Source organism: Typopeltis vanoorti, chromosome 5, assembly GCF_054136105.1.
Source record: "Typopeltis vanoorti isolate ZY-2024b chromosome 5, IOZ_Tvanoo_1.0, whole genome shotgun sequence".
NCBI classification, from domain to species: Eukaryota; Metazoa; Arthropoda; class Arachnida; order Uropygi; family Thelyphonidae; genus Typopeltis; species Typopeltis vanoorti.
This window is the reverse complement of record NC_143553.1, coordinates 80,178,649-80,322,827: the sequence shown is the minus strand read 5'-3', so window position 1 is coordinate 80,322,827 and position 144,179 is coordinate 80,178,649. Positions and strand designations below refer to the sequence as shown.

The 144,179-nt window shown below is 34.3% G+C and overlaps 1 protein-coding gene and 1 long non-coding RNA gene across 3 annotated transcripts; both read left to right on the top strand.

The window, feature by feature from the left end:
* The first annotated feature begins 24,153 nt into the window (after positions 1–24,153).
* LOC150106588 (glucose-6-phosphate 1-dehydrogenase-like) lies at positions 24,154–104,536 on the top strand. Of its 2 annotated transcripts, none has more exons than XM_090393210.1 (11): positions 24,154–24,255; positions 36,193–36,230; positions 37,869–37,977; positions 42,408–42,625; positions 46,554–46,712; positions 60,554–60,679; positions 66,468–66,561; positions 76,170–76,386; positions 83,018–83,223; positions 90,851–91,020; positions 97,166–104,536. In XM_090393210.1, exons 1-11 carry the CDS (start codon positions 24,226–24,228, stop codon positions 97,251–97,253), a joined length of 1,455 nt encoding a protein of 484 aa, XP_090249336.1. In that variant the 5' UTR covers positions 24,154–24,225; the 3' UTR covers positions 97,254–104,536. The 2 variants fall into 2 exon arrangements, with proteins under 2 accessions (XP_090249336.1, XP_090249335.1); XM_090393209.1 differs by lacking the exon at positions 24,154–24,255 and adding an exon at positions 26,636–26,873.
* On the top strand, positions 27,948–31,395 carry LOC150106589 (uncharacterized). The gene is made up of 3 exons (XR_016548350.1): positions 27,948–27,970; positions 29,161–29,223; positions 31,326–31,395. It is a non-coding gene; the product is annotated as an uncharacterized LOC150106589 (long non-coding RNA).
* Positions 104,537–144,179: the final 39,643 nt, after the last annotated feature.

Here is a 144,179-nt window from a genome sequence, read left to right as displayed (position 1 = left end):
AAGTAAAAGTTGTCAGTGAAGAATCGAAGTAAATGATATATTAATAAAACAACCGATGCTTACAAAAACTCCTCCTCCTCTACGAAGAAAAGTCGAGATAAGAATTACTGAAGCAAAATTGCTCTCTTGGACGAGTAGTCAGTATGCTAATCAACAGGCTGTGGGTTCTCATTTCACCGTGGCCACGAATCTTCGAGAATGTCTTTGGCGGTAGGTGAATTTCATTACGACATAATCTCCCTACAGGAGACCTCTACTCTGCTTACTGGCTTGAAAAGTTCCAATGATGGTTTCTAGAGAAGAATTTCTGGACAATCCATGAATTTACAACCTTTTATGGATGGAATTTGCATAAAAAAAGTTATATCAACATACCTGAGTTCTAAATGCGAGTATATTGTATTATTCCTAGTTATCTTAAATTTCATTTCATCATTTATGATCCCGAGAAAGTCGATAATATTAATACAAAGAAAACAAAAAGTGTGAACATGAACGTGAACACCTTTTGTTTATTTTATATTTCACAATGGTGATACGAGAAATCTAAAAGAAAAAAGGAATACACGTTGGAATACACTGCTATTTGTGCATCCCATTTTTATTTATATTTATTATTTTTATACTAATGACAACATAAAAATAAACGTGACTCTAGGAAACCAACTCAACCCTTAGACATTTCAGATAACTAGTCCAAGGCTATTAGGGATTTTAATAGGCGTCTGGGGAAGAGAATGTGGCAGACAACTACCATCTCGCGGTTCTTTCGATGAACTCGCACGCCATCAGCGATGGACCTCACAGTCAATCTGGGAAATGCTGCCGGGACACTGGAACTGTCCTGAGAGAGTTACATGCCTTAGGGTACCATGGCAGAGCTGCTGCGAACAAGTCACACATCACCCACTGAATGCCAAATGACATTTGAGGGGGTGTTTTTCACATTGTTCCTGGACTATAGATGAGCGGAAAAGGATTCTGTGGAACGACGAATCATGCTTCCAAATGTTTCACTCTGGCGGCAAAACATTTAATTGTATCTAGAGATCCAACCAAATGGAAACGGTTTTGGAAGGACTGCATTATTCCAACCGTAAAGTTTGGTGGAGGCTCGGTAATGGTATGGAGATATTTTTGTTGGATGTGCCCAAAACCATGATGTCTGATGGCTACCTGCTCATCCTGGACAACTCCATGATTTCGACTGTGGAAATACTTTGGCATTAACCCTTGCATATTTCAGCGCGACTGTGCTCCATGACATATTGCAGTGCGTCTGAGACCGGTTTCCACAAAACAAAGTTGAGGTGCTGGACTGTTGGCTCAGAGTCCGGACCTCAATCCCATCGAATATCTTTGGGACGAATTACAACGCAGAATTCGCTCCAGACACAGCCTCAACATTTTTTTTTGGGGGGGGGTAACATTGAGCGAGGAATGTAACAATATTTCTGCTGCAGCTTAATCAGAAATTGGTTGAAAGCATGCCCTGCAGAGTAGTTGCTGTCATTTGGGCCAGAGCTTCTTAAACTGTGGGTCGCGAATGTGGGGGATCGCGAAACATTTGGCAACAATAAAAGGTTTCTGAACGCTCAACGACCAAAAATTAATTCAGATTCGAGGCTATTGTTCGTAATTCTTGATGTAAATGGTAAATTTACATGTATACCAAAGAATTGTTTTAAAATAAATTTCTTTGTGATTTATTATCAGTAAATGTTTGATTTGCATATGTATTTTATATACCTGTATACCCGGGATCGAGTAAAAATTTCTCGGGTGAAAAGGGGTCTCGAAGATACTTCCGTGTGTTTCCACAGGGTTAAAGGTCCAATAACTATATTATTTCTTTCGTCGCTGATCCGTATAACGTGAGACGACTTTCTGTTCAGATCGTTATTAACCATCTTCTTGAAGACTTGTGCAGAAGCTGCACAAATATTGTGAAACATTATTTTTAATCTCTGCAGAAGCAGAAATCTAATTACCCATCATAACACCTTTAGAACTATTGCATATCGTGTATGTACTTCATGAGCCAGTGCTGAGCGTCATTTCAGAGAGAAAAAAGATGGCGGCTCGTGTGTTAGTGTTTAGTGTCGTGTATTATTGATGATGAATTATGAATTGGTTTGATATGTTTTTAGCGATTAATATTTATGCTTATTCATTAGTAATAGTAGTTAATTGCTTGCTACCATAAACAGTCACTTTATTTTCCATAGTGCTTTATCCAGGTAAGTCATTTGTAATTACAAGCGCGATTCGCTAGGCCTACATTGCTAGTAGACTAACTCAGTCTACAGGTTTACCCGAGAAACTGCTAGTTTCTCTAAAGCCAAACTATGGACTCTCCATACGACGAGCTTGATTTCAAACAGCTTTTGGCTGTCTTTAAGCACATTGGTGGCCTTCTACAAAGGAAATGGCCAGGTAAGGTGGCAATCCACCAAGTAGAACAAGTGGATACAGAGGACTGTCAATCCCCTAACCCTCTCCCCAGCACTTCTCAAGATAACACCAGAGAGATTATGTCACCGGTAAACGACCAACCCCTAGTGGACTCAGATAACTCTGCAGACTATCAGGTTATCAGCAGAAAAAAACGTAAGAAGAGTTCACCAGCAGCAGAACCTGAAATAGTACATCAAATGGACACATCAGTGCTATCTGGTGCAAGAACAGAGACAGATATACTGACACAGCCCAAAGAGAGGATACCACCAGTAATCCTGAGATCTAAGGATAAATGGTCGTCACTTGCACGAATGATGAAGAACAATAACATCAAGTTCTCATCAGCCAAAAACACAAATGATGGAGTCCGCATACAGCCGGAAGGAACAACGGACTACCGCCAGCTCACCAGGCTTATGGATGAACAGAAACTACCATACCATACTTACCAACTAAAAGTGAAAAGAACCTTAAGGTAGTGATCAGAGAATTGGTAGAAAACATAACATCAGAAGAGATAGCTACTGACCTCAGATCACAAGGCTTGGAGCCAATCAAGATTTCTCGTATGTATAGAGCAGACAAGCGTCCCATGCCTCTGGTCTTAGTGGAGATCAGTAAAGATCAGAGAGAAATCTACGATCTCAGAATAGTCTGCAACTTAGTGATCAGGACTGAGCCACTGAGAAGAAAGGCATCGGCTGGTCAATGCCATCGCTGCCAAAAATATGGGCATGCGCAGAAACTATGCAGGGCAGAATACAAATGTGTAAAGTGCGGTAACAACCATCCCTCACACATCTGCACTAAGCTACGGACAACGCCTGCAAAATGTGCAAATTGTGGTGGCCCACATCCAGCCAATTATAAGGGCTGTTCTTTCTGCCCATCTAACCTGTCGAAGACGAGAGAGGCAACAGCCCCGCCCACTCAGAAGCGTGGCCCACAACCTGTTCCGGAAGTCATAATGCGGAGAGTAACACCCAACAAATCATATGCCTCCGCGGTCTCTTCACACAAGATGCCGGAATCGAGCAGCCAAAATTCAACCGCAACGCTTGCCGCTACTCTGGGAGAGATGTTACTGGCATTCAGCAAAACAAACCCCTCCCAGGCTGACACCAACAAATTCCTGAGGAACACCCAAGTCATTTTCACAATGATTAATGGATAATCCGGCCAGCACAACGAACTCTTTACAGATCGCATTTTGGAATGCCAACGGTCTCAATAATAAACTCCTGGAGCTACGAGAATTTGCAGACCGCTACAAAATTGATATACTCCTGATAAATGAGACTCACCTCCGACACCCTGTGATAACCCTAAACTCAGATATTACTCATTGCTCAGAAACGACAGATCTAATGCCACAGGTGGCGGTACTGCCATTTACGTCAAGAGGAACATCCGACATAATGAAATCAAAAAGATCAACACAACAAATCTGGGAAATACTGGTGTCGAAATCCACACCAATAATGCAGGCAGTCTCAAAATATTCTCAGTCTATAACCCCCCTGGCAACACTCTATTATCCGCTGATCTTTCTCAGCTGCTCGATACAACTGAAGCAACAATTGTGGCAGGTGATCTTAACTCTAAACATCCACTATGGAATAGCAAAGGCTTCAACAGCAACGGACGCGTTCTACACAACTTCGCCTCACTAAGAAACATCATTATCACAGGCCTGGCTGAACCAACGCACTACGGGCTGTGAGGCAGACCAGATATGCTTGACATTGCCATCTTCAAGAACACATCATATCACTTTCAACTACAAGTCGTTAATGACCTCAGTTCTGACCACAACCCAGTACTTTTAAGCCTGGGAGGGGATCCAGAACTCATTCCCAGCCAGACGCGTACTAACTTCAAAAAATTTAATACTACTCTCAGCACCCTAATAGGCTCAGTACCAACTATCTCGTCGCGAGAAAAAATTGATGCAGCGGTCCAGTACCTTGAAAATAAAATACATGTTGGCTTATCTGCAGCCTCCTCTGCCCACATCCCAGTCCAAGAAAACCTACTTCCGGAAGACATCCGCACTTTAATCCGCAATAAAAATAAGATCAGGCGCCGCTATCACACCACACTCTCTCCTCAAGATCGCCAGGAGCTAAATAGAGCGACGAATTTAATTCGCTACGCATTAAAAGATTACAGAAACCAAGAGTGGGAAAGAAAACTGTGTTCTCTTGAAGCGGAAGACAACTCCATATAGAAGATGACTAAGGCTCTCCGAATGAACCACTCTGCCATACAGCCCATTCACGGAGAAAGAGGTATTGTCTATAGAGACGATGAAAAATCTGAAGCCTTTGCAGACGCCCTACAACTTCAATTTAGCCCAAATTATGCACATGCAGACTTACTTTTCATAGAAAGAATACACAGACATGTCCGAAACGCACTACGCCAGCCATGCAGCCGTGAAAATATCTGCAATACTTCGCCTAGAGAAGTTTACTCCATAATAAGAAAAATCAACAACAAAAAAGCCCCAGGACCAGACGAAATTACAAACAAAACCATCAAGGCGCTCCCACATAAGGCAATTATGCATCTCGTTGCCATTATTAATGCAATACTCCGTTTTAGTTACTTTCCCACTCGATGGAAACACGCAGACATTATTCTCATCCACAAACCAGGTAAGGTGCCACAATTCCCGCAAAACTACAGACCAATCAGCCTTTTATCATGCCTGGGAAAGATAGCGGAAAAAGTCATTCTAAACCGACTGCAAGCCGAAGTGGACAAAAACAACCTGATCCCGGGTGAACAATTTGGCTTCCGTGCTGACCATAACACTACCCAACAGGTCCACAGGTTGACAGAATTCATTACAACTGGTTTCAACTGGGGACAACACACACAGAAGCTATCTTTCTCGACGTTGAAAAAGCCTTTGATAAAGTGTGGCACAAAGGCCTTGTATATAAACTATTTACAGCTAACATACCTCTCTATCTTACCAAACTCATAGACTCCTTCTTAAAAGACCAGAAATTCCAGGTGAAGCTGCGCGGACTCAGATCCTCACCGAGAAGAATCACCGCGGGCGTCCCCCAAGGATCACTACTTTCGCCACTACTATTTAACATCTTCGTCGCAGATATCCCAAACGCAGCATCAACCACCATTGCTAGCTATGCGGACGATATGGCGATTCTGAGCAGATCTCTCACACCACACTTAGCCACGCAGCGTCTACAAAACGCAGCAACTAGCCTGGAAGACTGGTTCAGGAATTGGAGAGTAGAAATCAGTGCAGAGAAAAGCACTGCCATCCTCTTCACAAGACTAAAAGCAACACACTACGGAGTAATCAAACTTTTTAACACAGAAATCCCATGGAAAACCAAAACCAAGTATCTAGGCATACAACTGGATAACCGACTCAGCTTCAACCCTCACATTACTTATGCTTGTAATAAAGCCAACACAGCAATCAGCCAACTCTACTCCCTCATCAACCGAAGAAGCAAAATGAATATTAACAACAAACTTAAGATCTATAAAACAATCATCAGACCCACTTTCATATACGGATCGCCGGCTTGGGGACACACTGCCCCCAGCAACATCAAGAAGCTGCAGGTCATCCAAAACAAGTGCCTTCGTATGATATTTGATGCTCTGTGGTTTGTCAGGAATGCTCTCCTCCACCGAGATGCTGACATTCCGGATGTTCCGACGTATCTCCGTTACATTGCAACTGAATTTTTCACCAAAGCAGCAATTCACCCAAACCAACTCATTAGAGAGTCGTCTAACTACGATGAAAACGACAGGTGGAAGCACAAGCGCCCGAAAGCGGCTCTGCTCATCGGTACATGCGCTCCCACACAGCCCTAAATTGGGCGAGCCAGGTGCTCAATAATCTCTTAATAATTTAAATCAACTTCCTAGCGATGAAGGGATTATAATCCACGGGATTGAGATCCATCTAGCCACAGAAGTTAACAGTTAACAGCGTCATTTCATGAGTACGAGATAATATTTGATAACCATTTCATTTGTAAGTATATCTGAAGGGGTTCTGCCCACTCTAAGCCTTTCTTCGACCAGTTATCGATCTCTGGCACGGGCAAGCGGGCTTTTCCTCCCGGGAACTCGGGTTTTTCATCCCGTAACCTCAAGAAAATCGACCGTAGTACCCACATTATATCTTGTTAGGGTTAGGTACCAAGAGATGGCAGCACTTATTTGTCAGCCTCTTCATCGGTGGCTGCTATAATTAGCGATAGACATCGGCCAGCTATCTCTGAGATTGACTACCAGTGGAGATTGAACTGCCCACTCGGTCTCAAAAAGCTAGATTGGGCACAAAGGCCACGCCTACTCCCTATAAGAGAATAAAAGGCGTTAGCTGATTTTTATTTTATTTATTCTGAGTTATCGTTAGCTGCATTTACTAGCAGTTGCATACTGTAGCAATAGCGACGCAAGCTCCATGGCATAAGTATCGATTTTTTTTTTTTTATTGTGATTAATGGAGTAGCAAATTAATGGTAAGACAAAAATACCATGTTGCAAAATGGATTGTGTGGTGTAGGCGGTGTATCTTGTAGAGTTGTGTGGTGTATAGGTAGAGTGGGCTCCTTCCATGAGTCCTTGACTCCATGAAAGTGTTACGAAATAACAATAAGAATAATAAAACTTTATCGGTGGGTGTACGTACATCAGACTATAAGCGGGTGTTCCTGTAATGAGTATTTGGCTAACAGCAAAATGGTGTATCTGTTATAACAGCTGTCTGGTTTTTGGATGGCAGCAAACGTTATCTGTTCATAATATCTCGACATCAACTGCATATAAAGTTTAACTAACAATGCGGTACAGCATGTTTCATGTGCTTTATTTATTCATTGATTTAATAAATTACAGATAACCAAGTGATGCTGTACGAGCAGAATTCTTTAAAATGATCATTGCATTTTTCAAAGCTGCTGCCTTTACTACTGCTTGATTCTGAATGGTTTTCTGATTTGGAACTTATTTTATATTAATATAAAATACACACGTATATTATACGTAGGTGTTTGTTATTTCCGGTAAACAACAAACGTTATAATAACATATGCGTTTGTTATTTACAGGGAGAAACACCGTTTACATTAGCTAGAGTTTTCCCTTGTGAAATATTTTCCCTATGAAAGGTAAATTGTAAGATACCAACTTAAAAACTTAACTTCCTTTATCAATCATAATAAACGTTCTGTTCTTGTCTTCTTGTATTTACAATCCTGACCATTTGATTTACAGAAAAGCCATTCCTAATTATACGTAATTTACCACTTGGGCACGCTGTCTTTTCATATCCTGTTTTCAGCGTCAGTAATATCATACGTTTTCATATTCGATATAGGTATTTTAGCAATGCTTATGTACCAGCTGTTACATCAATCACATTCTTTCCTTTCCTGTGTTTATTCGCTTATCTGTCACACCGCTATCGAAACACTGTAACAGCCTCTCAAATAATGTATTTACTTTTATCGGTGCTAATCTTTATAACGTTAAAGCAGAATAGATAAATATCCAAGCGTGTGTGTGTGTGTGTGCTATACCGCTAACTAGTTGCAGTATTCTTAATACCCTGCACTGGCAATGGAATTTCCTGATTATAATTGGACAGTCCTATTTTAATAACAAACGCTCGAATAATTACTACTATAAAATTACTTTATTTAATAAATTGGAAAGCAGTATATCAAGGTAACGCATTTAATTGTTATCAACATATATTTAAACGCGCATTTATCATTTACTCTCCCCCCCCCTCTCACAGATCAACTTTTTTCAAGGCCATGACTTTCACGCTAGGAATGAACAACTTGGAAACTCTGTTGGTGAGATGGTAAAGCATTCCCAGAACACGTGAAAGGAAGAGTTGCGCAAACAGGACGATAAATATAGGAACGATGATAAGGGCAATTATCATATAGTAAATTGATTCCAAAAATACGTAAGATTCATTAAACATGGATGGTAAAATATATATATATATATATATATATATATATATATAATAATAAAATAAATATCAATAAGTAAGACATAGATAACTAATTAAGCTCGTCTCACACGGCAGTACAGGATTTTCCCTTTCGGAAACTCGGATTTTTCGTTGATCAAACCGGCCGTGAAAGCACACGCAATATACATACACCTGCACGGTGTTTATATATTTCGAATACCTGCAATCGCGAAGGAAGGTCATTGCTGTTGCTAGCTGCAATACAATTTCAGATGACAGCGATAGCTACCATGCATTTTATACATTTCAATATTTCTTATAAATTTCAATGTATTTTATAAACTTGATGTGATTTTATTTTAGATAATGGATGATGTGCCGAAGTAAATAGAATAACGAATTAAATGTAATATGTCTGACATTTACGTGTGTCCTCAGACCAATTTTCATGTTGTGCGAGATTCAAGTTTTCAATAAGTAATAAAATAAAATAAAAACTTGTATTGTGCTAAAATTCAGACATTTCAGACGGTCTGAAATTCAGACCGTCTCCAAACCAATTAGGTAATCCGTGTAGAAATGCAGCATTAATTGGATTAACGATCAATAGCAATAAAACCGAAGTTCTAAAAATAAAGACTTTCAGTACCTTGATTCTTATAATGACACTCTGATGTAATAAAAAGAAAGCACGAAGCTAATCCAAACTGATTACTGAATATATTAAAATCCGTCTTTATTAAACCATCAGTTAGGCCTTGTTTATAAATGGTTCTCAGATATGGAATATCACAACTTGCAATTAATATGATATACATGGCTAGACCAATACCCAGTACTGCCATTCTTGAAGAAAGCCACAAAGGTCTCTAACAGGAACAATTCAGAAAAGTTAGCAGAGGTGATTGATTGGGACACCAACTTAGATATGTTCCTTCATCTATGTTCAGCAAAGTTTGCCTTACTCTTTGCACACTAATGTGTGTGCAAACTGGAAAATACCTGAATACCATTCTTATCAAAGAGTCTTTCTCTTTCCACTGCAGGTTTCCTGCTCTTTTTATTCTCACTGAAGATGAATTCGCCAATCTCGCACAAAGAAATCGGGTTTTTCTCCGGGAAACTTGCGTTTTCATGCCGCTTGCAGACAAATCGGTCAAAAAACAAAAAATGCAATGAAAAGAGAAATATACGGTAGATAACGCTCTGTGTAAATGGTAGATAGTAACATTGAGTATGATGGAAGATTAAGTAGTGCAGTTGGTGGATTGTGTAGTGTGGAGTGTTTGTCAGTGACGAGTCCTTGGATTTCTCGGAGTTGACATATAACAAAGTAATAATAATAATAGATTTCATCGGGTTTTTCATCCCGCATACAGGCAAATCGTCCATGAACACACACACAGTTTACAGACAATATATATACTAGTGGTGGTGGACGGTAGATGGCGTTGTGTGTTGAGGGAAATATGTCATGTAGTTGGAGGATTGAATAAGGGAGACTTGTAATGAAATAGTGCGCCCTGCCATGATGAGTCCTTGGACTCCTTGCAGGTGTCAGTAGTATGGGAGCCACTTCTGACAAGATCAAGTTCAAGATAAGATAAGGAATCGTGACGTGATTGGTTGATGACATCATTGTGTGCATGGCTTCATGGGTCTGGAATGTTTGGAATTTCCCTGTGGGCATATGTGTCACTGGCTTCAGCTCTTGTGTTTTGGTTCGCGTATGGGATTATGGGTGATGGTAGAGATAAGGATTCGTGTTGTGGTTGGTGGTGCAATTCTGACAAGATGAAGATCAAGATAAGATAAGGAATGGTGACGTGGGTGTGTGTTGTTTTCAGATGTAGATAAGTGACGTCATTTGTTATTTGTAAATAAGTGACGTTGTTGTTTTGAATGGAAAGGATGATATTAGTGGATAAGAAATCGTGTCGTGATTGGTGGTCACTTCTGACAAGATCAAGATCAAGATAAGATAAGGAATCGTGACGCGAATGTTTGTTATGAGATGTAGATAAGTGACGTCATTTGTTAGTTGTAAATAAGTGACGTTATTGTTTTGAATGGAAAGGGAAATATATTAGTGTATAAGTAATCCTGTTGTCATTGGTGGACACTTCTGACAAGATCAAGATCAAGATAAGCTAAGAATCGTGACGTGAAAGTTTGTTGTTATAGAGTTTGGAATTTCGCTGGGGCCCTCGTCTGTCGGGACATCACGTGGTGTGATGGGTGATATTTAGAAATAAGAATCGTGACGTTATGTCTTTGTGTGGTATTTTGGTTTGGCTATGGAATTGTGGGCTATGTTTTGAGATAAGATATCTTTGAATTTTCCCAGGGTGACACATCCGTCATTGTCGTCTGTGGGAATTCTTAGAGTATGTCGTGATAGCGGGTGTGATTAGATTTTCTGAATAATTAATTCTATGCTATGTCACTCAAACATACATTTTTTTTTTCTTCTATAGATGGGCGTACTAATTTCCAATACATTTTGGGGTATTTCTTTCCTGTTAAAGGGTGGGAATTCTTAGAGTAGAGGCTAGTGGCGGTTGTGTTTCGAGCTTTTCTGAATAATTTTATTATATGGTGGTGTCCTTCAAACATACACTTTTTTCTTTTTTTTTTTTTTTTTGCTCCGAAGTTTTCATTATCAGTTGGAGGTGATATTACTAAAAGATTATTGGCAAATGACAACATCTTTTTCGAATTAACGTTATCTTGTTTACAAATGTTTGGGAAATGGTGTTTTTTTTAGTTTACATGAAGAGAAAAAACCAAACGGTATTTTTAAAATAAACGGAGATTTTAAAGGTTGCAATAACTTTTTTGTATGTAGTCTAGAAATTCTAATGATAATTTAAATTTACTTACAGTTTTCCAGAATGATTCTTCTTAATGCAAATAGATATTCCAAAATAGTTGAATTTTTATCCACACCACAACACACAAAAACACAATCTTGAAAGAACGAAATTTCTGTAATAACCTGAAAAACTATTTGACTTTCCTTCCTTAGATTTATGGTTCCACTGTTAATTCCTTAGCATAGAGTCATACCATGTTTGTGATGTGACTATATGTTTTTAGTATTCACGATTCGTTCCTTGTGACACACATATCCTAAGTCGTGTGTGTTTCATGAGTACTAATCCGGAACCGAGCGGTAAAGTCAAATCGCAGTATTCACCTTTTAAATGACTCATATTCTTCCTTTGATGTTTTGCGCGGTATTATCAGTTCGGGGGAAGTACGACTGTTTTTCTGTAGTTGAATATTTAATTTAGATTACTATCCAATTGGTTCGTTCTCTGTTTAATTCCTTCCCACAGTTGCTCATGCTATGTTTCCTAAGCTTCGTGGGAAAGTCTATGCGCCTTTTTGTTTAGGGTAAGTGTAATTTCCTGTTTCGAATTCCGAGTGCTGTTAAGGTACAAATTCTGACAAATGAAATTATTATTATTTTTTTTTTCAAATTGAATGGCTATTTTCTGTATTTTACTTTTAAAAATCAGTTTAATTACATATTCTAACAGAATAACTGAGCAAAATTAACGAATAAATAAAATGTGAATTTATTTTCCAACACTGTAGATTTCTCACTAAGTCGTATCTTAAAGATATCTCTCTTATCCGGTCGCCAACTTGTTGTACCTAGGTGAAAAATAGTGTGTGTAGTAACGTGTTGGTTTAAAATATCTAATGGCTCTGTAAAATAACCAAATTCTAGCAGTATTGTAATTTCAGGTGAAATCTTCTGCACTAAAATTCTGGTTATTAATTTAATACTCGATTTTTTTTTTTTTTTTTTTTTTTGCTTCCAAGAGTTGACAGTTTCTTGATATATTTGTGGGCTTGCATGAACAAATAAGACTTTTAACTCACTGAGTCAAAAAAAATAAATAAATAAAATAAAATAACAAAAATCTAGTTAGTTTGTGGCATTAAATTTTACAAAGAGAAAAAAAAAAAAAAATGTTGTGGTCTTACTTAAATTTGTATTTTGACTGTTGTCCTCTCAGCCCGACTCTTTTTTTTTTTATTTTTCACAGTAGGGATATTTATATATTTTAACACAATTATTATATTAGATATTCTTTCCAACACAAATAAATAATTATGTATTCTTATTTCAAATGAATATTAGCTCAGAAAGAAAGAAAGAAAGAAAATTGTAAAGAAAAAAAAAATGTTTACCTTCAAATAACCAGCATGCGAAAACATGTCTGTGAGTCACCTGCGCGAAAGTTTCATTTGGAAGGAACGGTCAGGGTAAAGGGTCAGGTAAACAGTACTATAAAGAAAAACAATCGAGTCGAGTGTCTTTTCAGTTACTGCAATTCGTTCATCCAGTGCAGCTATCGTTTTGTGTTGTTTAGGTCCAGTAAAGTAAAATAATGAGTGAACCACAAAAGTGTTTGAAATTTTCTTTCTTCAGGAAAATAGTGTAAACTAAATATTGTGAAATATTTTTAGGTAATTACAAGTTTCGATTTTTTTTTTCGTTGTAAGTAATATTTCAGCAAAATAAAATAAGCATTTGTAAAACTTAAATGAACAAAGATGTGTGTTGCTGTTGTGTTTTCCACAGTGAAATTTTTACTCAGTTATTCAGTTTAGAATTTGATAATTAAATCCATAACTTTATACCTTAATGCAATTCTGTTTAATTATTGTAAAAAAAATCACTAATGTGAAATTAATGCAAGGACCATGGGAAACCTGATATCCTGTAATTGAGTATTTAGAAATTTGTCTAATACTACCTATTGACATTTTTTTTTTTGAGTTATCTGTAAACATTTCGTTCGCATACTCGAAAATCCTATCTGTTAGAATTTGGTGATTTTACAGAGAGAAAGCAGATAATTTTACCCAAAACATAACTTAAACTCTTAAAGTTTAGTATAGAAAAAAGGTTTATACTCTCCAGATAACACAAATACAAATTTTACCTTTCCCAACACAAAGTAAGATAAAAATTTGGTTATTTTACAGAGTGCAGATATTTTAACTCATCACGTTACCAAACTCTTAAAAAAAGCTTGATGTAAAAAAGAAAAGAAGGTACATTTTTCTTTTCTTTTAAGATATTTGTACATGATAAAAGTTTAAAAACATATCACTGCCAGTCGAAACTTTTTTTCTTTTCTTTTTCTTTTTTTTAAAACTTGACAACACATATTTGTAGTTTGGTGAACAAAGTACAAATGAACTGAAAAGTGACAATTTTGTTACTACATCTGTAGATACCTTCACCAGACTAGAAAAACAATCGTACCAAATTCAAACAATACGACTGTTAGAATTTGGTTATTTACAGAGAGACAACTGATATTTTAGTCTATCACGTTACTTAAACTCTAAAAAAGTTTATTGTAGAAAATAAAAATGATATCGTAGCATGCAGATAACAAATGAATCAACATGTATATATCAAATAATAATCGCCTTTGGAAGAGAAAAATCAAAATCATTAACAAACTTAATACCCATACCCGTTCTTCATTTAAATGATACCAAATGATGAAAACAAAATGGGTATCAATTTCCAAACTTTGAAAAGCTGATGAATTTCTTGCTTGCTGTGATCATAAATAGTTATTTGAATGTAAACATTTTATTTTTCTTGCGAGTCGAAACTTATTTCAAAACTTTACCACCCGTACATTCTTGTAATGGGGCAATTAAAAACAGAGACCATACCAAATAACGGATTTGTAGTTTTGTGAATAAAGTAAAAATGAAGTGATAAGTGACAATTTGTTACTACATCTGAAGTAGATACCTTCACCAGACTAGAAAAAACAGTCGCACCAAATTCTAACAATACGACTGTTAGAATTTGATTATTTTACAGAGACAAACAGCTGATATTTTAGCCAATCACGTTACTTAACCTCTAAAAACGTTTGTTGTAGAAAATAAAAAGGTATCGTAGCGTGCAGATAACAAGGAATCAGCATGAATGTATCAAAAAAAAAAAAAAAAATTACAGCCATTGGAAGAGAAAAATCAATAACATTAACAAACTTTATAGCCAGAACTGTTCTTCATTTAAATGATACCAAATGATGAAAACAATATGGGTAGGAATTTAAAAACTTTGAAAAGGTGATGAATTTCTTGTTTGCTGTGATTCCAAAATAGTTATTTGAAGGTAAACATTTTTTTTTTCTTTACAATTTTCTTTCTTTCTTTCTGAGCTAATATTCATTTGAAATAAGAATACATAATTATTTATTTGTGTTGGAAAGAATATCTAATATAATAATTGTGTTAAAATATATAAATATCCCTACTGTGAAAAATAAAAAAAAAAGAGTCGGGCTGAGAGGACAACAGTCAAAATACAAATTTAAGTAAGACCACAACATTTTTTTTTTTTCTCTTTGTAAAATTTAATGCCACAAACTAACTAGATTTTTGTTATTTTATTTTATTTATTTATTTTTTTTGACTCAGTGAGTTAAAAGTCTTATTTGTTCATGCAAGCCCACAAATATATCAAGAAACTGTCAACTCTTGGAAGCAAAAAAAAAAAAAAAAATCGAGTATTAAATTAATAACCAGAATTTTAGTGCAGAAGATTTCACCTGAAATTACAATACTGCAAAAATTTGGTTATTTTACAGAGCCATTAGATATTTTAAACCAACACGTTACTACACGCACACACTATTTTTCAACTAGGTACAACAAGTTGACGACCGGATAAGAGATATATCTTTAAGATAAGACTTAGTGAGAAATCTACAATTTTGGAAAATAAATTCACATTTTATTTATTCGTTAATTTTGCTCATTTATTCTGTTAGAATATGTAATTAAACTGATTTTTAAAAGTAAAATACAGAAAATAGCCATTCAATTTGAAAAAAAAAAAATAATAATTTCACTTGTCAGAATTTCATACCTTAACAGCACTCGGAATTCGAAACAGGAAATTACACTTACCCTAAACAAAAAGGCGCATAGACTTTCCCACGAAGCTTAGGAAACATAGCATGAGCAACTGTGGGAAGGAATTAAACAGAGAACGAACCAATCGGATAGTAATCTAAATAAAATATTCAACTATAGAAAAACAGTCGTACTTCCCCCGAACTGATAATACCGCACAAAACATCAAAGGAAGAATATGAGTCATTTAAAAGGTGAATACTGCGATTTGACTTTACCGCTCGGTTCCGGATTATTACTCATGAAACACACACGACTTAGGATATGTGTGTCACAAGGAACGAATCATGTGAATACTAAAAACATATAGTCACATCACAAACATCGTATGACTCTATGCTAAGGAATTAACAGTGGAACCAGAAATCTAAGGAAGGAAAGTCAAATAGTTTTTCAGGTTATTACAGAAATTTCGTTCTTTCAAGATTGTGTTTTTGTGTGTTGTGGTGTGGATAAAAATTCAACTATTTTGGAATATCTATTTGCATTAAGAAGAATCATTCTGGAAAACTGTAAGTAAATTTAAATTATCATTAGAATTTCTAGACTACATACAAAAAAGTTATTGCAACCTTTAAAATCTCCGTTTATTTTAAAAATACCGTTTGGTTTTTTCTCTTCATGTAAACTAAAAAAAAAATACCATTTCCCAAACATTTGTAAACAAGATAACGTTAATTCGAAAAAGATGTTGTCATTTGCCAATAATCTTTTAGTAATATCACCTCCAACTGATAATGAAAACTTCGGAGCAAAAAAAAAAAAAAAAGTGTATGTTTGAAGGACACCACCATATAATAAAATTATTCAGAAAAGTTCGAAACACAACCGCCACTAGCCTCTACTCTAAGAATTCCCACCCTTTAACAGGAAAGAAATACCCCAAAATGTATTGGAAATTAGTACACCCATCTATAGAAGAAAAAAAAAATGTATGTTTGAGTGACATAGCAGAGAATTAATTATTCAGAAAATCTAATCACACCCGCTATCACGACATACTCTAAGAATTCCCACAGACGACAATGACGGATGTGTCACCCTGGGGAAATTCATAGATATCTTATCTCAAAACATAGCCCACAATTCCATAGCCAAACCAAAATACCACACAAAGACATAATGTCACGATTCTTATTTCTAAATATCACCCATCACACCACGTGATGTCCCGACAGACGAGGGCCCCAGCGAAATTCCAAACTCTATAACAACAAACTTTCACGTCATAATTCTTATCTTATCTTGATCTTGTCAGAAGTGTCCACCAATGACAACACGATTACTTATACACTAATATATTTCCCTTTCCATTCAAAACAATAACGTCACTTATTTACAACTAACAAATGACGTCACTTATCTACATCTCATAACAAACATTCGCATCACGATTCCTTATCTTATCTTGATCTTGATCTTGTCAGAAGTGACCACCAATCACGACACGATTTCTTATCCACTAATATCATCCTTTCCATTCAAAACAACAACGTCACTTATTTACAAATAACAAATGACATCACTTATCTACATCTGAAAACAACACACACCCATGTCACCATTCCTTATCTTATCTTGATCTTCATCTTGTCAGAATTGCACCACCAATCACAACACGAATCCTTATCTCTACCATCACCCATAATCCCATACGCGAACCAAAACACAAGAGCTCAAGCCAGTGACACATATGCCCACAGGGAAATTCCAAACATTCCAGACCCATGAAGCCATGCACACAATGACGTCATCAACCAATCACGTCACGATTCCTTATCTTATCTTGATCTTGATCTTATCAGAAGTGGCTCCCATACTACTGGTGTCACATAATACTAATAATGAGAAATTCATATATTTCTGTACATATTTCTCTATTCGACCCTGTCAGTTCTTAATAAACGTAATGACAACGTAATGGCGTTATATTCATATTTCTGTACATGTTTCCTATTCGTACCTAAACGCTATGAATAAACGTAATAATTATGACTTTTTGTAAAAAGATGATGATGACACTTATAATGTGTGTCCTGATGGAAAGTGTCAATTGTGAATTTCTTTAGTGTAAACTGTAACCCCCCCTTTTTTTGTTGTAAATGAATAGAAAATATATCCTCCATTCAATTACAAAAAACTTTTTGATTTCTCAAAACATGTATTAAAATAAACTTTTCTATTACAGTGTTCATAACTTACTCCTTCCAAAATCTTCTTTAAAACTTCTTCCTCTGACATCCTGCATTGATTAGAATCTGATTTTTACTGGGGAGAGTCTGAAAGGATATTGCCAAGAAACAATTACAGAGGTTAAGTAGACACTTACCGATGCTTCGGACATCGGTAAAGGTGGGCATCAGTGTCCACCTCTCAGCGCTGAGATTGATGCATTTCCATGATGTGCTAGATAAAATAAGTGGCTCAGTCGGTTACGACGACACCCTTTGGTTGTATCAGCTGGGTTTGAGTCCTGTCTAGTACGAGAAGAACAAGGACTTTATTTATTTATTTATTTTTCAACTGAAAGTGGGTTAGCGGGTCTTATACACACTGGTCTTACAACAGCTCTTTTAGTAATTCTGAATAACCCAACCCTTTTCTTATTCCAAATTCTAATTAGTATGCATCTGTATGTATTCCTGTGTTCTACAGTAGTTTTGCTGAGTGTCAGAATTAAAAAATACATATCTAAGTGTAGGAGGGGAAAAAATTGCTTGTGCCAAAGATCGACTAATTCTGCAATTGATTGGAAAATTTTCCTGTTATTTGGGAACTGGAATCAAAGTCGCCATGATATACACAGAGATCAATTTAGCATCGTTTCATAGATTTTTGAATCGTCGTAAATATGTAATAAACGCTCAAACTACAAATGTTACTGAATATTATGATTCAAAACATACAATAATTATTATATTTGTGAAAAAAATATCCACCATAAACTAACAACTTATATCTTGTACTGAGTCAAATTCTTTAATTACAAGAAAATGTTGCAATAATTTTGTAGTCTCTTCAAGGTTTTAGATGAAAGTTACGGAAACAAGGTTTTCTGTAACCACCTCTACAGTCAATTGATTGAAACGATGGAATATTTCATTTAGCATAAAATGAGCAGTTTCTTAGAACGCTATATTGATTAGTTCAAAGAAATGCCACACAGATACATATTGTATTAAATAAATCATGAGTTTAGGTATGGAGAACATTTTATACGCATGCGCGAAATTTCCTATCCTATCGAAATGAAACATCTTGGTAATAATAGAATAATATTAAGAATATTGAAAAGCAATATTGTAATTTAGACCAGATTACTAGAAAATATTAGTACGCCTTGAAATAATTATATTGAATTTTATATATATATATATATATATATATATATATATATATATATATATATATATATATATATATCATATTCCCCTAATGCCACTTAAAAGCATTGATAGTCTTGGGCCAGCTATCCTGATTGGCTAAGGAGACTGTCCCTCCTTCCTCCCTCCCTCTCCCCCTTAGTATCCAAATGTTCTTGCATGGTATCTTGGAAGGATGTTCACTCTCACCCTATTTTTTATTTCTGTTATTTTATTTTATCTTATTTTTTTTACCTTCGCCTATATTTATCTTATGTAATGTCTTACTAGCATTTGACTCAATAAATAGAAATAAATTGTTTGAAATTTCAAAACAACAAGAACAAAAAATAATAATAATAACAAAGAAAAAATGCACAGTACTAACTATAAAAATTCCACAGCAATAAAATCTAGAGTAGCTGAAACTTCTGAAATACAGCTGAGAGGGAGGTGTTATGCAGGGATGATCACTCAGAATAGTGCACTTTTTTTTTCTTTTTCTTAAGCATTTATTTATTTATTTTACTCTATCATCTGCTATTATCACATGGTACACAGTACATGATTTTAAAAGAATTGTTTGATAGATGGGTGCACTAAATACCCGGAAAGATGAACAACAACAAAAAAAAAAAAAAAAAAAAAATTGCAGTTTACTTCAGAAGGGATATAAAAATAACTGAAACAGATCACTTTTGCTTTGTAGCTACCTATCAAGAGTATCGCTCATTAACATTTCGAATTTTTATTTCTTCCCCACAAATAACGTTTTTGAACTTTAAATTTTGCTGTTTTTTTTTTTTTATTATTATTATTATTATTTGCAAACATTGAAGCAATTTTCTGTTCATAGAAGAAACGCTGTCAAGGTGAGTTCGAGCATGCATAGTTCACTACATCATACATAATCCACAATGAATGGCACACAAAATCAGACATGCTGATTGACAACTCGGAACACCCAAAGCAAGTGGCCGTAATCTTTAAAAAATTAGTTTGTCTGAAAATGCAAATAAGAAATGAAAAAAGTATACACCTTGAGCATTAAAATGACAGTGAAACAGAAATTAGAAAACATATAGAAATAAACTGATTAATTTTAAAATCCTCCGAAATTGCGAAAAATTTGTGAATCCGCCGAATAAAAAGACCGCTATAATTAATAAAATGTCAGGATATATATACTGTATATATATATATATATATATAGGTATCTTGATATGATAAAATGTTGTACTGTCACCTACAAAATCCCTCCAGACACATCCTGGAAGAATTAAATTATGCAATAGTTGGTTAGAAGACCTCTAGATGCCATCATATTGAATTCAGTATAACCTAACATACCTGTCTGCATACCTGTTTTGCTGCTTTATACCTTCGAATGGACGAGGTTCTTCTTCATTCACATTACATGAATGCAGAAGTGGAGGAGGATAGAAAGTGAATAGGAGTTTATGCTCTGAAGACTAATTTGTATCTGGCCAATTCAGGTTTCCAAAAGTAAGGTGTTTTTTTTAATCATCACTAATACATAGTTTAGTTACCATTTCCTACAATTAGGAAGATAAAGGTTACTGCAAAAGTAACCTTTATTACGAAGAGGTTACTGCAAAAGCGTAACCTCTCTTAGAAACGATCCACAACGGACAGCTGAAGTTAATAGCCACCAGAAGCAGAAGTTATTTATTGTCCTGTTGATATTTCTAATACTTATACTTCATGTTATGGTTTAAAATCGAACGCTTTTGAAGAATTGTATAAGAACGAAAAAATTCACATTAAATGCGAGAAAGAGGGGTGATATAATTGAGACTTACAAACTTCTGAAAGGATCATACAGGATTTCAGTTGATGGAATTTTTCAATTCATGGAGGGTGGGGAAAGGACAAGAGGGTATCCTTGGAAGCTGAGAATGAATGCCACTAAGTTTTTTGAGTATATCAGTGATGAGATGACGAATGCAACATCATTTTCTAATTGCCCACCAAAATATTCAAATTCCCTCCTGTGGGGCGTACGCCCCACGTTAAGAAAAGCTGTCTTAAGGCTACTGAAACATTAGGAGCAAAGTTATTTTCAACTATATAACGTAGCACTTAAACTGGGAGCGTATTTTTTGTTACTAAGTACTCTCAATTCATCAAATAGCTCAATGGCATCAATGTCTCTATTTTCTTGATGATGCGTTAGAATACTTTCTATATTTTTATATTTGTTTAAAAGCTCATTTGTCGCCTCAGATTTTAATTTAGGGATATTACATCCTTTTATTTATATTATATTATATAATTTTATTATGGTATATATCAGCTGCAAATATTCTGGGAGAAGACTCCTCCAATTGTTTGCAGACTTCGTGCGATTTTCAAAATTGAACACAATATATAATGCTTTGTTGTCCTCTTCAGGAGGATAATAAAGCATTAGTGCTTCATGAAGAAGGCACTTTTCGTCGCGCAAACATTGGGTCAACTTCGCGTTAATAGCCCTGGTGTGCATTTCGAAATGCATACACCTTTGAGCCATTCGAAAACATGTAAAGAGGGCGCAGCAGTTAAATTCTTAGCTTTCTAATATTTTTAAACTGCTGAGAAGTCGGGGCCGGGTGAGCTAAAATGTTGAGCTTACTTAGCACCTAGCGTCTGTGACTGGTTATTGTCAACCAATCTAATTGAGCGTTGTCACTTGTCATGAGTTGAGTGCTTTTCGTATCCAATGTATATTACAAACAGTTGTTACGCATGTTTTCTGGAATTGAAAATTTGAAAGTGGATGTTAGGAAAAATATGCTAATTGTTTTTTCTTTTTCTGGTGCAGTATAGCATCTGTTGAGGTCGCAAAGTTTTTTAACGGTATAGAGACATTTTTATTATAGTCTTTGGAAACAACAGACTGTAAAAAATATCTATTCATGAATAAAAATGAATATTCTGTGTATTATAAAAGATTGTTGATCTACAACAAAATACCAGCATATGTGAGATTGATAAGACAGAAAAACTGCTGATACTTAAAAAAAAAAAAAAAACTAATGAATTTTGGATTCCCGAAAATGTGGATAAATCTGATAATGATCGGATGTCATGTATACTGAGTCTCAGTAAACAAAATAAAATTCTTGGAAAACGGAGCAAAATATAGACAAACCAGAGAAATTCACATAACATGTGCAACACATTTTATGAGATGATTTGCTGCTCGATCAAATCATATTTATTCCTGCAATGCTCTCTCTTCATGTTTAGAATTTATAGTATCATGCTGCTATTCGCTCTACCCAGCAACTTATAGGACACACATATCACAAACGATAATTATTAATTATTTTTTACCATTAATGAAAGTGTTTCTACTTACACTTATTCCTTCCTATTCTCACATGTCTTATAAATGATGGTTCACATATTTTCATCTTTGAGTATTTCAAATATACTAACCAAATATAGCATTCTCCTTCATTCATTGTTGTTTTCTAATAAATCCTAAAACATATTATTTCCCCCACTCTATGCAGAAGTATTCAAAGTTATCCTGCAATTAATTGATGCAGTATGTGCTCTCAAAACTTTCATACATCGATAAAATGCAATCACACGGTCATGGACGTCCGCAGCGGGGGTGGGGGGGACTTTCCCCCGGGATCGATTAAAAAATTCCACAAATTATAATCGTAAAATTGATTGAGATATGTAATCCTACACCCTCGACCCTGGGACACTTTGTCTGTCTTAAAATTTTATTATGGGTTGGCCTGTTTCGGACAGAGGGGTAGCCATAGAACACGTGTTTTATTGCAGCAATAAAACAGGTGTTCCTGTTTTGGGTTCATCTTTTTCTAATTTGTGAACAGTGACCAGTTAGTTTGCCCCCTGTGTCTAGTGAGTTATAGTGTGAAGTGTGAATTGTAAATTTATAGTGAAGCAGTGGTATTAAGAACGGGTAACAACCTCAACAGAAATCAGGGTGCCATACTAAAAGATATATGGAAAACCTTAATCAACTCACTCAGTTTAACGGAACTACAATAATACCCAACGAAACCCAACGAAAAATCATGTAACATGTGTGCATACAACACGTATCCATGATACTGACTGAAGCTTCTCAACACATGCACGCATTGTCACGCATAGTTTCAAACTTAACTGCCTAACAGTCAGCAATGTTTCTGTATTCTCTTTGTGTGTACTATTTTTTGTGTGTGTACTATTCAGCCTTGACAAAGCTAGACAGTCGCTAGCGAAACTAGTAGGCAGGATTATATTAATAAAGTACCGATGGTCTCATAACCACAAAAAGTCTCATTTTTCAAAGGCTAGTGTATGTAATTTAATATTATTTTACTTGATAGTTTTATGATTTTTTTTGCTTTTAAACTGAAATAATTTAATTTATGATTAATTAATTAGTTGATAGTTTTATGTATCAACTAATAAATAGTTATATATATATATATATATATATATATATATATATATTATATTATATTATATTAAATATATAGTATATATTTAGATTATATATATATGATATTATATTAGGGATATAAATGAGATTTAACCTCGGGTCAGGGTCAACTCACGGCCAACAATGGAATCGGAAATAAATGAAAGATAGAAGGTGTTCTGCTATTGTCATGTCGACTGATCTTAACACCAACAGAGCGATGTTAAACGCAACATAACACTACATTATTTTAAATGACTATGATTTAAAAAAAATATATATATATACAGTAGACCAAATTTTATTATGTAAAAATTTAACTAACGACATCCTGAAGTCTGGATTCAACAGAGAAGGAATAAATTACATTTTTTTATGATTTATTTTTCGTATAGTTTAGGCCAGTGTTGCTCCCCGTGCAAATGCAGGTTTGCACCGTCAGTAGACTCGGCCCTGCTACCAGTAATGAACGATATGGTGTTGAAGTAGAAATGTTTCTTTACAAATGAAAGATAAATTTATAATGGCCATGCTTTATAAACCATGTAGCAGTTGAACTTAATGAAATATACTTTACTTTACAAATTACTAATTATATGAAGCGCCAAAGGCTTCAATTCGGCGACATGAACTTATTTAAGTTAAGGGATATTACATCCCATATTGTTTCTTAGCCGAATAAGAAACTCAAAGAGTTTCATGCCGAATATAGAAACTATATAAAGTTCGGCGATTCCAAGCGTAAGCAAATACCTGGATAGTGCAACACCTTTACCTTTTACTTTACAGTTTGCGAGAACAGCTGGAATAAAAGTGTTCTAAAGCGATTAATATGGAACATCTCTATAAATTCATGGAAAAGTTTGAATAAATATTTATGGAAGATAGAATGCGAAAGAATAACATATAAGAATAGTGTCAGCTGAAGTCCCAGAAGAACTGGATATAACTGATTTGCTGCCTGAGGAAAGGTCTGTATATTTGCTATGCATCATATTCCATATAAGAAGGCTAAGGTAAGGTTAAGATAATCTTCCTCTTTTTTTTTTTGGCAATTTGTTTTGACTTTTACGAAAATTTTGATTTAGATTTCCGTCGTGAATTATTATTGGTTACTTATTGATAAATATCCGTATAAAACGAAAACGAAGGATGAGGAGTATGTCTCTGTGAGCATATACGAGGGTAGTCTGAAAAGTCCTCAGCCTAACAATGAAAACACAAATTTATAATTTCAAAAATATTTTTATTTTCAACATAATCTCCCTTAAGATTAATATATTTATTCCAGCGATGCTCCAGCGCCATTATCCCGTCCCTGTAGTAGGTCGCAGTAAGATCTGCAAAATGCCCTTCTACAGCTGCAATCACCTCTTGATTTGAAGAAAAACAAGCGAGGAAGAGTTTTAGTTTTGGGAAGAGATAGAAGTCAGAGGGAGCCAAATCTGTGGAATAGGGTGGATGTTCCAGCAATTCATAGTGCAGATCCCTTAATTTTCCCATTGCCAAAACATCTTTCTGGACAGGTGCCTTGTTCTGATGAAAGATGATTTTTCTTCTGTAAACTGGGCCTTTTCTCACAAATGTTTTCGCCTATTCTGGTCATTGGGGAACCCAGGGAGGGGGCCAAGGGGTCCTGGCCTCCCCATCAAAAGAAAAAGAAAAAAAACACTAGAAAAATTTCCCAAAATATTTTCCTAATTAAAATTATTATTATTTTTTAAATTTATGTTGTGTCTTCTGTTTCTATGCTACTTATGAATTAGCGATCACATAAAGTGGGAATACCCTATAGCACTCGGGAATCTTGGCCGCTGTGAACGCAAAGCGAATGAAGTAGTGCTCGGGCGCTACTTCTTTTGCCCAAGCCGGGCCAGAGGAGATCACGGCCATCGTGTATTGGCGATCACTGCAGATGCTCAGTATAGCTCTTATGCAATGCATAGTGTGTATTCTCACATCGTCTACCCAACTCGCCCCTCCCCAAGATTAAATCCTGAGTGCGCCACTGAGTCTGGTTAAAAGATCGGAATAATATTCCCCGGTTATTGTTTTAACCTTTTCAAGATAATTAATAAACAAAATGCCTTTAGCATCCCAAAACACCGATGCCATGACTTTTCCTGCTGATAGAATCGATTTTGTCTTCTTTGGTGCTCAACAACTGGATTCTGTCCACTATTTTGACTGCTGATTGGATTCTGGTGAGTAATGGTGAATCCAAGTCTCACCCATAGTAACAAATCGACGCACAAAATCAGTTTTATTCTTGTTAAAACGCTCCAAGCACTGTTCAGAGATTTTCATGCGAGTGCATTTTTGATCTGATGTGAGCAAGTGCAGCACCCATCTTGCACAAGCTTTTTCATTTGTAATTCTTCGTGCAAAAATATACCCTACACGTTCTTTTGTTAATGCCTATAGTCTCAGCAATTTCACACATTTTGACTCGCCGGTCATCCAATACCATATCGTGCACATAATCAATGATTTCTGGTGTTATTATTTTTGGCCGTCCTTCACGTGGATCATCTTCAAGGCTGGTACGGCCACGTTTAATTATCGAAAACGAAGTAGAAGAGTGCCCATAAACTTTTATGAATTTCTTTTAGCGTTAAACCTTCTTTTACAAAGAATTTTATAATCGCACGACACTCAATTTTATCCATTTCAAGGGATACAGACAACACTTTTGCTTCACACAGCCGTATAAAACAAACTATTTGATAGAATGACTTGCAATTTCACGTGGATGCACCATTTTAGAAAAAAAAAAAAAAAACCTTACCGATAGTGTTGCCATCTATGGTCGAGGCCAAGAACTTTTCAGACCACCCATGTATCTCCACTATTATTCATCATCTATATAAATGAAATTATGACAAAGTAGAATTTAATAGAATTAAAATAACATCATTTTATAAAACATTTCGCGCAACATTTTATAAAACACGATCTATGGATAATGAATGAAACTCTTTATGTTAATACGAAATTATATTAAAAAAATGTTAATAAATTCAGGTTTATCTTGCTCCACTTGGTAAGATAAACCTGGGTTGTATACAGTGCAAATCAGATTGTTGTACAATATCAAGTATTAGTCGAATTCGCAATGGAATTTGGGAAAAATGAAATAGCAAAATACACGTGACCTGTATTACTTGAATGATGCAAGTATGTTAGTACTCCACTAGGCCAAGAGACAATGGAAAAAGAGGATTGGTTAATAAGGATGCATGAGACAGAGATCATGACCAAGGAAATGTTATCCGAAAACAGGTTTACTTCTACACTGCTATCAGGTGAGCTGAAAACACTCACCTGATTTTGATTCTAGCGTATGATTGGTTACAATTTTCATCGCACTCTGAGGAGCGAGCATATAACTAACAGTTGTACGATACCTCGCTTTTCCGTCATTATATCCGCCCGGTTTTCCTATTTTTGTTGTTACACGTGCTTTACGGAGTTTACGATAGGATAATTAAATTTAGAAAAGATGACATCAACTGAAGAAAGAAGTGCTTGCATGGAAGGAATTAAACTGCTAAAGCAGTCTATACAAAATCTGGAGAAATCTACTTACTTTGAAAGAGATGCTTTCCACGTTTTTGTTGTTCTTGGAGCCTCGGTAAGTGTTTGCCGGATGTAATGAAACTACACATTATTATTTATGCGGGTTAATAAATCAAAGAGGATAATCTTAAAGTGTTTATAACCGTGTCTAATTACTTTCTATAATTCACATTAATGCTGATAATTCAGAACGATAGGAAAAAAAGTAGTACAGGTATTTTTATTTATTTATTTATGATTATCTGTCATTATAGAAATCTGTCATTTGACTTTAATATGCCGCACCCGAAGTCTAAGAAGATCCATCATTATGGATAAGCGAGCATCTCAGTTCCTTTCTTGGCAATGCTGTCCTGCATGTTACATTTCAGATTTTCTGACAGTGTTTCCACAATAGACAAGAGTCCATATTACTATTATTATTATTTATTAAACAGACTCTTCCATGGAGTCCGTTGACTCGTCGCGGAAACAGTTATCAATACCTGTAAAATATCTGATATTTTGCCTTGAAATCATTTACCGACAAAGAATACACAACTGACTCTGGCAAGCTATTTCACTCATTCACCACACTCCAAACAAACAAACAAAAAAAAAATCTAGTTCTCACTCCCTTACTGACCACACTCTTACTCAATTTCCATGGATGGTTTCTAGTTTTTCTCACATTATTTGTGTACTGAAATATTTCGTCTCCCCCCCCCCCAAAAGCAAGCAAGTTATATGTCTATCATATTCGCCCCCCCCCTATCTGCCAATCACACAGCTGTAACCCACAAATCTTCAATCTTTTTTCATATGAAGCATCACACAGTCCTGCCACCATGTTAGCTACTCTCCTCTGAATCTGCTCTACCTCATCCACATTTCCAAGAAGGTTGGTCGATTGGTAGAGCCTCTAGTACTAATGGCGCACGAAAAAAGTTAAGCAAGTTTGATTGCGGTTAGTAGTTGGAAGGCGATCAATCCTTCGATGCTGTTAGCACACTCTCCCTTGATGAGCCTTTGCACTCCCTGGAGGTGTCACATAATAATAAATCTAGGTGACCAGATCTGTGTGTGCAATAATCCATATGAGGCCTTATCAAAGTCTTATAAAGTGGAATAATAATATTCTTAACTGCATGTCAGGTGTTCTTTAATAACTAGGTAATTGTATGAACTGTTTTAGTCACTTTTGTAACATGTCCTCTGAATTACTCTCTATCCACCAACACTCCCAAATCCCTGGATTCATCAAGTTCCTAGAGTACAGTTCCATCAGTGTGGTACACAGCTGGTAATCTTTTCACCCCAAAATGCATAACCTTGCACTTTTCCACATTAAATTGGCATTCATTCTTCTTTGCACATACTGCCAGTCTATTTAAATTATTATTATTAACATCTGACCTCCATAGATCAGAGATCATCCTGTAAAATATCAATATCATTCTTCTGCACACTGAAATTTCCCTTCAGATCATTTCCTATATCATTAAATATGGTTAGTAGTTGAATAATATGCCACTCCACCCAACTTTTAATCCTCCATAAGATTTACTTCTATCCTTACCCAGAATCAAGTGATCATCTATCTTTCATTTTGTGATGATGGGGGGGGGGGGAAATGATTACTCAGTCTCTTTGAAAGATATGATCACTGTCGTTTTTTGTAAATATCCATTGTTATTTTGGAGCCAAGTAGGTAACCCGTTTTCCTTTTGAAACTTGGACAGCCTACAAAAATACAAACAGCAATATGAATTGCTTATTATACTACTTGAAAAGACAGAGATTATATAGAATTGGTCAATCACCTACACTTGTATATTCAGCTTTTATTAGTGTTTTTGATCAGTAGCTTCATAAGACTGACTTAGATAAGTGTGTATGTTTAGTATCTTCAATTTTTAGTATCTAAAAGAGGTTTCACACTGACTAAGGTTTTACACCCTTAAGCTTTCACTTTTGAAACTTAACTTAAAGCTCAGAAATTAAAATATCATTGCCATTTGAATGCCCCAAAATAAGTGGAGATTTATTATCCTTCTAATAATTTCACTTTTGGCACTTTTTCTGTTTTCATTGGGAAATCACTGAAGGTTACTATATAGATAAAACTTTTTAACAGTTTTTGCAAGAGTAGCATTCAACTGATGAAATATGGGTTATTAATTTTTAATGCCCATTAGAATAAGTTGCCTTTTGTTTTTTTATCAATCAAAAATGATCTAATGAATTACTTATGAGAACCACTGATATTAAGAACAATAGCAAAAAATTTCCTGATTGAAATGTATGCTATGCTGGTTTCTCCTAATCCCATTGCTCATTTCGCAAATTGTTCTGCATTATAGAATGAAATCCTATTTCATTTAACAGTTGAGGGGATCTAAAGATTTGGGTTTTGTTGCCTTACGGTAAATATTACCAGAATAGTTTAATTGCCAATTAAAATAGCTTAGTTTATTATTGTAGTTCAGTATGGCAGTTCCTTAACTTTTACATATTTTTGTTATTTATTGTTAAACATTCCCCCATCCCTCAAATATAGTATTTGTATTTTTTCTTTATTGTTTTTACCTCCATTCTTCTGTTAATTCAATTTTTTCAGATTGCATTGATTTTGCATTAAATTATACAGTACATGATAATATGCTTGCTTAGCTTTTTTTTTTTAAATATAGAAAAGTCTGCATATTCATCACTTAATTATCTCATTTATTAATGTCTACTTTATTTTTATCTGTTTTGTGGGAGTGATTTTGTTTGGCATTAAATGCTGATAAATACATTGCCAGGCAATAAACAAGTGTGCCATTAACAAGAGTTTTGAATTATGTAAGAAAGCTATAAAGAATTAACAAAAAATAATAATAAATAAAATGCTGGCACTTTTCCAAGTCATTATCACTGACAGGTTTGCTTCTGGCATGTAATGAAGAATATAGGCGTAACAGGAAGTTGAAATCATTTCCATCCTTTATAGAAGATTTCAGTTTCCTTATGTATATAAAACTTTTTTTTTCAGCAATTATGATTATTATTATTATTATTACATTCCAACAAGTCATTATTAATGTATTATATGTAATATCATGTTTCAGAACACTGGGCTCACAAAATGAGATTTCTATGCTTTAATAGAATTAAATAATTTAATAATTGCATTTAATACTTACACAATTGTGATATTGTGTCATATGTCCTGGTCATATGTTATTTTTGCCAACTGGTCACTTGACAGTAAACTAGCAGATGGCATTTGCCAACCAACTTATTAACTAACCAGTTTATTATGACTTGGAAAATGTGGATACAGACTGATATTACTATATTTTCAAGCATTTGCGCATGTACTTGTTTAAAATATCCAGTACTAGTTTTTCAAAAGTACTTATACTCAAGACCGGCACTAGGCTGGACATCATCCGCCTGCAAAGCTGAAATGGGCACCCCCCCCAAACAAATGGCAATTTATTTATTTATTTTTATTTTTGTTATAATCACGTGGAAAGAATTTACAAGAATTTTTTGTAAATTTGTAACTGTAACTTTGTAAATTTGTAACTTTTTCTAACTGTAAGTTTGCAGCAATTATATTGACTTACCTAATTATTATTACTTAATTCGTTTACAAAAATTTAAAGAAAGAATGAACCTTCATACTATGACTTTGAAATGGTGCCCACATTGTAGTGGCACCTGCCTGCACTGCAGGCCCGCTTTCGCCGGCCCTGCTTATGCTCCTTGTCCAACTCCGTCTCCAAATAACAGTAAGAATGGTTCATATATAATTTACTAAAATAAAATAATTACTGAAATAATGCTGGATTTAATATCCACTTGATTTATACAAGTTTCATATATTATGCCAGCCTGGCTGGCCGAGTGGTTAGCGCATCCGCTCTCCAGCCAAAAGGCTGTGGGTTCGAATCCTGTCGTGGGCATGGATGTTTGTGATGGTCAGCAGTAGATGGCGTTGGTGAAGTTCAGTCAGTTGGTGGAGACAGAGTGGTAGAGCGGGTGCCCTCTCTCGATGAGTCCGATGAGTCGTTAGACTCCCTGGAGGTGTCAAATAATAATAAATAATAATATTTTGAATGGATTTTTTGTTTACTAATGCATGTTTACAGTGGTAGTCTGAAAGCAGTAAGAATGTTTCATATATAATATTCTGAATAGATTGTTTGTTTACTAATGCATAGGTTAGTAAACATGAATTGTTTACTAAATGTAAACATGAATTGTTTACTAAGGCATATTTACTAGTTGCTTGTTTACACTGGTAGTCTGAAAGAGCATTTTACTTCAGATTGTTTTTATTTTGATAACCAAAGTAAATAACCTTTTTCTCCAGGAGTAAATTTCTTTCCATATTTTCAGAAAAGTATTTAATACTTAATTGTTTGTCATTATGTTATAGTTTGGACAAAAAATTATTGTTTTTAATTCTTTACCAGTGCAAAAGCAAACAAAGATTGCTGAAGTATCTTAATGACTAGGCTTTTTGTGTTTATAGATGCTGTTGACTTCATATCAATTCTCAATAACTCATAATGCCCAACACACTTTTGGACATCTATGTTATGATTCATTTTGGGAATGGTTACTACCCAGATTAGTTTTGATCTTTATTGAGGTCTCATGAGTGGGATCTAGTCTCAGAGAGGTCCTGAAGCTAAATCATTGTAGAAATCATTACTGTATGCAAATAGTAAAATGCATATCACCATAATGAGGTATCCTGATTGGTAATAGCAACAGATATTTTGATATACCATGCTTTGTGCTATTTGTTACTATAAGTAATTAAGAAACTACTAATAATTTGATGTTGCTTTTAAAATTTATAGTACTACTTTCTGTTTAGTAGACTGCATACTACTACAGAATCTAATTAACCTTTTGTGTGTGGGGGGGGGGCTGCACACAGTTATTATCAAAGTATTATCCTGTCACACACGCTCTAGATCATTTGCATTTCACATCTCTAAATGGAGTATGCCCTTCACAATGCCTTTTGTAGGCCTTGGATGAGTGCTTTCATTGAGTCCATTCATCCTCCCATTACAAGATTTTATTCAGTTGCTTGCATCCTATTAAGTGTTGGTGGCGTTAACTCTTAAATAGACTGGAACAAGAAATAGTTCAGTTTCTTGCCATGTAAGATTTTTTTTTTTTTTTTTAATTAAAGAGATAAATGCTGTATGCTTTATTAAGACTGCACTAAAAGAATCCAAACAGTGGGGGGGGGAGTATCTGCAGGAGTAAAGCAGTGGTAGACAAGGGTTGGAAATTCTAGTGAAATCCTGTAGAAACACTAATAATGGCAGTAACTAATAATGGAAAGAATATTGACATGCAATTAGCAGTATTAATTACCCAAACTACTTTGTATGTATCATTAGATGTCTGGATTAAAGCTATATATTGGCAGCAACCTGTAGCATAGTTTGGATCTAAATATATACAAACAGTATTAGCATTTGTTTAAAATATAAACAGTAAAAGGTGCCTCTGTAGCTCTGGAAATGGTATTTGCATATCCATAGCTAGGCTGTCTGAAGAAAGACGGTTATCAGCTCATTCTAGTTATTGACTAGAGCAAGGTTTCCTAAACTTTTTTTTCTGTGGCCCTGGTTATTTTAATACTTTATTTTCATGACCCACTAAAATTTTTATGACCAATAAGTAAAATAAAACAGATTTGAATGTTCATAGATTTTGAATGGTGTCAGAACAAGGTTTTTGCGTGGAGGGTTGTGAATGAGTGGAATTCATTGCCTGACTTAGTTGTGAGCTCTTCATCTGTAAATGAATTCAAGAAGAGATATGACAGATATTGTTTTGCTAGTTTGGGTCTCCCGCGATGAGTCTACTGACTCCATGGAGATACCCGTAATAATAATAGAGTTTTCATTTATTATTACTGTAATAAAGAAGCATTTACTCTTACAAAAATATAAAGAAATTAATAATTACTAATTAGTAATTATTGAGTTGCCTCAACTTGCACTACCTAAGATCAGGTGCTGCACTATCCAGGTATTTGCTTACGCTTGGAATCGCCGAACTTTATATAGTTTCTATATTCGGCATGAAACTCTTTGAGTTTCTTATTCAGCTAAGAAATAATATAGGATATAATATCCCTGAACTTAAATAAAGAAATTAAACTAAAGCCAAGTAATTTATTACTGAGAAGTGTGATGCTGTTGTTTGTTAACTAGAAACTTCAGGTTTGGTGGAAAAGATGATTACTTTATTCTTAAATCTGGTTCGACTTCCAATCGGTTTCTATATTTATTTTTTAGAAAATAAATATTAGAAAATAAAAAAAATTTTAGAAAATAAAAAAATAAATTTCTTAGCTGAATAAGAAACTCTTTGAGTTTCTTATTCAGCTAAGAAATAATATGGGATATAATATCCCTGAACTTAAATAAAGAAATTAAACTAAAACCAAGTAATTTATTAATGAGAAGTGTGATGCTGTTGTTTGTTAACTAGAAACTTCAGGTTTGGAGGAAAAGATGATTACTTTATTCTTAAATCTGTTTCGACTTCCAATCGGTTTCTATATTTATTTTTTAGAAAAACCAGTGTTGAAAAGCCTGTTTCACACTTATAGGTTGTGACAAAAGGCATTAGAAATTTATCGCTTTTTCTGCTAAAACTGGGTACTCCTGATGTCAAGACAGCCAAAAATTCATCAATGGTATTGTGTTGAAGATGTCTTTGAGTGGCATATCACATGACAGTTCAGTTATGGATTCAATATCCGGCAATTCTGTCTCAGATTCTGCGTTCACTGTAAAAGAGTTCCTTATCCATGCTTTGTTGTTGTTGATTGGGGGGAAATATTCCTTCAGACTTGCAGTCCTAGTATATGTTCCTTGATAATAGCTGAAATCTCATCCAGCATGAAACTCGTATTATATTCTTTTTGTAATTCTGTTAGCTTTGTAAAAAAAATTGTAACTCCCTGCTTCCACACGACAGGACCACAAATTGAGTTTTTTTGTTGCAGTTTCCACCTTCTCTTGCGACCCGGCATTTAGCTTCCATGACCCACCATTTGGGAAATACTGGACTAGAGGAACTTGTTCTGAGCCTTTCTTCAACTGGTCCCAAGTTAAGTCAGTTTTTGGCATATGCAAGTAAGTTTTCACTCGTGAAACTTGTGTTTTTAACTCTGCAAAAAAGTTGACTGTAAAACATTACAGACAATAAGTTTTAGGGTTTGTCTAAGATTGTGGCAGTTGTTTGCTGTATTCTCTCTCTCTCTCTCTCTATCTGTCATAATTTATTGATAGTTTGGGCTGACATCAGCGAAAGCTTGAAGGATGGAGAATAAAAAGCAGATTTTTTAATTTATTATTTCGTAATACCTCCGAGTCCAAAGACTCTAAGGAGGACACCTGCTCTACAACTCGCCAACGTTATCTGTAAACAGTACTGATATATGTACTGAAGGTAAATATTCTCTATATATACGCACACTACATAGTCTCACTGAATATAAGTAATTCTAATCCACTGAATATGTCTGAAGTTGCTGTTTTGTGAAAATTTTGTTGCATATTTTTTTAACTAATTCTGTCAGATAGATTGGATGTCAGACATTTAGGATGAGTAGATTCATCCTAAATGTCAATACTTGTCAATTTATATCTTGAATTCATTCAGCCCTTATTTGTGATGTGCTAGCATTCAGTCTGATTAATAATAATTTATCATTTTCATGGGAAAAAAAAGGCTGTTTGTCATACTCTTTTTTTTTTAAAACTTTCACCTATACTTTGTACTACTGTCCACGTGGTTAACCTATTGGCATGTGCTTTGCAACCACATGCCTTGGGAAGGAGTGTCCTAGGTTCGATTCCTATCAGAGATGTCATGAGCTGAAGGATCTTCCTCAGCCATAACCAAGTTAGCCGGTCTTGGGCAGTAGGGTTTCCCCCCAGTTTAGCTGGGGTTTTTTCATCCTGCAAGCAGACAAACTGGCTCTGTGAATACACACGGACTACAGTCATGAATACCTCCATTAGGGATGCAGCAGAGGAGTGGCATGCCGGCTGCATTATTTTGCTGTGACCCCTCATTAGGAGGAGACCCAACCCATCTGAATCAGATGGAAGGGAGAGATAGAGAGATACCTTGTACTATAGGTCGTAAATGTGCAGTACATTAATATCATGGATGGACTAGGTTTTTTTTTCATCATCCAGAAACCTTGCTGTAGCAATTAAACGTAGAACTTTTCAAGCCAGTTCAGACCTCCAATAAACAGGTCATGGTGGGATGGAATCCAAGATCGAATTCAAACCCACAGCTGTTGGTTGAAGAACAGATATGCTATCTAGTTTGCCAACCAAGCTCAGTTTTGCCTTTGTCACACTAACAAACATAATACACTTAATTTCCACTGAATTGCCTCTCATTCTTATTCTTTCAACCATTTTAAAATGGATTTTTCAAAGTGGAAGGAATAATGAGCATAATATTTCCTCCTCATATGAGCATGAATATTCCCTTATGTTCTGAAGACAAGCTACATCCTTTTATACACATCTCTAAATGTATGAAGTGTCATGTGCCTTGCAAGTTAGTACCCTTTCAAGGTGCCTGCAGTCTAGCATGGTCTGCTAGTCCTAATGTCAAATGATGATGTTAAGATATGTATTCATTACATGTCAGATGTGACCAGTTAAGGAAAACAGTACTACATAGTGGCCATAAATTAACAAGCTGTTAAGGCTATTTTTTGGGAGTCTGTGTTCTGAGACCACCTTGATCTCACCGATCACCTACTTAACTCTGGCTTTTCTTCTAGTTGGCAACATCTTTTTTGACATAAGTTTGTGTTGAGAGGATGCTGTTTTGAATCCAGTGAAACATCAGCAAACTTAAATTCAGTTTTTGTTCTTATGGTGTTTTGAGTTAATAGCATTAAAATAAAAAAAAAAAGTAATTTCACCTATGCTTTGTTATAGTGCCCTTTGTTGGAAAGGTGTCAGCATGTGGGGAAACCTTTTTTATAAAGGCTCTTCTACAATTGCTAAACTGACCAAATACATAATTATGATAGGTCAATCACTATCATTGGTATTGTACGAAGTGCAGTATCCCATCTTTCATGCATACAGTAACATGAAGCACTCCTTTAGTCATTCTTTTCCTGATATTTTATGAACTTAGTCATTAAATATCGGGAAATTTGTAAGTTAGCATTTACAATACTTAATTTTTATATAAGAAAAATACTAAAATAATGCTAAAGCAAAAAAAATATTTTCAGTTCATTTAGTTAAACTGTTACTACCAGAATATTTAATGATCATTGTAATTTCCTGTACAACTAATTCTGTTCATTTTTCTTTTAGGGAGATTTGGCAAAGAAAAAAATTTATCCCACGTTATGGTAGGTATTTTGTATGACAGGCATTATTAATATAGTCTACAAATGGGTAAAGCATTAAAAATGCAGTTGATACTGTTAGTATTCATAACCACTCAATATTTTTCTTACTCTTTTCAGTTATGTTCACATTACATGATCTTGGAAGTATTTTCCCACTTGGTTAGACAATAATAAATTTAGTTTAATCCTTTATCCAAGTGTAAGCAAACAAAGTTTGCGCCTGAAGTATCTTCAGGAGTGAGGCAACTTGTGGTAAAAGTGGACCAAGCTCTCATCACTCCTTGTCTCAGTATTCCCCATAATGCAAAGCACAGTTCCTTGCAGACATATATAATGCTATGCATTAAGGGAAGGGCCACTACCCAGACTGGTTTCGACCGTTATTGCGGTCTTGTCAGGAGTGAGGCAACTCATGGTAAAGGTGGACCAAACTCTCATCACTCCTTGTCTCAGTATCTCCCATAATGCAAAGCACATTTCCTTGCAGACATGTATAATGCTATGCATTAAGGGAAGGGCCACTACCCAGACCGGTTTCGACCTTTATTGAAGTCTCGTCAGTGGGAGCCAGACCCAGAAGTGGTGATACTAAAGCAGAAGCAATGGAGAAGTCATATTTACCTATACGAGTTGCCAAAAAAAAAACTAATAAAATTAGTTTAATCCTTTATCCAAGTGTGAGCAAACAAAGTTTGCGCCTGAAAGTATCTTCAGGACTGGGGTAAGATGTTGTACCACACTTGGATAAAGGATTAAACTAATTTTATTATACTCTAACCAAAGATGTTGAAAAATAAACTTTCAACATCTTTCCCTAAATCCACAGTAATTTATTAAAAAAAGGTGGCACACCATTTGGCTACTCCTATAGGTAGAGATGACCTGCTAATGCTTCTGCCTGGTATCTCCACTTGGCCTGGCTCCCACTGAAGAGACCTCAATAAAGGTCGAAACTAGTCTGGGTAGTGGCCCTTCCCTTAATGCATAACATTAGACATATCCGCAAGGAGATGTGTTTTGCATTATAGGAGATACTGAGATAGGAGTGTTGGTAGCTTGCTCCACCTTTGCAACGAGTTGCCCTGGTGTTGTACCACCTTACCCCAGTCCTGAAGATACTTTCAGGCGCAAACTTTGTTTGCTCACACTTGGATAAAGGATTAAACTAATTTTATTATTAAAATGTGAACCGATTTTTCCTTTTTTTCTATTCCTCTTGCCCACACATGGTACTAGTGTACTATAGGTCTTATGGCTTTTTGTGTATAGACCAGATATTTAAAATATATTTACTGCACCATATATGTAAATATCTGATGTAGTTTGGTATTTTAATGCATCTGTAATACGATAGAGAAGTTTGTATCTAATTCAGCAATCGAAAATACGAATTTTAAGCTGAAAATTTGCAACTTATTTATTTTTGCATGGAAATTGTTTTAGTGTAGAAATCAAAACGTATCAATTGATTGCTATTCTGAATTTGAGATAAAAAACAAAATTTGCCATGCTGTCATTCCAAAACATTTGTTTTGGGATATGAAAACTGATATTTTCATATCCCAAATATTTATGCAAGAGAATAATAAGCTTTAGTTATCTTCATGAATATTTTTTTTTACTTTTCTCTTTTATTAGGGCTTTGTATAGGGATGGATTATTACCAAAAAGGACAGTGTTTATTGGTTATGCTCGTTCTAAACTTACTGTGGATGACATAAAGGATAGAGCTAAACCATATGCTAAGGTAGGATTTGAATCTGCAGAATCTTTTTAAAAATGCAAAGTTTTCTTGAATTTGTAATCAGGCTATATATATATATATATATATATATATATATATATATATATATAACACTGATGATGTGTTCCCATGATTGGAAACTATTATAAACTTATATGCTAATCTAAACTATGCGTTTTGTAGAGTTACATGAAGGATTCACTTTAATTGTAAGCAAATGATTTGATTAAATCTTTTAGCATTTCCTTTTACATAAATCTGTTTAGTTAATCGTCATCAAATTCCTGACATGTACCTCAAGGGGTGTATAGGATATTATGATAATACTACACGAAAAACTTACATCATTACTAACTTCCTATCAACAAGTTTCCTCCAAATCAACCTGTTATCTGTCAAGATTTCAGCATTATCAGATCTTATATTTCTGTCATCTAAGGCATTTTTTACTGTATCAATCTACCTATATCTTCTTCTTCCTCTGAGTCTTTTCCCTGCTAACCTGGCAGAGACACTTGTTTTGCTAAACTTTCATCTCCCGTTTTCTGTTTAAGTAACCATACTGCCTGAGATTAGTCCCGCTAACACATTCCTGGATGCTAACAATGTCAAGTTCTTACCTAATATCCTCATTTTTAACATGATATTGCCATTGATGCCATCTGTTCACGCTCTCCAATCTTTGTCAGGACTCTCATATCTGTGGTCTCTGGTCTTAGGTCAAGTGTTTTTATTTCTAACCCAGCTCTCAGATCCATAAGTTAAAATTGGTTTGAACACTGTCTTGTATACAACTAATTTAGTGTTTTGACTAATTTCTCTCTTATTCCATATAAGTTTATTTAGTTGACTTCTTACCATACCAGCTTTGTTGATTCTGTTGTCTGTTTATCTTATTTAATTTACCATCTTCACTAAAAATTGTGCCTAAGTTGCAAAAATGTTTTACTTGTTCTGAAGGTTGTCCATTTATGATGCAGTTGATATTTTCAATGTTTCTGGATATTTTTATTGCTTTTGCTTGTTATTGCTGATTTTCATACCAAATCTGTTTACAACAGTTATTCAATTTAGTCAGGGAATCTTGCAGAGTTGTACTGGATTTATTTAAAAGTATAACATCATCTGCATAAAGTAAAGAGGTGAGATTAACATCTCCAATTTTAATATCCAGTTTAATAGCGCTTTCCTTCATAATGTGATCCATATAGATAATGGATGACAGAGGGGATAATGTACGTCATTGACTGACACCAGATTTAACCTCAAACCATCTTCCTATACTTCCTTCAATTCCAACTGCTGACTTACAACTCAAATGAACACTATTGCTTGATATAATGCCCCACTGACACCATATAACAGTACCGTTTTGAATAGCTTTTCTCTTGGCATCTTGTTATATGCCTTTTGCAGGTCTGCAAAACTACAGATAATTGTTATATTCCAATAATTTCTCAACTATTTTTTGTAAAGTGAAAATCTGATCCTGACTGCCACTGTTTTAGCCTGAATCCAGCTTGTTCTTCACCAAACTTCCCTTCCACAATCCTTCTCAACTGTTTCTCAAGTATACTTGCATAAATCTTACCAGGAACACTCAGTAGGGAAACACCTCTAATTCTCAGTCAGTTTTTTTATCCTTTTTATATATGGGTGCTATGAGAGCTCTACTCCAATCATCTGGAATTTGTCCCTCTGTCCAGTGCCTTCTGAACTATGCAGTGCAGCCACTGCAAACTTTTATACCTCTATACTTGAGTGTTTCTGGTTGAATATCATCTACTCCTGCTGCCTTTCCACATTTCAGGCTTTTGATGGCTTTTTTCTACTTCAAGTATGGATATGTATTCCTGATTTCATGCCTTTTGAGTGTTTTTTATCACTGTGCTGATACTGCTTGTTTTATTTAGCAGTTTTCTGAAGTCATTATTCTCTACATCAAGGATATCTTTTTCTCCAGTTTTCATATCATCTTTATCATCTCTAATTCCTTTTACAGCACTTTTTCCTTCATTGCTGAGCTTTTTCAACAGCCTCCTCAAATCCTCTGTACACTCCAGAATATTTTGTCACCTTCCAGATATTTATTTTCTTCGTTCTTACCAAAGTCTTCACATGACTTTTGTTTTACTAGTTTTACAGTGTTTAGCTTTCTTACATTTGTATCTGTGTTCTTTAAGAGCACAAGCTGACTTATTTGCCAGGAACTTTTGATATGCTTTCTTCTTTTCCTTCTCTGCCTCTTTAACTTGCTGTGTCCACCATGGAGTTCTGATTTTTTTTTTTTTTTTCTGTCGTTGCTGACAACCTCACCACATGCCTTTCTGGCTGAATAAATGTTTTCTTCAGGGTTTGCCACTGAATTTTCAAGGTTTGGTTCCTGTTCTCAAACTCTTTCATTTTTTCTTGAATAATTGTGTATTTTAGTCTACGGTTCACATCTGAGAGCTGCTCAACTTTTACATGCTCTAAAACTTTCTTTTACATTCTTCTTTTCGATATGAAATTCAATTTTATCCTGCTCAAGACTAAATGGTGATCACTTCTTATTTCAGATCCTCTGTACACTCTGGTGTCCTACACCAGTGAGAAAACATCACTATCAACATTTAAATTAAGGGGATATTAAATCCCACATAGTTTTAAAACCGAATAAGAAACTCAAAGATTGGAACCAAAGAGTTTCTTGCTGAATATAGTAAACTATAAAGTATCGGCGACACTGGTGTGAGCAAATGCAAGTGACCCTAGCACGTAGTGCAATACCGGAAGTCTCGCAGCAAAGTCGGTAAATTCTGATAATTCTGTTAATATCCCCTTAATTTAAATATTGTTTTCATTGCCGAAATGAAGCTTATTAGCTCTTTATACTTAAGTAACTTAATGGTTGCACCTGTTTGGAAACTCGCATTGCAGAGTACATAAGTTCTTTTCGCTATACACTTTGGTATTAGGTCTAGCTACTCACTGATGAAGCCTCAAAAAAGGCTGAAACCAGTCTGGGTAGTGACCTCCCTACCATAATGTAATAACAGCATACATTTCCTAGGAAATGTGTTTTTACATTATGGAAAATACCTAAGAATAGCGATCAGAATTTACCGACTTTCATGCGAGACTTTCGGTATTGCACTACGTGCTAGGGTCACTTGCATTTGCTCACGGCAGTGTCGCCGATACTTTATAGTTTACTATATTCGGCAAGAAACTCTCTGGTTCCAATCTTTGAGTTTCTTATTCGGTTTTAAAACTATGTGGGATTTAATATCCCCTTAATTTAAATATTGTTTTCATTGCCGAAATGAAGCTTATTAGCTCTTTATACTTAAATCACTATCAACAATAACATAGTCAATGAGACTTTTCTTATTCCTTTCCTCTTCTCTCCATGTGAATTTGTGCACATTTTTTTATGTTAGATCATTGTGTTAGTAATAACCAGTCCATGTCCCGAGCAGAAATCCAAACTGGCATTTGCCATTATTATTAGCTTTGCTCTTTTCTCCGAATTTTCCCAAAATGTTTCTATATGTCTCAAAATCATTTTCTACTCTGCTATTTAGATCTCTAACAAGGATCAAATTTTGCTTTTTCTCTAAAGCCTCAATTCCTCCACTTCTACCTTAATAGAATCTTCTCTGAGACCATAGGCACAGATAAGTTTCATTGTCCAGTTCCCCATTCTGATATTTGCCCACATCACTTTACTTCATTTTGCCTGCCATTCAAGAAGATTAACCTCGTATTTAGTATTGAATACTATAGCTAATCCTTTTCCCTGATTGTTATTGTCTGAATATAACATTTTGTATTTATTGCTTAGAAAGAATTTACCAATTTGTCTTTTCTGTTTCAATCACCCCTATTATGTTGATCTGGTACTTATCCAATTCCTCAGCATTTCTTTGCCATTTAGCTTCTGGTCGATAATACCAATCTTGAACTCTGATGTTGAGTTGGGATGTATTTCAGGATTTGTTCCAGTAGGTGACTTTTTGCTGTTTGTCCTAGTTCCCTGGCAAAAACAATTGGGGGAGGGGAGGCTTCTTTAACCGGGTGATGCCCCAGCCTACATGAAATTCTGTTATGTTGTGCCATCATTTTACATTGTGATTTAAGCCAATAAGAATACAATTTAGTTAGCTAAATCCGAAAATGCTAGCCCATCCTCGTTCGTTCAGTATCCAGTTAGATGCCTAACAGGGTGCACCGTGAGAAGGTGAGGATTGGACATTAGGTCCAAAGCCCTGGTCTGTTCTCAGCATTCCTTTAAAGGCTATGTGGAGGTCTCCTCTCAGTTATTCAGCTTTGACCCTTAAGCACTCCATCTGTTTAGTTTAATAAACATAAACACTGTTTTTATACATTTATTTGTAAATATTTTGCATCATGTTAAAAGTTAATATTTAAAATTTTGATTTTTCTTTTAGTTACAAGATGGTGAAGAAAAATTATATGAATCATTTTTCAAACAGAATGATTATGTTGTTGGATCTTATGATTCACCTGATGGTTTCAAAGAACTGGCTGATAAAATTTCCAAACTTGAGAATGGTCTGCCTACCAATAGACTTTTCTATTTGGCATTACCACCTACAGTTTATGGATGTGTAACTAAAAATATTCATGACAACTGTATGTCAGTCAGGTAATTTTTTTTAATGCTAATAATGAGATGCATGCATTTAGTCATAACTTTATGTGCCTATATATGTAAACTTAAGCAAATAAACATTTCTTACCTATAAAGAGTAAGAAAATAATTGATAACTGTATCTGTGCTTATACATGGAAATAAATGTGGACCCTACTTTTATCCACATGATAAAAGAAATTAACAAAAATCAGACCACACAAATAACCCTATTTGATCAACCTATAAATATAGATATAAAGAGAGGGGTCTGCCAAGGCGATGTGATTTCCCCAAATCTATTTACCAGCACTTGAGAATACATTCTGAAAAAAATAGACCTAAATAGAGGAATAAGCATAGATGGTGAAAAGCTACAAATTCTTATGTTTGCCGATGATCTAGTACTGATATCCCACGACCCAAAAGACCTAGAAGAAATGGGTGAAAAAGTATACACAAACAGCAGTAAGATAAGCTTAGAAATGAATCTAGAAAAAACAAAATGGATCAAAAACATCTACACAAGTGACAGTCACGTATGTATTGGTAACATCCCTATAGAACAAGTTGACTCATACAAGTACTTAGGACAAACAATAAAAATGCATAACGATTTATCTGAAGAACTAGCAAAAAGAAAGAAAGCTACATGGCTATCATTCAACAGACTAAAAGAAACACTTACTGATCCAAATCTTGACATCTCTCTGAAGGCAAAACTATTTGATAGTGATATTCTACCATCACTCACATATGGATCAGAAACATGGAACACAGCAAGAAAAGAAGAAGAGACTCTCAGAATAACTCAGCGTGCAATAGAATGCAGGATTTATAACATCAGCAGAATGGAACATGTTAGAAACATGGAACTAAGAACGAGATCAGGCATAAAAGATGTGGTAACTGCAGTATATGAAAGCAAGATGAGATGGGCAGGTCACATAGCTAGACTCAACGGTAACAGATGGACATATAGAATACTCAACTGGCAACCAAGAATAAAGAGAAAATCAGGAAGACCACCTACAAGATGGGAAGATCCACTAGTGAAATCTATGGGTATAACATGGAAGAGAGAGGCTCAAGATCGAGATCGTTTAGAGGTACCTTTGTGACCTGCACTCATGGAGAAATCCTGAGTGAAACACAGGTCCATCAAGGTAATCTGTGCTACTCATTAATGGATAATGAAATTATGGAATACTTGATTATATACAAAAGTGCAGTATGATTCAGGAATGTTAACTAATTATGAAGACATATTAATGTATTTTAATTTTATTGAATTTGCTTTCAGTTTGTAACTCTGACCCATGAAAGATTGTAAACTCATCATCAAATTCCTGACATGTATCCTCAAGGAGTGTACAGGATATGATAGTACTACATGAAAAATTTACATCATTACTAACTTCCTATCTACAATTTTCCTCCAAATCAGTCTGTTACTTGTCAAGACACTAACATTATCAGATCTTATATTTCTATCGTCTAAGGCACTTTGTATCATATCAATCCACCTATATCTTGGTCTTCCTCTGGGTCGTTTTCCTGCGAACCTGGCAGAGAACACTTGCTTTGCTAATCTTTCCTTGCCCGTTTCCGTTTAAGTGACCGCACCACCTGAGATTAGCTCTGCTAACGCATTCCTGGATGCTGACAATGTCTAGTTCTTTCCTAATATCCTCGATTTTAATATGATATTGCCATTGATGCCATCTGTTCATGTCTCTAATCTTTCTCAGGACTCTCATATCTGCAGTCTCTAGTCTTTGGTCAAGTGTTTTACTTCTGACCCAGCTCTCAGATCCATAAGTTAAATCTGGTTTGAACACTGTCTTGTATCCAGGTAATTTAATGTTCTGACTAATTTTTCTCTTATTCCATATGAATTTATTGAATTGCCTTCTTACCATACCAGCTTTGTTGATTCTGTTGTCTATTTCCATATTTAATTTACCATCTTCACTAAAAATCGTACCTAAGTAGTTGAAATGTTTTACTTGTTCCACAGGTTCTCCATTCACAACACAGTTGATATTTTCAGCGATTCTACCTATTTTCATTGTCTTTTTATTGCTGACCTTCATGCCATATCTATTACAACAGTTATTCAATTTAGTCAGGGAATCTTGAAAAATTTTGGTGGATGTATTTTGAAGTATAACATCGTCCGCATAAAGCAAAGAGCTGACATTAACATCTCCAATTTTGATACCATGTTTAAATGAATAACAGAGGGGATAATGTACATCCTTGTCTCACACCAGATTTAACATTAAACCATCTTCCTGTACTTCCTTCAATTCTAACTGCTGACTTGAAACCAAATAAAGACTAAGTATTGCTTGATATAATGCCCTATTGACACCATATAACTGTAGCGTATTGAATAGCTTCTCTCGGCACCTTGTCATATGGCTTTTCCAGATCGACAAAACTTAAATGCAGATCTTTGTTATATTCCCAAGGTTTCTCAACTATTTGTCGTAAAGTGAAAATCTGATCCTGACAGCCTCTGTTTGGCCTGAATCCAGCTTGTTCTTCACCAAGCTTTTCTTCCACAATTCTTCTCAATCATTTCTCAACTATACTTGCATAGATCTTGCCAGGAACACTCACTAGGGAAATACCTCTGTAATTCTCACATTTAGTTTAATTTCCCTTTTATATATATGGGTACTATGAGAGCTCTACTCCAATCATCAGGAATTCGTCTCTCTGTCCAGGCATTCTGAACTGTGCAGTGCAGCCACTGTAAGACTTTTAAAACCATACTTCAGCATTTCTGGTCGAATATCATCTACTCCTGCTGCCTTTCCACATTTCAAGCCTTTGATGGCTTTTTCTACTTCAAGTATAGATATGTATTCCTGACTGTATGCCTGTTGGGTGTTTTTTACCACTGTGCTATCACTGCTTGTTTCATTTAGCAATTTTTCGAAGTAATTACTCCATGCTTCAAGGATATCTTTTTCTCCTGTTTTCATATCACCTTTATCATCTCTAACTCCTTTTACAGCACTCTTTCCTCCATTTCTAAGATTCTCCAACAACCTCCAAAATAATTTCTCACCTTCTTGATATTTATTTTCTATGTTCTTGACAAAGTCTTCCCATGACTTTTAGTTTTACATAGTGTTAATCTTCTTACATTTGTCTCTGTATTCTCTAAGAGCACGAGCTGACTTATTTGCCAGGAACTTTTCATATGCTTTCTTCTTTTCCTTCACTGCCTCTTTAACTTCCTGTGTCCACCATGGAGTTCTGATATTTCTATCCTTGCAGACAACCTCACCACATGCCTCTCTGGCTGAATCAATCAGGGTTTTCTTCAAGGCTTGCCACTGAATCTCCAAGATTGTAAACTTAGTTATATTAGTACTGTGGATGAGCTAAGGATTTTTTCTATTTTTATTATTATTATTTTTTTTTTAATTCCTTTTTTTATCTGGTCTGGAAACCCTGCTCTAGAGACTAAACATGGGACTTTTTTAAGCCAATTTAGGTCTCCAATAAATAGGGTGTTGGTCTTGCACTAGGTAATGAAATTTGTCTCCTGTCAGGTTGATTTCAACTTTGTAAAATTGTAATTATTAAACCCGGAACAAATCCCTTGCAGTTCTTATCATTTACATTTTTGTATCCACCTCTTGAAGTACAGTAATAGCCTGTTAAAACCAAGTCTGTGACATAGGATCCAGTGAAAGAAACTTATGAACAATTCACAAGATGACTTGGATGCTAAGCTGGAGGATTTATTTTATTTTATTTTTTTTAAGTGGAGCATTTAGATTAATTAGTAAAGTACTAATATCTCCATAATTATTAAATGGTATATATAATCACTTTGGTATTTTTTAAAACAGAATTCAACTTTGTTAAGTTAACTTTTGTTTGCATGTAAAATATTCAATTTTTTTTTTTTTTTTACTAGGGGTTGGAACAGGATAATCATTGAAAAACCATTTGGTCGTGATTCTGAGAGTTCAGCAGTCCTCTCAAGTCATCTAGCTGCTCTCTTTAAAGAAGAAGAAATTTATCGTATTGACCATTATCTGGGAAAGGAAATGGTTCAAAATTTAATGACATTAAGGTAAAAATATGTAATTGCATTTTAGTCTGAAATAGTTTATCATAGCATTTATTACATTATTTTATTTTACTTTGCTTTTTTTCTTAAAGTAAAAAGAAATAAATGGACTTAAAGAATTTACTGTTTGATAGTTCTCAAATATGTTACTGTGCCAGCTGTTAGACAAAACATTTGCTACTCAGCATCAATCTTTTGCTGTCTCCACCAGCGTTGCACAAACTGATATTTGTATGTGAAATGCGCATATTTAGTACTTCGAATGATATGATCCTTCATTCAGCATTGTAATTACTATACTTGCTTCATCCATCATAAGGACAGTGCAATAATCTTTTAATATATCTAATGTAAAAAAAAAAATACAAAATACAAAAAAAATCCTTAATTCATCCTCGATACTAATGTACTACAAATTTATAACCTGTGGTATAGTAGCACTGTATACTTTGATCATCTGATTGAAGTATTTGCATCAAAGATCTTTTCAAATAATGGAATATTTGATTGTGGATGTTTTTTTTTCTGTATCTGTCCTTTATGTATAGAAGTAGATTAAGTAATAAATGAGCTTACTTGGTCACAACCTTCATTCTTTTAGTAAAGACATTCATTCTTTAATTTTTATTTAACTGAACTGTATTACATTAAAAGAAGATACCATGTACTCTGTTATTTGAAAGCTTTGGAAACATCATCGGATAATAGTATTTCTGCATATTGGTGGAGGTGTCTAGAAGGATGTTTATTGCAATGCACTATAGTGCTAAAGCAGAGTCATTGTGAATTGGATATATGATTTTTTTTTTTTTAAATCACTACTAGTATTCCTGGTCAAGTCACAGATTTCATTAAAAAACAACTTCATTTCTAATGCACACAAAAACAGAATCATTGAAAACAAATTGTTTGAACTCTATTTTTGTTTGGAATATGAAATATCACTTTTTTAAAATTATACAGAATACTTATAACATCAAGTAAATATGCACATACAAAGGGAACTGAGGTACAAAAAATTGCTTTCATATTGCATTTGGTGAGGTAATAGCAAACAGTTTGAAATAGGAAGTTTCTCCACAGATGACAGTAACCACTTGCAACTTACTGTATTTGTCAGCTTAATTTAATTGGGCAAATTAAATGTGATTTAATTTGTGTAGTTTCCAAGTTTAAAACTATTTCTTAATGAAATAAAAGTGAATAACAATTTCCTTTATATATTCACATTCATTTGATATTGTAAGCATGCATGATATATTAATTTTAAGAAGTTAATATTTCACATTCCAAACAAAAGTATGGTTTACATGCATCTCCCCCCCCCCCCTCCACTCATCTTGTTTTTCTGTAAGCATTCATTATTTATTTTATTTATTCTTAGTATAGAATTGTGATCACTCATGTAAGATGCAAGTTCAAAAAATTTCATTAAAAAAACAAAACACACTCTTTGTACTTATTCAGAAAAATGATCATGATATTATTCCTTTTTCTACTAAAATCACAAAAATGTGAAGATATGACTTCCGACATTATTTTCCTACTTGGCATCACGTAATATTTAGTTATTAAGTAATGATACTTATCCTTTTTTGGAATGTTCCTAAAACCTTTTAAGGGTTTTCTTTCTTAACTTCAGAAAAATTGTAATCATCATCATCAAATTCCTGCCATGTACCCTCAAGGGGTGTACAGGATATGATAGTACTACATGAAAAAAATTACATCATTACTAACTTCCTATCTACAATTTTCCTCCAAATCAGTCTGTTACTTGTCAAGACACCGACATTATCAGATCTTATATTTCTGTCGTCTAAGGCACTTTGTATCATATCAATCCACCTATATCTTGGTCTTCCTCTGGGTCGTTTTGCTGCCAACCTGGCAGAGAACACTTGTTTTGCTAATCTTTCTTTGCCCATTCTGTTTAAGTGACCATATCACCTGAGATTAGCTCTGCTAATGCATTCCTTGATGCTGACAATGTCAAGTTCTTTATTAATATCTGTTCATGCCTCTAATCTTTCTCAGGACTCTCATATCTGCGGACTCTAGTCTTTAGTCAAGTGTTTTACTTCTGACCCAGCTCTCAGATCCATAAGTTAAAACTGGTTTGAACACTATCTTGTATACAGCTAATTTAGTGTTCCAACTAATTTCTCTCTTATTCCGTATGAATTTATTCAATTGACTTCCCACCATACCAGCTTTGCTGATTCTGTTGTCTATTTCTATATTTAATTTACCATCTTCAGTAAAAATCGTGCCTAAGTAGCTGAAATGTTTTACTTGTTCAACAGATTCTCCATTCACAACACAGTTGATATTTTCAATGATTCTGCCTATTTTCATTGTCTTTGTCTTTTTATTCCTGACCTTCATACCATATCTATTACAACAGTTATTCAATTTACTCAATCTTGTAGCAGATTTATTTAGAAGTATAACATCGTCCGCATAAAGCAAAGAGCTGACATTAACATCTCCAATTTTGATATCATGTTTAATACCACTTTCCTTCATAATGTGATCCATATAGATAATGAATAACAGAGGGGATAATGTACATCCTTGTCTCACACAGATTTAACATTAAACCATCTTCCTGTACATCCTTCAGTTCTAACTGCTGACTTACAACTCAAATACAGACTAAGTATTGCTTGATATAATGCCCCATTGACACCATATAACTGTAGCGTATTGAATAGCTTCTCTCTTAGCACCTTGTCATATGCCTTTTCCAAATCGACAAAACTTAAATACAGATCTTTGTTATATTCCCAAGCTTTCTCAACTATTTGTTGTAAAGTGAAGATCTGATCCTGACAGCCTCTATTTGGCCTGAATTCAGCTTGTTCTTCACCCAGCATTTCTTCCACAATTCTTCTCAATCATTTCTCAACTATACTTGCATAGATCTTGCCAGGAACACTCACTAGGGAAATACCTCAATAATTCTCACATTCAGTGTTATTTCCCTTTTTGTATATGGGTACTAAGAGAGCTCTACTCCAATCATCGGGAATTCGTCCCTCTGTCCAGGCTTTCTAAACTATGCAGTGCAGCCACTGTAAGACTTTTATACCACCATACTTCAATATTTCTGGTTTCTTTTTCATTGTGTCAGTTGCTTTTTCTAAAGCCTGAAAAAATTCCTTCACTTCTACCTTAGTAGAACTTTCTGTGGGACCATAGGCACAAATAAGTCTCATTGTCCAGTTCCCCATTTTGATATTTGCCCACATTACTCTACTTGAGACTGCCATTCAAGAAGATTAGCCTTGTATTTTGTGTTGAATACTATGGCTACTCCTTCTTTTCCTTGATTGTCATTGCCTGAATATAACATTTTGTATTTATAGCTCAGAAAGATCTCGCCAGTTTTTGTCTTTTTTGTTTCAGTCACCCCTATTATGTCAATCTGGTACTTATCTAATTCCTCAGCTAGCTCCATTTCTTTTCCATTTAGGCTTCTTATGTTGATAGTACCGTTCTTTAACTCTGGTGATGTTGAGTTGGGGTGTGTTTTCAGATTTGTTTCACTAGCTGACTTTTCACTGTTCGCCCTGGTTCCCTGGTTCTGAAAACAAATGGGTCCTTGTTTAACCGGGCGACGCCCCAGCCGGCATGAAATTTTGTCATGTTGTAGCATCATTTTTTATTTTGGTTTAACTAATAAGAATACAAATTGGTCGGCTAAATCCCAAATTGCCAGCCCATCCTCGTCCATTCAGTATCCAAGTAGATACCCAACAGGGTGCACCACGAGAAGGTCAGGATTGGAAATTAGGTCAGAAGTCCTGGTCGGTTCTCCACATTCCTTTTAAAGGCTATGTGGAGATCTCCTCTCAGTTATACAGCTTTGACCCTTAATTGTTTAGAAGAATCATCATCATAAACATACCCAGTCCTAAATTTTAAAAATAATGATGTGTAAGCTTGTTCCATTTTTTTTGCGTTTCTTCAGCTGGCTAGTTTTAATGTTCAGTTTCTTAGAACTTCTGTTAAACTTTCCCAGTTTTGAATTATGAAGTATTGTAGTTCCTCTAAACCATGAAAAGACTTTAAAGATATTTTTCGAATCATCCTAAAGAGACAAAATGTATTTTTCTTCTTGATTACATTTACATATTTCAGTAAATGGTTGCAGAAGTAGTAATAAAAATTGCTATCAGCAGCTATTTATTTCTGTTCTTTTATATTTTATGTAACCAGCCAAATCTTGCAACTTAGTTCCTCCATGCACATTGAGTGTCTTCTCTGAATACCTTAATTCTCTTGGTATCCATCAGTGATCAATGAGACTAAAGTTGATCCTTAATAACCTCTTGTCTGACAAACATCTTATATAAGGGTGTTAGAATTTTCCAACAATATAATTTTCTTCCCTTTCCAACATGATTCCAGATAAAATTAATATATCGTATTCTACTTTCTTATCAAATTCTTGCTTGCATTTCTCCATATTAAATTTAAAGAAAAAATCTACTAATGCCTTTGTATAGGGAGTAAGTGAGGCCGTTTTAACCATATCTAACTTTTATAGATTGAGGAGGCAATTTAATCTCCACTAGTACCCAGTCAGATAGCTCCCCTTAGACTATCATTAATTATAAACGACATCCAGTGAAGAGACGACTAACAAGTGCTGTAATCTCATTGTCCCTTATCCTAACACTATATTTGTTGTCTGAAATAGTCTGGGCTTTATGGTCTAGACTATAAAGCCCAGACTATTTCAGACAACAAATATAGTCTAGACCATACCATTTTAGCTCATTTTAATGAGCAAGTTCATATGCAGAACACTGTCAAATGTTTTGTTAAAATATAAATGAATAACATCATAGCCATTGCTGTAATGTCTTTTGTGATCTCTTTGTGAAATCTTTAAGATTCATTAAAATTAATAGACTTGTAACAGAATTCTGTCTTGCGCAGTACACTACCAAGTAAGATTTTGATATCCAAAGAAGTCCTAATTTTTAGATTAACTAGCTTTTGATTCACCATTTGAAAATAACTGTCTTTAGGTTAATTTCCAACTTCAGTTTCTTGAAAGAGATGATTAATAATCTTATGAGTTATTAAAAGTCATCATAAATGGTTTAATCCTGACATGGTGTTGATGGCAGTTGTATGTAGTGGGAGAATTAAGCAGTAGGGGAGACTAGATGTGTACAGTTGAGTTGAGTGTCCTCCTGCCATGATCCTTGTGACTCCTTGGAGGTGTCATATAAGAATAATATAGGATTAAGATGCGGCTAGTCTTTTACTAAATGAAGATAACAGAATAGAACATAGTATGCAAGAATGTGGCAGATCTAATAAATTTTGATGAATTTTCTGATTAATGCAATTTGTAATTTAAGTTACAAACTGTTTTAATAACAATTTATAATTTTATCAAGGATCACTAAACTTCAGCGATGTTTCCAGTATGAAACAGAGAACCTTAACCCAGAGTTTGGCATTTTTCAAATTTTAAGAACTTCAAATGAAGTTCTTAAAATCTATGTTAAATGAAATTTAACTGAAATTAAATTTAAATTAAAAATTAAAGTCTGTGTTCATGTGTTACTTGTACAGTTTGAGATTATCTGTGGTACAATATACTGGAGATAAAGAAAAAATAATATACTGGAGATAAAACATAGGAACATTTCAAGTGAAAGAATTGTTTTAAATTCTGTCAAGTCAATTCTCTGTTGAGGTTATTTCTTTGTAGATGTTTTATGAAGCTAGGTAAATCCATTATGGTGAAACTTTTATACTAAAACCTGCTGAGGTAGGACATGTTTATCTTTAGTTATCAAGTTAAGATTTTTATTTTTGAAAATGGATCGCTTTGAATTAAAATAAGTTCTCATTTGAACTGATTATATGTACATTTTATATAGTAGTGGAGAATAATCCTTTAAGCTTAAAAGAATTAACAAATTCTTTTCATTGTCAGAACAGGAGTAGGATAGCAAAAATAACACAGGAGAAAAGGCACAGAGGAAGATTGGAGGACTTAATGCAGTTGGAATTGATGTGTATGATATATTAAGAGCAATCAAACTCTTAGAACCAAAACAACTTGAAGGACTCTTGCTGAAAATCTTTTAATTGGAAAGGGCATTAGCGTGTTTTGAAAGTACATTCCAGGAAACTTTCTACTAATCTTATGAAGTATATCATTCTATAATTTTCAAGCTTTATATTCCAGTTGTTTCTATCATTACTTTATTTTGTACATATTTTTCTTTGTAGTACAATTAGAATTGGTCTGTGCCCTTTGGCTAGAAAGGGTAAGTTGTTTCAGTTGGTTTCACATATGGAAGTATCATATTTTCCCACCTGGAAAAAACTTGGGAAGCAAAACAGACCAGTTGTAAGATAATTTCTTGTATTATACATCACATGCTTGCAGTGGCATAGCTAGAGCTTTTGCTGCCCTTCTCAATACACACCAAAAATACTACAAAAAAAAAGTCAAAAAGACGTATAGGGAAATTAATTAATATATTAATTTTATTATTAATAAATTTATTCATATAAATTAAGTTTACAAACCCACACGATGTTATACACATCTTTATAAGACATTTGTTGATTAGTCAAATTCAACAAATCGTTTCAGGACAAGACCTTGACTAAGCCAACGAACATTGTTGTGCATTATTAGTCCTTTGTACACCGAATCCACCTCATTCAATAGATTCTGAAATTGTATTTTATTCAAAGCACGTGCAGAAATATAATTAACAACCTTGGTTACTGTTTGCATCACTTCTTGAAGTTCCTTTAGGCCAGCTTTTGCACATAAATTCTCCTCATGTATGATGTAGTGAAAATCTATCAGTGGATGACCAACATGTTTTGCAAACAGATTTACAAATCCTTCTTTCTTACCAATCATGCTGTGCACACCATCTGGAACGGATACCACTTTTGAAATATCAATTTGTTGAATAGATAATTCATTCATAACTGCTTTACATATTTCAACCCCACTGTACGCTCAGGTAGTGTTATATGGTTAATCATCTCTTCGCATACTTTGCCATCCCTACAGAATCAAGTAAAGATTGCCAGCCTAGCTGATGTAATGTCGTGCTCTCATTAACACAAATAGAAAAGAACTTACATGAAGCCAAATCTTTTGTTAATTGTTCTGCTGAATTCCTTTCCAACTTAAGTATCCTATCCTTGATTGTTTTTCTAGTCACAGACAAATCTTTAATGCGTAGAATACTTTTTACCTTGTCTGAAAGATTGTCAAAAAGGAAAGGAGTGCATTCTAGCCATGCTTATTTAATATACTCCCCATCACTGAGTGGTTTTCCATGTTGGGCAATAACTTTTGAAACCTCAGAACTAGCAGCAACTAAGTTGGAACTAGGCCTACCTGAAATAAATTTCATCAAAGTATCATACGGACTATTTTTTTGTCTTGCTCAGTCACGAGAAATTAATTCTCTTTGTTCTTGCTCACTTTTATTACTTAATTTCTTATGAACAATTTCAAAATTTTTCTTTACAGAAGTCTTACAAACAACTGATTCGGAACATAAAATGCATAATGCTTTATTATATTTCTTAATCATGCCAAATTTTTCAGTCCAGTATTCTTTAAACTGTCTAATATCCTTTTCATTTGAATGTCTGTTTCTTTGCTAGTAGTTGCGACATTCTGCTCAATCTGTAAAGAACAAGAAGCAACTAAATAAATCTATTCTATATATATAAAAAGATAAGCCAAAATTTGAAACGTTTTTATGTCATGTTTTTTGTCTTTTCATTGTTTTGAAACATCCAACAATGTGCCTTCATGAGGCAAACCCATTGTTGTCTCATGGCTCGAGTCATTGGAATTGAAGGAGAACCGGCTTACCAGCCTGGAACTCGGGGGTGGGGTGCCAGTTGGCGGAGCCCCTCTAGTCTAGTATATATATAAGAAAGCAATTAAATAATTGCTTTCTTCATACTGCTTTCAACTTTAATTAAAATCAGATTATGGGGTGTAAAATGTGGACATAGATATATAGCAGGGGTGTTCAACCCGTCGATCGTGGAGCGATTTTTGGTCGATCTCTTGTGTATTCCTCCTTATTTACAAATTTAATTAAAACTGAAAACATAATATTTTGTATTATTTTTAATTCGCTTTAAGTGTATTGCTATTTATTTATTTTTCGTTAAAATTGTCAAATCAGTAATTTTCTTAAAAGTCCGGGTAAATGAATTAATTTGGATCAGTGGAAGTCAAAGCGAGCTGAGTGAATACGATTATAAGCAAAGTGTAAAAACTCGATTGTAGCTTAAATATTAAATATTCCAAAGCACATTACATCAATTTTTTACTTAGGTTACGTCCCATGTGAATATTGTAAAAAAGTTTGGTATAGTTTGTATTAGATGTTTTTGTAAATAACCCTTTTGAAGCCAACTGTATATACAGCTTTGATAAGAATATGTTAGAGTGTTAAAAACAAAAGCAATGTTTTTGTCGCCGAAGCTGTACATGGCGGCATTAGAAAGATTGTTGTTGAAACTTGTATGTATGAGAAAGGCTTGCAGGCTCTACAATCAAAAGAAAGCGGAGGAGAACAAAAGGCGTGCCGAACTTGAAACTTAAGATGAAAGACTCACACCTATTCTTTGGGGGTATCGGTATGAGTACCAAACTTCATGCGAGGTCTCAGAGGAGGCCTAATAAAAAGGGACTGAAGCAAGCAGAAGGGGTCCCGGTTCCAGAATTGCTGTCAGAGAGGAGGCCGCCCGGTCCAGAGTCGCCGTCAGAGAGACTGCCCTGATCCACGTTGCTTGAGAGAGGAGTTTCCCTCTTCCAGAAAGGAGCTTCTCGATTTGAGACGTCGCTAGAGAGAGACTACTTCTAGGCTGCAGACAAGGTTTCGAATTGCCGAAAGGAAGAGTTCCAATTGCCAGAGAAAAGTTTCCAGGCCAGGTTAATGTCAGACATTCACCAGTGTGTTGCGTTTTCATTACAATTTGATGAATCAAACGACTTCACTGATATTGCTCAGTTAATGGTATTTATTCACATGGTATTTCAAGATTATTCAAGTAAAGAACTTTTGAAAATTATACCATTATTGGGAAGGACTAGGGGAGAAGACATTTTTTCGGCATTTGATGAATTTGTGAAACAACACAAACTTCCGCTTTTTAAACTTGTCTATTACTACTGATGGTGCTCCTGCAATGATAGGTAATAAATCAGGCTTCATTTCATTATGTAAAAACGATGACAAATATCCAGATTTTTTAATGTACCACTGTATTATTCACCAACAAGTACTGTGTAGTAAAAGATTAAACACAAAAGATGTTTTGGATATTACATTTAAAATTGTAAATTCTGTTTGAGGAAAAGCCCTGCAAATGCGGTTATTTAAATTTCAGGCAGATGATGATAGGGAACTTCTGTTGTACAATAATATTCGCTGGCTCAGCAGAAGTCAATTTTTAGAAAGATTTCTTGTATTAATTAACAATATAAAAAATTTTCTTGATGAAAAAGGAGATATTTATCCACAATTGAGTGATAAAAGATGGTTGTTACACTTATCATTTTTAGTAGATTTCTGTACGAAATTAAGCAATTTAGAGTTACAAGGTAGAAATAAAAATTTAATTGACATGTTAAGATCAATAAAAACTTTTCAACAATACTTCTTTTTATTAAAGAAAAATATAAATGACCGTGAATTTAGACATCTCCCATATTTATTAAAATTTTTTGAACAAAATCAAGAAATGCTTCGCTATGATTTAAAAGAATTTATTTGTGAAATAGAATTAGTTGAGGAAGAAATAAATTCAAGATTTTAATAAAACTGAAATGATTGTATTATCAATAATCCATTTCAAGAAAACTTGAACATCACAGAAATTTCAAATAAAATTAGTGGGCTGTTTGATATAAACCAAGCTGAAGTAGAACTTGAGATAATAAACATTCAGAATAGTTTACATTTAAAATCAATAAACAATGAAGTCATTTGAAAGTATGCACATGAAAAATTCCCAATATTAACTGATATTGCACAAAAAATTCTGTCATGTTTCGGATCAACATATTTGTCAGAATCTGCTTTTTCAAATATGACCGTCATAAAAAATCAATTAATAAACCAAATTACAAATGATCATTTGGATGATTGTCTGTGATTGGCCACTTCTTCATATCAACTTGACTATGAAAATATTGCGAGGTCCAAACAATGCCAAATTTCACATTAACTTCTTTTTTTTTTTAATCAATCAGCATTTCCTGTAACTTGTGAGTTTGTAATCAATCTGTTGATTTTTCTAACTTTGGTTTTCCAAAATACGGAAATGAATATTTTATTCCAATGTATTTTTTTTTTTTTTTTTTTTTTGTATTAAAATAATTAAAAGTGATAAATAAATTTTTAAATACACGAATAAAGTTTTTAGTTGTGTATTTTTTTTTAGTTGTTTATTTGTGCATAATCAGATATCAGATTGGGGGAATGTGATCTATATAAGAGAGTAGATTGCTGAATAACTTTTTATAGAAAAGTAGCTCGCGTAGTAAAAAAAGTTGAACATCACTGATATATAGGCACTGATAAAAAAAATTATAATTTGGACGCAGAAAATCTCATCACAATCACTCTGCATATACCAACCAAGTTTAAGCATGCCAAAAAGTACTACAATTATAAGCTGACCTACACACATGCAAATGAAAGAGAAGGGTATGCATGCAATCTAATCACGTGCAGATAATACTTCATAATCCTGAATATTGATAAAACATTTCACATAGCTTTAAAAATAACTTACTATATTTACTCGAATATAACTTGCCCTCACATATAACTCGCACCTCTGATTTTACTTTGCAAAAAAATAAATTGAAAAGATTTGCGTATACCTCATAGAGGGAAAAAAAAAAGTTTAAGCACGTTTCAGGGCGATAGTAATTTGCTTCCCGTGGTAAACCATATGCACTCCCCAGTAGCCAATAGTGACTGCAGATGCAAGTAAAACCAGGTCGTTTTATTGTATCACTGAATAAGGTACAGAGACATTTGCAGTCTGTATAATATATTTCTCAACAAATAGTGCAATTAGAGACAACTGGGATAAAAATGGCACTAACTAATGAATCACATGTCCTCTTCCCACAGAAACTATGCTATTTAAGACTCAAGCAAAACCATATGTTGCACCTCAAAAAAAACAAGCTCAAACGCAAAGCAGCAATAAAAATCAACGATAAGTGTTAAAATTCATAAACGTGTTAAAATTAAGAAACACATATAGTGAATATTATTATGGCAGTTTCAGGTATTGAATTTGGTTGAAGAGAATTAGCATTTCAATTCAAAAATTGTTGGCCTGCTTTTATCTTTGACTCGCGTGATCTTTTGTTAATACTGCACCAATCGTATGTATGTCTTCACAGTTGCTCTATGTTTAGTGGCCTAGTACCATAGCATTCTGTTCATCAGTCATTTGTGAAGGATTGTTCATTAAGTATCTCAAGTCTTGTAAATTACTGGTAATTTTTATTTGAAATAATGGGAAAGAAGATGGCGCTATTTGGGTAGGATGCACACAAGGGAACTGCTCTCTAGGCAGGAAATAGCAATAGCAGTGCAAGATATATGCAGAAATTTTATGAAAAAAACTGAAAACTTTAGTTTCCGAAAATCTCCACATATATCTTGCACCATGATTTTTAGCTTTAATTTTTTGGGAAAAAAGGTGCGAGTTATATTCGACTAAATAAATATGGTATGTTTATGGCAATGTAAAGGAAATTTGCTTTTATATGTGATAAGTTAAACATATTAATTGACAATAAATACTTTCAATCCATATTTTAATGACTCAAGATTTAATAAAATCCAAATCCACATATATACACGCTTTAGAAAATGGATACGTTCTTTATGAAACACGAAAAATATATCAAATGATGGTAAAGGAGTTATGCCACGTCTGGCTGCCTGATGATTGATGCAACAACTGAACTGGACGAAACTTGTACATCAGTATATCGCGGAGATAGATGGCTTGGAAATAGGATCTTTGTTTCTTATTTTCTTTTCACTTATTATTATTAAAACAGTTGGTAGGGTTTGCTTCTTTATTGCATTTTTATTTGGTATCACTGTACTTAAAATTGTATTATATTAAGTTAAAATATACAAGTCAGCGAAGATGTTTGAAATGTATTTATTTATTTTTTAAAATGAGCCCTGGATTGCATGCTGAAAAAAAGTCGTTGGAATTCTACATTTGGCACACATGCCAAGGGTTGCCCACCCCTGCTCTAGACTAACCATACATAAAGAATACAATAAATATTTTTTCAACAGTTTCGATAATGACCCAACTGATATAAATGTGTAACAGATTATAAAAAAAACTAATGACGAATCAGGCATTTTAGCATTTTTTAGGATAAAAATGGAATCATGCTTGTTAATTTTTATATACTGCATAAACACATCAAAAAGGTTGAGCAAAAACCCTAATGTAATAGGGAACTGCAGAAATATTATTATTACCGGAGCCCTAAAATCCTGTCGATGGCCTTAGTTATACTCAAAATTAGAATGTTTTGAACAAAAAACAATGTTTTCACAAATGTGTACTTGCTGTGTGGTGCCCTCCTGCTGCTGAGATGCAGCCGCCATGGTTTAAGCAATAACCAATAAGGCAATCGCTGTGCCATGTGTTTTATTCGATAAAGATTTTATTTTTAAGAATTTGAATTATAGTATGATAGGGAAATGTAATGGTTTTGTTATATTTTATTTATTTTAGTTGTAAGTATAGTTGTTAAAAACTAATTATTAAGTAATAAAAATTACTAATTAACCTAAATAAATGAATTGTCAACAAATAAAATTGTGTCTCACGTGAAACCCCCAAAAAAGTGCTGCCCAGGATCGATGCCCCCCCTCCCCTACAGCTACGCCACTGCATGCTTGCCTCATAATATATGATTATGCTGTATGTAATCAAATAGTACTATACTTTTACAAATCTTTTTTCCTGATATTTTTAGGAGATATACATTGCAAATTAAATAATTCTGTCCTATATTTTACCAGTATCAGGGAATAGTACACATAATAAAAACTTGGAACTTAGTTTTTATTATGTGTACTTCACTCTTACTTATGTAGTGTGGGAAGTGAAGAAACAAAGCAAGACCTGAAGTCCTGACTTGCACATAGTGCGATTGATTTGGTTTTCTTGGCTATTTGTGTGAGCATCCACTGGATAAAGCCACCTTGCTTCACAGGAACAAAGTGTCCACCTTGTTCTTGTGAAGCAAGGTGGCTTTATCCAGTGGATGCTGTAACTAGTATCCAGATCATGGTGTGAAAATACTGAGCAACCATAACAGTCCATTTTATCTGTGTATTGTGCCCTAGTGCCAGTTGGATTTAGGTAAAATATTGGAAATATGGAATTGTAAGTTATATCATCAGAGTTATCTTTCTAAAAGTACTAATATGAGTAATAATAACCACAAAAGCTTAAACACCAAACTTATTTTTAGTTATTCTTCCATTTTAAACCTGTCATCTTTTTGTTAGTCATAAACTTAAATTAGTTTTACCATAACTTGAAAAAAAATTCATTTTTTTTTTAAATTTTATTTTTTAGATCAAAGTCAGCCATATATTATTACAGACATCTGCTTTACATTACCTCACTAAATAATTGTTTTTGTTCTACTGGTTAGAATTCATTGTGATACTCTCAAAATTTAACTATTTTTAACTAAATTATTAAAACAAATATTACTAATGTCCATCCCTTGTTAATTGTAGGTTTGCCAACAGAATATTGGGACCCACTTGGAACAGAGAAAATATAGCATCTATAAACATATCTTTTAAGGAGCCTTTTGGGACAGAAGGAAGAGGTGGATACTTTGATAGTTTTGGCATAATCAGGTAATTTTAATTTTTAGTCCTTAAATAAATTTTCTGTTTACTAAAGCAGTTGTAGAAAGATTCCATAAATGATTTAGCAAGATCTAAAAATTTCTTCAAAGTAGAATTCCTCTGGAAGTAGACAGGCATGTGGTATTTGTAGTTATACATGGAACTATAGAGCCATATCATAACTTAGAAAATGGCTTGCACTACCATGCATTAGAAACTGCAAAGGAAAGACATTAACAGTATATGGGAAATAATCAGTGAGGTATTTAAGAAAGGTTATCATATTGCTTATCTAGAATTAAAGATTGAGTTAAGCCTATATAGCATAGTTGATTTTGACAATGCCTTTTGGTTGGAAAGACCTGGGGTGTGAATCCCATCTAGGATGCAAAGAACCTTTATCAGAGCCTTTCAATTGAAGGTGAATTAGCTGATCTCATACAGGTGTGACAAGGTTTCCCCTCCTGGAAACTCGGGTTTTTCATTCTGCAAGGAAGGCAGGCAGACTTGTCAGAACACATGCAACTGAGACAACCATAATACACTATTCTGATAGGATTAACTGCCCTATCAAAACATATTGAGTTTCAGATAAGCCACATTTCTTGGCCATAACAGGCCATTGATTCTACCGAGCAAGCAGGGAAAATGTGATGAGATTAAGAGTTAAATGGATGAATAACATCAAGTAGGAGCTGCAAAAAATGTCATAAAAGAAATATATGAAACTCATGAATGTATTTATTGTACTTGACAATTTTTTTCATTCTTATTTTAACTATTGTTAAGCAAATAAAATTTGCATGAAATGTTTTTACAACTGGGTAGTGATGCTCACCATACTGCATGTGCTCTTGATTAATTATGCTGTTCATTATGGAACACAAAGAACTTATGAAGCAAAACTGCTTTATATATATATACAAGTAGCCTAGTTGTGAAAAATTTTCCATACAAACTTTTCTTGACTTGCATAAAATAATTCATCCTTATTTTCATCGTTGGACAATTATAATACCACTGTAATTATTAGGGACCATTTTAGTGCTGTTGGCAGTGGTGTTCACTTTTAAACATTTATAAACAGAACTTGTATTGATAAGTTTTTTTAATATCTTGACATTCCATTTCAAATCTTCCCAATGTTATAATTGAATAACAAAAGATTAGTTAAACCTAGTAGAATTCAGAATACCTTATTTGTTGCATTAATTTTTTTTAAAATAAAGATGCTAAACATACAACAATTTATTGAGAGTTTATTTATTAATAATAAGGTTGTACACCCTTTGGGAACTCCTATCGGTTGGGATGACCTCTCATCGCTTCTGCCTTGATGTCTCCACTACTGGGCCTAGCACCCACTGACGAGACCTCAATAAAGGTCAAAACCGGTATGGGTAGTGGCCCTTGCCTAATGCATAGCATTACACATATCCGCAAGGGATGTGCTTTGCATTATGGGAGATACTGAGATAGGAGTGATGAGATCTTTCTCCACCTTTGCAACGAGTTGCCCGGTGTTGTACTACCTTACCCCAGTCCTGAAGGTACTTTCAGGCGCAAACTTTGGTTGCTCACACTTGGATAAAGGATTAAACTAAACTTATTATACAACAATTTAAATATTTTTTAACAAAAAAAAGTTACATGGCTTGTAAATATCTGTCAGGAATAAGAGCCTCCATAGCTCAATCGGTATAGATGAAGCCCTTTGGTCAGAAAGACCTAGGTTTGATTCCTGTCAGTGATGTGAGGAACCTTTTATCTGGTCTCTTTTGATGAAAGGTGAGTTAGCCAGTATCATACGCAGATGGGTTTTTTTTTTTTCCCACCCAGCAACTAAAGTTTTTCGTCCCTCAGAACAGGCAAACCAGCACCGTGAACACTACATCTACAGACATAGGACACACCGGGAGGCATAAGGCTAACCACCGTATCCTCGGGATGGGTATATGGTTTGGAAGGGCTAATTACAACTCCGTAACAGGCCACTAGACCTAATATATAAAAAAAAAATTTTTTTTAGATTGCATATTATTTTTATATATATATATATGATGACTATTACTATTAACTCGGAGGTTGGATATGTTAATTTTAATATAAACTGACTAAAAATCCAAGAATTATAACAAATTGAGATTTATTTGAAAACACAATATGTTTTGTCGGGTTTGATTTCATCAGGTGTTAAGAACATAGAGAAGCTATTAAAGCACTGAAAAAAAAAAAAACATTGAGACACTCTAAGGCTGTACAATTATAAAGCTATAATATTCGACTGTAAATTACAGTTATTATGAATATTATGAACTTGAGCTGTAGTCCGTGTTAAAGTTCTGTTGTTGTACACTTGTGCATGTGTGGAACCATGTGATCTCCATTAGATCACGTGGTTCTCTGGATCTCTACTTTCAGCTCTGATAGTAGAGCTGAAAGAGTCAGGCAAATTATAGCTGAGATTATTGTTCATATGAAGAGGATCCAAGGTGATTTCTTTTGACTCGACAATGTGGCATTCTACCTCATCGTGGCAAATGTGTAGGTTTGAAGTTGTTGTCAAATTTACTTCATGTTGGCAGCTTTCGTTGTTTGTGTTTATTGAAAACAGGACATGGCCTGAGATAGGGCAGTAGCTCTGGTTCTCTTGTAAGCAATGTCTCTCTGGTGTTCCTCGAGACGTAGGAGGATAGATTTCTCTGTTTGACCATAGTAAGGTTTTCCGCACTCACATGTGACTTTGTATCGGCACCAAAATGCATTCCTTTACTTCGCATAGAAGCAATTCTTGCAATCAACAATGCAAAACCTCCTTCTGATAATATATCCCCTAGTGAGAGACTTGCAATTAAGAATCTAAGAATTAACAAGGACATAGTCATCTTAAAAGCTGATAAGGTGAATGCAACTGTAGTTCTAGATAAAATACACTACCGAGAAAAAATCTTAACATTGTTAGAGTCAGATAGTTATTTGGAAATTGAGAGGGATCCAACAAGAGAAATACACAATAGAACCAATAATCTCCTACAAAAGACCACAGAAATTCCACGAAATACACGGCTTTCCATCCGTTCTTTACACTCACTCATTCCAATGTTATATGGTCTCCCTAAGGTACACAAAGAAAACTATCCACTGAGACCTATAGTAGACATCATTGACCCACATACAAGTTATCCAAATATCTGGCATCATCGTTAAAAGCTTATGCGGGAAAATCTTCTTATATTAAAAACTCAACAGATTTTGTCTCTAAAATCAAGGACTTAAAACTCAAATCTTCTGACATCATGGTGAGCTTTGACGTGGTAGCACTCTTTACCAACATTCCGACACAGGAAGTTCTCCATATTTTAAAGAACAAGATTTCAAATAAAATGTTCTCTCTGCTATCTCACTGTGTAAACTCTGGCTATTTTGAATTCGAAGGTAAACTATATAAACAGGTCAAAGGATTAGCTATGGGAAGCCCCCTCTCTCCTATATTAGCCAACATTTTTTTCAAGGATTTTGAACAAAAGGCAATCTCCTCTTTTAGTTTAAAACCAAGAATTTGGCTTAGATATGTGGATGATATATTCCTCATATGGGAGCATAGTATTGAGAATCTTCACAGGTTTCTCAACCACTTAAACAACCTCCATCAGGATATCAAATTGACCATGGAGATTGAAGAAAATTGTTCCCTCTGTTTCCTAGATGTTAAACTCACCAAGACGCCTGAATCAATAAAAGTCTCTATATTTAGAAAGCCAAACACGTATGGACAGATATTTGCATGCGTCCTCACATCACCATCCAGTGCAAAAGTTGGGTATTATATCAACTCTTGCAAATTGTGCAAGATCTGTACTGTCAGATGAAGAAGAACTAAAAAAAGAACTACAACATCTGAAATGGACCTTTAAAAGCAATGGCTACTCTTTAAAAAGTATCAACAAACAATTATCCCACCGTCAACGTAGAGACACAGGACGACTTTAAAGGTTATATCTCCTTCCCATATATCAGCACACTATCCAAAAAACTGAGTAGAATCTTAAAGAAATTTAACATACAAATGTGCTTCTCGGCTCTTCTAAAAATAAGATCAAGTTTCAGCGACTACAAACAATCTCACAACCTTCTACAATTCCCAGGTGTATACAAAGTCACATGTGAGTGCGGAAAACCTTACTATGGTCAAACGGAGAAATCTATCCTCCTACATCTCGAGGAACACCAGAGAGACATTGCTTACAAGAGAACCAGAGCTACTGCCCTATCAGGCCATGTCCTGTTTTCAATAAACATGAACAACGAAAGCTGCCAACATGAAGTAAATTGGCAACGACTTCAAACCTACACGTTTGCCACGATGAGGTAGAACGCTGCATTGTCGAATCAAAAGAAATCACCTTGGATCCTCTTCATATGAACAATAATCTCAGCTATAATTAGCCTGACTCTTTCAGCTCTACTATCAGATACTGGAGATCGCGTGGTTTCACACATGCACAAGCGTACAACAACAGAACTTTAACATGGACTATAGCTCAAGTTCATAATAACTGTAATTTACAGTCGAATATTATAGCTTTAGAGTGTCTCAATGTTTTTTTTTTTTTTTTTCAGTGTCTTTTAATAGCTTTCTATGTTCTTAACGCCTGATGAAGTCAATCCCGATGAAACATGTTACGTTTTCAAATAAATCTCAATTTGTTATAATTCTCGGATTTTTAGTCAGTTTATATTAAAATGAATATATATATATATATACGTGTGTGTGTGTGTATGTAGCGTGCTGTCAAGTCTGTGGAATGTTCACTATGCAGATTAAGGGCTTTATGATTCGGAAATTTAGGAAATATGTGAGATAAGGGAAGATAAAAACATAATTACCAAAGGGATTTTATAAGATACAGAAATTTTTTAATACATAGCAGTTAGTCAAGGTTAGCAGAATATCTGCTCTCCAACCAACAGGCTGTGGGTTCATATCCACTGTGGATATAAAAGGTTTTGTAAATGTTCTAGGTGGGAGATATCTGACGTTCATTCCCTTGTGTTAGATCAGACCTTCAGTAAGCAGAGCAATGGTCTAAAGTGGCTTGAAAAAAAAATTTGATCTAGGGCAGGATTTTCAAATTATATAAGTTCACCTGTATTAATGAGCTATTGCAGTGCTTCCCAAACTTATGGGTGTAAAGGCCCCCTTTGGAAAAATTAAAATATTTCACGGCTCCCATCTAAAAAAAAAAAAAATCATAATACAGGCATATATTTATTGTATTTATATTCAATACAAAACATACACAGTGAATATTGCAAAAATCAAATGCAAATATTACATTTTTAGCATCTTACATACACATTTGATATGGCACACTTAGTCTTAAAACATTTTAAATTTGTTCTCATTATTTCATGCCCCCCCCTCAACAAAACTAACGGCCCCCAAGGGGGCCGCAGCCCACAGTTTGGGAAGTGCTGAACTCTATAGGCTTAATAGCCAATGAGTTGGATTCATTTTTTTTTTTTTTTTAAAGTTTTCCCTGTAAATAATGTGGTTAGCAAATGTATGAGGACAAGATTTTTCACTTAACATGGTGAATGAGTGAATTTTATTGACAGAGGTATGGTAAGCACTATTGATGAATGGGTTTAAGGAGAAATAGGTCTATTAACAAATTTGTAGTTTTGTAGTGTAAAATTATGATAAACTGAAATGAGAATTTGATTGTAGTGGCTAAATAGTGTAAAAATGATCTTTTGTTGTATTGTATTTGTTATGCATATGTTTCTGATTTAGAGATGTGATGCAGAATCACTTAATGCAAGTATTATCTCTGGTGACAATGGAGAAACCAGTATCTACAAGTGCAGAGGATATCCGAAATGAGAAGGTTAGTCTAAGTTATTACTATAGTTTTCCTGATGAATTTTGTGGCATTTTATTCAACACATTTTACTCTTGTGGAGTTGCTTTAAATTTTCTAAGAAATTCTTGCAGTATATACTTAAGCTTCATGCATAAACAAGTGTTTTTGTACTTACTGTGCTCTTGCACACTAGAACTAAATAGTGCAAAATTGACTCTTGTACCTTGTGACCCCACCGATAAATTTTTAGAAGAGGTTTGGTTGTTTTCTTTCATATAGTCCATATACAATCTCTATTTTTCCTTTTCTGTTCAATAAAGTTGGATAATTTGAAGTCCTTATGGTGAAGTTTGATATAATCACTGATTGAGCTAAAGAGGCTGTGTATGTGTGTGTGTGTATATTAGCATGATGGACCACTGGTACTAACTTGGCTATTTAAAAAAATCTCCATGTCAGAATTTCAAATTTAAAATCCTGTTTTTGCTCTTCTGCAACCCAAGGATTCTTGTTCCATTCTTTAACATTCGTTTGCCCTCTGAAATTTCTTTTGAATTCTAAATCGCTGATGACTTCACTTTTTTTTCATTCCTAAAACTTCTTTTTTGCAATTCTGCTGCCTAAACAAAACAGTTACCAAAAAAAAAAAATTAAAAAAAAAAAAATCAGACAGACACACACATGCACAACTTTGAAACTATAAAAATGCCAAATGCAAAACACAATTCTTGTACAAATGTGGTCTTTGTAAAGGCCCTCTCCTGTTGGTCAGATGGAAATTCTGCCTAACTTTTGCTGGGATGGTTGACTGAGTGGATATGCCCTTGCTTTCCAGCCAATAGGCTATATGTTAGAATGCCACTTTGGCATGATCGTTTGTAAAAGTCTTTAGGTGGTAGCCCATTTCCTTCACTTCCTTCTAATTATGTACAAACAACAAACACAGGCAGTTTCTGGTGAACATCCATATACCATTCAGCTCAAACTTGCTACCAGCGTATCTTCTTCCTTCATTCCACATACATATATGTCATTTAGAACAGTCTACCCCATAATGTTTTCCCCCAATACAACCTCCAACTCTTTAAGAAAAAAACAAATTAATGGATTGCTTTATTTTCTCTGTAATCACATGCCCATCCATTTGTGTTATAGATGTTGAACCCTCTCCTGTGTAGGGTTGATATTAAAAAAAATAAAAGAAAAGGGAAAAAAGCAGGGTACTGCATGTTTCTTGTAAAGTAGGCTTGTCGGTGGGCATCAGAAGAATCTTGAACAGCCTAGGTACGAAATTTATAGTGGTTCTTCTCTGTCCTGTCCCATCCCCATCAGAACTTACATAAATCTTACATTACCTCAACATTCTTTTATATTCGACTAACATACTCCACAGTATTGAAACAACTATATATTTAGCCTATTATACAAAATTTGAATTTCCACCATCAAATTTGATGGTGACTTTAATAGTTAAATTTACTACCTGAAGGCTCTGCAGCATGGATTGCCACTCTAGACTCATTGTGATTCTCCTCTTCTGCATCACACTACTCTTTTCTTTTGCCATTTGGAAATTTAAGGGTGCTCCTAAATTTCCAGACCATTTGATTGGGTAGTCATATTTTCTTCTACTCTTTATACTCAGATTGCAAGTTTATTCCTGGTTATTCATTAGGTATACCATAGTAGATAGCTTTATCTTCTCAGATTTTATTACCAATACACAAGTGCCCAAGAGTTATGTTCTATCACCAGCCCTCTTTCTCATATACATAATCTTCACTCATATACCTTGTATCCTAGCACTTTCATCGCACACGTCCGCAAGTATAGACATTCATTATAGCGAACCCGTAGGGATAATAAAAATAGTTTGTTATAGTACAGGGTTTGCCATAGTGACTTTAGGGGAAAAACTGTTTTCTCACCACCACCAACTCCAGGAAGATGTTGGCATTCATTTGGATAACTATGGTTTCTTATTTACCTATATCTCACATTTGTTTATATCACACCAAACTTAATAAGTCTCTCAGAAGGTTGGTCATTAATTGGTCCTTCATTTATTTCCCCTCATACATTGCAGAGTTTCAGGTATTAGTAGCTGGCAGTTATGATGGATATTTTAAACTTTGAATAGCTAAAGACTAAATTAGATTCTTTTGTCATTGTATAATTTCATGTTTAGTGTATGAAATTATACAATGCATTAAAAAATAATTTTAAATTTCTGATTTTAACTTGGAGACATTACTGATATTCATTTTAGACCTTTGTACTAAAGTGTAAATCAAATTCATATTGATGTGCACGAAAACAGTGGTTCTGAACCTTTGTGAGACCGAGGCCCAGTAAATTACTTTTTTTTATAAGACGAGGGCCCGGTCCCAACAAATTTACTCATAAATACCTTTCTAATTTTTTTTAAAGTTCATACATTAAATTAACATAAGTATTAATAATTAATTATGGCATAACATAAAGAGTAGTAGTAGTAGATTTATGTATATGGTGTGGCATGTTGACAAATATAAAATTACATTTAAATTAGTTATCAGTCACTGGACTAAAATCTTGTAGCATATTGTAATTTCCTCAGGCCAACAACATTAAATTAATTTGTGCTGATTTTCATTGCCATATCCCATTCTGATCACCAAAAATTTATATTATTCAGTGTAAAATTGATTTATCGTATTATTAAATTGATTTTAATGATGTTGGTTTGAAAAAAAAATGGACTGTAACTCACTGTAGAAGTCAGCTGAGCAGGGGAAGTAGCAGAAGGATGTCAACTTGTTGGCAAAATGATTATTATCATATACACACACCAAATAATTGTATATGCAAAGTATCTAATTTAATAAATAAAAATGTATGAATCTTTCAATTCTAAACACTTATTTCAACACTATCTAATATTTTGAATTTGAAAACACAGCACTTGAGCACAGCAATTATAAGTTATTGAAAAAGTTAAACTTAATTTCTTGTTTAGATTATATTTGGTCATTCAAACATATAATTAAAATGAAATATATATTGATCTTTAATTGACCATGATGTCTTCATAATTTGGAGGGACACAAAAACAGCTCTTTTGGACTTTTTAACTAAAATGAATTATTTTCATCAAAAAATATAATTCACTTTGGAACTGGAAAAAGATAATCAGCTACCATTTTTGGATACCCTAATCAAGAAACTAGCAGATGGACATATCAAACTAACAGTCTACTGCAAACCAACACACACTGGATGCTACTTTCATTTCAAATCAGCTCTCCGTATTTTCCAGAAGTGCAGCATAATACATATGCTCAAAAATAGAGCCATAATCGATTCTTCATAGAAAAACCCCCACATATGCAATGGTAGGTTATTCAATACAGTTCATCCGTAGTTATTCCTTATGCAGGTACAGTGTCCGAAAAGATCACAAAACTTTTTAAACCTTTCAACATCAGAGTTGTGTTCAAACCAGTCAAGACTGTCCATCAAGTTTTAAGATCACCAAAAGACATTAGTGCTTTTTTCAAACACGCTGGAGTGTACAACATCCCATGGGCTTGTGGTCTAAACTATATAGGACAGAGTCAAGAAGCCTCAAAATCCAAAAAAAGAACATGTAGGAGATGTTAATAACAACAGAACAGATAACTCAGGTCTAGCCCATCATTTCACTATTACTAACCATACCATTGATTGGTACAGTAGCTGGATGCCTTACCTAGAAGATTTCCATTGTAGAAATTTCAAAGAAGTCGTTGTTGTCCTCCGTTCTGGAGAAAATATTAACAGAAACCAGGAAATGATATTAGCTGACATATGGAAAACCTTAATAAGATCACTTAGTCTGCCGGAATTTAATTTCGCTCAAAACTACAAAACGTGCTCTCATAACAGTGACTAACACAACACGTGCCATGTGTGTAATGTTATGCGTTCTGTTTTAATGTTTAATTTATATGATAGTGTTACTCCATTTTCTCTGTACTAGCCACTTTGAGTTTATTTTTCTTTTACCGTTATAAGCCCTGAAGAAGCCAGACAGCCCCATTAGCGAAACTTGTTGGTATTAGATGTTTATAAATCATGGTCAATTAAAGATCAATATATATTTCATTTTAATTAAACTTAATTTCTTTTATTACAACTGAGTTTTTGAAGGTTTTAGTTAGACTGGTGAGACTTTTGTTGCTGTTTTCTATTCATTAGCTTAATTCTGGGATGAATTGAAGTAATAGCCAAACGGGGACAGTCAGAAAGTTGCAGGCGGTTTCTCTGTTTTATTTTAAGTACAGTCATGGGCAGAAAATGCAGTTTCCCAAAGATATGTGGTGGAAAAACAAAGAAGAAATCTCGTTGCTATTTCATGTAAATTTGGATATTCATTTTTCATTCTTATCCAGAATTTTGAATTACTCATAGAATTAAAAGTACTTTCCAGTCCTTTGTTAACTTTGATGATTCAATAAGATGAAGGGTTTCTTCATGGAAAAGGGCTGTCTCTTTGTGTTCAACAAAGGGGTTCTCAATCCACATATTTTGCTTCTGGGGATCCTCATGCTTGGGATAATACTTTTCAAATAACAACATCATCATCTTCAAGTGGGCTGCAATAATATCTGAAACTGAATTCTATGAAAAGAAATCTGCTTCTTAATCTAATCTGAGTATGACTGAAACATTTCATCATTTCTTTCTGCAATCATATTAAGCCAGAGGAATTTGAGTTTCTTTTTGAATGATTCGATCTTGTTCCAAGCATTAAATATTTAATGCTTGGAACAAGATCGAATCATCGAATTTAAAACCTTGAAGTTTTAAATTCAGCTCGTTTATGTAAGAAAATATCTTGCTGAGATATGCCAGCCTGGCTACCCATTTCTTATCCTGGAAATAATGGGACAGATAATTTTTCTTATCAATTAGAAACAGCTCAACTTTCTTTTGGAGTTCGTATAACCTCTTGAGAACTTGACTGCAGGATCACGAATGAATTTCCAAATGGAAAAGATTTTGATGATCAGAGCCCATTTCATTGCACAATGCTTTTAACAGTCTTGTATTTAAAGCACTGTCTTTTATATAATTAATAATTTAAATATAGAAATAGACAACAGAATCAGCAAAGCTGGTATGGTAGGAAGTCGATTGAATAAATTCATATGGAATAAGAGAGAAATTAGTCAGAACACTAAATTAGCTGTATACAAGACAGTGTTCAAACCAGTTTTAACTTATGGATCTGAGAGCTTGGTCAGAAGTAAAACACTTGACCAAAGACTAGAGACTGCAGATATGAGAGTCCTGAGAAAGATTATAGGTGTGAACAGATGGCGTCAATGACAATATCATATTAAAAACGAGGATATTAGGAAAGAACTTGACATTGTCAGCATCCAGGAATGTGTTAGCAGAGCTAATCTCAAGTGGTAGGGTCACTTAAAATTTTTTTTTAAGTGACAGTGGTCACTGACATGGGTGTTGCAATGGTCACTGACATTTGCAACACAGATATTATTTCGTTCAGTTTTTAGAACAGAGGATACATTGTTGTAATCAGCTTGCAGGCTTGTATTCCCTTTCCTGAATGTTGAAAGTTTTCAATGTCAGAAAATTCCCAATCATTCATGAATACTTCCATGTTTAAAAATATGCGACTTGGTCACTGACATTTGCTACACCGATGTTATTTAGGCATTCTGGATCTTAGCTTTTCGACACATTCACAAATATTATTCTCCTCAGAATATTTCCGGTATAAAATATTTATTCATGAAAAACGCTTAGGAAATGCTTGGCAAATTCCAGTAGAACCTCTTGCGGCCTGGCAGTTGAAAAAACACTGATCTAAATTATGTCAGTTATAGCAAAGAGTTTAAAAAAAAAAAATAATAATAAATAAATAAAAAAAAGTGAAAAGACAATCAAGGTAAACTAGTATGCAGTAGCATATGGAAACATGCAGAGTGAAAACTGAAATGTTAAAATACCCAATGTTTTATAGCCAAGATAGATGCTACTGAAAAGTGATAAATTTGAAGAGAAAATTGTAGTTGAGGTCAGTAATCAAAGGAAATGATGGGAAATTATATGGCAACAACAACATATGGCCATACATAAAGAACACAGAATGACAACATGAAAAAAACTAAAAATTCAAACAGTCATGGGATATATTAGAAAGAAGAGAATTAGGAGAGTCTGATCAGAATTTACATTTAAAATTTGAACCAAAGGCATTAGAAAGACCTATGTATGGTCTTTCTAAAGCCATATGTTTTGAATTATGAGAAAGGTGGGTGAGGATTCAACCTAGCATACTTCTGACAAAATTTTTAAATTTTATGCAAATCCCACCCACGAAAGTTAAATGTATAATACATTAGTGACCATGGTAAGTAGGCTCATTTCTAGAATGTTGAGTAGCTCTAAAGACTGCTATTTCAGTGGATGGGAATTAAGTCAAGAATCAAATTGCAATGCTGAGGATATGCAGATTATAATGAATACAGGATAAATGAAGATGGAAAAAATTACAAGGGTGGGGGAGAAGCACCTTTGCTCACTCACAGTACTATTAAACTATAAGTTTACATCTTTTTGTGGGTGAGAGTTAATAAAAAAAAAAAAAAAAGTATAGAATTTACACAGAAGTCGATATAAATAAAATTTTGATGTGTACCCTTTAAGGATGCATATCAAGAATTTGATCCCTTTTGATAGAGCAAATACCATTACGTGTTCATTTTTATAAAAATTATAAGTAGATATAATAGAATTTCTGATAACCACATTGGTTAGTTCTTGGTACCAGACCAGAGATTTCAATACCAGATACTGTTATCTAATTATTGGTGTGAGAATGTTTTTAGCACTGAGAATGGTATGTAGCATCAGAAAGGACACTGTACTAACTATGCAGTTAAGTTTTCTGTGTCAACTCCTGGAATCAGATCTGCTAAACCCATACATTTTGATTTCTTTAAATCTTAAGAATTTAAGATTTTTTTTAGAAGAAATGCTTATAAAAACGTTCTTTATTAGAATTGTTGTTCAAAGTGTAAATTGTTATCTACATTTTGTTTTCATGTTTAGTTTTTTTTTCCCTCTTCATTATAGTTCATTTGGAGAAATCACGAAACACTAATGCTACTTTCAGTAACACTGATAAAATTGTCAAACCATGTAACTTACATAACAATGTCCATCAGAATAGGGAAGAGGTTATGCAGCAATACCATTATGAAATCTCTGGCATAGTCAGTAATGATGTCCTTCATTTGGAAAGCTTAATAGCCCAATTTAGTGAGAACTTTGCAATTGAATAAAGTAGCTGATTTCATATGGAGATGGCAATTTTTTCATCTTTCAAGAAAATTGCCTGGACTGGCCAGAGAATACATGTAGCTGAGATGTAGCAAACTATGTGTGAGGGTTGTCTGAAAAGTTCTCTGCCTAACAATGAAAAAATTAATCGAGGTCTCGTCAGTGGGAGCTAGACCCAGAGGTGGTGATACCAAGGTGGAAGCAATGGAGAAGTCACATTTACCTATATGAGTTGCCAAAAGGTGTCTCACCTTAAATGGAAGCAATAGAGAAGTCAAATTTACATATACGAGTTGCCAAAAGGTGTCTCACCTTAAATATGACTTCTCCATTGCTTCCACCTTGGTATCACCACCCCTGGGTCTAGCTCCCACTGATGAGACTTCAGTAAAGGTCGAAACCGATCTGGGTAGTGGCCCTTCCCTTATGCATAGCATTAAGGGAAGGGCCACTATCCACAAGGAGATGTGTTTTGCATTATGGGAGATACTAAGACAATGAGTGATGAGAGCTTGGTCCACCTTTACCCACTAGTTGCTTCAGTCCTAAAGATACTTCAGGTGCAAACTTTGTTTGCTTACACTTGGATAAAGGATTAAACTAAATTTATTATAGTCTAACCAAGTGGAAAAAACTTTAAACACATCTCATAAGTAGCTTTTTCAGCATTCAAGAAACTTAGTTTTGTTTTCTGCTGAAGATTTGTCCAACTTTTCTTTGCTCAGCTGCAAACTTTACAAATCTCAGATCTGCTCAGCCTCTCTAAGAATTAGATGGTGTAGCAAAAACTTTTAAAAGTCTTGATATTGTCCAAAGGAGGGCAGTTTGATGAATCAATGATCTCTCTCTCACACACACACTAATCCTTAATATTATGCTAATGATGGTACTAAAGTAATCCTGTATTTTTTTTTCTTTCAATTAGAATGCAGCATCAAGTTTTACATGCCACTGAGTGGACAGTAGTATAACAAATCTAATAAATTCTTTAACTCCTACTTATGCATTAGCCACATACTTTATTAAAAATGAGAGGTGGGATGGAGTACCTATTTTTTTGAAATGTAGAAAAGGTAGGTTTGTTTTAAGAAGATTCAATACTGATTAGTCATTTGAGCATAGTACACAGGCTGTTCATAATGGTGGCTATTATAGATGCATGTATGAAACAGTAGTGATTTGAATTCTTTACTGCAGAGGATGTGAACGTAATAAATTCTTACCAGTTGAAAAGTATACGGAGCCAATATTGTTGACATCAGCAGTTATACACACACACAGGGGTCAGACAATAAAGTCAGGGATGAGCCTTACACCAGTTTGCACACAAAGGATGCAATTTCAATATTTGGCAGGACTGATCTCCCATCCTGCCTGTAGTCCAGATTTGGCACCCTCTATCACCTGTCTAGCCCTCTGAAAGATATACTTAGAAGATTGAATTTTTCAGAAAAGGAACTGAAACAAGTTATTTCATGAAGAGCTTCAACATTGGATCTATGAGAAAGTATATTGAGAATGATAATTTTGAAAAATGACACAATGCTCATGAAAGATGTAGGATGAATCCATATAAAAGCTGTTTAAATAAATTATATTTTCATAGAAAAGAAAATGGGCATTACTTTCATATTATCCTTTGTGTGTGTGTGTGTGTGTGTGTGTGTGTGTGTGTGTGTGTGTATGCATATGGTAGATGTATATAACATTACATTAAGTACTCTAAATGCTCTAAACAGCCATTTCAAATCTAGTCAGCTGGATCCTCAGGATATTTTCTCCATTTATAGCTGCTTCTCCATAAACAACTTAAATTTTTTTTGTGGCTAAATATGCATTATTTCTCTCCTTGAGGTCATATTGAATTATGTCTGTTTTGCACTTTTTTAGAATAACTAGAAAAAATAGCATGTGTTCTCATTAAAATTGCATTTAGACATATTTATATATACATTACCATAGCAGTGTTTATAAGCTGTGTCCATTTCCACATGTAATGAAATTACAAGAGAAATATATTACTTAGAATGACATCCTACTTGTGGAAGAGCTGTTCCCTACTGATTAATTTCCTACCTGGTAAATAAAGTCATTAATCTGGGATGCTAGAGAAATTTTAAATAATTAGATCCTATCTATAATACTTCAAATTTAGATTCTGTTTTTACTTAACTCAGTAGAAAATGCTAAATCTTTTGAAAATTTTTCTTCATTGCCTATATATTAAGATAGTTTCCACCTATAACCTTATGTGAACTAGATGGCCTTAAATTTAGTCATATTAATATTTGATTTAGGTAAAGGTACTTAGATGTATGCCAGAAATCAGACTGGAAGATGTTGTACTAGGACAATATGTTGGTATTGAAGATGGACCAGAACATGCTAGAAAGGGTTACCTGGATGATCCTGGAGTCCCTCAGACTTCTTCAACTCCTACTTATGCATTAGCCACATGCTTTATTAAAAATGAGAGGTGGGATGGAGTACCTATTTTTTTGAAATGTGGAAAAGGTAGGTTTGTTTTAAGAAGTTAGAAAGTTACCAAATATTTATTATACTTTCATTGTATAAATTTTAGTTAAAAAAATGATTTTCTTCACCAAAAAGAAACCTGTCTATACTATCTAATTACTGTCACTTTAATCACTCACTTGCACTCATTTCTGTCCTTTCCAAAATAATGAAGAAATCCTCTGTGGGACACTTGTTTGTAGGGAAGAGAACATCCAAATGATGGTACTAGCCATTTTACTTTTTCCTTTATGCTTTTGTTTCGTAATTCCAACTCTGCTTATTTTTACTGAGTGTTTTTTGTTTTTCTATTCTCTAGACTTGAATAATTGGGATCCAACAATCCAGAAAGGAAGATTGTAGTAGTCGTATACTGCTTTGGTCCTTCCTTTTGCAATGGACCTGGATGATCCAGCAGGATCATTTGGTTAGTGGGCTTGTCTGCAGGAGTAAAGTGTTGCAATAAGTTACTTTCTATGTGATTTGTAGTAGTTGAGGGTTCACTGTGATAATGTGATACCAAGATAACCCTGCATGTTCATTTACTGCTAGATAATGGACATCCTTTTGATTACATGGTAGGTGGGTGGGAAGCCTTAGCATTGAATCATAAACTCCCAAATTATGAATTATACTTTTTTTTTTTTCACTAGGGACTTCTGTGTCACACGTCAGAGAATCCTTGAAAAACAAAGGAAAAACCATGCCCAAAATGGCATATTACTATTACATGACACCTCCGTGGGTCATCTGAAAACTCATTAGATCAAGCATCTACGCTAAGGTTTGGCATGGTCTTGAAAGAAACATTGTTGGTTAAAAGGGAGAAATGTCACTCCTTGTGTTCATATCACAAGGAGTGACAGCTGTGAGATACATTGTCATACTATAGATATGGTAGTCTGGTACCATAGAATTATACATATAACATGTATAAAGAGAAACGTGTATGGGTAGGCAGAAGACCAGCATTAAGGCAACATGCCTTAACAGCTGTCAACTCTTCTGGATATTTCAGTAAAGAACATGAAAATAAGAAAATTCTGGATGGGCATGTTTCTGTCATCTTGGTGGAATAACTGATTTGCCAACCCTTGGCATTGAACTACTTATTCACTAATAAATTTGATTTCTAATAAATGCTTGCAAGGTGAAACTTGTAATGTGAAACATTGTTTGTTCAGCATTCTGGGTCTAATGAAGCAAATTTGATAGATGTGTTCATGCTATAATGGTGATTTCAAAAAATTTTTAAATCTTGCTTTCAAAGTTTTTCTGAAATTGGAATATGGTTGAAAGAAGAATGTATGAAATAACTTCAGCCATGCATTTTTGCCCTGTTATTCCAATAGACTTCAACATTATTCATTTTTGGATTTTGATGCTAAATATGGATTGTCTAATGAAACAGTTCATTTAGAATGAAATTCTGTCAGGATTTTGCATTCTTTTTGCTCAATCTTTTGTTTTGCTTTCCAGTATCTTACTAATTTTGCTGTTATTTTTAGTGGTATTATGTTTATATGCTCATTTCATTCTCATTTTTTATCCATATGTTTATTTGTTGTTATCAGCATTTTTCCTAAATTGCTTTTTTTTTTGTCAGATTTTTTATTAATGTTTTTTTTATTGTCTTTGTTTCACACATTCTTCTATTTTTGTTTCCATTCTTATGTTGCATTAAGTGTTTGAACTACTGATTTATATTCTTCATTCCCTTTTTAGGTCTTTATATTTTTATAGATCAATTTAAACATCGTGATATTTTATAGAGATTGATTCTACTTTTGTCTGTTATACACCATCTGATTAAAGCATATCCAGCTACCTCCCTCATTATAGTGGGTATGGTTATATACATCACAACCATGGATTATACAGGTATGAAAGGAAGCACACAGTCTAGCAATCTTCATAGACAAACATTGACAATAAAATGGTTCGTACTGCAATGTTCAGCAACTTTTGGCAAAACACTATCATAGGATGCCACCTTTGCAACACCTCAGTTCAGGAAATTTCTGCTCTGCTACAGCTGCCTTGATTAACTGCAAGTGATGTGTTATTGTGAAGCAGATACACCTAGTAGCAACACCAGCACAATAGCAACCTGGTAGGGCACATAAAAACAGAGTGAGACCACCTAGTGCTGAAGCTTGTTTTGGGAAAAAAATTCCATTGAGTTCATTATAATTAGTGAAATGTATCTTAAGTTTAATCCTGTAGCAGTAATTTAGTATAATTTTTATAAAGTTTTTCTAATTTAAATAGAAATTAAAATGGCCTTGATTAACTGCAAGTGATGTGTTATTGTGAAGCAGATACACCTAGTAGCAACACCAGCACAATAGCAACCTGGTAGGGCACATAAAAACAGAGTGAGACCACCTGTGCTGAAGCTTGTTTTGGGAAAAAAATTCCATTGAGTTCATTATAATTAGTGAAATATATCTTAAGTTTAATCCTGTAGCAGTAATTTAGTATAATTTTTATAAAGTTTTTCTAATTTAAATAGAAATTAAAATGGCTCCGTGAACTTTAATGATCTCCAATATAAATTACAAACCATCTAACTGGAATGATAGTTATGCTGTATTTAAGTTTATGTGTAAATCTCTTCCTCTTTTCCAATCAGTTAATATTTGTTAGTATTTAATTTAAAAGTATTAATATTTTTACAAATTGTTTGTTAATATATTATTAGTTTTGGTTTCGTAACGTATTATCGGCACTTGCTATGTGCCTGTTATTGATATTAATATTGTCAAAATGAAATGTAAAGCATTTGATATTTTGATGTACTTACTAGATTCTGAAGTTGTTACTTTAAATTTTTGTATTGTAATTTAAAATTGGTAATGTTGAGATATTTGTTGTGTTTTGTAAAGACATTCTCGTTACACTAACAAAGACAATGTGTCAGCCATTATATGTAACTTCTTGCTTGCAATTTACATGGAGTGCGCATGCTCACCGAGGAGTTGGATGGTGATTGACAGCTGACAGAGAGAGTGTTCGGCATTGGAGTAATGAGGAAAATGAGAGAGCTAATGGAACTTAAAGCACGCAGAACAGAGAAATTTTTTAGTTTTTATGTGACAGCTGGAAGAATATTAATTGAAGATTTCGAAAAATGTGAATCTTTAAACTAGAGGAGTTGAGGCTGTCAACAAGCGTTTAGTTTTTAAAAGAAAATATCAGAGTCAATGTTCTAATCGAATGTTAAAGGAAACGCTGAACGGAAAATTTCATCTTCTCTCTTAAGGACACTGGATTACTATGGAAAAAGCAATTGGTAAAATTTGAAACGGTAAAAGTTGGCTTAACATGAAGAGCTCAGCTTAGATATGTTGTTAATGAAGTGTAGAAGAAAACTTCTTTCTCTGGTACTAATTTAGTAAATTGTGCATGAAATAGAACTACAAGAGGTAAGAGTATTTATACTTCAGTGAGGCAGAAGGAATAATATTGTATGTTATCTAAGGGTGATAAGAAAGGATCGCATGGAAAAGAAGGAAATGTTATTTTAGAAAAGGCCATAACAAAGAAACTGACTCTGAACATTTTTGTTGTTGTGAAAACAGTGTTTAGTCTAGTTGACGTGATTAAGTATATGTCAAACAATTCAATAATAAAATGAGCCAGAGAATGAATGATTTTTAATAAATTTTGATAAGAAAATCTCTAACATGTAGTTATTTAAGTTAAGGGATACTACATTCCATATTGTTTCTTAGTCGAATAAGAAACTCAAAGAGTTTCATGCCGAATATAGAAACTATATAAAGTTTGGCGATTCCAAGCATAAGCAAATACCTGGATAGTGCAGCTGACCCATTTGGTAGTGCAACTCATAGTAAGGGTGGAGCAAGCTCCGATCACTATTCTTGGTATTTTACTCATAATGTGAGCTTAGCTCCTAGGAGCTGTATTACTGTTCTACATTATGAGAGAAGGTTTGAGGTCTCATCAGTGAGTAGGTAGACCTAGTTAATACCAAGTTTGTAGTGAACAGAACTTACGTACCCTACTATGAGAATTGTAGGGTATGTAAGTTCTATATATGAAGAACTTACATATATAAGTTCTATATATGTAAGTATCTATCTAATTATATGAAGAGCCAAAGGCTTCAATTCGGTGACATGAAACTCTTTGAGTTTCTTATTCGGCTAAGAAACAATATGGGATGTAATATCCCTTAACTTAAATAAGTTCATGTTGCCGAATTGAAACCTTTGGCTCTTCATATAATTAGTAATTTATTAGGACACCTTCTTGGCAATTCTCATAGTAGGGTATGTAAGTTCTGTTTGCTACAAACTGGGTATTAACTAGGTCTACGTACTCACTGATGAGACCTCGATAAATGTTGAAACCGGTCTGGGTAGTGACCTTCTTTCATAATGTAGAACAGTAATACAGCTCCTAGGAGCTAAGTTCACATTATGGGTAAAATACCAAGAATAGTGATCGGAGCTTGCTTATTCGGCTAAGAAACAATAAGTTCATGTCGCCGAATTGAAGCCTTTGGCTCTCATATAATTAGTAATCTAACATGTAGATTTATTTTAGAAGGCCTTGGATCCAGTATTTTGTAGTTATTATTTAAAGTGTATATATATTGTTTTAGTTTTATTAAAGTGCATATTTTTTATATTTGGTGTTGATTTAGTGATTTTCCAGATTCTAAAAGAAACAGTTAGATCATTGCATTAATCGGAATTGAACTTTTGCATAAATACTAAACACTTGGAATAAAAATCTTCTTTATAGAGACAATCTCTAAACATTTGTATCAATGCACAGCTGTTCTGCACTTATGTGTTAAAAGCTGGTGTTAAGGAGGATGGTTGAAGACAAATGCCTTATACTAGGTCAGTGGATCATTATTGATGTAATGGACTATTTGCAATAAATTCTTACTACTAGACTCATTGGGAGCAAAGAAAGTCATAGTGAAAAGTTTGCTATAACGAATGTCCTTTAGAATAGCATTAATGATATGGAGCTTTGTCCAAGACTTTTCAAGTTTATGGAGAGTTCACATTACTGCATGCTATAATGAATTGACTATAAAATGGACACAGTTGCATGGTATATCAAGTGGAAGACAGTGATTGTATGGTTGATAGTGTATCGGCAGGTATTCATGTAATTTTAACTTGATTCAGAACTATAATTTAACATTCAATAAGCAGTTACTAATTGTTAGCTGTATGTTCATTTCTGTTTTCTGACCTCATTTTAGTAATATGTGGTTTATGAATTTTTACTTAAGAATGCAGTACTCAAAGGGCGAATTAATTTTCCATTATTAATCAATATAAATATATATGTTTTTAAATCTAGTTTTATGTAATTTTTCTTGCTCAAAGAAATATCTCCATAGTTATCAGAAGATATATGCATCCTTTGGAAAGACCAATGTTCAACTCCCATGATGATGGCAAGTTTTTGTTGATGTTGTTTTCCCTTAAACATATCTATTTTTATACTCACAAAATATGCAGTTCAGCCTATAAAGACATAAGATACTTATTCTGTATCCCTAAAAAAAAAAATAATTAATAAATAAAAAGTCAGCCTGCTCTTTGATCAGAAATACATTTATTTAACTCTGTCTTATTTGGCATTTCCACAGGGCTACCTGATGCATTGTGGGAGACCACTTCAGACCTAACTTTAACTCCACTTCCCAATGCCTAACTGTTACTCTAAAAATGTACTTTGTCAGAATGTATCCTCAGGTTTTCTTCCTAAAAGAAATTTCCAGGAGAAAAAAATGCTTCTGCTGCCACAGTATCTGGGTTCAAAATCTTGAGTCCTTTAGATATTCCTCACATTCAAAGATTTTGAACCCATATATCTTTTTGACCAAGGGTTGAAAAGATATGGCATGGAAAAAAAATATTGCATCATTTTACCACACTGTGGAGGTACTTGCTGAGTGAAAAGTATTTAAACTTTAAATAAAACTAAATATAAACATTTTAAACTTTAATTCTATTCTAATATTTTAATTAGATATGTATTATGGAACACATTTGATTTAATTAACCTATAATAAATGCAGTCATCTCTCCGTATTAGCTACCTTCCACTCAGTACTGGACCAAGATAATTTTATGCCCAGGGCAAACTGTTGCTTTTAAAAATTGTAAAATGTAAAGTTTCTAATGGCGAATTGATGTTTTCTGGAAGAAAACTGTCATTTTTGAATTTGGAATTTGCAAATCATTATTTTTAGAAGGAGCAGGGGCCCCTAGTGCCGGCCTTAATTTTGGCATCCCAGGCGGGTACCCAGTCAGCCCACTCCTTAATCCAGCACTGCTCCCACCCTTTGACATTAATTTTATGTAGTGATATCATTAGCAAATAGTTACTGGGTCATTGACAGCATTGTTTTGATAGTGAACCATTTCATTAATGTACATACAAAGAAACAAAGTAATGTTCATTATATGCACCTAAAAACTAATTGCATCATAAATAAAATTGTGAAATGCTTTTATTTATATAATCCTTATAATAGAAATAACCTGTGCACATAAAGATAAATTCAAAAAAAATAAAAATAAAAAATGAAGATAATATTAGTAAAGAACAATTTTTTAAAATGATTTTATAGCTCTAAATGAAAGAAAAGCAGAAGTTCGCATACAATATCGTGATGTGTTAGGTGATATCTTCTCAGGCAATTGTAAAAGAAATGAACTTGTGATAAGAGTGCAACCAGGAGAAGCAATTTATGTTAAAATGATGACAAAAAAACCAGGCATGTCTTTTGACATGGAAGAAACAGAATTGGATCTCACTTATGGTCAAAGATATAAGGTAACATTTCAGACTTGCTAACATGTCTTTAGAAAATAAAATATATTTTCAAGAAGTGATGTATAATTTATTTTAGATTTCACTTAGTTTTAATTCAGTGTGCACTATTTGTTTGAATTGGTTTGTTTCTATAAGCTTTATTTTTTATATATTATAGTTCAGCTAACAATGCCAAAGCATAACAGGACAGTGGCAGCTATGATGCGATTGTTCAAAGAATTGTTTAAGAAACTTTGTGAGTATGTGTACATACACACATAACGTATTCACTCTCAAAAGTGAATTTAGTAGATAAGTGATGGAAGTGTTACGAAAGGAGTTCTAGATCTGTCAAAAGTAAATATGGTGAATGTTTGTGAAAAGCATGAAAATGTGTTCTAGAGAATGGACTGATGTGCAGCAGCAGAAAGTGTTACAGAAGAAAGATGTGGTAAAAAACAAACAAGAGAATAGAAAAGGTGACTGTGAGAAAAAGTCATTCTTTACAATACAATGTGAGCTAGTAATGTAAAAGTGTCAGGCAAGTGGTACGGCAAAGAAATGTAAGAATTATTAAGAGATCTGCAAGCGTATCAACAAGTGAAAAAGGAAGAGTGTAAGGAGACAATATTGTATCATGATATCATTATTAGGCATGTGCTCAAGTGTGACAGAATCATGCCTTCCAGGTGTGAAGATTGAAGATATTAGTAATATTGTTAGAAATCACAGGAAAGTTAAATTTAATAATTTTGACTGGAATAAGTGATTTGTAAGGTGAAAAATATTTAATGCAAGAAGGTATGAGTTGCTAGAAGTGAAAACAAGAGTAAGTTTCAGTATATTTCTAAAGTATGGTAAGTATGGATTTGAAGAATCTTGATTACAAATGATTCAGTGTATAGTTGTGTAGGAGGAATGGTGTGCTGTTTATAAATGTGTTGGGTGAATTTGACAAGTTTAAGATCTTTTATATGACTAATGGATTTGAAGTTTCTCCAGACATCTGAAAACTTTTCTTAGAAATCAAAGAATTTTGTAAAGAAGACTGATTCTGTAGTGCTTCTTGGATGGGGGGGACTAAATCTGCTTCATGCAGCAGTGTTATATGCTGGTGTCTAAAAGCTAAGGACAGACTACAGTTTTAGCTGTATATGAAAACATTTTCATGACCACACCCAAATGTGGATATAAATTTATTGCCAGCACTAATAAAGTATATTACACAAAACATGTGTTATAAATTTCATACTAATTAAATTGCAATATGTTTTTGGCAAAAGTAACAAATTTCCTAAGGACATGGTTAAGGAATTAATGTACAGTGCTCACAGAAAACTATGCAGAGAAACAATTTTAGTATGGAATATGTCCACTCTGAACTGTCATATCCACTCCTCCTTCAGAGCAAGGTTAAGGCCTTGTTTGTTTTCGGAGGGGGGGGGGATTTAGAGCATCATTGTGTCTCTCTGTTACATCACAAATGTGTTCTATTGAGATCTAGGGAGCATGCTGGCCACTTGATTTGATTAATATCCTCAGTTTCCTGCTCGAGTACGATGTGGTGTGGCATTGTCATTCATAAAAATGAATTCTTCACCTTCGGCACCATGGAACAATCAAACATGACATCAAAGAACTTCATTGCAATATCATTCACCAGTCAAGTCCTTTTTTTCCAGCACTTGTAGCTCGGTGCATCCATTAAGCATAATTCCTCCTCACACCATGACCCCAGCACTGTTGTATCTATCCCTTTCAAGAACATTCTCGTAATGGTAAGCAGTACCACTTTCATGCAGATCAAGTGTTATCTAGAATCTGAGGAAAGACTAAAAAGACTCATCTGTAAAGAGTACATTAGCCCATTGGCATCTTGTCCAATTTTTATGGAAACAACGCCACTGAAAACATGCTGTATGATGAGCTATGGATAAAGGGATGCATATTACAGGCCTTTGGGATGTAGGCCTACCTGTTGCAGAAGTCTTGCCATAATTTGTCAAGATATCCACGTACCTGTGCTTGAGTGGAGCCTACTTGTGAGCTGACCTGCTGTGGTGCATTGATTTAAGTTTTGCTGTTATAGCCAAAAATCTGTCTTCATACTCCATGATAGAGTGAGGGCAGCCTATCAGCAAATGTCTGGAACACATTCCATTGGTTTAAAATGCTGTCCAGAGCTTGGATACAATGCTATGTGAGATTCCAAACCCTCTAGCAATATCAGTAATTCTGCAGCTTTCAAGCTTTGCAATAATTTTTCCCCATGTGAAATCATCTAAATGATGTTTTTGAGACATTACAAGACAACTTCTTTTCTTCACAAAAAAGCGCTTCCTTCAAACACAGTTTTTGCTTACTTGCGGCCTTTTATCCTGTTGGGTGTTACCATGGGGACCCCTTTGTGCACAGTTTGAAAATTTGAATGTGTACCCACTTTCTACTTGAAATCAACAGTTATACAAATTGCCTGATTTGTATGAATTTGCAGCTGTAATCTTCAGAAATAGTGTTTGTCCTTAGGTTTTGGACACTAGTGTAGAACTTGAATACTATTCAAGTTATCTTGAGTGGTATTACATACAACTGAATGGTATTATTATATAACTTGAATATCATTCAGTGCAACACAACAGGCATATATATATATATATATATATATATATATATATATATATATATATATATATATATATATATATATACACACACACACACACACACACACCTGTTGTGTTGCATTTTAATAAGAAAAGGTGGGCGATTTCAATTTTTCTAGATTGGCTGAAACTTAATCAGAGTTTTGCTCTCATAATTTGATTCTAACAGTTGTAATGGTAATAGTATCCCTGTGGCATAAAAAAAAATAATGCCCCCCCCCCCCCACACTTCTATTCTTTTTAAATCTAATCTCATTTAAAACAGTAGAGAAGACATTAAGACTCCATGGAGATTTAATCACTAAGAATGGAGATGATTTAATTGCTCATTGTGAAACTACTGCTTGACTTATTGGAAGCCTGAAGCAGCTTGAAAAAATACAATTTTGTTGGAAGGAGATCCAAATGTACCATATTTGGCCTCTAGAGCTGTCTTCCTGGGTTATCTTTTATCTCACAGTAACTGTTTGTGGATGAGATTTATATATATATATATTGCCATGTAGGCCTTCTGCAGAATTTTCAGCCATAACTGCAAACTTTGTAGATCCAAAGATCTACAAAGTTTCAGAATTAATTTGCCAAATATGAGTTTGGTGGATGAACAAAGGGGAATATCATGAATGTTTAACATTTTTTTATACATTGATTTCCATGAAGTGCTTGAAGATAAAGACAAACAGTTATTTGAGTTTGTCATTGAAAGGAAGAACTGGTGTTTTGTTAATGACATAGAAAACTTTTAATATTCATTTTTTTGAGAAGAATTCTCAGCCATGCTCATCTGATATTTAAGTACTAGCAGATTTCTAGAACAAATCTTTTCATTTAGCATTTCCATCTTATATTCATGATGGTGACATTGTCAAAATGACTTATGACCTGTTTTTAATCTATACTAGGTAGCATATAATATAAACTAATCCTCTGTGAAGGTTCTTTTATTTAATACAATAAAAATTAAGTTTTTAATCAAATGCATTCTTCGAAACAAAATGTACAACATATCACTTTACATATCATGTTGCAGACCTATGGAACATTGGTACTATTTTTTTATATACAGGTATCTATTTAATTTTATTTTTAATGGGGAATCCATCCACCAGAGATTAGTCAACCTCTTTAGGTCACTGGTACCATGGACGGGCAAGGAGCACGTTTACTTTAAAGAGCTCTTGATTCTGTTCCTTGGGAAATGAATAAGATGGCAGACTGTTCCAGAGGGCAGTAGGGAAAGGATGAATAAGAAAATTTATTTTGTGAGTTTGGAGATGTATTGTGAGGGAGTGTTGATTACCTGTTGCACACATTTGAATGAATTTGACAAGTGGAGTATTACTGAAAGTGAGTGAAGTGTATTAGTGAGAGAGATGTCATTAATCAGTTTGACTGTCCCTTTCTTATAGGTCCAGCATCTTTAGTGAACTCTTAGAGCACCATCCCAGATATGAGAGTAATGGTTAGGCAGATTTATGATTTGTATAAGTTAGAAACTGTTTGGAGTTAAAGTAACACCTCAATCAAAAAAGGAACCTAATGTTTTGGAATCAGAGGAAGCAATGTTTGTAATATGTTTGTGCCAGATAGATTTTTTGAGGTTAGTGTTATCCCAATAAGATAAATCTCCTCATGTATAAAGATTTTCGTATTGTCAAAAGTAAGGCTGGAAGATTTTTTTTTTTTTGGGGGGGGGGGGGGGGGAATAAAGGCAGAGCTACATTTTGCTAGTATTGAAATTGACAAGATTATTCAAACCCTACTAGTGAATGTTTTTGGAGATCCAAATGTAAGGTAGTAATGGTTAAGCTTCTGGAAGTTGTGATTATTTTCATTGCCAGGTTTGTTGAATGAAAAGGTAGGATGCAACATGATATCATCAGCAAAACTATGTATTGAATTGGTAGTCTGCTGGAGTACATCATTTACATATAGAAGGAATAGGATGGGCGAGAGAACAGAGCTTTGTGAACCTCAGCATGCATCTAGTCAGAAAGCTGGCAGTCCAGCTGCAAAAGTCAGGGGGCAGACCAAATAATAGGAGTTTACTTAACAAGCCTTTCTTTTAGTGTTGCACGGTGATCAGCATTCATTTTAGAAATTATGGACTTTACAACTCTGTTATAAATAACTATTTTAATTTCCCGACGTTTCAACCTTCATATTAAGGTCATCATCTGGAGTATATCATATTTGTAAATTTAGGGACACAAAAACACACGTTGAACAGGTTATTTTTTTAATTGCTAATAAAATCAAACTTGACATTTAGACCCCTGTATCGAGGTCATCATCAGAAGAATACAAGTGTATAAGGAACCAAGCTACATGCTCATGCCCTGTATACCAGTAAAGTAAATCTACGTAGTTAATTAATCCTTTTCCCTAGCCTGACCTCTAGTGATAAAAAAAAAATAATAATAAAAAATAAAAAATTAAAAATAATAAATAAATACAACTACAATAAACTGCTAAAGTCCTCATGTATTAATATTCTTCTGGATAGTTCTGATTGTTATAATATGATTTCTTTCAGTTGCTGTTGAATGTTACAAACACTTCACCAGGTTGTCTTCTTGTGAGATTTTTCTATGGCTAGTTTAGGTTGTTATACAGGTTGTAGATGGGTTCTCCACATTCTTGAAATGGTTAGGCCATCATTTTTGTTGAGATTTGGGTTGTGTTTGAGCATTTCACATGACTCTTTAAATTTTCTCTCAAACCAGGTTTTGGTGCAGTGTGGGGACTTGTTTTCACATCTAGATACGCTTGTCACACGTCTTCTTTCTGGCAGTCTTTCCTTCACTGTTTATCGGAAACCGTGTTGGTTTCCGGTAAATACTGTCTGGTCCATCAACAGAACACCCACACATGAGCAAAAAGAATTAAATTCAGTCATCTTTGATATTTTGCTGACTTTCAGGCATATCAAAACCATAGACTTGCATGTGCATTTCAATTTTTGTTATTATGAAGGTATATTTGTCAAGGTAGGATGCTAGAACTCATGTAACAGTTTGTTAGCTTGATTTATAACTTTTAAATATTTGACATGTTGTGTAGGCATCCAATTGTACTCTTGCTCTGGACTTCCACAGATATTAAGAGGAGAGCCTGAGGAAGAGTCATAAGATAGAAACAGAACATTTCTCTACTACCATATCCAGCATTAGACTTCAGAACCCAAAACTAATTCCATTTAGTTATTCTCCTGAATCATTAACTGTTTTGATGTAGGATCCCAGAACAGCACTCTTAAGAACAATGACTGCTTTCTGTTTTATTTCAGTGCAAAATTTCTGCCTATTCACTTGCTTTAGTTATTACAAACTGGATCAAGAGGGAAGGCAACACAACAGTGTTCATTTTTCATAACTAATAGCTATACTGTATAGAACTAGTGGGCAAAGGAAGGGTTGAAGTATGATCAAGAACAAATGCAAGAATTAAACAAAATATAATTGCAGGTATGGCATTCTTTGTTTCCTGCTCTTCATCGCAGAAAAAATACTTATATAATTCCATGTAAAGAGAGCTGATCTGTTTTTATTAATTCCACATACAAAAGGTTTTATGTCCTGTAAATACATCAGCCCAGTACTTGAGACAGATGGAGAACAAAGAAGGAACCTTTTGAAAGCTGCAGGTTGCTAAATATAAATAGTATCTATACATATAAGAAATGTTTCTGTGGAAGAAGATGCATAGTTTTTTTAAGGAGGAAGCTGTGAATGTGATTATTTGCCAGGAAAGGCCAGAGATGAATGTCAAAGAAGATATCTTCTGATATTAAGATTAAAGGAAAAAAATAGGATTGTTTGCTTTTGCACTGAGGTTGACTGGATTGTCTTTACTGTATTTAGTAGTTGTTGATTTTGAAGCTTTGAATGTTTTAGTGCGTCAAGGTGTGTGAAAGGAGGAGGGGAATGTTCAATGATAAATACGAAGAGGAAAACTTTTAGAACACTTTCACACTCTTGAATTGGTAGGGAAGCCTGAAGAAAGGAAACTATTCTCTATTACTCAGTGAGTAGTCTTTATTTCATACCTGATCATGTGTCTTGGAAATGTTGAGAAGAGTAGCTACATTAATTTTTCTATTTTCCAAGCGATGGGCATAGGTAAATAATGAGGCAAGATCTGTTATGGATTATGAATAACATCCATAGACTGGTGATTGCTTTTTTTAAAATTAATTAAAGGGTCTGGTTATAGGCTAACTTTATTGTGAAGAAAATGAATTTGAAAGTAATAAGATGGGTATTGTTCCAGAGCACATTTACAGCATGATTGGTGTCCAAGCTATTGATAATTTTTCTTTCTGGCAAAAGATTTATGGAGATTATATGGTATTCTGGTAGTTAAATGACCTATTTATGCTACTACATCATTGCTCATAGCAAATACTTTGGCATCTGTTCAGACTTAGTTTTATAGAATTAGAAAAGTGAAGCCTGTTGGAGTTTGGGAACGTTAGTTACCAAGGAGATGGCTTCGCTCTTTTGGTAGTTGAACTGCAGAAAAATTAATCTCAACTCCAACTGGCTTCACTTTTCTAAGTATTTATTCTTCATTTTCATTTCAGAAAATGAAGAATGGTATAAACAGCAAATGTTTGACTGGGACAAGGAAAGCTTGAGCCAAAGAAGGATAAAGAGCAGTTTCTATATCGGGCACTCTCTGGTGTGGGTTATTGGACACCTCTTTATCATTCTTGTATAACTTTTGACAGGACTAACTCCTACAGTGTACTTTAGGCATTTAAGATGGATAACAGTTGTGAAGTTGCAAGCTGAAATTCTATTAGAAATAGAAAGCCTAGTAGCCTGCAGGTAATAGTGTATTCAATTTGTTTTCAGACCATATATGTGGGATGGATGGAAAAGTATGTTTTTGGAGAGGGGAGCGTTTGGGATTTTCAGGTTCTTCTCTCTGGGGGTATAAGTGACATTTAAAACTTATTTTTGTTTGCTTTTTTCTGATAGGGAGTAACAATGCCTGATGCATATGAGAGGCTAATTTTAGATGTATTCTGTGGAAGTCAAATGCATTTTGTACGTAGTGATGAACTTGCTGAAGCATGGAGAATATTTACACCACTACTTCATCAAATAGATGAAGGAAAAATGAAACCTGTTAGTTACCCATTTGGAAGGTAAGTGACTTTCGTAAGAGCTGATTCTTAAGATTTTAAATGCTTATTCAGTGGTCATTTCAAAAAAACTGTAATTCACTAAAGTTTTGTAAATACATATTTCCATCAACTTATTTCATCAAAATTGATAAAATGTGATGCAGTTTTCAAATTTGATCTCTTTAACTAGTTTGTTAATGTCTATAACTCAAGTCTTATATTGGATATATATGTAGTTGCATTTCAGAGGCAGTGGATAATGCTAAAACAAAGGTTATTTATAGAAACTTTTAGAGCAGGGATGCACTTAGGGGTCAAAACTAGGTAACAGGGAGATACCTCAGTCTAAGAAATGCAGAGAACTGACTTGGGCATCAGGCAAGTGCCTTTTCATTCGTTCAGCATCCAGGTGTATTACTACCTTCCTGTATGCTTCCTGTTAGTAATACACCTGGATACTGAATATGGCCTGGAAATTTGGAATTTATCTAAATAAACTGGCTTGAATCACTTTGCTGCATTCAGTATTGACTTAATGTGTGGTTTATGATTGTACAACATAATCAGATCATGTCAGTTAGGACATCTAGTAAGGTTTTATCTAATGAATTACCTGAAACAACATGTGATGGAAGTGATCAGGGTTTTGAGAGCGTTGGATCTGGTCTCTCAATCAGATATATATCTATAACTACAGTAGTAACTCTACTTCTGATCAGGGAAAGCAACCATGCAGTCTTGTCCTGGGAGGTTGTTCAACATGTAGAAATTTCAGTCAAGAAAGAGTTTATTCAGAACTACAAAGTTGGTGATTAGGAGGGAACTTGGAGCAGTGCCATGGCAAAAGAAATTACATAAAATGAATGTCATTAATACATGGGAAGCAGTCAAGGATTGTTTGAGTGAGGCAATACTAGAGTATATGTATACCCAGGGTCAGGAGGATAAACCAAGTAGGGATTAAGTAGATGACTAGCAATATAAAGCAGGAGCTGGAAAAAAAAAAAAGAAAGTATTGTGGAAGGAATATAAACAAGATGATCAGCATAACCATAAGCAATAAAGCACAAACAAGAAGGGTAACTACTATGGTAAGGAAGGCTAAATCTGATTTTGAGAGAAAATTAGCTAAGCAAGCCAAAGTAAATCCAAAAGAGTTTTTTTCATTATGTAGCAAGTAAGAGAAGAATGGTTATGGAAAAATAACTTTAGTCAGTGCAGATGTTAGGAAAGTGACAGAAGCAGAAGAAATATTTCAGTTACTAAGTGATCACTTTGCAAGGGTATATCATCCAGGTTGTGACTTTGCAAAGGTAGGAAGGTTGATACAGAAATCCTGCAAGATGACAGATTGGTAGGATTGGCAAAGGATAATTGCTACTTGTTTAACATAGCCAAGTGTAATAACATAATGCACTTTGGCATGAAGAGATCATGTGCTGTGTACTACATTGATAGAAATGAACCACAGGAAATGAAGGACAGAAATTGGGAGGGGGAGGATAACTGTTGACAGAGAGTCGAAGTGTAAAGGACATATTGCAAAAGTGGGTAAAATAGCATATAATATAGTAATAAAATAGTATCATGTTATTTGGTTATTCAGGAACACACTAAAAAGCAGTAATGGGGAGATTATTCCTTTTCATGTGTTAATTAGTTCACATCTTGGCTGTTGCATGCAGATGACCTGTTGGCCATGTGGTTAGCATATCCACTCTTGAACTAACAGACTTGCGGGTTTAAATAATGCTGTGATCATGAATGTTTGCAATTGCCTTTAGGTGGGAAATGAATCTTATCGCCTGTGTGAGACCACTGCCCTGCTTATTAGAGGCCTGAAGTGGCTTGAAAAAGTTCTATGTTTGGTGTCTCTAGGCTTTCCAGACTGTGTAAAAGAATAAATAAAAAATGCAAAAAATTATAAAATTAATAAAAATGGAAATCTTTAGATCACCCATGATACTAATGATATTGGATGACTTGAATCCAGTTAGAGTTGAGACCTATGATTGTAGTAATACTACTAACAATATTTCATGTGGCAGTAAGTTTGAAGCCATCTAGAGTGAGGTGGAATATAACAAGACTAATTACATAGTGGGGTGTTGTTACAGACCTGGTGGATCGATTGCTAGTGATGAAGAAATGTATCGCCAAATAGAAAAGATGAGTGTGAAAAGAGTACTCTTAACGGGAGACTTTAATTCACCAAATATTGATTGAGTAGCAGTAGAATCTCATGAGAAGAATGAAAATGCGTTTATTGAGCTGTTGCAGGACAACTTCTTCAAGCAGCACGTGACAGAAGGAACTCGAGGGCAAAGAGTGTTAGATTTGATTATAGTGTCAGAGGGTGTTTCAGTTAAAGACGTAACTATTCTGCCTCCGGTTGGTGACAGTGATCATGCAGTACTGACTTGGGAAGTGACCAAGTTTATAAATGTTCCATTCAGAAAAGGTTACATGCTGAACTACAAAGCAGGAAATTATGACCAATTGAGGAGTATACTGAGTTCAGTGGAATGGGATCGGTTGCTGGATGGAAAGAATATCGACAGTGCATGGGAAGCATTTAAACAATACTTAAATTATGTAGTATCAGAATGTGTCCTGAGAGTTCAAAGAATAAATAGAGTAGGAGTCAAATGGATGTTTCATCTTACTAAGCAAGAGATTTCTAAGAAAAGGACGATGTGGAAGGAATACTGTTTGCATAAGGATGACGTCTTTTATGAACGTTATAAGCAGTAGGCTAGAATAGTCACAACTGTTGTATGGAAAACAAAGTCTGAGTATGAAAAACTGGCTCTGTAAGCTAAAGACAACCCACAAGTATTCTATTGATATGCTGCAAGTAAAAGAAAGAATGAATATTAAAGAATAACTCTTCTAAATCCAGATGGTGTGGGGTTACAGATGCAGAAAAGGGTGTTCAGTTAATGAGTGCCCATTGTGTTAAAAGCTATCAACCTGGTGAACGCAATGTTGAGCTCACTATTACCTCACTAGATGAAGAAATGCAGGTGTGTGAGGCTGAGGTATTAGAGCTGTTGCACAAATTGAATAAGAATTCAGCAATTGGGACTGATGGAATATCAGCATGTGTGCTAAAAGAGTGTTCAGCTGAACTGACCATTCCTTTAACCAAGATGTTTAATATGAGTCTCAGAACAGGGAAAATTTCACAGGAATGTATGGTAATTCCATTGCACAAGGGTGGTGCAAAGACCGATGTATCCAACTATGGACTAATTAGTATCTCAGGAGTGGTGGTGAAGATTTTGGAAAAATTGGTTAGGGCCTGCATTCAGAAATGGGTTGACACCAGTGGCGGCCCGTACATAAGCACTGCGACACTGCAGCACCCCCCCCCCCAAGGAAAAAAATGAAAATATTAAAATTTGTTTGTGTTTATAAATAATAACAATGCTTACAACATTATATAAATGCAATACAACATGTTAAAGGTTACAGCTTATGTTTGACATTGATTGAATAGTTAATTGGAATTGTTCAATTAATGCTTTAGATTACAAAATGCATTGCAATCTAACGCCGATAGTTTGCCTTGTCATTGCACATTACGTCATTCCCAACTGTAACTGCTCAAATGGCAGCGTATTTTTAGTATGCTTACGTGCCTTATTTCTGTGAGATATGAAACATTTATTATTGGTGCATGTGCGTGGCGAACTATTTTTTGTAAATCTTATTTTATTTTGTTAAAATAATGTATAATTATTTATTTATTATAGATACAAGGCTGAATTATGACGAGTGTCACTGTTGAAAATATGAAAATAATAATATTTTTTCAATTATCGTTACACGAAACAAATGCACTGTGATCTAACGTCGATATTCCTTTGCCTTGTCGTTGCACGTTACATCGTTAGATTCACTGTCGCTTGGGCAGTGTATCTTATGCCTGCGCTCGTTATTTCTGTGAGATATGAAACGCTTATTATTGGTGCATGTGCATGGTGAACTATTTTTTGTAAATCTTATTTTATTTTGTTAAAATAACGTATAATTATTTATTTATTATAGATACAAGGCTGAATTATGACGAGTGCCACTGTTGAAAATATGAAAAGAATTATATTTTTTCTATTATCGTTACACGAAACAAATGCACTGCGATCTAACGCCTATATTCGTTTGCAGTTGTCACATTCGTTTGCACCTGGTGTAAATGTGTTTTTAATATTCAGTAATGATACAGTGGAATGCCATTATTTAGTAATATTGTGCAGCCAAAAGTGATCTAATATGGTGTGATCACTTGAACAGAATGGAAGATTAGAAAAGCAAATATGTGTAGCAAAAATAGCAAGAAAAGATTAGGACATTACCAAGATATATTAATGGTTGATGTAATTAGAAATGCTTTAGGAGATTGAGATGCAAGGGCACTGATCAAATCAAACATGTTGAATAATAGACCAATTTAGAAAGTAAGTTGTTAATTAGATATCTGGTATCCTTTCTTTCATTCATGGGTAAGATTTGAAATTTTTTGATCTGTGGAGTATACTAGAAAATACTGAATGTGATAGAGCATAATTTTCAAGGCATTTCCATCTAGTGCCCCTTGCATAATTTTTTCTCTCATCATTTAAAAAAAGACGAAGAAAAACTTGCATTAATTAGGACGGTGTTTGAAAATAGTAAGGTTACTCATGTTGGTTAGTTATCTGAGGTATTGTCAGATTTGGCTTTTTTGCAAGATGACATCCTTCATATGCTATGCATTTTCTGCAGCGGTATAAACTACTTTTCATACTTGCAATAGCGTGTTTTGAGATATTCTTCAAGTAGTAGTAGTAGTAGCTTGCTCTCTACCCCAGTGTCAGATTTCTGTTCTAACTTGTGTGTTAGAAATGTCTGTAAATTTCATAGTGAAGATGAATGCACTGATGCCTGCCAGCATATTTAACAAAGCATTTGCTCTGTATGGCTCGTTGTCTCAAAACTTGCTTTTTTTGTCATGCATGTCTTTTCCTGAATTAAGTGCTGCCAGTGAGTATCATTGTATAAATATTCATCAACCAGTTTCCTTCAGAGGTACACTGCTTGAAGAATCTTGCTTTGATATTAAAAAAATGTTATATTGTCATCACTGTTTTCAGGACTTTGTGAGATTTCTTTGAAAAGTAGTTGTTTCCAAATATTATCCAGCACAGCTTAATAAGGGTGCTCGGTCAGCCATATTACCATAGGTGCTGTTGCTACACTAACAATTCCTGTTAGCATAGCAAGTGTGGAAAGAAGATTTTCCAAGCTTAAACTGATTAAAAATTATTTGCGAACAGAAATGACCCAGGAAAGATTGGTTGGCCTAGCAACTATATCGACAGAGGTGGACATAGCTTATAATTTAAATTTAGAAGAGCTTATAAACAGTTTTATTGTTCGATATCCCCGTATATTAAATAATATTTATTTAATATTATTATGTAATCGTTTTGCATTAATGTTTCTCTTGTAAAAAAAAAAAAAAACAAATTAACAATTTGAGATTTTCTTATATTTTTGTCTTATAATCCCATCAGGGGCGATATTTAATTGTTTGCCTCAGGGTGCGACCTAATCTGGTGACGGCCCTGCTTGAAAGAGTTCCATATGTGGTCTCTTGAGCAGTTTTCAAATTATGTTTAAAAAATACAAAAATTTTTAAATGTTTAGCTCATTCACGATACCGATGTACAATAGATTTATAAACTGTAATGGGTAGGAGTCTGATAAAAATATACATACCTATTATTAACCCTCCCCAAAAATATTACAGCAGGATTAATCTGAATTCTTCTATAAACAAATCCTCTCTCCACACACACACACACACACACACACACACACACACACACACACACACACGCGCGCTTGTATTCATGGGGTTTAATTTTGTTAAGATTTCATTTATAATAGACCTTATAGTGTAACCCAATTTTTATTTCTGTTATTGGAGATACCGGGTTTCATAATGATGTCTCCAGATTTTAATGTTTAACCCATCTTTTTTTTTTTTCCCCCCATCATAAAACAGCAAGTTAAGAACATTATTCCAACCACATCATCAGAAAGTTTAATATTAAATGACATGAAAGCAATAGTTTGTCAAATTGTACAATTGATTGATAAATTTTTTTTCCCTTTTCAGCCGTGGACCCAAAGAGGCAGATCAGTTGATTCAGAAGTTTGGATTTAAATTTTATGGTACTTACAAATGGCATAAAAATAATATGTGAATTTGTCAAGTGAAACTAGGTTCATGATATAGCATCAGCTGTACCATTTATTTTGTATCTTTACAAGATATTTATACTCACTAATGCTAATGTAAGATTATTTTGTTCTGTTCTTTGTGCATTGTTTAAATTTTTCTCAAAATTTTAAATTCGTAGATCATCTCAAATTGTATTATTTATTCAGAGTTCACATTTTGAAAGAGTCGTATTATATTTTAATTGCCGGTTAACAAATTTCTTTTTGAGTGATCGTAATAATACTTATTAACTATTTGTGATATGTATGTTATGTTATTAAATGTAATTTAAACCTAAACATTTTTATTTATGGATGTTTACTTGAGCTTATAATACTCTGACAGGTTACTGACATTTGCTTCAAAGCATATTCTTTGAATTCAAATAATATACTATAAATTCAGAATATAATTAATAGTAATGAATCTTTCTTATACCTTTATAAGGAATGCAAAATAGAAGGTTAAAAGAATATTGACATTTTTTAAATTTTAATTTCAGTCTTAAAAACATCATTATCTTACTGCATAAAGCTAACTTTTCATATTTTGTTCTGTATAATTATTTACAAAACATAATGCTGGCTATTTTTATAAATCATGAAAACCAATAAGTTACGTATTTTTTGTGTATGAAAAATACTAAATGTTTAACATGCAGCATTTTTTATTTACATTATTATAAATATATTGCAGTATGCATGTTACTATGTAAGTCAGTTAGAATATTCAAGAAATTTAATTCATATTATAATGGCAACACAGGTATTAAGAATGTCATTTTCTTGGATAATGTTACAAAAAAAGTCATGAGCTAACCAGATCAGCATGTGGAAATTGAAAACATATGAACTTCATTTAATGTTAGTAGTTTTTTGAGCAGTAAAATGATCTAATAAACAACTTGCACTATTTAAGTGGGTTGTTTATTTACATTCATATCTCATACAGAGATAACAGTTTTTTCCTCCTGGAAATTCAGGTTTTTTTATTTCACATACGGTCAAATTAACTAGAGAACACAATTTATAGACAGAACTATTATTAATGGGTAGTAGAGGCTGTAGCGTATAGATGATGGCAACAGTACGTAGATGGATTATGTAGTATAGATAGTAGGTTATATGTTGTGGAGTGCCCTTCAGTATTGCATCCTTGGACTCCTTTGAGGTGTCAGTAATAATAAAAATGTTTTAAATTTGCAGTATCATCTTAAATTTTATAAGAGAGGTAACTGATACAAAATAAAATCAAATGTTTTGTTAATTTGTAAATCTGTTCTTTTCTACTGCAGATTTCACTGCTGTCAAAAATGATATTTTGTATATGCATTTGTCTGTTTTCCACACAAACATGTACAATTGGGCTTGCCATCACTACATTTTTTATTTGATTGTGGAAGAGGCCTGTAAGCTGTGAGAGTCAAACTTTTGATCTCTGTGTTCTAGTAATTGCCATCTTTATAATCTTAATAGTAAACACTTTTCAAAATTTTGAAAATTCATATAAAATATTACTTTTGATTTAAATACCTTGATGTACATATACTAAAAGTGATCCTATTGAGAATGAATATTTTTAAGAAATGGTTATATTGAAGACCAAAAATAGATTAATCTTATAAACAGTCTGCCAGTGCAACATTAACATAAAGTAACTTCACAAGGAGCTAATTTTTCAAAATGTATGCTAGTGCCTAAAATTATTAGGCTGACATTGTTTCACTGATTGTGATCAATACTTTTCTTTCACTAGCACATATTATGAAAGTAATTTATCCTTATTAATGCAAAAAAATGAAAATGCATTAAAAAAAATTAAAGGGAATAAATAAATCCCGTTTGGCATCCCACACTACAACAGGCCATCAAGTAGTTTAGCAACAAACAAAAATGCCATATATTGATCATAATTGTTTTACAAGAAAGTTCAAGGAAGCCTCATAAATGTTAAGGAGCCCCACATAATGTAACAAAAATCAAGCTTAATTTTACACCAAGTTTGGTCTGCTTTCATTAAAAATCTATCCACCACTGACTTAGGATATGACATGCATGACACTACAAAATGTGACAGCAACAACTAACAGTGCTCCAACATGTATGCAGTAACGAATTTAATGTTTTTATTCTGGTTATTTGTATGTACCAATTGTGAAGGTCTGATAACATCTAATATGTATAATTAATTGTTTCTAGTCTTTTGTTGTGTATAACCTTTTTGCTAGTATCCCTGACGATGTAAGTCTGACTTACAAAAATTGTAGGGCTATAATTGCTTATTCTTATTAAACTTGTTATTTACCTTAAAATGTGGTCTCAATAGTCAAAACTACCCACAGAACTGCTAAGCCACAGAAACTTAAGATTTCAAAGAATTAAATGTTGAGGGAGCATTAAAAAAACATGACCATGTTGCAGTATTTTTCATAATAAGATGTTAAGGTTTTGCTTATGAACTTCTTTGGAAATAGTTAGCCAAAACTGAGAATATAAGAAAATATTTATCAACCAAATAAAACATGTTTTATTTGGTTCATATGTAGATAGAAAAAATTGTGCAAATGAACACATTAAAAATGTTAAAGAAAAGTAGTTAGGATTAACTTTCTCTACTGAAGTGGAGAAATGCCATACATTGCATATAAGTTAAGATATTTGAAATGGCATTCTAATGGAACAACTAAGTAATCATAAATTATAAGTAATATGCTTCATGTTTCCAGATGTTAACTGTTGTTCATTCTTCTTATTTAACTTAATCTGTCATGCTGTTTTATTTGGTTGGTACATGTAGTTTTTTGCTGTTTTCAGTTAACATCAATGTAACCTAGATCCTAATGTAATAATAGCATCATGTGAAAAAAAATAACATATCACAGATAACCACAGAAGTTTAAAAAATGAGGATTTAAAATATCCTAGGCAGCACACATGTGGATTTCCTATCTCATCTTTTACATATTAGGTCCAGTGACAGGTTATGTCTAGGTATCTTCATCACGAACCATGGACACACTGCCCGTTGGTGTCTGATGCCTCCTTCAATATTTCCTTCAATCCACCTTTCTTTGTCCAGTGCACAATGTTGCAGTTTCTGTAACCCCATTCTACACCAGTTCTTTATATCATCTATCCATTCTCTGTATGGTCTACCTCTTCTGTTTACACCATCCATAATACTAAACATGAATGTCTTTATCTTCTGATCCTTGCTCATTCTGCAGATATGTCCAAATAATTGCAGCTTCCATTGTATAATTTTCTGCTTTATTTGTATCTTCCATTAGAGCTCTTCATTTGTGATTTTCTGTACCCATCCTATTTTTAGAATCTTCCTCTAACAAGTTCTTTCAAATGCCAAAATTCCTTTTCTTGATTCCTTATTTATTACCCATGTTTCAGATCATAAGTACACTTCTAAAGATGCATGTTTCTAGAGTACTCTTAATTTCGTTTGCAGGCTGATTGCTTTACTTTTCCAGATGTTATCTATGGCCTTCAGATTTGTTCTTCCTTTCAATCCTGATCTTTATTTCTTTTTTTACAGTCCATATGTCATTTTACTTCCCAAATATGTGAATTGTTCTACATTTTGTATATCAGTTCCATCCACTTGTATCTTTTGTTTCATGTTCTTCTCACCAAATACCATTGTCTTTGTTTTTTTTCCAAGTTCATAACAAGTCCAAATCTCTTCCCTTCCTTATTTAAGAGTTTCAGTGTTTTTTTTGTAGTTCTCTTTCATCTTCTTCAATAATAATGTCATCTGCAAATCTCAAATTGCTAATTCTCATCCTGTGTATTGATATTCCTTTTGCATATTCCTTCATTTTGTTCATTGCTCTTTCTAAATGCTATGAAAATGCTTAGTGATATTGGGTCCCCCTGTCTGGTACCTTTGCTTGTTCTAAACCATTTTCCCAAATCCTCACCTATTCTAACTGCTGCCATTGCATTCTTATAAACATCTTTTAATATGACTATTAGTTTTCTGTCAATTCCATAGGATTCTAACACTGCTAATGTCACTTTTTGGTCGATGCTGTTAAATGTCTTCTGAAAATCAACAAAGCACGTATCAATCAGATAACAAAAACTTATGTACAAGTTTTTGTTATTTTTCCTAGCTTTCTCTGCTATTAACTGCATTGTTGAATCTGAATTCAACAATGCAGTTAATACTGCATTGTTGAATTCAGAAAAAACTTCCAGAATTCAAAAAACTTCCAATTGTGTTCTCAATTTTTCTGTCAATATCATCACCTTATCAAGGTGACTTGTCAAAGCAATTGTTCTATAATTTTTACATTCTAACTTATTTCGTTTCTTGTATAATGTCACTAATATTGATTTCACCCACTCCCCTGGCATTTTCCCTTCCTGCCATACCAGTTTCATAGTTGGTGCATTTCTGTAACCATACTTTGGACACCATATTTAATCATTTCTCCAGTGATGTTATCATTACCAGGACTCTTGTTGTGTTTTAGCCATTTTATTGCTTTTTCTGTCTCTCCTCTTAAAACGTCCATGTTATACTCATTACCTGGTGGTGATATCTTCTTCAATCAGTTTCCCAACTCCATCTAAATCTAATTTTTCTTCATATTAGCTAGGTATCTTGGCTATTTATAAATGCAGCTTCTAGTAATGATAGATTGGTTAATCTTATTTTTATGATATATGTCTGTGTATTGGCGTGTTCTCTGGACACATGTTTCTAGTGTTTTTCTTGTTTTACAAGAGAAAAAATCAGTATGGGAGGAAAAAACCCTGCCCTTCAGTATATAAGCCCTTACATGTTTGTGTCATCTGAGGATAATTTTCTGCTGACTATGCTGTGAAGATTTAGTACAGATTCATATATTATTATACAGGTATCCAGTACTGTAACGAGGGTATGAAACGCCTGTGGCAAGTGTCTAACTTGTGCCCCCCCCAACCCAAAAATTTCGAAAAAGTTAAATGTAACAAGTTAAATTTTACTAAATGCAATATGTTAAATACTTACTATTAACCTCATCAAAATGAGTTGTAGTGTGTTGCAGAATTTGTATATTGCCGCGTATTGCTGAAATTTAAAAATACAATATAAAATAGCGGACTTTTATATCTATTTATTCATTTTTATTTTTTACGTTTTGCATCCCAAACCTAGTTGTGCCTGCGGCGGGCACCTCTTTCACCACGCCCTCGTTACGCCACTACAGGTATCTCCATGGAGTCAAGACTTTTTGCAGGAGACCCACACTAACCATTATTTACACAATACCTATCATACTTCTCCTTAAACGTTCACTGTTGGGTACTCACAGCTACTTCTGGTCTTGAAATCCATTTCACTCACTCACCACTCTCCAAGCAAAGAACCTAGTCCACACATCCTTACTAATCACACTCTTTATACAATTTCCAGGGTAACCACTTATGTATTGATATCAATACATAAGTGGTTACAATATATGAATCTTATCAAATCCCATTAGCAAGTTTCTGTCATATCCTCTTCCTGTTTCAGTTAACCAAACTCTGCAACCCACACACCCTCAATCTGTCCTCATAGTGAGCATTCCACAGACCTGTCATCTTGGTCACTCATTTCTGAATCTTCTCCATCTCCTGATCTCCAAGAAACCCAAGTGACTAAATATGTGAATAATAGTCAAGATGCAGCCAAATCATAGCCTTGTAAAGAGGGATAATAACTTCTCTATCTTCAGGGGGTGGCTCGTACATAGGCACTGTGGAACTGCAGCACCCCCAACTTTTCTTGATATATAAATATATTTATTTATATTTGCTTGTAATATTTAATTTTGTCATCAATAATCCTATAAAATTCTCTTATTTTGTATAAAAAATAATAAAAATCCATCTTCTAGCACTTAGGAGGGCGAAGGACGCTAGCAGCACTGTTTACCACAGTGTCATATTGCTACGTGCGCAAACATCATAGTGAGATACAAGCTATTAACATAATGCGGCACTGTCCGTCGCTCAGTTCCACTGTTGTTTATATACAGTTTGCACCAGTAGTACAGTGCTTATCGTGTTTACTCCATCTCTTTAAATATTTGGACATTACAATTAAAGACGTTATAGTTTTTATTTTAGAACATTATTGGGGTTATGATAATGGATTTTATTTTTAAGTAATTTTGAATTATACTAAACTGCATAATTTTATCGATAATAAACAATATTTTTTCATGTTTAATTTTTTAAAAAAAATTTTTACCATAATTTTGATATTTTATCCCAACACGTATGCACTGTACTTAACAGTGTGTGTTTCGAAAGTTGCAGCATCCCCACGATTTCAAGCCGCGACTGTCTATCTTTACTTGTCAACATGTTCAACATCTAAGTAATCCTCTGAGATATTTATCCCATCCTTTGCAACATGTCCTCTGAATTTCAAATCTCTATTCCACCCTCACTCCCAGATCCCTAGCCTCATCAGTTTCCTGTAATCCAGTATCATCAATATGATACAAAGTATGAAATCTTTTCATCCCATCTTACATTTTGCAACATACAATATTCATTATGTCAATTTAATCACAATATATATTGCACTACATAATGTGTATTAACAGATGCATTACACTTATCTGCTTGCTAATGCAATCCTTGTAATTTATTGTATTATATTGTATAATTGTGAAGTTTAACATATATGGATTTTTATATTCTAGAATTGCAATCTTAAGCTAAATTTAAGATCTACAGTTCTGAATGCTTGGAATAAACATATTATGCTTCGTACATTATAACTGCTTAGAGTTATCACCTGTGATTAATAGCTTTAAATATGGTATTTGTAGTATCTGAAAAACATTTTGGTCTCTTAAATGTTTAAGCAGTTATTGAAATTTTTATTAAAATAAAATTTATAGAAAATGTATTTTAAATACAAACAGGATCAGGTACTTTGAAAATTTATGTACCTGAAAATTGTTATACAAAATATGTAAACCATTTTTAAATGTGATTCCACTGTTTGTGATATATTGCACACAGCACAAAAAATGTTCACTTGATATAAATGTTTTCACTTAATTTCTCAAGGATAAAATGAGATTATATATCAGTCTGTATCTGTTTTGTTATAATTACCATGTCTGTGATAACTGTTTAATGAAATTGACTTTTTCAAAATAAAAGGAATTCATAAATTGATTATTTTGATATGCCCTTTTTAGAGATGGTAATATGTATAAGGAAAAGAAAGGAGAATAAATGTTGAAGTTATGAAATGAAATTTAGTGAACATTCTTTACTAGCCACAACAGATATGTGCATTCACCAAAACATGAATTTCAAGTGTTATTTCAATTCTTTCATACATGGATAGGAAGTGCAAGTCCATATTATACTCTATTATGAGGTGTGAATTTCATTCACACTTAGATCAGTACAACTGGATTAAGTTGCACTGATAGCAGTTATATAAAATCGTGTTTTTGATATCTTGTCCTTTTATTATATTATATAATATTTTGTTAATGGCAGAAAAAAAAATAGAAGAATTTTATTATTCTAATTTGGCTTAACTCATTTTTAACTTTTTTTTTTCTTTCATTTATTTAAAAAAAAAAAAAAAAACTTTTACTACATGTAAATATTGCATCAACCTGGAAAGCAATTTGGGAATATAAATACAAATATAAATATATATATTTTCTTTTTTTTTTTCAGTTATGCCTGATTACACTTAAGTGACAGTACATTTTTTTTTTTGAACTATTAATAAACAATTACTTTATAATATGTGTCCCAGTGTTCAAAAATCTATTTATCTTAAACTAAATTTAGTTCAATTAATTTGAACAATTGCACATATCCTAAATGAAGCTTGTATTCTTAGTTTGAAAAATCATTTTGCAGAATGCTTAGTTTCTGCACTTCTATACTTTTGGTTTATAGAGAAAAATCTTTACACATCGCAAAATTTGACAGTTCAAGACGAGGCAGGCAAATGAAGGATCCTTTTATTTATATATATATATATAAGGAGATGCATATATATATAAGATATATATATCTTATACATGCCCAGGAAGAATGTGCTCATCAAAACTGTTCTCTTGAAGAAAGATTTTTGCAGACAGAGTAATACTTAGTAAAATAAGATAGCTAATGGGTCCAAACCAGAAGGCTACTTGGGTTGCTGGCACAATCTCATTGCCACCTACTCTTCCAAGTCATGCTTAGAGAGGGAGTCCAAGTATGGTATGCTGCTGCTGCAAAAAAAAAGTGCTGAATTAGGACACCACCTTCAGTACGCACACCATGAGATATGCCATTCCATTGCATGCATATTAATAGATGAGCATGTGTAGAGTCTACGGCATTACATTTAGGTGTAATGGTGTTGACGTTGAAAGAAAAGACCTTTATTGTTGAGCATTATCTTCGTTCATACGAAGTTAGTAGAGCAAATAGTCTGCAAGCCTATGACATGTTTGTGAGAAGTTTGTTCATCATTTCTGTAAACATACCTTAAGAAAGTCATTATTGCCTTAATCAAGAGGTTCCAATGTACAGGGAATGTTCTACTGCACTGCAAAAGGGTATTTGGGTTAACACAAATGAGAATCATATACATGTACTGGAGCAAGTGTTAGTCTCCAAAATGCAGTCAACACTGAATAGCAACACTTGGGATATCGAGGTGGTCACTACAGAGAATCATTTAGGAGCTGGGTGCCTTTTTGTACGTGATTCAGTGTTTAACAGCAATAAATTATGCTGCATAGCAGGAATACAGTGCATACATGCTGACGAATATCTATGATTTGTACTTCCTCCACAATGTCTGGTTCTCAGATGAAGTGCATTTCCATCTAAGCAGTCATGTAAATAGACGAATCTATAGGTTTCTTGAGACCTGAATTTCTCCAAGAGAAGTCTCTTCGCAGTGAGAAGGTCACCACATAAGTTGCGCCAAATATATATTGGGTTTTATCGTTTATCCAAGTGTAAGCAAACAAAAAAGTTTGTACCTGAACTATTTTCAGGACTGGGGAAACTCATGGCAAAGGTGGTATAACTTCTCATCACTTGCCTTAGTATCCCATAATGCAAAGCACATATCCTTTTGGGTATGTATAATGCTATGTGTTATGGGAAGGGTCACTACCCAGACAGGTTTCCCTGTTTAAGTGCGGCGGTTATCTCTCCAAAAACTCGTGTGATCACTCAGATCACCCAACAGTGAACAACCTGAGTGATCATTTAACTCGCCATTCCCCCCCCCCCCCCAGACTCGCCCAGCCACCGAGCAGAGCCATAATCTCAGTGTGGTGGTCCCACTCAGAGACAGGCAAAACCCTACCCCCCAAGCAGAGCTGCTCATATTCCAGGGAAAGCACTGCCCCCTTCTGTGCAAAAGCACATCTGTGAGAGCCAGCCGGAAACAGCAATAGCAAAGCCTCAGTTAAAACTTCATTGGCTACAGCATTGCCACCAACCACTTCTGGTGTTTAAGTAAAGGGCCTCTCTAAAAATTAGGTGATCTCCCAGACCACTCCTTATGAGTGACCGAAAGATCATCCAACTCAGCATTGGTTCCATTCAGTGACAGGCTCACTCTACTACTGAGCAGAACTGCTCATATTCCAGGGAAAAGCATCCACCGACAAAGCCCCTTCACAGGCCAAGCTGGAAAACACTCTCCCCGACGACTTAAAATGCTCTCTCAAGGCAAAGTACATCAGTCAGAGCCAGGCCCAGAGGTGGTGATACTAAGGTGGAAGTAATGCAGAAGTCATATTTCCATATAGGAGTTGCCAAAATGTGTCACACCGTATTATTAAAATTCTCTGAATTAGAGATAGTTGATGGAAGTGTTTTCACTTTTTATACCACCAATTATACATTTGGTTTAATCCTTCATCCAAGTGTAAGAAAAAGTTTGCGCCTTAAGTATTTTCATGATTGGGGCAACTCATGGCAAAGGTGGTATAACTTCTTTGTAGCATAACCAAGTGAAAAAACTTCCATCAACTATCTCTAATCCAGAGAATTTTAATAATAAGGTGTGACACCTTTTGGCAACTCGTATATGGAAATATGACTTCTGTATTACTTCCACCTTAGTATCACCACCTCTATGTCTGGCTCCCACTGATGAGACTTCAATAGAGGTCAAAACGGGTCTGGGTAGTGATCCTTCCCATAATGCATCGCATTATGCATACGCATAAGGATATGTGCTTTTCATTATGGGCAGTGGTGCACCCAGAGGGGGGAAAGGTGCCCTTGAAACTCCCCAAAGGGAAAAAAAACACGAAAATGTTCCAAAAATCTTTCCTAATTAATAAAATTCATTTTATTTTATTTATGCTGTGTCGTGTCTTCTATTTTTATATTACTTATGAGTGATCATTGCAGATGCTCAGTCATAGGTCGTATCTGATGCGTAGTGTGTATTCTCAAATCGTCTACTCAACTCGGCCCCTTCCAAGATTAAACCCTGAGTGCTACTGATTATGGGATACTAAAGCAAGTGTTGAGAAGTTATACTACCTTTACCACGTGTTGCCCCAATCCTGAAAATACTTCAGGCGCAAACTTTGTTTATACTTGGATAAAGGATCAAACCAAATATATAAATTGGTAGCATAACCAAGTGAAAAAACTTCCATCACATAAGTTGCCGTTTGCAACCATTGCATAATTGGTCCCTACTTCATTGAAGGTGGTATAACCGTGACCTTGAATAGTGAACGCTACATCGGGAGTGTGCTGGTTCCGTTCAACCAGGATTTGCATAGGATGTGTCATGCGAAAAACATTTTTTTATTTTTTATTTTTTTTTATACACAGGAGCAACTGTGTATAAAAAAAAACATCGAAAACATTACGTGGTTCTAGAGCTTATTTATTAGAACATTTCATGGGAAGACTGATTTTGAGGTTCATAGATCACATCATGATCTGTGAACTCAGAATGTGATCTCACATCAAGAGAATGTCAGGAGTTGGGACAATCAGCAGATGTCCCAACCCCTGTTGTCAGTGGTTAAATTCTAAACGAATAAGCTCCGGGGTCCTTAAAGTAAGGTTCATAAATGTGAGGCTATTGCTAGATTGTCGCAACATTTTATTTTATTTTATTTATTCTGGTGGAGTTAAAGCCATCAGACCTTCTCTTCCACACCACCAGAAACATTAAATACAAATACAGACACAGATCTTCCCTTTCGTTCAACGTATTAATATCCCATTGCGACTGATGGAAATCCGTGGATTCGTTACAGACTTTCTCTTCAGAAACTACGCATAAACTGTCATTACATACTCGTTTTGTATTATTACTAGCTATTTTGTATTATTACGAGCTATTTCACGTTTAAAGAAGGTACCAATGTATTTATCCATAGTTGAAATAATAAGCCTACATAAACACAAAAATATTACACGATTTTCTTTCTGCTTCTCACAATCACGAACTCTGATAAACAACTGCTAGTCTGCTGTTTTATTGTTTGTTGCTGACAGTGTTACCAATCAGAAAAGAAAATATCTACGAGTCTGTCAAAATTCCGCCACAACACTACGCTGCAATAATGTTTGCTTGTCAATCTCTGCAAGATAACGCATTACAGGAAGCTCCAAACCTTCCCATCCCTTTCATCACGCGTTTGTAATCAGGCGACTGTTGATATTGACTTTATATACACATTCAAGACTGTAAACAATTGTTGGATAATAACACAAATGTAGGCATAACTACCGTAAAGGGAGAAAAGTCACAGAACAGAAAAATATTCCGGGCCCGATGCATAAAAAGGTTACGGGGCCCCGGGGGGGGGCGGAACCTATGCAAGCACTACGAAACCTATCTTGAAACACAATGCCCATTTTGAGCACGTAATCTACCATCAATGCTTTATTTGACTAAGATTCCAAGATATATCTTTGGATGGATGTACATATCATGTGCGAACATTTATTTCTTTGTTAATAAACCCGTTTACTACATAATGTATATATTGTAGTTATTCAGTAATGTTTTTCTGCACCATACTGTAATATGTGGGTGGCACTGTTAAGGCTATGTTATAGCAAGGAAACTAGCTGCTGTCTGTATGCTATTGTGTTCAAAAGTATCCTCTCATTGTATGTCCCCCACTATCCTTTCATCTAACCCTGAACCAAAAGTAAAATGTACACACATTGACAGTGTCATTATGACTGGAATAAATCTGCCAAAAAAACTAATTTCAAGAAAAAGAGACAAAGTATCTGCAGTACTTTGATTCAGTACTTGCAAAATGATTTGAAAAGACTGGAATTGTGGGCATGCGAAAATGACTTAGTTCAATGTTAAGTTATACACTTCACTGTTGATATATTCGGTGGTGTATTATACTAATACCTCCTGTAGTTTTCCAGCAAAAAAGACATTGGCCGAACAACTTAGACACAGAAGTCTTGCTCTCCCGATATCATCTCTTGAGTCTTACTCATTGTGCTTCAGAGCTAACATCAGTTCCTATCTCTACAATCTTCTAGACTTATTTGGCACTTACTCCTAATGAGTGAAAGCAAGCATATATCTAGCCTGTTCCAGAAAAAGGAAGAAAAATCTACCTTCACACAATTACCATCACTCAAAGGCTCTCTTCAAAATAATGGAGTAATCAACAGTCAACTTCACTGCCTAGTGGCCTACCAGTTAAACAGTAACCACCAGTATGGATTCTGCCAATCTAGATCCCTGCTGAAATTTTAACATGCCTTACCCGTCCACCACTAGACCTGCTCTGTGGAAAGGTTTGGAGAAACTTCTGCTGTTTCCCTTGATGCCTCCAAAGCTTTTGATCATGTCTGGCATAGTAGCCTGCTAACCAAATTGCCATTCTTCAGTCTACATGCATCTTCTCTAATTGGGGGTAGCCAGCTTTCTGTTTGGTCGGTCACTGAATGTCATGGTGGATAAAAACTGGGATGGATATTTGGGAAGACAAACTAGATCCAGCGGAAATGGTGCAAGTTCAAAGTCGCTTCGGGTCAGCTTTAATTTGCGCTAGCTGAGAGTGATACGAAGTTCTTTCCTTCTTATGTCAGGAAGCGCTAACCCGCGCGCGCTCACACACACATATACACACACAATATGCTGGGCGATTGCTTGCTATTGCTGCAGTGTATCGACGAAATTATTCTAAGTTAGGATTGAGCCGACAGTGCCCATCAAATCCAGAAGTATATTACTTCTGGATTTTAAAATTTGTGAAGATTTTACTAAACATTTTTATAATTTTTTTTTTAAAGTATAGCCAATAAATATATTATTTAATTTTTTATCATTTTTAATAACATATATTCCTAATACTAAATTATCTTAAATCAGGAGCCCCATCAAAATGATCCAAATTGGATCCCTCATTTGTTCGATGTTAGTTTTCCATTAGACGTTTGTAGTTGGGTTCTTAGTTGTATCTGCAACTTCGGAAGTATTCCTTTGGTTGTTTATGAAATAAGACCAAGTTAGTTTTATCTTTGTTAGCTAATGAACTGGGAATAAATTTATTTTTAGGTTCATTCATTGTTGGGAGGACTAGGGACCATCCATGGAAACTGGGCAAGAGTGTGGTTAGCAAGGATGTTAGAACTAGGTTTTTTACTTGGAGAGTGGTGAATGAGTGGAATAAGTTGCCAGAGTCTGTTGTGGGTGCTATGACGGTGAGTGAGTTTAAGGGAAAGTATGATAGATACTGTGTGGATGTTGAGTAGTTGTTTAGGGCCTTCCTCGATGAGTCTAAAGGACTCCTTAGAGTTGCCCGTAATAACAATAATAATAATAATAATAATTACATAAAATACGTAATCACTTATTGCATTAGCATTGCAGTCAATATGCATATAACGACTCCGCTCTATATGGGTAAATGTTATTGAAATTTGGTATCGAGATTTCTAGTAATATCCATCCTTTATGTGGAAAGACCTAGGTTCGAACCCGTCTAAGATGCAAAGAACCTTTATCAGGGCTTTTCAGCTGAAGATGAGCTTGTCTCATATACGGGATGGCAGAGCTTCTTTCTTGCTGGCTGGTCATTCCCGTAAAACAGGCAAACCCGACAAGAAGAACACACTTAATTGACAGGCATACAGCAATACGTTAGCTTCATAGCATTAGATGTTTCAGTTGTAAATCCAAAGCAAACAATCTTAAGTTTGGTTTCAATCGGACTATTTTTAGTGTCGAAATTAGTTAAAACAATTCAAATTATACAAAATGATATGATAAAAACTAACATGCAATACAAATACCTGCCGTACATCAGCCGAAAGAGGCTCACATGTTACGATAATGAATGATATCATTACACAATAATGCTATTGCAAAGTGTATTTCTCCCTTAGTGCTTGAAGAACGTTAGGTATTCGAATAACTCAGATTTCTTACCACAGAACTCGTGTAGAGTGACCTAGAATAGATAAAGTTCCACGATTCTATCAGTTTCTAGTTTCTAAGTTTGCTCCACTTGCTATTAATTTTCTGACTAAAACACGTTCTCTTGATAACTAACGGCGGTATTGCAAAAGTTGTAGTTCACCGGCACACCAAAGAATTTAATTTCATTGGTGCAGATGATCATTTCGTGTAACGAAAAATAAGTTGTAAACCAATATGTAAAATGGTTATTTACCTTCTTGGAAGGATTCTCAGTTGTTTTCCTTTTCTTTGGATATTTCTATCATAGTGATATTCGCTGTTGGAATCAAACGATATAGCATAAAGCATAGCTAGTTTTCACGTTCAAGTAATTTGTATAAGCAGCTTCATTTTCCAGAGATCAAACTGATTAATTTTTTTTTTCGTTTTTTAGTTTATTTGAAATCATTTACAGCCAGCCTCTAGTATCAACCATCAATAATACCTGAGCTCTTTCGGTAGGCACCTGTGCCATTTCGTCATCTTTCCTAATACTCGTACTGGATCTGAATTTTTTCTGAAATGCAGTGTTAAAATCCCGAGTTTTCAGAAATCGAACTAATTTGGGACCGACTGAAAAAAGACCTAGAAGAAAGTTCTCTAGTTGGCGACTAGAAATCGAACTTACAACAATCTTTCTTCTGGCTGGTCTAGCATCATGCTACCAGAAGATACTTCGTTGTCTCCACAAACCCTACAGGTACAAAACTTCGTGGTGTTTTAATATTGTAGCGATAGCATTTGAAAGGCTATCCATGAATCTGTCTATTTCGAATGATTACTGGAGGTTTCCGAAAAGGATAGCCTGTTCAGTAAATCATCGATAAGGCTACTGACGTGTTTCAGAACTGCATTTTCACAGTTATGATATTCATCGCATCACATTTTCCATTTTTTTCCTCATTTATTTTTTTGGTCGATCTATGCAGTGAGTTCTGTCTTCACTGTTTGTTTTCCAGACAAAAACTTTTTTTTTTTTATAATAAATACATAAAGTATTCAGACGTCTATCTTTCGCCATCTTCCCCACTAAAGTGATGAAGAATTCTAACATCATCATGACTGTCCAATATAATCGACTGAATGAAGTCACAGATGATAATGAGGGTTCGATAAAACGCCCCCAAGGGAGACGCTGGGAATAGGAGCTTTTGGGTAATCCCACTTCTGACTTGGAGTAAATCCGCTTCATACATTATGCATAACGTTCTATTAAGGAAGCGGTGGAAAGAAGGCCACGTTGACATCTGATAAATCCTGAATGATGAACGCCACCAGCGCAATACAGTCAATGGATGCAAGGATTAGGAATAAAAAGAAATATTATTGATAATAGTGTCTTTTATGACCGGTAGATGGCAACAAGCGACTCCAGATTGTAACGAATGCGTAAGTCTTGTCTCTTGGGACGTTTTCCTATTGATAACCGTACATCGAGATATGCAGAGAAGTATTCATGAAGGCTTATGAGAAAGATGAAAGGCGGTATTCTAAAAGAAAACATGTTATTTTGCACATAACCGAGTTCTCTTCAGTAACGTTGTTTACATAGGTAAACACATTCTTATGGGCCAGTGCTACAAAAAAAGAGCGACAACTATCGAGGTGAGAACTAGTAGAAGGCCATACATAAATTAAGCTGGATGTATTTAGCTCTTCAAATATTTCTAATAGGTAGTCTCAGAAAGATTAGATTGCATGGAATTCAAAACATTACGAAAGCGATCGTTTCCATGGCAACGTTACCTGTAACGAAGTGATTTGAACAGGATGGTGATGCAGAAATTGTTGTATTGTTCAAGTCCTTTAAAGATGTGGAAAGATTCCCACATAAGTTGACGATCTGTGTGAATCAGTCATGGGACATTCTCATACGCCAATATTTCTTTCTTTCTTTTTTTCTTTCTTTCACTGAAAGGCGTCATACAAGAAATGTTTGCTCATCAGACTTTATTCTGAATTTAATGGGACTTTTTAAAAGCACGTACAGAAATTCGTTATTGCCATTTTATAATTATCCAATCCTGAAGATATTGATTTTTAAGCTAACCATAATTATTCCTCCTAGACATTTTTTCTATTTCAGTTCTTTAGTGGGGGAGGGATTCGACATTCGATTTTTAAACTGTTTTTTTTTATACAAAATTTTTAAATTATTGAATCGCCATCATATCTTTTTGACTATCACAAAAAAAAAAAAAAACAGAATAAGTGTTCAATAACAGTGCCACCTATTGGCCAAACGACGAATTATCACATCTTGTTTTCTACGTATTTCATCATTAACATGAATCATAAAATATATATTACCCTCTTTCTCATTCATCCCTCAGGACAGGATTGAATCCCCTAATGAAGGATTAACTCCGAATTAATGCAGCCAGCTTGTCACTCTTCTGCTGCATCCCCTACGAGCAGTATTCATAACTGTAATCCGTGTATGTTCACAGGCCGGTTTGCCTGTTCTGGGGAACGAAAACCCCGATTTTCAGGGGTGAAAAAAAAACCTCTCCACCACCTAATGAGACTATCTAACTCAACTTTTAGTCGAAAGAGACCAGATAAAGGTTCCTCACCTCATGGACAGGAATCGAACCCAAGTCTTTTACCAAAGGGCTTCGTCTATACCGACTGAGCTACGGAGGCTCTAAAATGTATATCATCCCTTACACAAATTTAGTCATCTACGCATCAATGGACTAGCATGCACTTTGGCAAATAAAAAAATTAGTAAAGAATCGCAGATAGCTGACAAGTACCTGTCAGCAGGAGGGATAGCCCTAACTTTTTAAATATTATATATTCAACAGTGTATCGTTTCTTCTTTCTTTTCAAAGAACGCTGAGACCATACACCATTACCATCATGCTAATTTATAGTCCGACAGCTTTTCATGTTTAAGATAATCATTAGTAGCTTTTTTTTGTGACTGAGCACTGATTATTAGGATAATGTGTGTTTATCAAGCCAAATAAGACTCATATATGTAAATAAGTTTTGTTCAGCTTGATGTATATGTTCTTTATTGTTTTCTCGTCTTTTTTTTTTTTTTTTTTTCAATTTCTAGAGTTAGTCAATTTTTGGTATAGACAAAGAGGGTTTTTATCTTCTGGAAACTTAGATCTTTAACCTCACATTTTAAAAATTTGACTAGAATAACGCTTTCAAACAATACTGTAGACCTATTAGGATTTAGGATCACGAGATGACGTCAGTTGTCTGCAAGTGGGCATTGGCTGCCAACAGATCTTCGTAAAACAATTAGAATTAAAATAGCTGTAATTACACCTGTTGGGAATAAAAGGAGGCCTTCTTTTTTTCCCTTTCACTGTTTTGAGTAATAATAGTAATAATAATAGTATAGACCTTTATGCTACATTTTCTTATTATTACTTGTGAAAACACCAGTTTCAACTTATATATACGAGGGGAGTCTAGAAAGTTCTGATAAACACCTAGAACAAAAATGATATTAAAGCAACTGATATAACCACAAGAAAGAACACACCGGTATCAAAGTTATGAAGGTAACTTATGTTCTTCACCGTGACAAAAATGATGTTTATCAGAACTTTCTATACCCCCCCCCTCCTCGTATATACTACTTATAATGGCGAGTGGATGGTTTTTTTAAGCTATTTTACTCATTTTATCTTGTGGAAGCACAACAATATTTTGGCTAAGTAGGAACAAATATCAACTTTGTCTACTTCATGAGAAATTTAAATATTTTTTTTTTATTTATTTATTTTTGTTTGTTTTTAAGTTTAGCTTTCATACTTTAAGAGATTGCTTCTTTATAAATACAGCACTTAACAATGTGTGTCAGTATATAGCTTTTTTTTAAAAAAAAAACTAACTTTTGTTTCGTCTTGTTAACTCTTCTATTTCTGCAAAATTCCAGGGAATTTTCTCCTATCCTGCCTCTTTCTCTAATCTAACCTCGCTGACTTAAGGTAAGATGTAATCAATCAGATGGCTTCAAGTTAAACCATCTAAATTCTCCCACGACAGAGGACTAAAGGTTGGAGTGTTCAGAAAGAGCGTGTGTCTTGCTACAAAGGGACAAAGAAGCCTCTTGACACTTGAATGATGGCAGGAAATGGAAGGTACCGAAGAGTGTCTATTTAACAGAAGAGAAAGAAAAGCAGAATAGACGGAAAAAGCAAGTCAAGCTACTCGTTACTGGCACGTCTTTTGAGTTTGCTGGACACCAAGATTAAGTTTTAGTTGTTTAGATGGTCGCTAATGCTTGTTAGCTTGATCGACTGTGACGTCAGTAGGTTACTGCAACAATACTGACCATGGCTAACAATGGATGAGAAATGGGGAAAAGACTGTATTTTATGCTGCAAAACTACAGCTGTCGAGATAAAAGTATTCTCTTTATCTTCGGCAAGTTCATTTTCTCAAGAAACTTAGAAAGAAAAATAAATTAAATATAAATCTTAGATCTCTGAATAAGTCTAACACGCAACTTATCTAGTTGAGGAGTATAAAAAAGTAATACGTTGATGCTTATAGAAGACATCCAAAAAACTGTTTTTGAAGTGTTGATTTAATTTAAGACTAAAAGGACTTTTTTAAGAGATGTGTGTGGGGGGGAGGGGGTGAAGTGCTCTTCTTAAGCTAGTAATCCAGTGGAGAAATCTCACCTACAAAATACTGCGTGATATTTTTAAAAAAGTTGAGTACATGATGGGCATTTGTATAGTAACACATAAAGGGCACCCTTATGAAAATTATCAATTGATAATTTTAATTTATTGAATATTAGAGGAGTCTCTGTAGTTCAGTCGGTCTCGACGATGCCTCTTTAGTTGAAACAGTTGGGTTCGAATATCGTCTAGAACGCGAACTTATTAGGGTTTTTCACCTGAAGGTGAGTTAACCAGTCTCGTACGGTAGTGGTAGGTTTTTTTTTTGTCCTGGAAATTCGGGTGTTTCATGAAATCGGCCAAAAGAATATACGTGATATACAAAATTAGGAGACTTATAAGAATAAGGATTAATCACCTTATCGTCTAGGATCCGATGACAAAACTCTCCTAAATTTCATGGTAGATGACGTGTGTGTGTGTGTGTGTGTGTGTGTGTGTGTGTGTGTGTGTGTGTGTGTGTGTGTGTGTGTGTGTGTGTGTGTGTGTGTAGAAGAAGCAAAGTTGATTCGCCCTTCTAAGGCCAGTCACCTTCTGCCCCCAACATATTCACTTTTTCTTTCTCTCTTATGGAGAAAATCTATCAGCAGTCTGTAGTGCCGCTAACATGGTCCTTTTATTTTAACCACTTCTACAAGCCTCTTGCTCCAAAGACCTCCCTCGCGCGCCAGACTGTAAAATTAAAGCTCATTAGTTTGTTTTTCCTACGCTCGGATCGCTAGACTGGCACGTGCTTACCTTAAAGCCTGCACACTTTTTTTTTTTTCCCTTCCGTTTCCCGTTCCCCCCTTCTCTTCCTATTTAGCCACGTGGCACTGTGTGAAGCGCCCGTCAATGATCTCTACCAACATCCCGTCATGAAAACGGTCCTCCCCTTTCGTGTCTTAGCAACGGTGTTAATAGGAGACAGCTGAACGCCAACAAGCCGTCGAAATTAGTTCAGGTGTCTTAATAGCTTGAGCTGCTTCGTTCTTCCAGCGAGGAGACTGCACTGCCCTGACATCTCGGTCTCCCTATTAAAGTTTTCAGAGATTTTCAGGCTCAGGAGGAAGCTTTCTTTTATTTTGTTCTTGAATACAGAATGAAAAAGTCAGTTGTAAGTGTCTGTCTGACGATCTCTTCCGCTGGCAGATCTTGTAACTTTGGAGGAGCCTTCTGGAACAACGCCGTTAAGGTTATTTGATTCAGGTGAAATTTGTTGTATCCGAATCCATCGAAGTTTAATTTCCTTTCTGGTATTAAACGATATTAGCCTATTATGCAAACGGACATGAATAATCTTCCAAGTATCTATCTATTTATGCACGTGTGTGTGTGTGTGTGTGTGTGTGTGTGTGTGTGTGTGTGTGTGTGTGTGTGTGTGTGTGTGTGTGTGTGTGTGTGTGTGTGTGTGTGTGTGTGTTGGATTTCAATAGCAGGGAAAGATTTTAAAAAATAATATAGTGATTTAAATTGTTTAATGATAAAAACAAAATAACAGGTCAGTGGGTAATTGGTTTGATGCTGCAACTGGCAACATAAATTTAGTTCGGCATAATAGTAAGTCATAATGCAGGCCTGATTGGCCGAGTGGTTAGCGCATTCACCCTCCAAACAAACAGGATGGGTTTTTGAATTCCCGTCTTGGATATGAATGTTTGTGATTGTCTTTAGGTGGTTGATGAGTTTCACTTCCCGGTGTGAGACCACTGTCCCGCTTATTGGAGGCCTGAAGTGGCTTGAAAAAGTTCCATGTTTGGTCTCTAGACAGGGCTTCCTGAATACATAAAATAAATAAATGAATAAACATTAATAAAAATGTAAAAAAAATCCTTAGCCGTCCCTCCCCACACCCCTGCATAGTACCAGTGTACTATAGGTTTGCCTCCTTTTGTGGGTGGGAGTCACATAAAAAATATTCCCAAAACAGTGTTATTTAAGCTGAAAATCCGAGTTTTTTTCTCCTGCAAACCAAACTCGCCAGAGAACAAATGCAAGCAGTTAATCGACATGACATACTGTCTGACTAAGGCACCCTGATATGGTGTGTCAGTTGCTTCATTAATTCAAACAGAACCTCAATCGACAGTTATTGTTATTTGTTTAGTGTTCGCCCACACTTTATTACAGAAAAACTGCATTTTGAAATAATAAAAAAAAAAGGATATAAATACATGGTTTTGATTTTATCAATAATGCATAGTACAACATGAGCATTATGTACTGTGATTTTTCACCATAAGCACTGTTTATAATTTTAAGCAGTATATGAATTGTCAAGAAGTTAGTCCCCCGGGACCAATTTGCTTGCAAATAACTTAAAACTGTTCTGGAATTAGAACTATCACCAAATTTGATATTCATATTAAGAAAATAAAAATAAAAATAAAAATAAAAACAGGCGGCGAGGAAGGGGGGGGGTTAAGTAAGGGGATGTAGAAAATGCACTAAAATAATTCCGACAGTTGTTTCCAAAGAAAAATTCACTGAAAAATTAAAAGAAAGACAGTTCAATTTAAACAATTCCCTAAACTGTCAGCTATATGCAGATCATAATTCTCCGGCCGAACAATTCTATTGCTAAATCCTTTGTACATAGATGGAGAGAGGAAAACAATCATGGTTAAGCCACCTCCGTAACTAATACTCATAAAGAAAATGAATGTGTTTCGAAATTATTATTATTCTCAAGGGGGGCACACTCCTCCAGTGGGAAAAGTAGCAAGAGAATATTGTTCACATTCATCTATGCTAATTACGAGAAATGTATAGTGATTACTTCAAAAGGATTAAATAAATAAATAAATAAATAAAATAAATCTGAACCAAATAAAGCTGTAGATTTCTTTTGAAGCAACAGACGATATGCTTCTAAGGAAATGATAAAATTAGGAGATATCTTAACATTAACTGCAACAAAAATATTGCAATTCAATATTTTTTAATATAATGAGAGTAAATAATAATATAGTTCATTATCACTCCGATGAGCTTTTTTTAAAAGAGGAGAAAACTTCAGTTTTAAATCAATGTTATTTGCCATGAAGGAATGAATGGCAGTTGGTCATCATTTCATGTTGGTAACATCTTCCTTCATAAGAAAAATGGAAAAAAAAAAAAATCTGAAGTAAGACCTCTGTAATATAGCAATGTAGCGCAGCACGTAGTCAACACTGATCACAGAATCTCGAAGACCAGTCTTTTACATTGACGCCGTTTCAAATTTGCAGTGTATTCAAACATAGTGCCCAAGCGCTACTACATCGTACCAACTTGAACCGGAATGACTTGTTTTTCTTTACCAAAAATTCGGAAAAATAAGAAATTACTTAAATTTTTTTAAACAATAACGATGCCTTTTAAATAATAACAATACCTTTTTAATAATAACCATAACAATACTTTTAAATAATAATAATAACAATATCAATACTTTTTAATAATAACAATTACTTTTAAACAATAACAATAATTAAAAAAAATAACTTTACTTTTCAACTTTACTTTTAAATAATAACTTTAACCAATAATAATAATAATAATAATAATAATAATAATAATAATAATAATAATAATAATAATAAACTGCTCACTCAGTCTTCAAAAGCTACATAAGGCCTCGCTTACTCCCTATAGGTGAATAAAGAGGCGTTAGCTTATTCTTATTCTTATTATAACAATAACAATACTATTTAAATAATAAAAATAACTATTATTGTTCCAATAAAGTTTAATGCGTACAATTTATTGTACGCATTAAACTTTATTGGAAAATATACAAATTCATATATTAAACGAGACGGTATTATAAAATCAAGTTGATTAAATGCTTAATTTTACACCAGGACTTCCCGTTCTATTGCAGAACGGGAAATCTTGGTGTAAAATCGATAGTAACTTCTGTTTGATAGTTACTTAGGTTGCCTGTACGTAATTCTCACCAACCTAATTAACCCCACACTAGCATACTCTAACTTCACTTCTTCAACTAACCGCCAAAGTTTTGTCAATAGTAGCTAGTAGATTTAAGCTCATCTATGCTTCTAAATATGACAATCCTAAACAGTCCGTACATTTTACTGTAAACGTAGCATTTTTTGGAAACTTTGCTACACATACGAAACTTGGAATTTTTTCCCCAAGCCAGTTCATGTCTGCAATAAGCAAGTAGCAATGGCGGTCTCGCTCCGCGCAATGAAATTCATCTCCTACCTAAATTTGCGACGTCTTTCATTGTAAACGAACAACCATAATTTATTTGAATTCTTTCCTAATTTAGGACAGTTAGTGAATTCTCATTTATCCCTCTGCTTTATAATTTTCACCTTTAGTGATTCGTATACAGTACAAGATCATTGTCATGACTGATTCATTGGTTTAGGAAAGATGACCATTATTCATGGTCATCTTTTCTAAAATACATCACTTTTCCTATAATGTAAGGAGCGGGGACTTTCGGTCAGTATATCTTAAGTTACGGCTATTCCTCTCTCCCGACTGGAACTTATATTCTTCAAGAACACCGCAGTTTGCAGCAACCTCTTCTTAGTCTTATTCGCTCCACTCACAGAGTTAGGATGTTCACTCGATCTGCGTTTTCCAAAGACCTGAAAAGGAGGATATTAGGATAGCTGATTTCATACTATTACTACTTGATCATATGACGCTATCGTATGATCATAGCATGATATCCTGCGCTATGACGGACAGCCAACTCGGTCGCCAGCTATTTAATTTTGTATATTTCCTATAAAAGATATGATTTAATGCACATATCGTACTAACACGTGATAGTGTCATAACAAAGACAAGTGGATTTATGTGACGAACTGAAAAACAAACAAAATAAATTCCATATTAAGCTGTCTGTTTATGACTATGCAATATGGCCTCGAGACCCTATCAAAGTAACCTGAAAAAGAAATTGGGTGGGAGGAAGGGGGGGGGTTACTGATCCGTTGTGCTATTTTTACCGTATGTGTTGCTATGTATTGGTTCGTTGTCTGCGCGTCCTGCTTGCTAAGGGTGAAGCTACTATCGACATCGTTTCTCGTGAAACTGTTTATCCGACTCGCACACATCTTGAACTGATAGGTAGAGGAAAACAGGCAGGCAGCCATCTGGTTGTATGATTTACAGCTACACGTGCCCGGTGTTGACATATCAGTTGCTGTCTGGTGCACTCATGCAAAACGAGATGGTTAATATCTAATTTGTGTCGATGACATCCCGGAGCTGTCGGTCTGTTGTGCTGTGTGGGGAGGGTCTTGACCTTCGGTAGCAAGCTTGAACATTATCGAACAGCGATGTTTTGGAAGGAGACAAAACGAGATTTCTATGAAGTATTATTGTGTGTGTGTGCGCGCTCGCGCTCGCATTTCGGAATTTCATAAAAAATCTATGTTTAGGGCGCTGATACGCCCTCTTTCGGATACATGACAAAATAACTTTCTGAAAATCACAGCCGTTTTAATGCCACACATGTAAAAAGTTTTTTGTTTGTTTGATATTTTGATATCCTTGTGTTCTAAAAAGCTTTCTATTTAGTTCTTAAACAGCTTCAACTATTGACACATTCATGCTCGCCGAAGGCGTAGTTTTTAATAAAGAAATGTTCATGGATCTCTCTCTCTCTCTCTCTTCTAATCCTAGATTCGATGTAAAAGCTAATTTAGGGAAGTTTAGGATTGCAGTTGTACATCGAAAAAGTGAAGTAGAATAGATTATTCTCTTCTGTAACATGCCATCAGCTGGATGACTGCCAGCTTATGCCATTGCATGAAAACTTCTAAATTTAAAGTTTCGCAAAGTCTTGCACCGACGCTTCATCATTAACAACATTAATTGACACTAACGCAAAATTCCACGGGCATCACGGAGTCCAATAATAATAAAAAAAAAAGAATTTGTATGTAAAGAAGACAGTTCGAACTGCCAGTAGCAACTGAAAGAAATCAACGATTTGATCCACAATGTTTTCATTTCGTGGGGTTAGGATTGCATCAACCACTTATAATCACTTACATGGCGTGATGTCCGAGCACTGTTTCCTACTTGGAACTACATTCAGTCAAGGTCACCAGAGAAAACAAAATACTTACGAATATGTGGATGGAACTTACTGAACTGTCCAATTTTATGATTGGACAGTAAGTTTCTTAAGTGCCATAAGAGGGAGCTGCTGTTTCGTTGAAGCGAAGAATCAAGTTCAACAAGCCAAATATTTACTTTTGAATTTTGAATAATGTCCTCTTCATAAATTCGGTCGTGAATAATCAGAATTGCTCTAAAGTCAAGTACCGAAGCTCACATCGTTCAACCGATTTCGATTAATTAACCATCAATTGGTTTTTCTTCTTGTTTCTTTTCTTTTTTATATATATATATATACAATAAGCATAGTTACTTGCAGTATTCTCATTTCAACACCATCCCTCCATCATCTTCATTAGTTGTTGAATATGTCAATTGACGTCTGAAATTTGAACAATGTTAATAACAACATGAAACAATCATTAAAATCAAAGTAGCTGCTTATAAATTGCAATCAACTTCCTGTTTTCCGAGTATTTGGTTCGTCTTTTAACCCATGAAATGAGTTTTAGGAGATTCTGTTTATACGCAATAAAGAACCTTAAACTCGTTTTTTAATAGCAGGTTTAAAAAAATTACTTTCAGTTAGCCTTAATTGATTAGCAGTTACAAACCATTTTCACTTTTGCCTACTAAAAATAATAAAAAAACAAAAACAAACTAGATGGCGCTGTTGTATCAGTGTATTGCAGATTGTGTAGGCGGGTTCATGAATGCCAACAATTGTATTTTTCTTCTTTAACTTCTTGCATAAATTTTGAGAAGAGGTCCAGTGTGTGTGTGTGTGTGTGTGTGTGTGTGTGTGTGTGTGTGTGTGTGTGTGTGTGTGTGTGTGTGTGTGTGTGTGTGTGTGTGTGTGTGTGTGTGTGTGTGTGTGTGTGTGTGACGCTTAAGTATATCGTATGTCATTCTTAGAAAAGCAAGTGGAAAGAGATAAATGAAATCTGTGTGATATTTTATAGCCGTTTCACTGTGCCAGTTTGGAAGAAAAAAAAGAACAAACATAGAAAACTCTGTTTCGAAATGTGTTTGCGTTGTATTTCCTTGAGGGTTACTAAACTGAGTAACACAGAGCACATTCACAGAATGTGATAATTTTCTTTATTTTATAATAATTGTTTTGGAACCATTTTTCAAAAGCAAATTTGCTTACTGTCCGAAAATGTTGTTAACAAGTTACTAAACAGTTGGTTTTAATGGTAAATATGCACTAATAGACTTTGGCCTGTCATTTGCATTAACAAATTGTGTACAGAGGCATAAATTATGCACATAATGCATCATGTGCATAATGTAGTGAATGGCGAACATTGTTCTAATGTTTGCCATTCACTGCGTGAGTTGATTTGCATATTTCACAGTTTGTAAAAATGCCAAATTATCATTTTCAGTTATCATTTGGTCGCGCACGCAATCATATGGTATGTATAACCAAATTATAATCGGAAGTGAAACGCCTAAAGATTTTTAATAGAAAGACTTCTGATGTTCAACAGTTGGATTGGTAGTCACAATATGCCCAGGAAAATTAGTAGTGAAAAAAAGATTACTATTTCAATGACTGTAGCTATCTCATCTTACTTTACGGCTCAGAACTTGCTGCCTAATTCCAAGGTCCAACCACTACAGTTCTGAGCTTCAATGCAGTTGAGCTTAGAATAACAGCGTTGTTTGGTTTGATTGGATTGCTGCATGAGAGAAATTTTGAATAAATTACACTTTTCACTGCAGAAGAAGCAAGAATAAACCTTTGTAGTAGAAAGAAGTTGGACAAAAGCTGCTTCTGGTCAGGCTGGCAAACACCGAAGTGTTTTTACTGTGCAATTTGATCTGGTAAAACCTATAATAAAAGTAGTTAAAATAGTTTATAATTAGTAATTCGGTGGGAGTTTTTGAGATTCGTGTTTTTATTTATCCACACGCGTCCTGAACTATCTCTGATAGGGTAAAATATGGAAATTCTATTTTCGTTCTTATTAAAAATTTCGTACAAAAATGAACATTGTACTTATTAAAAAAGTAATTTTTAAAATTGATAATATAAATTTTCTTTTCTCATTTTACTTCAAATTGGAATTACGAACTGGACCCTATTGGATTGATTTTGAGCATACAATATGTTAGTCCAATGCTTCGAAAAAAAAAAAAAAGATGCAAATCAAATAAAGAAATAATTTTAGTTAGTTCTTATTCTCCATCTTCTCTTCTTTCCGACTTCTTTACGCATTTTCTCGTTCAAACATTCTCTCGTTATTGAAGAATTTTCCCTTTTATGTTTTCTTAAACCATTTCTTCGTCCCACCTTTTTGGCCTCTGAAATTCAATTTGCGTTTGTTCACCGAGAATTTCTAGAATCTTCTGAACTTCAAAGTTATTTGCCTTTCTGCTTTTTCTGATTACTTTAGTCAATCGAGTTAACAGACTGCCTTTAACTACAGATGGCGTTCTAAAAACTACAAGTTACAAACTAATACTTTGAAAGCTGCCCATTTGTGACTCGTCACCTAAGCTTAGAATTGTCTCTTTTACTGATTTTATTGCTAATGCGTTGACAGTGATATTTCTAAAAGTTTTTCTTAACAGATTCACGCTACTTCGTCGTTTTTTGTTTTTTTTTTTCGAAATGTTTCTTCTTTATCATGTATGCTAGATTTTAGAGGTTTGATTAATTCAATGATACTGTTTATGTGGAACATACATTCATTATGAGGCATAGTTTTGCTTCAGAGATATTTATTCAGTGGCGGAGAGATTCTATTTGTATCGAATAAAAAACATATAGTATACAAATGATTGTTTCGATTTTATTCCCAACAACTGGATATTTACTGTATCGACGGGTACTGTTGCACTTTTCTTTTAAAGGAGATGAGAATCGGGAACATTCTAAAGAAGAAAAAAAATTCTTATCGGCTCTTTTATTTTCTTTATCGATACAGTTTATCCATAATTGACGATTGGTTAGACTGTGGTCTGTTCACTCAGCATAGATAGATGTGAACGAAGCAATTATGTGACCCATAGCCAACGCAGAAATACTCTACTATAGTTATGGCTAGTGAATGGACTAGTTATGGGATTTGAAAATTCTCATAACCGCAACTGAGTGATTCCCTCCGCCATCTTGCTTTTGTTTGCACCACTGTTTCTGTGCGTCAACTGATTATAGATGTTAATGCTAAATATTTTCTAGGAGAATCGGTCGTCATTTTGTAGCAATAATAGCGTCATTTTGGAGCCCTGAGGCACACCACTAGTTACCTGCCTTCTACTGGACTCAGCTCCTCCATAAACCACTCTTTGATATCTGTCCGTTAGCCACCTTCTAATCCAAATCGCCAGTTTCGGATCCATATCCATTTGCTCTAATTTGCGTAACAAAGTGCCGTGTGGAATCCTGTCAAATGCCTTTGTAAAATCAATTCAGCAGTATCACCGAGTAAGGATTGCCTTTATCCAACTCTACTGTTACTTTACTACTGAAAGTAAGTTACTGAAGCAAGACTTACCCTTCACAAAACCATGTTGCCCGTTATAAAGCAACATATTTCTGTCCACCCAGTCCTGAATTCTAAATTTTATCAATTTCTCCAAAACCTTAACCACCACACCTGATATACTGATTGGCCTGTAATTTGCTACTTCTGTCTTGATGTCTCCCTTATGCAGGGAATTATTTCTCCCTCTTTCCCACTCTATTGGAACGTTACCAGAACTGAGGCTTAAACTAAACAGCTTGATTAGAAAAGGTGCTAATTTTCTTGCACATTCTCTAACCCTATGGCAGTGTTAGCATTAAGGTTCTGTGATATACTTAGCACTACTATTTCTTCTATCTCTAGACTCTCATCATTCAGTGACACATTCCACACTGCAATATCACAACCAAGATGAAAAACTTTTGCAAAATGATAACCCAGATTGTAGAATCAGAAACCAGATCGATTAAATAATGATTAGAAAAATATTTTGAAACCGTATTGTACGAACAAAAACGTACCCAGGAGCAAATAGAATCAGAACAAATTTCATTTGTTTCAGAATTAAAAATAAAACTTAAAAAAATGAGTAGAAATAAAGAGTGTAGTCTGTATTTCAGCTATCTAAAGAATGACGGAAATAAAAATAAGTATGCTACAAAAATCAAAGTTTGTTTGAACACATTAGAAAGTTTCATTTAGAACATGAAATGGAGGCTGATAAAAAAACTGAAGAAAAAGAATGACAAAATTTTAAGGACTCTGTTAAAGATGTTGCCTATGATTGTATCCAGGAAAAGACAAAAATACTGAAAATAGAAGAAAATGGATGAATGCGAGTATATTAAATCTATTCAACCAAAGAAAACAGGCAAAAAATAATAATAAACTAGAATATAAACAACAAAGTTTCTAGAATTAAAACAACAAACTCGAGAGGTACATACACACAAAATAAATAAATAAAAAATACATGACAAACAAGGAATTGAAATTCCAGAACTTTGCAAACAAGAACAATATGATTTGTTATTTGAAACTGAAGAAAATAAAAAAGTTGAATACATTTGCGATCTTCTCAGAGATGACGAGAAAGAAATAATACAAAAGTTTAACAAAAGTTCTTAATATTTCTTCGTTTAATTGAAGAAATTAAACGAAGAAATATTAAGAGCTATAGAGCAAATGAAGACAGGAAAGACATCACGTCAAGACGAACATTCACATAGAAATGCTAAAAATCGTTGGAGAAAATGGAATAGAGTAATTAAAGAAACTCTTCAACGATATATATGAAAGTGGAGATATGTTCCTGGTGAGTTCAAGAATTCTAAACATCCTGGAAACGATTGGAGCAGATGAATGTAATTACACACCAATAAGCCATCAAATAAAATTACGATTACGAATTATACTGGAAAGAATAAAATCAGCAACATTAGTCTGTTGCTCTGGTTTTCATAAATACACTTTGAAAGAAAAGGACATATATTAAAGAGAAGAATTCAGGGAAAACGAAAGAAAATATAAGAAAACAACAGACATGATTCAGAAGCATAAAGTACTGGCTGGGCCTAAACTATGCACAGAGGAAGAAAAATAAATAGCCATTCCATAAAATAAAGGATTCAAATTCTTAGCTAGCTAGTGTGGTTTTAATAATGACTGATTAGCTTCCATTTGATCAGTGCTTCAAACAAAGGATTCCTGCACACGAACTTTTGCGTTTTATGATCGCCATTTGTTGTTTAGGAATAAACAATCACAGCAGTTTCACGGATTTCATTTTAGTTGTTCATCAGACTTTTCAAAGTCATGTCTTCCCCTTACTAAAAACTAAATTTTACCCCACACCTCGACTTTTTTAAGCAATAAATACAAAACAAAATGATAATATTTAATTAGAATATATTATTATTATTTCATTACTGGATAGCAATCGCGACTTTTTGAATTGTAAAAGTTATATATAAACATTTACATAGTTAAACTATGTTAAACTAAGCTAAGTTAAACATTTAATCTAATAAAAATTGCAAAACAGAAATATGTATATAATTACCTGGAAGTAGGTGATTTAAGCACTTATTTTATACATATATCGTGAATACCAGTAACTGATAGGTTTTTGAAGGGAACAAGCAGACGAATCCAAATTCGTCTATTTTTTGTGTGTCACTGTTCCCGAGACTTACTGAACTAAAGCGCCATCTTCGTGCCAAATTCAAGACAAACAAACCAAATGAATTTTTGAATGAAAAACTGGAAGTTATGCTCAGCAGTACGCTTCATTTTTTATTTTATTTTTTTGAAACTATCGAAATAATTTTAATTTTATGTAAATAATGGTCTTGTAATTTAATTATATAAACTATTTAATTATAACTTTTAATTGTAATTATTTATAATAAAATAATAATTATGAGTATTTCTTTTAATTCTGAATATAATCGTCTTATAATTAATTATATAAATTATTTAATCAATTTTTAATGTTATTTATTTATAATAAAATAGCAATTATAAATATCTCTTATAATTATTAAAGGAAATCAAGCTAATTTAGATAGTTTATTCGTATAAAGGGATGCCATTTGAAACCATTTGTAAAAACCCATGAAGTTAAAATAAAATATTGGAAACAAACACCGACAATCGCTTCTCACATTTCTTAAGCGTAAACTTCGTGCTGAATATAAAGTGTAACCAATCGTTAGTCATTACATCATATACTCACAGAAAATCGTTACTCCATGTATTTTATCGATTACAAAACACACAGTTTGTGCAATTTTAAAATCGATTGTAGAATAGAATATGCTCTTTCTGTTTATTCAAATTTCTTCCAAAGGGATTGTTTTGTTCCCTGGTAAAAGTTTTGTGAAAAACTACTTCCGTATTTTAATGAAGGCAGTTTGTTTTTTTCTAGAATAAATAATTACGATCTTTATATCCTCAAATGTGGGTAAAGATTTCTTTTTTTCTTGTTACGTTTTACGCAAAATTTCTTGTGTTACAGTTCGAGAAAGAGCGTTTTATAAGGTTAGATATATCTTCTTTTAATATGTAGTTTTTCGACTCAAGGTCTGTTGTAGTAATGAAATAATAACCTTAATTACATTTGGTTTCCACATTAGTATAAAATGACAGTAATAATTTCATATTCATTCGAATTTAGTATTTTGATTTTGTAATTTTTGATTTAATAGATGATTTCGTTAATGTTAGTTTAGGATACATTAAGGTATTCATACATAGAATGAATACTTGCCTAAGATGCGGCATTAAACCGCTTTTCATCTTTATTGGTATGCGACAACGCCTCCCAATGGAGGAGCATCTCAAACTTTGGAGACTGCCGCCATAAGGTATGTACGTTGGCGAAATGTTCAAGAACAGTCAAATCATTTCGGATTCGGAATTATGAGAAGTAGAGTAATGCCAAATGGTACGTTAATATGACTGTATATCGGAATTTGTTGCTATGTTTATGATCAGTGCATGAATAAACTCTTTCTTCTCCATTTTTTACTGCATCCCATTTTTCGTTTTGGGGAAGAAAGAATTATAGAAACCTTGTCATGAATTTACCTAACGAAGCGATCTTCAAATTTTTCTGTAGTTTGAGAGAGCAAAAATATTAACTACGAATTATTTGGTTGTTTCTTTTTCTGATTTTTTAATTTTTTTTTTTTTTTTTTAGAAATTCTTCTGGCCCTGCTTTGCTCTTATTTTAATCTGAAGTTTTAATATTAGAATATGTAATAATTTTTGCAATTCATTGTTAGCGGCAATGATTTGAAATTGCTTTCATTAGAGATGAATTTGAATAGAAAGTAACACTAGACAAAATCTGTTTGCAGAGAAGTAAGAGTACAAGCTAATACAGTGACGTCCATTAGGTCCTTCTTACTGGACAACTCTGGTAATATTACGATCATCGCAACAAGTAGTATGGATAGACATTATTTATTGTGTGCTAATGTTGAGATGCGTCTGTAACTTATTCTGTAACGACAATTCTTTTTAGATGAAAAAAAAAAACAAAAAAACAATGAGTATTTTAGGCCCCAATGAGTCTTTATAAAAGGCTATGAGAGTGAGCCCATCTCATGTGGAGGCGGAACAGTTTTCCTCCAGGAAATTCAGAGTTATTATTATTATTATTATTATTATTATTATTATTATTATTATTATTATTATTCATGGAAACAGCCACACCGTCCAGAGAAACAAGCTCCGCCCTGGATGTTTGAGTAGTTCTACTATCCAACTAACAGGCTGTGGATTCGAAGCCAACAGTAAACCTATGTTTTGTAAATACCTTTAAGTGACAGATGGACTTCGTTGTCTGGTGTGAAACCCCATCACACTGCTTACTGGAAGCTTGAATTGACTTAAAAGCGTGCATTCTTGTCTCAAGAGCAAGGGTTTCCGAATTACCTGACCTTTAACCAACCCAACTAATACTAATGTACTATAGGCTAACTGCCTTTCTGAGGCGAAAGTTTTATTATTATTATTGCTCCCACCACCACCACCACTACCACAAAACTCGATTATATTAAAGAGTTGTCGATAACCATGTAAAAAAATACAGATTGGAATTGCCTACTTAAAATAAATGATCCTGTAACATTATATGAGAATTTCCAACTTAAGTTCACAGAAATATACAGAAAAGCAACAAAGCCTACACAAACGAGGCGACAAACAGACAACAATCCATGGATAAATGGCGACATACTAAATAGTATAACTGTAAAAGAAAATCTATGAAAAAAAACTAAAAAAGTCTCCCAGTAACACACATTTACAAACCTTATACAAAAACACAAGAAATCAACTAACAACAAAAATTCGTAGGGAAAAAAGCTACTACAACTTCCAAAAATTCATGGATATAACGACAACATGAAGCAAACATGGCCTACACTCAACGAATTAGTAACTCTAAAAAAGAAAACTTCAGTACAAGATTTTATTGCAAAAAGTTTCGGTCAGGACACAAACCAAGAGGAACTAGCAAACTCATTCAACCATGCCTTCACAAACAATATCACACAACTCAAAAAAGACAATCTGCCAACGATCAACAAAAAACTACCGACACAAAGTCAACAACATACGATATATTTTCCACCCGTAACAAAACATGAACTGAAAGAAGCACTCTTACAATTAAAACTAAAGACCACTCCAGGAATAGACAAAATAATACTCACAGACTTTTTAACACAATTTCAACAAATAAATCCAATACTTTTGAGACTCGTAAACATAATATTCTACACAGGCATTATTCCACAACAACTAAAAACTGCAATAATTACTCCAATTTACAAGCATGGTAAAAGAAACGATATTCAAAACTACACACTAATAGCTACCCTACCAGTCATTTCAAAAATTCTAGAAAAAATAACACACACCAGACTACAGAACTATTTACAGAAGTACAACATCATCTCACAAAACCAATACGGCTTTCAGAAAACAAAAAGCACTATAACATTATTAGAAGACATCGCTGACGTAATAAACAAAGCTCTCGACAAAAACAAGTACGCCGTCCTTATACTGCTTGACTTAACCAAAGCATTTGATACACTTGAACATGACATACTACTCACTAAAGTATACTCAATAGGTATAAGAGGAACACTGCATACATGGTTCAAGAACTACCTCTCAAACAGAACACAAGTAACAAAAATAGGTACATGTCACAATCGGAGTATACAAGTAAAACACGGTGTACCTCAAGGTGCCATATTATCACCCACTCTATTCAACATATACATTAACAATGTTCACAACATGACCATAAGAAGTCAACTATTTCAGTAGGCAGATGACACCGCACTACCAGCAATCCACACAGACATCAACATAGCTCTCTCCAAAGCACAACACTAAATGAAATCACAACGTACTTCTACCAAAACGCAATTGTAATCAACGGCACCAAAACACAGATGTTGATAATACACAACCCAAGAATCGCGCGCCCGTACCACTATCGATACACTGTCACACATACCACTGCATTAACAATAAAAAAACTTGCCACTGTCCCGAAATCAAACCTGTAACACATGCAAATTACCTTGGTCTCTACATAGATTGCCACCTTAAATGGACAAAACATATAGAATACCTGCATACCAAACTCCGGATCATCGCAGCAAAACTCTTCCAAGTAAAAGACATTAGTCCATCTAACATAAAAAAAACTCCTATATCACGGTTCCGATATTCTGCGAATCCCTACTCAGATATGATATAACAGTTTATGCTAACACATCAAACAGCAACCTAACAAAATTAGAAACATTACATAGGAAAATTGTGTCAACAGTGATTTGGACTACCTTATACGCAACAACCAATATCCGATCTGCACATGGCGATACACAGAATTCTGAGCATTAAAAATCTGAAACACTACATAACATTAATAAGGAATTACTTCAACATCACCTATCGAGACAACAGAGACACATATCGTATAACACGACCTACAACAACCCTCTACATCCCTACACCCTTCAACAACTCATACGGTTCTTTTGTGAGATCACATCAGATACCTACGCTACTCAACAGCCTACCAAGAAATTTAAAACACATAGATAACTACAGAACATTAAAACACGAACTCTGGAAAATATACCAACAAAATTAATATACATTAACACTAATATACACATCACAGATCACCAACATCCAATGTCTATATCCCATTCATAAACAGTAACAACAACAAAAATAGTGAAGGCTAATCCCACTCTCTTCATAAAAGCTAATCCAAGCTTCGAAGTAGGTGGGATTAATTAGCTTCACTCATCCACACGTAATCCTCATAATCAAAGACTGCAAATTATGTAGCAAAACAGTCAGTAAGGTGTATAAAAATAATGAAGATACAGATATTAAAAAAAAAGTACATGAATTTGTATCCAACGAAAAAATACTGAAAATAAATAACGTGCCTTAAACTACGTACAGTATAATGTACAGAGCATGAAATGTAATATTCATTAATTGTAAATATGTAAATACTCTGTACGATGAAAATAGAAAAATTGTTATTTTGTACATAATGCGTAAACATGCAAAAAAATCTCATCTGTAATAATCATATGTATGTAATTTATCTGAGACATTATCATATTATTATTATTATTATTATTATGATTATCCATTATTCAAATTTTTCGTGTAATCTTGATTGTTATATTAGAAGAACACGTGTTGTAAATATATATGCAGAAAGTATTATTATCAAAATTTTAATTGAAATGCAAAGAAGTAAATGAATCACATATGCAGCACTCAATGCTGAATTTTGTAAAAATTACAAGTTGGAATGTCACTAAAGACGATTATTGTAATTGTGTAAAAAAGATTTCAGAAATCAATGTAATTTTTATAATCTTTAAATTTTGTAATTTCTCTAATTTATGATGTAATTATTACATGTATGCAAATAAAATAAAGTGTTTAAAAAAAGGTTAACAATAAAGCTTGTACAGATTACAAATCCGCTTGTTTCTAAAATCTTAATTATTGACTGGTATGATATGATATTATCTTGTTATGATATTGTTAAATGGCATGAAGATAAACTTTATTTACTATGTTATTCTAATTACTAAAACTAACAAATATTTCTTGCATTCTGAATATACAGAAAATGTACTTAACTATCTTCACTATCCTTTACCATTCGATATCAGTTAAGATTCTTAAGATCCTTTACCATTCGATATCAGTTAAGATTATCTGTTTAATCACTACTTAAAGCATTAAAAAGTGGAAGTGAAGTGGTATTGTTGCAAGATACAATCACGTTAAGATAGTCTTAAGTTAGAAAAAAGAAGAGAGAGAGAGAGAGAGAGAGAGATCCATTAGCAGGAAGGGAATGAGTAAGATTAAAGACGTCATGACAAAATTATATCGCTGGAAGAAACCAAAAAAAAAAACAATATTTATTCGATAAAAAATGCCAAAATGTTTATTTTTTTATTTTCAATTATAATTAAGAAATGATTAAATCAGGAGCACGTAAATCACTTTAAATTCATTTATAATTTCGTAGTTTAAATTCTAATTTTGAAAATTTATTTTAATTTATTTTAAATTTTAAACTTTTTAAGAAATTGTCAAAATTAATAACAAAACAATATACGTTAATAATTTAAAGAATCTACCTAATTTGATCGATAGCCATTCATTATCACATTCTTTCTCATCAACTATTATAAATAATAAAATATTTATAATATTAGCAGGAATGCAAATCAAACACTGAGAAACAGAGACTCGGTAGAAAAGGTCAAAAGCCAGTTAAAAAGTTAGGAACACTTTTATTAGTCTCATCGCGATCTAACTGATTTGATGAGTCTATTTCCTGTTTACATTATCCATTTATAACAGGCTTAAAACAGTTACTTGAAGATTTTAATGACTCGCTATGAGTGCCCACAGAGTTTTATTTCAGTTTTCTGCGACATATTTTCACCCTTAAAGTTCTTTGGCTAGTCGTAACTCTCATCTGAATAACAAACTACTTTGCTTAACACTTAAAAAAAAAAAAAACACAACCTACTGCCAACAAGAATATTAACGCACACGAATCGAGATTCTCGTGAGGCATAGACTAGTCTAAGAAATTTGCATTTGTTTAAACTATAAGTGAAATAAAAGAACGAACAAAAAAAAAAAATCCAAAATCCACTTATATTCGGCAGCTGTTACTCCATCAAACCGTTCTCAGAGAACATTTCGAAATACTCAGGCACTACATGTGGAGTTTGGTGAATTGGTCATTCGCCGACTCCCTTGGGTGTTTTGGTAATAATACATTTTTATTGCTAAGGTGACCTACAGGAGGGAAATATTGGCAACCTTTCCTAAAATACAAAAAGAATCGGCAAAGAAATTGTCCAGAGTAGATAGTTTTGTGAAGCATCTAGCAGCTGCAGAAGGAAAGAAGATTTATAAACACAGTTATGATAAAAGAGGGTCATTTGGGGTCGACATGAAGAGTCCTTTTGGAAGAATACAGATGCAAACATCTAATACCAACATACGTTGTTATTGGAAAGTACTTGAGTATATCTATTTGGCTTGATGTGTTCGTAGATAAGGTGGTCAAAGAAAGGGACCTACTTTTTTTTTTTTTACACTAACTAACTATTCATATTTACTGATTCTTTTGGAATCTCGGGCAAGTACATACCTTGATGAATACCTCGTGTAGATAAAAATTCTCTTTAAGTGTTGTTGGAAGAACGTACAATGTTTGAATGTGCTCATATGCTTAAGGTATTTGTATTTAAAGCTTTTTAAACACACCATTATTCATTGTCATTATTCGTTACTTTTAAACCTTGTATTTTCCTTATTTACTACAATAAAAGTTGTCTTTCAAGGAATAAATGTTATATTTATTCATGCCATAGTGTTTATATGAAATAACTGAAATACATATATGTTTTATGTTTCGTAGTATCTAAAATGATTTTAACCATTGTTAACAAACAAACTGAAAAAGCCTTAATCGGTGAATTGAGTGAACAACAGAAAGGCTTCAGAAACGGAATGGGAACCATTAATGCTATCCTGGAACTAAAAATACTAATAGAAAGATCACTTGAAAGAAATAGGAACATACACATATGCTTCATAGACTTTCAGAAAGCTTTTGACCAGGTAAAACATAATGAAATGTTCGATATATTAGATTAGACATAGAAGATCATGTACTCAAGATTATAAAAATGATTTACACCAAACAGAAAATGCTGCTGTTTAACTCTGAGACTTCTGTAATGAAAATAAAAAGAGGAGTTAGACAAGGTTGTGTCCTTTCACCAAATCTATTTAATATCTATAGTGAGACAATGATGAAAAATATTGAAAAACAGAAAATAAGAATTTGTATCAATGGTATAAAATACAATAATCTTAGATATGCTGATGATACCATTCTAATAACAGAAAACAGGAACAAATTAATCACTAATTGAAGAAGGTAAAGAATTTGGATTAGATATAAATGTAAAATAGACCAAATTTATGAAAATCTCAAAAGAAAGCAGATCCGAGCCAGAAATATTCATAAACAATATGAAAACTGAACATACAACAGAATACAAATATTTAGGCATCTACTTTATTGCAGATGGAAAGCTTGATAAAGAAATAAAAATAAGAACAGCCATAACTAAAGATGCATTCTGGAAAAATAAAGATCTGCTCAGAAGTTCCGTGAGTATCTAGACAAAGAAAAGAATGATAAGAACAATAGTGTGGCCAATTTTCACATATGGAGGTGAGACTGGATATTCAAGAAGAGAGTAAAGCAACGGATAATGGCCTTTGAAATGTGGTGCTATAGGAGAGCTCTGAAAATCTCATGAACAGAACATGTGACAAATACAATGTCCTACAGAGAATGAGAACACGGAACAGAACAGAACAGAAGGACATGGTGCTGCACCCTCTCACTGAGGAAGCCACATGAAGAAGAAGTATATCTCTAATACAACTCGTTGCGAAGCGAGTTGCCTCGGTATTATACTACGAAGTTTATTGCCTTCCTACGGAATACTTACATAGACGTTAGATGAAGTCAAACGTGTTCAGAATCCAAGTGATTAAAGATTGAGAATTTATTATAGTAAAATTCTGTAGGCGGAGTGAGTGTCTTTGATGGATTACTTAAGTTGTAATTCAAACAGTTAGGTGAAATGCTGACATCTGGTGAGAGTTTGATTATTTAGGAATACGTTCAAGCAAATTAGGCGTAGAAGGCAGGTGTATCAAACCGCCTATTAAATTTGTGTGTGTGTGTGTGTGTGTGTGTGTGTGTGTGTGTGTGTGTGTGTGTGTGTGTGTGTGTGTGTGTGTGTGTGTGTGTGTGTGTGTGTGTGTGTGTGTTTAGTGGAAATAAACCGCTTTTGCTTGCTAATGAAATCGACTAAGTACCTTTTGAAAAGTCGTGTTATAAATGATCTTTGCATCCCCTGGATGTTCTTCCCAACGAACTTCTGGACTTTGCATAGGGATAAGATATTATTCAATTCAAGCAGAATATCATTATTCTAAAGATTAGGGCTAGTACATCTCTGTAAGAAAAAACAAGCACTGACTCAAAAGCCCACATAATTAGAGCTTGTGCGTTATAACAATGGGACACGGCCACTTATGAATCACATGCTGAATGTTGATGTGTGAATTTTAAATTGAAGAAAAAAAATATTTATTTAAATTTAAACGTCTCTCACAGAGGGAAAAATAGGGAATATAATATTAGAAATTTCTTCTGAAATAAATCTGTGACACTAGACAAATTGGCAGAATGAGGAAGCCATTTGAGCAGTTTGAAATGGGGGAGTGCCCTTATCACCCTAATAGAACTGCCCTAAATAGCATTTGCCAGACGTCTGCTTTGCCTTAAATAAACCACAGAGAAGATTAAGCACTTATTTGTAATAAATCTTGGTAACGTGAACAGAGGTACTGCCTCGCTTGGGCCAAGATTTCGATGCTCTGTGTGCTCAAAACATTTAATGCTTTCTTTAATGTTAAGGAATGATCCACACGTCACTTTGTATGGAAAACATCAATAATAGAAAATTCTGTAAATGAACCTGGTACTCTTCAAACTTTGAATTTTACTCTTCTGTGTTTTTCGTTCTTTTCTTCTCTCTCTGTCTTCAGTTGCTTACAAGTTTTCATCTTGGTAAGATTAGAAATAACATTAATGCTGAAATATAATTTATGAATACGAACTAATACAATGTAAAGATAATAAAAGAAATACTTTTCAAACAATAATAATGTCATTTTATTCATCTCTCTGTATAATAAAATACAACAGTTTGGTTTGTCTGTAAACAAACGCTCCCAACTTTCACACTAAAGCAGATATGATGTTTATACTTCCATATACTATACTTCTACTTGGGTCAACTGACGAGACAGGTTATGTCGCCTAAAATGAAACAGGCGACAGTCTCTATCTCAGAGATGAGCTCCTAGTCATTATTTACAATAATTATTCTCGGATTTTACTTCAAATGTAAAAATAGAATGGCATAACTGGAACTACTTCTGCGATCTTTGAGTCACAAAATTCTCGCGACCTCTGACATATGTTGTTTTATTATCAAACTTTTAAGTTGAGAGAGAGAGAGAGAAAGAGGGGGGGGGAGCAGGAAGGAGCCTGTCGAGTCTATTTTTCATGTAGAAAATTATAAACGATCGTGCCAGAACAAAGAAAGGACATCATTGGCCAAATGCATTTTATTCCTATTAGGATAAAAGCCTCAAGCTAGAACTAAACAGACAAAATATATTTAATCTGATCTTCATTTTTTATTTATAATTAATTCGAGTCCAACATACACCACAAATATGTGGAATGCGCTTTTTTTAAAAATGAAACACATTTGTATTTTATTACTCCACCCGCGCCGAAACATTAAAATGAAAACGAAATGTCTGTTTATTAAACTGTACTTTAAGATGCTAAGGTCCGATATCAGTCTACAGTATAATTAAGAAAACCAAAATTAGGGTTAGCCAACAGTTTTCTTCACAACGGTGCACAAATCTCACTAAATAATGGCGAATGTTCTCCCGTTCCTTTACACTCATCATGATAAGTAGTATTCTAAACAGTTGGCAAAAGATTAAAGGACGCAAAAGACTCTGTTCATGATAGAAGAGAGAGGAGATTTATTGGATAGTTCGTGAGCCCTAAGATTCTTTCTCCCCTGCCTTCTACCCTACCCGTAGTTGATGCACTAGCGGTTGCTGTCCATCCGTTTCCCCTCAGCAAATGACGATTGATGGATGCTGGCCGTTGTGACCTCTTTGAAATTCATGGCGCCTCCTAAAGAAAACCGCAGCTTTATGCTAGGCATCCGGTTGCCTTGGCAACCCTAAATCCAATGGCATCAGTCCAATAATCACGGATCAAAGTGCATTGTTCGTGCTCCCAATATGATGTAAATGGGATTATGGGATCTTTTGGTGTGCGCAATTGTTACCGTTGTTTATGCATGGACAGACGTCGATCCAAATCTGGGCTTACGACCCGATATTTCATCCAATCCTCCCCATTCACACTTTCTTTCTCTTGCTGTCATTTCTTTTTCGTTTATTTATTTATTTTTTTTTTTATCCCTCGGTACTTTCTTGGTAAAGAGGGGAGTGGAGCTTGTTTTCTGTCAGCTATCGCGATTCGAATACTGATGATGAGGGTCTTCTCTTTAGTGGATGCTGAAATCTTTACGTTAAACTTTTGAAAGTTAGTTTCACGGCAGTTTTCAGTCGTTTTTTTTTTTCCTTTCTTTTTTTTCCCTTTCAGATTCTGCATTCAATTTATCTAGTACTTTGAGTTGGGCATACAACGGCGATCGTAAAAAATTGGAAGAAATACGCACGAATCTCTCACAACGGGGCATTTTCTTTGTATCATCAGAGAAAACTGTAAAGATGTATATTATGATTGCTAGACCGAACCATGGACAACTCCCATGCAAAAATTAGTTTTTCTTTACAACTCCATATTACTTTAGATATATATATTTTGATCTGAACAAATATGCTTGCATTGAAGATAAGATACTTAAACTGTCTGCATAGCATCAACTTAAATGTGGCATCTGCGGGTTTTAGCAATGGCTTGACAGATTTTAGTGAAATTTAGTAGATCACATCGGTACTAAATTTAGTTTTCATTTAAAGAGGAATCTTTTAGTAGCGTGATTTTTATGAAGATGAGATTCAATAGAACATACATTGCAAATAGCAAGAAATAAACTGCGAGAATATGTAAACAACAACAAAAACGACTAATTCTGATAATAAATGAGTATAAGAATATTATTGTAAAACACCTATTTTTATCTTTTGTCTAGAATTATTTCCATACTTGTTAAGAATACAACTGGAGAGAGAGGATGGCTGAGATTCTTAAGTTTCATCTGTCAGATATTATATACGTACTACACATTCACACCTTTCTCACGACTGTTTTCCTTTCCCAGTGTTTGACGAATTCTTTTCGTACAGTGCATAGATTGAAAATGATGTCAAACAGCCACAGAAGAATATTTTTTATCAAAACTGACCTGAGAATATTCGCAGTTGACAGACATAACTCACGGAGACTTCGTGTCATTGGCTAGCTTGTCAGTCCTCCCACTAGAGTCAGGGGTCGGCAAACTTTTGAGACTGAAGAGCCAAACCTGTCCCTCACAACAATTTAAAAATTATTTGAGAGCCATAAATATATTTTTACAAATGAAGAAAATTTAGAGTAATATTATAGTAAATTTATAGTAATATATAACAAGTTATAATATTAATTATATCTTTATTAAATGAAGAAAAAAATCACACAAAAAATTGCTCTCATTTAATCAGTGGGAGCAATGAGCTTGCATTTCCTTAGAAAGTTTCTGTATGTCCGGTTTGTAACTAGTTCTTTTTAATTTAAGGCACGATTCCAAGTTGGCATCAGTAATTCGGCTCCTCGATTTACATTTAAGAAATTCATGTTAGAAAACGATTGCTGACATAAATATGCAGACCCGAAGATACTGAGAACACCAAATGCAAATTTTTCCAACTCATGATATGAGTCCGGAAGACTGTTCCAAGTATTGAAAATCATTGAGTCTGCCTTCTGTAGTTCTTTTATAGCATTCTGCTTGCGCTGTGAAATCAGACTGCATTTTTCTTTTTCCAGTTCTTCTATTTCAATACCAAGACGTACAAATTTGGAGCTCCATAAGTCTTTGCTTGTCAAGTCCAGCAATTGTATTTCAAAATTAGCCGTGTCAATATCAAAAGAATAAAAATTTAATTCCTTCACTTTGGCATTAAGAGGATTTGTAATAAAAGCTACAGTCGCTTTATTATTTCTGAATTCCTGAAATCTTTGAAGAAAAGATTCTCTCATGTTTAAAACTGCTGTCTTGAAATAATCTTTGTTAATGAGGGCATTGTTTCCTCGGCGATATTGAGACAAGTTTGGGAAATTAACTAAAGTTCCCCTCTCTAAATCTTCAGCGAACAGAATCAATTTCTTTTCAAACGAAATAACTTCCTCTAGCATTTAAAAAAGCAGTATTTCCCTTGCCTTGTAATTTACGATTGAGCTGATTCAGTTGTGATGTAACCTCCACCATAAAGTACAATTTTTGCAACCACTGATTTTCTGTTAATTCTGGATATTGAACATCCTTGTTTTGCGAGGAATAGTTTGATTTCATTTATGCAAGATGCAAAACGCTTTATCATGTCGCCTCTGGAAAGCCATCGAACCCTGTTGTACTGGAGACGATCTGAATACTCGCCCTCCATTTCCACTTAGCAACTCTATAAATTGTTGATGGTTAAGTGCCCTTGCTATAATGGTGTTGGTAATCTTAATTACCAATTCCATTTTACCAATTTCTTCTGTAAATGTTTGTGTACAAAGTGCTTCCTGGTGGAGTATACAATGGAAAGTAATCACTTCATGGTTAATTTTTCCTTTTAAAATTGAAACAAAACCCTTTTTCGCTCCCGTCATACTTTTTACACCATCGGTTGCAATTGGCACAATTTTATTGAGTGGGATATGACTTTTTCAAATGCATTCAAGGACGGCATTTGCTTATGTCTTCTCCATCCCTTGGGTAGCAATAATCCCAAGAAGTTCTCTCGGACCCTCAGATGATACATACCGCACAAACAGGGAAACTTGATGTCGCAAGACTCATCTACCGCAATTGACAAAGCTGAAGCTAATTTAACGTCTTCGACTTGCTGGTTGGTCACATTTGAAGACATTGTAACTGTCCTATCTGTTTTGGCAGATAACGGTATGTTTTTAATTTTATTTAAAATCTCTGCTTTGTTTTTGAAATCTCGAAAAAGTTCTTCAGATGCATTAACAAAACAACATTTGCAGATGTATTCACCATCTGTGAATGGTTTATACTGTATATATATATATAATCTTATAAATATATATATATATATATATATATATTTAAAATAATTGCCTTTATAATAATAATAATAATAATTGACAGGTTGCCTTTATCACCTTAATGCAGTTTCTGGATGCACCCAGCCAAAAGAGAATACTAAGTTGCAGAAACAGCAAATCGACACGGATTCTGCTTTCACATTTCGCCATTGCCAACGTTGCCTTGCCCAGTAGAGGGCGCTCGTGCGCTCACTTATTAGTCACTTTGTTGCTCTGCAAATGACCTCAGATGTCGAGGAACCCTAAAACCTAATCATAATTAGTCACTTTGTTTGGCTGCCCTACCTACCATGTGTTCAACCATCCTCTCCACCCCCCTCTGTATACCCCCTCCACGCTCGCTTTCCCCTCCCCGACATCGCTCATCTTAGTGCCACGAAGTTTTGCGAGACCTATAAAACAAATGAAATCACCATTATGTGAATAAAATCCTTTAACAATTTTTTAAATGAAACGATGATAGTTTTACTGTATTTTCATTTTCAATTTTACTTCAGAGCCATATGCACGTACCCATAGAGTCGCATGTGGCTCGCGAGCCGCAGTTTTCCGACCCCCTGCACTAGACAATAGTGTTAAAAATGGGAGAGAACGTGCTTCGTTTTTAGCACTATTTTTAAGCATGGGCGTTTCTTTTGCTTAGCTCAGCTAAACGACTTTGTGTAAATAGAACAAAGATGTATCTAATTCCATAAAGGTATCTCGGTTTCCTGTGTAAAATTTTGTGATGACAAGAAACGTCTAGTTATGGACACTTCGGATGTAGGACGTTTTGTGATATCAGCAGGCCAAAATTTTTCCACTTAGGAAAATGCAAAGAATCGAGCCTGCAGCAGGACGATAATTATCCATATTGTAGTCATAGTTGTTAGTTAAATTAAAGAGAGAAAAGCAGATTTGACCATGCTATTTTATTTTTATGGATAAATCGATAGAATAGAAGTCCATTATGAATAAAAAACTAGTAGACCTTGTCAAAATCAGATATTCTCTTTTAAGTCTTAACTACCAACTCTAATGAGTAGCCTATTGCTTTTTTGATACCGAAAGTTGATTAGAATCAGGAGAAATGCATTTTTTTTCACTCTCAACAGAGTACAATGAATAATATTTAAAGAAGATTTATGAAAATAAAAGGACAGAATCCAGATAGCAGATAAAAGGAAACCTGGAGGTCATAACATTGAATAGGAGATCTACCGCTCGAGAGTGGCAGAACCCATATCGGCGATCACTAATTAACTGGTTGGTTGGTTCCAGGTAGCGAAAGTTGGCTATTGATTGCCTTCTCTATTGGTTTCAAGACAAAGACAATGGGGTGATACTCTCATGGCTGATTTCATTTCCCTTTTATGGAGGATGGACTAGATATAGGCTATCTTAGGGTAACGTAACCACGATATCATCTGAATGTGAGAAAGGCGGAAGCATGGAAGAGCTGAAGTTGCACCTAATAGCCTTAACGAGAGACAGAGAAAACTAGGTTCGATTGAGAGGGAGAGAGAGAGAGAGAGAGAGAGAGGAAAGGCTTCTGCTGCCTTCATTTCAAAGTTTAATTTCAAGATGTTTCATTTATTATTATTATCATAATAATTTTCACAGATGTTGTGGTGCTGCAGTGAAATCTGAGTGCAAAGCTGAACCGCCCCGTTTTAAAGTATGTTGAATCTTGGACTGCTTTGACATACTTGGTAGAAAACCAGGAATTAGACAGTGATCTTTGGAGTAGTTAAAGGCTCTCGTTTCAGCAAAAAATTCCTTTAATTATTCGATCGGAGTAGGTTTTGAAACGATAATAGTGGAAACAGTAATGAACTCATGGATGTCACCTTGTTTTGAGACCCAAGATTACGATAAATAATTTTAAACGACAACCTATCCTATTACAGAAAGTCCATTCTTTTTATCTATCTCCCACCAACTTAAGATTATAAGCATATAGTACATCAATACAGTAGGAAAGCTAAGGAATAGTTTTAGGATTTTAAATATTTCTTTTGTATTTTTTTAACTTTATAAATTCTGCCTCTAGAGAGCAAACACGGAACTTTTTTCCAAGCCACTTCAGGACTTCAATAAAGTTTCACAATTGAGATATTTGTGGTTATTTTTAGGTGGCGAAGAAATACATCTCCACCTAAAAATAACCACAAATATCTATACCAATGACAAAATTCGAACTT

Excerpts from the sequence above, each read along its gene's own strand:
- LOC150106588 (XM_090393209.1), top strand. The coding sequence starts at position 26,742 with ATGACATCAACTGAAGAAAGAAGTGCTTGCATGGAAGGAATTAAACTG. Across the intron at positions 76,387-83,017 it reads TTTTTTGAAATGTGGAAAAG|CTCTAAATGAAAGAAAAGCA; the intron begins GTAGGTTTGTTT and ends ATGATTTTATAG. Across the intron at positions 83,224-90,850 it reads CTTATGGTCAAAGATATAAG|GGAGTAACAATGCCTGATGC; the intron begins GTAACATTTCAG and ends TTTTTCTGATAG.